The sequence below is a fragment of the Ictidomys tridecemlineatus genome, chromosome 6 (genome assembly GCF_052094955.1).
Source record: "Ictidomys tridecemlineatus isolate mIctTri1 chromosome 6, mIctTri1.hap1, whole genome shotgun sequence".
Taxonomy (NCBI): domain Eukaryota; kingdom Metazoa; phylum Chordata; class Mammalia; order Rodentia; family Sciuridae; genus Ictidomys; species Ictidomys tridecemlineatus.
In genome coordinates, this window is record NC_135482.1 from 97,655,678 (window position 1) to 97,797,058 (window position 141,381).

The window sequence follows — 141,381 nt, forward strand, 5'->3', positions numbered from 1 at the left end:
AACAAGGGATGATTTCAGACCAAACTTAATCCTGACATTTTACATACACTCCTCATCCCATGGTGGGTTTATGTCCTGATAAATGCATTTTAAGTTGAAAATACCTTATACAAAATATGAACTTAATATACCTAACTTATAAACATCATAGCTTAGCAACACAGTCACTGTAGAGTGTTCACATTTGCTCTGGTAACTCTTGTGGTTCATTTGGAGTTATGGTTCACTGCTGCTGCTAAACATAGCAAAAGAGTATCATAACCACAAATCATTAACCTGAGAAAAGATCAAGATTCTATAAAATATGCCAAATATTGTGAGGACAAAATAATATATGTGAAGTCTCCTTGTATTACTGATTTAGTTCTTACCAGGTAAGGGTTTTGGTGTGCACTATAATCACCATACTGCTTCCTTCGCCAAGAAAGACTCAATGGAAATAAAATACAAGAACTAAAACGTATGTTTGATGAGATAGTTAACTGACATTTAACAATATCCCCACAATTTTTACAACCTGCTGTGAGGTCCTTATCTCACTGTGGACTAGTAACAGTTTGTGGAATAGTGCCTAGCTTAAACCATACACATTCATAAAAATCTTAATATTTTATTCTTAGCTACTTCTAGTTGATGGTTATGCCTGTAAGAATGAGTTTTGAGTTCGAGGTGCAAAACATTTGCTCTGTCTCTGGTTGTGCAGCGTGTGCTGATGGGGTCAGATGTCGAAGTCCTAATCACAATTGACAACTATACATACATTGATAAATGGAAGGAAAACATGGTTGCTCTCTTAATAACCATGCTTTTTATATGAAATATAGATTATTAATATAGATCATTTTTATATTTTAAAAGCAAAATTTCCTCTTCATGATAGTGAACTAAGAACTTATATCTTTCTAATAATTAAAAACATTTTAATGAGGTATTGAAAAACATATTCATAACTACACATGTATGTAGACATCATATACAAATGTATATATGAATTTCACTTGACCACATGTATTATGTACATATATAATATAAATATATAGTAATTTATAGAAATAAATGTTCATGTACTCTTTGTTTATATATAAGTGTATACATATATATATAAATTATTTTATACAGATATAGGCAAATTTATCAATTTTGTTTTATGAAATAAGTACTATGACAATATATACATGAATATATGTATCATTATATATTTATATGTACACATGTGTGTATACAAAGACACATGTATAGTATATAAATTTGTACATATATTAAAGCTGTGTGAATAGAGAGTGGGAAAGAAAATACAGTTATTCTTTGAACTAAGTGCAAAGCTAGGTATTGAAAAATAAGACAAATATGATTCTTATTCTAATGAAACTAAACCAGCAAGAGAAATAAATGTGAGTCAAATAATAAGAATAATATTTCTATGAAGAGGATATTAAGTAAAGATGTCGAGATAAATTAATAATTTTGCCAAAGAGATCCTGGAGTATATTACATGAATGGGCTTTAATATTTCCATTGAAGTACTTTATAACCAAATCACTTCTTCTTAGTGATGAAACAAAAGTTATAATTTTATAGCTAGCTACAAACTAGCTAAGAAAAATGTTACTCAGGTAATAATAACATGGATAATACCTATCGAACATGGAAAGACATAAATATTATTAATATTTTTACTTAGCTTAAATTATAGCATTTAAGAAAAGACAGCTATTTAATTCTTCCCAGCAAGTAATAATAATATTACATTAAGTTGTTTTATAAAATAAAATATATATTTATGAAACCTTTTATGCTTTACAAGATACAATGCACAATTTCTCATTTGGATTTCAAGGAGTGCAGAGAATTAAGCAAGTAAAGGATTATGATTTTTTTATTTTGTCATAAGTGAGGAATTGGCAGCCAGAGGTTTAAACTGATTATCTAGACAGCTAAGTCGTTTACAACCTGATTTTTTTTTTTGCTGTTCTTTACTACATCAACAATTTGCCTTATTCTGAACAAGCTTATTTTCTGTGGTTTATGAAAAATGAACTCCCTTTAAGTTGTTAAAAGATTTAATTTGCTTTCAAGCAAATTTACTACTTAATTTGCTAATAAACTTGCCACAGAATTTACTATTCAGTCAATGCAATCCATCCTCACAAGCTACTCCTAATTCTCCCTCATCTCCCTCACTGGAATTTCATCAGTAGAATTCACTCAAACCCTCATATTTGTTCCCTGATTCAAGTTGTATCAAAAATATTTCATTAGGGGCTGAGTGTGGTGCATCTCCATTAATGCCAACTACAGTGCAAAAAGCTCCTTGATTGCCTAAAATTATCAACTCAAATTAAGGAATATTTGCTTTAACTTGGGGAAGAAAGGATAACATAATGAGCTAATGGTACACAGATTTAATGACTGATTTTTTTGCTTTGGAATAAAATCAGGCTTTTCCTACTTAGTAGATGTTGATTAAAATAATCTGCAACACAATATTAATGATCTAAACAATACTAAAATAAAAATTATTTATGTACTTAAGTATACTTGAGAGGTATATGACAGTTATATACCCAGGTATGATATAATTACATATATTCATATTAATTAATAAAGAGAATAAGGTCTGAGAAATGAATTATTAGTCAATTACATGATTGTGTGAGCATTGCTGAGTGTTCTTACACTAACCTAGATGGTACAGGTCAGTTACTCAATGTGGCCTCTTGATGCAGTCATGAGATAAAGTAAAGAACATAAAATCTTATGGGATAACTATCATATATATGGCCCATTGCTGTCAAATGTCATTATGTGGAACAAGGTTTTCTCTTCCTCCATCATATATACATACATATGCAAATACATTGTTCAGATATGTTGGCTATGCAGCAAAGAGACATGAAATAATCATCAGATGCTGAAATAGAGAACAGGGACAAAAATGGTCATTGAAACTATAATGTACAGATCCTGATGTTCTATCAGAAGTAGACAGCATGGAAAGGAGAAAATTCTATCAGACTGGGACAGGGGAAATTCATAGAAAAGATAATTCCTCAACAGAACAGATTTTATCAATATACTTGGATAGTTTATGGTTGAATGAATATGGCATTGTTTTAAAATTATAAGTTTAGGAAGGGAGGGTGCATTGGGGAATGCTTATCAGCATGAGCAAAAGCCCAGAGGTTACATAGAGTATCATGGTGTGTATAGAAACTGCAAACTATTTTTATGAAAAAAATCAGATAAGCAAAAAAAAAGTGATACAGAGAGAATAAAGCTACAAAAATAAACAGATCAAATTCTGATGCAGTTTTCATTAAAGTTTAAAGAGAAAGATCATAATCATCATTTAAGCATTTACTTGACTGGTGTACTTTAATATGAACACAGGTCTTTCTCCAGAAGGTGTTTTTAATGTATCAATATATCATCCATCTAACACGTATGACACTATCTACCCCTAATTTGTAGATAATCCTTTAGTTTAAGGCTGAAAATTTTTAGCATGCTTAAAAGCAACACTCAGCTTTTGCCCATCTCTCAGGCCTCGGTTTCCTCTTGCTCTCTATATCCAATTGTACTGGTTTTCTTCTTTTCTCAAGGGAAAAGTCAGCCACTTCAGAGCCTTTGCTCATTGACTATCTCTTTGTTGATAACACATTTAACCCTTTCATCGAGTGGGTTCAATGCAAACTTAAAAGTATTAACTTAGAAGTCCATTCCAATCCCCACCTCTGAATTACAGGAGCTCCCACTGGCACATGTTCTCTGAGCTTTTATCACTATTCCATCTATATCTTTTCTTGTATTTGTTTTAATTTATTTTTATTTGTTCTTTTTAGGTATACATGACAGTAGAATGTATTTTCTCAAATTAAAAATACATAAAGTATAGCTTATTCTATTTAGAATCCCACTCTTGTGGTTGTACATGAAGCCGAGTTACCCTGGTGGTGTATTCAAATAAAAGACTAGTATGTCTGATTAGTTCTACTGGTTTTCTCCATTTCCTTCATTTCCCTAGGATAGTCATGTCTGATTAATTCTGCTATCTTTCCTATGCCCTGCTCTCTTCTGTTCATTTCCCTTTGTCTAATCCAGTGGATTTCTATTTTTCCCTACCCAGCTTCACTTGTTTTGGGTTGGCATCCACAGATAAGAACATTCGACCTTTGTTTTTTTGGTATTGGCTTATTTCACTTAGCATGATATTCTCCAGTTCTATCCATCTACCAGCAAATGCCATTATTTCATTATTTTTTTATGAGTGAATAATATTCCATTGTGTATATATCATATTTCTTTATCCATTCATCCATTAAAAGATGCCTAGATGATTTTCATAGCTTGGCTATTATGAGTTGAGCTGCTGTAAACATTGATGTGGCTGCATTGCTGTATTACGCCATTTTTAAATCTTTTGGGTGTAGACCAAGGAGTGGGGATAACTGGGTCAAATGGTAGTTCTATTCCAAATTTTCTAAGGAATCTCCATAATGCTTTCCATAGTGGTTGCACCAATTTGTATGCCCACCAACAATGTATGAGAATAACTTTCTCCCCACATCCTTGAAAACATTTAATATTACTTATATTTTTTATAATTGCCATTCTGACTGGAGTAAGATGTAATCTCAGTGTAGTTTTAATTTGCAAATTTGCATTTCTCTACTTGATAAAGATATTGATCATTTTTCATATATTTTCTGACCATTCAAATTTCTTCTTCTATAAAATGTTTGTTCAGTTCCTTTGCCCATTTATTGGTTGAGTATTTCTTTTTCTTTTTTTAAATTTTTTTAGTTCTTTGTATATCCTAGAAATCAATGCCTTATCTGAGGTACAGGTAGTAAAGATTTTCTCCCATTCTGTAGGATCTCTCTTCACATTCTTAATTGTTTCCTTTGCTATGAAGAAGCTTTTTAGTTTGATCCCATCCCATTTATTGATTCTTGATTTTACTTCTTAAACTTTAGGAGTCGTATTGAGGAAGTTGATTCCTGAGCTGACATAATGGAGAGTTGGACCTACTTTTTCTTCTATTAGGCACAGGGTCTCTGGTCTAATTCATAGGTCATTGATCCACATAAAATCGAGTTTTGTGGAGGGTGAGAGACAGAGCTTTAATTTTATTCTATTACATATGGATTTCCAGTTTTCTGAGCACCATTTGTTGAAGAGTTTATCTTTTCTTTAATGAATACTTTGTCTAGGATGAGATAACTGGATTTACATGTGTTTGTATCTCTGTCTTCTATTTTATACCATTGGTTTTCTTTCATGTCTGTTTTGGTACCAACATCATGCCATTTTTGTTAGTATGGTATTGTGATGACTTCTGCATCACTTTTCTCACTAAGGATTGCTTTGGCCATTCTGGGTCTCTTGTTTTTCTAAATGAATTTTATAACTGCTTTTTACATTTCTGTGAAGAAGAATATCATTAGAATTTTAATGGGAATTGCATTAAATTTATATAGCACTTTTGGTCATGTGGCCATTTTGATAATATTAATTCTGCCTATTCAGGAAAATGGTCAAAGTTTCCATTTTCTGATGTCTTCTTCAAGTTCTTTCTTTAGTGTTCTATATTTTTTTATTGTAGAGTTCTTTCACCTCCTTTGTTAGGTTTATTCCCAAATATTTTATTTTTCTTGAGACTATTGTAAAGGACATATTTTCTCTGATTTCTCTTTCAGTTTATATATCATTGGTGTATAGAAATGCATTTAATTTATTGGTGTTGATTTTATACCCTGATAATTTGTGGAATTTGTTTATGAGTTCTATAAGCTTTCTAGATGAGTTCTTTTTTTTTTTTTTTTTGGTTCTTCTAATTACAGAATCATGTCATCAGCAAATAGGAATAATTTGAGCTCTTCTTTTCCTATTCATATCCCTTTAATTTTTTTCTTTTGTCTAATTGCTTAGCTAGGGTTTCAAGGACTATGTTGAATAAGAGTGGTAAAAAAGGGCATCCCTGTCTTGTTCCAGTTTTTAGCAGGAATGCTTTTTATTCTATTTTTTTTTTCATTTAGAATCATGTTCGCCTTGGGTTTAGCATATATAGCTTTTACAATGTTGAGTATGTTCCTACTATTCCTAGTTTTTCTAGTGTTTTGAGCATGAATGCATGCTGAATTTTGTCAACTGCTTTTTCTGCATCTACTGAGATTATCATGTGATTCTTGTCTTCACCTAGGAAAAGCCTTGAATATATGAGCAATATCAACATCTACATGAGTGGCATCTATCAAAGATTTTTTTTCAACCTAACAGGAAAGAAAGTACAACAATTTAGGAGCTTATTCTTTGGGGAGGGTGAAAAACAGAGTGATTAATGAATTACCCATTTTTTCAGGGTCAAATGTCATCTGGTGAATTTAACTCATCTGGATAGATAAATGTTTTAAATCAAATTCTCCTTTTTCTTGGAGCAGAAAATTTAGGGATTTAAAATCTTCCAGTACTTAATATTTTATTAATTTATTTTTAGTTAAAAAATGTGAATCTCCTACTGAACACCCACCATGCCTGGATGATTGGGTCGGTTACCTTGGAAAGTGCTTTTATTTTTCTGAAAATACAACCACTTGGGCAGCAAGCCAGAACTTCTGTGCCTCTCATGAATCAACGCTTGTTGTATTCAACACCACAAAAGAATTGGTAAGATAATGATTTTTAAATATGAGCATATTTCAGAGGTGGTGGCTGATATGAAGAAAACACTGGCAATGCAAATGGTCCAGAAATGTCTGTCTTACACAGCTCAGAGGAGCTGCTATTTTTCACATTAACTCAATAAACCATAACAGAGAAACTGTTAAGGTGAGACCACAGGTAGTTGAGGTTTGATCAACCTTCACAATACAAATGAAGCAAAATTTAGGAGATGATTTCCCTCAATTGACTTTTTTTAAAAACTTTTATTTTATTTATTTCTTTTTATGTGGTACTTAGGATTGGGCCCAGGACCTCACATGTGCTAGGCTAGTGCACTACTGCTGAGCCATAACCCCAGTCCTTATAAATTGACTTTTTAACTGGAAGTAGGGATACTTAGAAATAAGGTACTACATGCTAGTCATTTTACCTCTGTTGTATGTTTTGTCCAACTTTTCATCACTATTACAAAAAATACTTGACAAGAATATCGTAGAGGAGGAAAGATTTATTTGGGCTCACAGTTTTATAGGTTCAATCCATGGTTGGCTGACTCTATTGCTGGGCCCAAGGTGAGACAGCACATAAGGATCTAGTGGAAGAGAGCTGCTCTGCTCAAAAATGCCAGGAAATAGAGTAGAAGAGAATGAGGAACCAGGCAAAAGAAATAATCCCCAAGGACAACCCCTGAGTGACCACTTCCTCCAGCATGCTCCACTACTGCTCTACCTCATAATCCACTCAAATCATTCACCCATCAAATGGATTAATCCACTGATGAGTTTACAGCTTTCACAATCAATTTTTTTTCACTTCTGAACAGTTACATTGCCCAGCACATAAGCTCTTTGGAATACATTTTTTAGATCCAAACCATAATATTCTACATAGAACAATTTATATGCTACTGATAATTACCAAAAACAGCCCAACTGTTCTTCAAAGATGTTCAACCACATAATTACAAAGCTCTACATTTTCAGGTGTAAATACAGCACCAAAATTCAAGGAAAATCTAAAACCCTTTCCATTGTTCAGACCTGGAAAATTAATAAAACCTCAGTAGAAATAATTATTTACCTATCAATTTAATACCAAATGAAAGTTGTCTATTATGAAACTCTATTAGAAGTAATAATAAGAAAAGAATCATGAAAAAAATCACTTGATTAATACATTGGAAGGAATAAATGAGTCAGTATAACCACGATCTGGGTGCTTTGGATGCACAGAAAAGGGTGAACAGAGAAACTTAAAAACACACCACTCAAACTTCCTCCAAAATAAAGATAATAGAAATGTATAATGTCATAGGTGATGAGACAAGAAAATATAAGAATTCAGTGAATAAGGGGTAATATATATTAATAAGTATTGAGTATTTTTTATCAAGAATAGTCAAGGATGAATTAGACAATTTTGAGATTGATTTTACAAAATATTCTGACAAAGATTTTTAAAAGAAGACATTAGGATGGTTGAAAGATGTAAATGAGTCCCACATTCCACTGAAAATAATTTTTTGTATATATATGTATATATATATATATACATACATGCACACACACATATTCATAAAAAATGTTCAACATTTTATACAGTCAGAGAAATATAAGTCAAAACTACACAAATTTCCTTTTATTCCAGTTAGAATGAACATCATCCAGAAAACAATAATAAATGCTGGTAAGGATGTGGGGAAAAAGGAACACTTATATACTGTTAATGGGATTGGAAAATTAATAAAACCACCATGGAAATCATTATGGAGATTCCTTAAAACACTGGGAATAGAACCACCATATGACCCAGTTATACCACTCCTTGATATTAATCCTAAAGAATGAAGTCATCATACTATAGTGATACATGCATGTTCATGTTTATAATAGCACATTTGACCATGGCCGGTCATGGATCCTAGATGTCAACAGATGAGTGGTACATATACACAATGGAGTTCTATTCCGAAATAAAGAAAAATTATTTTTTTTATTTGCAGGGAAAATGGATGGAATGTAAGAGCATTATATTAAGTGAATTAAACCAAACTTGGAAAGTCAAGGGTTATATATTTTCTCGCATATGTGGATGTTAGAGAGAAACAAGCTGGGGAGATCTTATGAAAATAAAAGGGAGACCAATAAAGTAGAGGAAGTGAAATTGGATTAAAAAGAAGGGGGAAGAAAGGGGAGGTTCTGGGGAATTTAATTGGCCAAGTTGTATTCCATGCATGTGTGAATATGTAACAATAATTATATATATTATATAATTATATAATTTTTATGTATAATTATAATGTACCAATAAATAAAATAAATAAATAAATATTTTTTTAATAAACACAATAAAAAACAGTAGAGATTTAGCCAGGTGTAGGATTGCACACCTTTGATCCTAGCTACTCAGGAGGCTGAGGCAGGAAAATCCAAAGTTCAAACTCAATTGGGCAACTTAATGACACGATCTTAGCGGTTCAGTGCTTGCTTAGCATGTTCAGAACCCTAAGTTCAACAACTAGTATTGCAAAGAAAAAATTAAAAAGAAACAAGGAATGAAACAAACTAACTAAAAGAAAAAAAACAGTGGAGATTTTAAAACATGCAATATTAAAAATAATTTTATGCCAATATATTTTAAATAGTAGAAATGGATAATTGTTTAAATAATTATTTAAATAAATGTTGAGACAATCTATAAATTGGAAGAATAGATACATTTTTAAATAACAAAAGAATAAAAAAAGGCAGCTTATAATGTTTAAACCAAGTAAAGATATACAAAATTCAACACAATCAGAGAAGGTAAAAGAAAAAAGACCAAAAAAAGATGGTAGTCAAAAACTTAACATTAATAAATTCAAATATAATATCAATCACAATACAGTATACACATATTTAACCCATCTCTTAAAAGAAATTATCAGATTGTTTTTAAAAGCAACAAAAAAATTCTGGCTATGGGCTACTTATAAAGATGTACCAAATCATCTGATTGCACACAGGCATGTGTATACTATACACACATATTCACATACACAGAGAGAGACAGGGAGAGAGAGAAAGCTAGAGAGGTGGGGGGAGAGGAAAGACAGAAAAATTAGGGACTGAGTGAAGAAAAATATATGAAAGCTACTCTTGTCCAAACTAAACCAAACAAAAAGCTCAGTGGAATTAAATATAGAAAGATTTACTGGCAAATTTAGTCAAGCCTTCAAGGAAGAGATAATCATTGTCTTATTTAAACTCTTAGAAAATTGAAGAGAAAAATAAAAACTACACAATGCAATTTACTACCCAAGTTGTTACAGAAGTGGCAATATCCCTGAACTAATCCATAGACCAGATAAGGACAATGAGGCTTCTAAGATCTTTTCTATATCTGGAAGTCTCTATTTCCATGAAGAGCATAATGAATTAGATGAAAGAAATTTCAAGATAATCAGGCTTATTTGATATTTATCCCAAAATTACTTTATTAAAGCATTTCCTGGAGCGATATTCAGACCATTCTCAGTACTGGATTGGACTAAGCAGAAAACCAGGAGGGAACTGGCAATGGACAGATGGAACCAGATACAGTGGTTGGTAAGTTTCAATATATAATTTACACAACTAACTTTGAAGCCCCTAGTCATTTCTTACCTTGGAGAAATCCAAGTTGCATTCTCTTTACACCATTCTCTTGGAAGATTCTTGGTGATAAAAACAAAAATGATCCCTGAGGGAAAAATGGTAACACAAATCATTATGCAAACAACTTTATACCTGTAACATGCCACACACAATGCTTCATAGTCATTATATTATTTGGCCACCACAATAATGCTGACGGGTAATTAAATTTATTTTCATTTTACATATGAAAAAATATTGATGTTTAGAGATCTCAAATAACAGAATCTTTAGAATGCATATCTAAAATGTTTGGCAATGAAGCATGCACTTTCATCACATATAGATTATAGTTTGAGTAGCTACCTTTTAGGCCAGAAAAAAATATGAATTTAGTTTACTTTTTATTCAAGCAATTATTGTATTGGGTTACAGTAAAAACTCATAGCAAATGAAATTTCTCTCTAAAATTTGCAACCATTATTCACTAATTCTGTCATATTTTTCCTTATATGTTCTTTCAGGTTTAAAATTTTTGGAATTGGAGAATGTGCCTATCTACACAAAATTGGGATTAGCAGTTCCAGTGGCCATTTGTTTAGGAAATGGATTTGCAGCAAACCAGTCGCATATCTACCATGAAGTTAAGATACCATAGATATAAGGCATTATATATCAAATGTAGTTTTTATTCATACTGATATATGTTATATTAACATAAATATACCTGAAATTCATGATCACAAATTTTAATTTCTATTTCACTTCAAATCTCCAAATTCATTTTTATAAATCTATTTGATTCTTGGCATTCAATATATATATTTGTATATATATACATATACATGTACATATCTATATATGTATGTATATTTTAACATACTTGAAAGCCCCTGGGGCTGTGATATAACTCAGGGTTAGAGTGCATGCTTAGAATTCACAAGGCTCTGGATTCAATCCCAGCACCACAAAAAAGTTTCCAAATCACTTTGTAATTAAAATTTCTAATATGTAATGAATTAAAATATGAATGAAAAGCTTTAATTACATTTTAAGATATTCTGTGAATATTTTGATTTTATGAATTCAGGTTAGTGTCATTTAAAATGGCTGCTTCTTAAGACTAGAGTCATCAATACTAGTTATCTTCAGTTTTGCAATATTTGCACTACTTTATAAGACTTAAATCAAATATGTAGTGTAATTCATACACAAGAACTTCACAGCAAAGTAGAAAAAAATTGTATTCAGATTATCACGTGAGAGGCCTGTGAGTAAACAGGCTTAATCATTGATGCTTTATCTGTGAATCCCAAGGATCTATTGCCTAGTGATAATATGAATGGTACAAACTGGTGTGGGTAGATAGATAGGGGAGTCTTTGTACTTCTCCTATATGAGAAACCCTCTTTAGAGGACATTATTTTCATGTTTATTCAAGGTGAATAGTACTTCTAATCTTAAAGTTGTGAAGTCTATAGAATGCATCCTATGGATGTTGAATGTATACTCACTAATTATAATTAAAGTAGTGGTAATAAGAGAATGCACTTTGGAGAGAGACTAATAAGAATTTAGGGGAATAACAGTAATGTCTCATTCTAGTGTTTTCAATTATACAAAAATTTGCATCTTTTCATCCTCTTTACTCATCCTCATTTTTACTTTTCTCTTATTTCTTACTTCCAACCCTCTTCTTTAAAAACATTCTTTTGATCATTTTAATTTTAATAGGAATGTAGGAATTACTAATCACAGTTAAATAGGTGACTAGACAGTAAGAGACTAAAACAGGAGTGTCCTTTCTAACTGAAACTCACCATTGCATGAATTGTAAAACTCAGGACTTTGTTCTTAAGGGGTTTTATTGTATTGTATTATTACTCCATTTTATTACACACACTCCCCTGTATAAAGCATAAATACAACTATTTTTTTAAAACTAGATTATAAATAGTAGTGACAAGTATCTTAGCACTACATTTACACTTAGAAAAGCAAAGGAATAATTTAGATGAACCTTAAGCATTTAATTACCAAATGCTGCAAAAAGTGGAAAATTAAATGCAGATGACATATGAAGAGGTTCAGAGGTATTATAAAGAAGAAATAAAATGCCCAAGGAAATTATCACAGGGAAAATATTTTTAAGTTGACAAGTAAAGAAAACAAAGATTTTCTACAATGAAAATTCTCAGGAAGAATTTTAAAAGCAAGTGAAATTCATGTGTGAGGTTTCTCACAATTGAGAAATTATGCTAGTCAGGAAAAAAAAATGAAGATTGGAAAGAACAAGACCTGAAGGTAATAAAAGACCAGGTAAATTTGAACAGGGCCAGATTTAAAGGGAACTATATGCCATGCTAAATTTGGTGCTCTATGGCAATCAAAAGTTACTAAATACTTGTGAATTAAATAGCAATATCTACAAATATTGTTTAGAATAAGAACGCTTGGAATTTTATGAAAAAAAAATTCTTGTGACTTAAGGAATCATTTAGAAGTCTTTTCAGTATTCCAGAAGAAAGAATAAGTGCCAGAAACAATGAGAGTTGAGACTGAAGTAGTGGATAAGGTTAGACTTTGAAAGATAAACCCAGAAAATATAGGATGAGAAGCCAAGAGAAGAAAATAGATAATAAGAGTAAGTTCCGCATTTCTCAATGGTGCTATTGCTTGATGCTTTAGACAAACTAAATTGTAAAAGACTATGGGAAATCTAGGTGAAAATGTTTAACCAGAAGGAGGAGGTATGGTCTAGAAATAAGGAAGTCAGGACTGGATTTGTGAAACAAATGTAAACCAAGTAAGCAGCAAGAATTTGAGGTGTAAGCATACATGATGAAAGGAAAGAAGCATCTGGTAGCAAAACAGAGACAATTATTGACTCAATGAAAATAAAATTTTCCTCTTTCTCCCATACACAGTTATTTCTTGATTTCTTTTTTTTATTTGATTCTGCTTCCCTTGCTTTTTAGATGAGGTCAACTTATTTTAGGTTTGTGCATTTTTGAGAGCTGGACTTGTGCCTACAGGAGCATTAGTAAAACAATATGACTTTAGAGAAAAAAAAATCTGTTCCTCTATGTTTGCAGAAGTATTAAATAAGAGTAATGAATATTTTTTCAAGAGATAAATGCTATAATAGTCTGAAATACTGGCTTCACAATTCTTCTAATGCTGAATAGTCTCTGAGGTAAAGTAGGAAAGTATATGAATGTTTCTGTGCTTTTTCAAGTTATAGTTTACAATTTATATGCTCATTGTATTAGCTCTTCCTAATAATACAGCAATAATGTCAAGAATACCTTTGTATAACTCCTGGCTGTCATGCCACATAATGCTGTTTAACACTTGTTAATACAGATTTTTAAATTTTTGACTCAAGTTCATTAACCAATGATAAAATAAAATTATTTAAAAAACAAATTAAGACTGTTGATATTTTTTGAATACAGTCACAAATATCCCGATAACTCTCTTGGAAATAATGGAAAATTACACATGAAAATACATATCTCTAAAATTCTGGAAAGATAGCATCTAAGGGGTATAACATTTTTATGTTTGATTAGGCTTCTAATTATATTACTAGATAAGATAATCATATATAATAACATATGCTCTTAAATATAAGTTTATAAGTATATAATACTATGAAGCATAAAGTATAAAAATAACTTGTTAGTTTTTATAATGATTACTGGGAAACTCCAGGTGTTCAAAACAATCTAAATGTGTCTTTTGATGGGAAATAGTAATAAATAGGGGGATAATATTCAAGAATACAATCTTATTATATCTAGAGTGAATATAAGATATCTCTCTGACTTGAGATATACTCACTTGGAAATGACAACACTAACTCAATTATGTATATAGTCTCTATGTGTATATGCTCCCAGAATAGTATTTAAATACTTATGAACAATTTGAAATTGATATTTTATCAATTGATTATTTTGAAGTTCTGATTTTTTTGATTTGGATTAAAAAATAACCCATATATATCTTACATGGACTGACTTTCAATTGCTAAATTGTCCTATGTACATTTTATCTAGTAAAATATTTTTAAAAGTATAACTAGCAAACCTTCAGCTAGTTGAAGAAAAAAAAGAGAGAGAAAGAAAGAGAGGACTGGAATAAATTAGTTTTTCCAATTTGTTGCCATAAAAACAGACACAATAAAACAAGGGAACAGAAGAAAGAGCCCAGAAATCCAGAAGTACATGCATTATGGATAACTAATTTTGAATCAAAAAGGTCACAAAAATAATGTGGGGAAAGGACACTGCCTTCAATAAGTAAGAAGAGTTGTGTCCAAAGAAATGAAAGATAATAAGTGCTGGTGAAAATATGAAAAGGAAACACACGTTGTTGTGAGAATATAGAAAATTGAAAAAATAGAACTATCATATGACCCAGCAACCCCACCACTAGGCATTTATCCAAATGAAATGAAATTATTATATCAAAGAAACATCTGTATGCTCATTAAAGCATTACTCACAATAGCCAATATTTGGAATCAACCTAAATGTCTATCCACGGGCAAATGGTGTTAACCATGGATTTTGTCTGGATTGAAAGTTACCTAGAAAATTGGTAAACAATACTTTTGAGTGTATCTGTTAGGAATTTTCCAGGAACAATTAGTCTGTGGGTCAGGAAACTGAGTCAGAAAGTTCTACCCTGAATGTTGGTGGGACCACTAAATAGGCTGAAGGCACAGATGGGACAAAAAGTAGAAGAATGGGAAAGCTCTTTCTACATACTCATGCTTGATTTTTCTTCATCGGGTGTGGGTTTGTTTTTTTTTCTAAAATTACCTGAGGACATAATGTATTGGCACCCCTTCTTTCACAGACAATCTTAGTTAAGCTTTTTCAGAAATCCACACCATAATTCATCATAGGACCATCAGAAAAGAACCTCTACAAAAGAGATCAATGTAGTCAGGCTTCCTATTTCCTGCTGCTCTATTTACTTGGCCAATGGTCAAGTGCTGAACACCCCTTAACTAGTTTTTCACAACATGTAGGGACTATCTAGTATTGTGACTATATATAATAGTTTGTAAAAGTTTTCAAGCAGGAACTGTCTTTGCAAAGGCAAAGTGTGATAAGAAAGAGGATTCTTTAAGAAGGCCTCTGGCCTTAGCAAGCTTCACAGAGATGTTTACATTTCAAAGATAAGAAAAGATGTTACTAATTGGGCTCTCTGGTAACAGCTTACTAATTGGGCTCCTTGGTAACAGCTCACAGCAGGAGGGAAGAAAGAGAAGAAGCTTTTCCTTCTCAGGCGCGCTCCTGGAAGGGTTAACTTGCCCAGAACAGTGAAAGAAAAAGCTGCTTTTGTGTGAACTTCTGCAGATTGTGAACATCTGAGTCTCTCCTCCTACACACTGGGTATAAAGTTCTGAAACTGCTTAAACTTGGAGTTCAGAGGGATTAATTGTTTACATAGAAAGCTTTTCCATCTGAACCTGGTTGCAACCATAAATAAACAATAAATCTGCTTCCTGCTGTCTTTGGTATCTTGCCTCATCTGTTCCTACAGCCAGACTCTTTTAAAACATTGAATGTGGACTTGTACCATGGACTTTCTAGGGGGTTTCCAAACCTTCAGCCCTGGATTAGAGCTACATCATTAGCCCTTATTGTTCTGAGTGTTCTATATTCTTGGACTGATCAGTTACCGGTTTCTTTGGCTCTTTTTCCTGGTCATAGCCATCATGGAACTATTCAGCTATTCAGCCTCTTACCATGTAAGCCAATCTAATAAATCTCCTTTTATAATTTCATATGTATTCTATTTTTTCTGTTACTCTGGAGAACCCTGACTAATACTGATTTTTGTACCAGGAGTGTTGCTAGAGAAACAGTTATAAGGACAATTTTTCTTAATTGGTTTTGTAGGTTTTAGAATTGGTATTATGGGCCAGGCTATATGGGCAATGACCAAACAGACTCCATTTTACCCTAAAACTCCATATCATGTAAGAACTGCTTCTCTCATAGCAAAGTTCCACCTCTGTACCATTAATAATTGCCTAGCATAGTATACTTGGCAACACAAAATTCTTATACAATTTAAAATTGTTCTCTTGGGTTTCTGTTTTTCTTGGACAATGTACCTTGTCAGAGATTGTCTAGACATTAATACCCATTCTCCAACTTGTACTCAACTATGGTTATTTTGACCCACTTCCTTTCTGCTTGCTTGCTGCCAAGCCAACCCAGAAAGTCCCATGGGAAATACTAAGTACCCACTGCATTGTCTCCCTATCTGCCAGTTCAGCTTCTGTACCGGCTTGCTTGCAGCTACATCAACCTGGATGTGGTTTTTGTGGGTTTTGCCTATAAATATCCTAAAACACTCAGGCTCAGGGCTGTTCCTTGCAGAGAAATCATGGGTCCTGTGAGGGGCAGTCACCAGCTTGCCAGCTAAATAAAGACTCTTCAATTTGGACAAAACTGGGACTTGGAAGAGTAAGTAGATGAATAGGGAGAGGAAGAATGCTTGTTAAGCTGAGGCAGACAATGTGATCAGATTAGAACTAACAGAAACTGCCCCAGGACATTGGCTTTCTAATTTAACTAAATATAAAATGTCTAAGGAGTCTCCTTTTGATAGTATAAAGAGCACTGAAAGTCCATTGTGTGAACTCTTGAAAGAGGCAAAGTAAATGCATTTGATGCTCATACTTCACTACTAATAAGATGAAAGGAATTTAGTGACTATATATAATAGTTTAGAATACTTTTGCTTCTAACATTGCTGAAAAAAGTAAAAAAGAAAAAAAAAACAAGAGATTCAAATTCCCAGCTCCAGTTATGCATAATAACCTCCAATCTTCTAAGTGTTCCCTGGAAAAGAATCTGATTTCCTATAGCCACAGCACTGAAATTGCTTAAATTAGCCAGTTGTATGCCCTCCTCGTGTGATTGGCTAAATTACAATGCAAGTTTAACACCCCACCTTGCAACAAGGTACAGTTAGGTGAAGTCATTGACTAGGAAGGAATGGGGGATATTGTGACTTGGGATGGAGATGTATGAGAGGATGCTGATGAGGCAGGGAATTCTAAATAAATTACAAAGAGTTTATTTTGCCACATGAAGTGGCTTTACTTCTTACCCTCCATGGCAGCAGCATCCCCTCCTTTACTCCTAGTACCCCTGCCCTCTCCTCCTCTTCCTGAAGGATCTGACTCTGAATTGCCTTAGGAAACAGTAATGAGTTGCTTATTAATGGGATCATCAGATCCCTTAATCTTCCATGATTTTTCTCTCCTTTTTGAACTTTTTTTTTTTTTTGCGAGGGGGGGGTACTGGGGATTGAACCCAAGGGTACTTTACCACTGAACCACATGCCCACATGCCCAGCCCTTTTCAGTTTTTTGCTTGTTTGTTTGTTTGTATAGATAGGGTCTCACTAAGTTGCTTAGGGCCTTGCTAAATTGCTGAAGCTATCCTTGAACAACTAATGCTCCTGTCTCAGCTTCCTGAGCCACTGACATTACAGGCCTGTATCACCTTTCCAATGTTTACCCTGACAAAATAGTACTATTTTTCATACTTATTTAACTAAGTAAGCATGGTTCCATGAAAATTCCTATGTTTATTTTATTAATTTTTGTTTTTAAGAGTGCTAAGATTCAATCCCAAGGCCTAATGCTTGCTAGGCAAGCACTCTTTCACTAAACCACATCCTCTAGCTCTTTTAAAACAAATCAAAGGTTTTATAAAAATAAACTATAATTACTTCTGTGTATACACACGGATTTGAAATTAATGTGATTTGTTTTTAATTAATGTTGACCTTTCAATTTTATCCTGAGTAGATATAAGGCCTTATGATTAGATTTTGATTGGTGAACCCCATACTTAAGAACATTAATGTAACATCCCCCTATTCCAAGTTTTAATACAGATTCTACATTAAAAATAAAAACAAATAGGCAAATAACCTAGAAATTTTTATTTTATTAGTCCATTTAAACTTAGCATTAACCTTTACTTAAAAAAACAAAAACAAAAAAAACAGTTTATTTCCCTATGTGAAAGTGGACAGTACTCAAATACGTGCATAACCAATAGAAGTTGTTCTGGGATGAGTCTTAGAACATATTAAATACATGCTGGACACCACAGGTATTTATTCAAGTATTATACATCAGGTAGATTGCTTTACACAATGATGAGGATTAGTGAGTCTAGAAAGCTTATGACACATTAAGAATTACGAACAACTAAACAAGCAAAAACCAAAATGATTAGGATGTTGACTGTTAAAATTAGGTATGTGCAGGGAGCTGTAAAAATATATATATGAAACCTATGCAATTTACTCTGCAGCTTCTGCTTCCTCTTCTGTCCTCTTACAGACTGATGTTCCTCAGAATTCTGCCTGAGTCTTCTATCACACACCTGCTGGCTACATCCATTTCATAACATCAGTTGTTCAAGGAAGTATTTCCTCCAAATGACATTTAACTGGTGACCTGAAAAATAAGGAAGCGTAAGTAGATGAGTAGGGAGAGGAAGAATGCTTGTTAAGCTGAGGCAGGCAATGTGATCAGATTAGAACTGACAGAAAACCTGACATGTTTGAATGACTCAGCAAAGTTGAGTGTGGCTCCATCATAAGGAAGCTCAGAAGTGGGGAGGAATGAAGGGAAGCCAAGACCTGAAGGAGCTGGGAAGTGTGAGTAAGGGCCTTCTACAGTGGAACCTCCCTTGGAATAAAACAGTAATGCTGTCTGATTTGAGGTGTGCAGAGAAACAATATTGAGAATAGATTTGGTGGGCAAAACTAGAAGCAATTGCAGTCATCCAGGATGATAGGTTGGGTATGAACATCGTGTAGACCAATTCCAGAAATAATTAGGTGTTAAAATTGACAAGACTTAAATGTTTGAATACGGAAAATGAAAAGAACACAGTCATTCATTCACTGTTGTTTTTAGTTATGCATGATAGTATATTTTGACATATTTATGCAAACATGGAGTCCATCTTATTCTAATTATCGTCCCAGTCTTGTGGTTGTACATGATGTGGAGATTCATTATAGCGTATTTATATATGTACATAGGAAAGTTGTCACATTCACACAGTCATTCTTGATTCCAATGACTCCAAGTTAAACTAGTATGAGCAGTGTGTTTCTGCAATTAGCTAAATTAATAATTTTAATTGTTAATATGGGAAAATTTCGAGGCCTTGATAGGTCAAATAGAGATTGTTGGGCATTCAGATATATTAGTGTCAATCCTTGGAAATATGGAGTTGGGAGTTATCAAGTTGATGGCAACTGATGTTATGGAGTGGATGTAGCCAGCATGTGTATGATAGAGGACTCAGGCAGAATTCTGAGGAACATGAGTATGTGAGAGGACAGAAGAGGAAGGAGATCCTGCAGTAAAGACTGAGGAGGAACAGCTGGGAAAGTAGATAAAAGTTCTAGAGAGCATTGTGCCATAGATGCTAAGATTAGAGAATATTTCAAGAAGAAAGGATAGGTCCATAATGATCAACACTGCTGAGGGTTATAGTGAAACCTAGAAAGTTCTCATTGTCTTTCGACACAGGAAAGCCAGTATTGACATGGTAAGAATATTTTTGTGAAACAGTGTAAAAGCAGAAGACAAATTTTAAAGAACATAGATTGAAAGTAAGAAAGTGGAAAAAGCAAGTATAAACAACTTTCAGGAAGTTTGACTTAAAAATGTGGGAGAAGTTGGGCAGAAACTGGAAACCACATGTGGTTAAGGGAAATTTTTCTTGTTACTCTTGAATGTTTGGCTGTTAAAGAACAAGAGTGAAATTAGAAAGAAATAACCAAAGGGTTCTCTTTGTAAAATATATATGTATATGTATATATAGGCTGCAACCCCACTATAAACTAAGATATTTGATTTTGATAGAAATGAATTCTGTAATTTAAGTAGGAAATGAATTCTAATTTAATTGGTAATTTAAGTGGTAGAAGATTTAGAAAGATATTATCTAATGGCTTCTCCTAAAAATCAAGGTCCTCTGTAAGAGGCATAGAGAGTGAAGTTTTGAGAAGTCAGTGAATGTTTTCCGTCTGAAAATAGCCACTATTAAGAGTGAAAGATAAGTGTGAAATTCAGTGCTAGTGTCAAGGTTGAGCTGAGGGTGAATGCTTGAATTTACAGTAACATCATTATTATCTACACCTTTATTATCATCATCATGATATTTGTTAAGGAAACAAAATTTCTATAAAATATCTAAATGCAAAAATTATGAAGATTTTTTTAATAAGAAGAATACCTATGATCAATTCAGAGATTGCCTGCTGTGGATGAAGAAATCACTTCTTGACAAATCCAGAAACTTTCCATCAAACACTTTTCAGAAAAAACACCCTTATTTGTTATCAGAGCACAGGCATTCTCTTTAATCTGGCCTGTGACTTGAAATCTGTAGAGGAAAAAGCAACTTTTTAGTGATTCCCAGATAACTGTTGTCAGTTACTATTAAAAGCACAACTATGTGAATTTTATATGCTTTTTATTTCCATTTTAAGTTATAAATTTCAGGTACTGCAATATTCAGGCAAGAAATATGCATTAAAAAATATTTCTGCTGCGTATGGTGGTGCACACCTGTAATCCTTGTGGCTCAAGAGGCTAAGGCAGAAGGATAGTAAGTTCAAAGCCAGCTTCAGCAAAAGTGAGGTGCTAAGGAACTCAGTGAGACCCTGTCTCTAAATAAAATACAAAATAGGACTGGGGATGTAGCTCAGTGGTTGAGTGCCCCTGGGTTCAATTCCCAGTAACAGCCTCCCCATCCCTCAAAAATTCTTCTTTAATGAAGAAATTGCTTCAAATTATTTCTTAAACCAAAAATGCTCACATTTATGTGATCAATGGAAATAAGCAGGTGACTAAAACAATATTCCTTTACCAATCCTATGAAATAATATGAAAAATAAAGATCTGAGAGGACAATCTGACCATTTTAAGGTAAATATTTACTTTCTTACCCCAAAATTCCTGTTTTTAGTATCTTTTTTAGTATCCACAATAATTAATTAATATCAGCTTCCATACTAAACAGTATCATATTCATCATTTTAAGTTTGGAAATATCGACACTCAAAAATATACAGTTTTCAAAACATATTAAGCCAACTTTCTGTATATCAAACTATTAATTTTTCATCTTCCACCCTTAAATCTCAATGTCACACTTAATAAAAAATCTTCTCTTTATTTGATAAACCTCTTTGATTCTCTTTGATTCCTAGGTACCTCTATGCTTTAAATGGTGGCCACATTACTCAAGACAAGACTGGAGGTAGAAATGAGAATTATAATGAGGATTAGGGAAGAAAAATTCCCTTTTAATTTTTTTGAACTCATATTGACAAGAGAATTTCTGTGCATGCAATGTATATATGGGTATATCCAAATTCTTTACCCTTATCACAAAAGATGGAAGTTTCTCTTTTTTTTTTCCATTTTTCCATGATGTTCCAACCAAATTTTTCTTAGGCAAATAAGTTATAAGGCAATTTCATAATCTAAAAGTAATCAGCAAATACCCAGTTCTAACAATCCGATTAGTAAATGAATTACTCTAAGCAAGTTTGTGTGTCAGTTGACAGAGGTGGTAGATTTCTGTTAGAAATCATCAAAGCTAAAAAAAATTCTTAATTTATTGTCTGATATATGGAAGGATGGCATAAATATGCAATTTATAATACAGAATATAAATTTTAATGAGAGATGTAGATCATCTGTAGGTGAGAAGCTTCATTTGGATGGTGGCCTTCTATTCCAGGGCATTTTTCACTATCCTCAGCCTGCTTACCAACTCTTGCATTATTAAATTATATGGAAGTTTTAATATAAGAATAAATTAGTTTAGGAGTCTATTTCTCTAACACAGATTTTCTATTCTTCACCCATTAAAAGAGATCAAAATCTTCCATCTGTAGCAACCAACTGGCCATTGGAATTCCAGAGAGTCACCAGTAGTTGCACACTGCAGAGCCGTTGCATTTCCCCAATGATATTTGCATGCCAAACACTTACAACTGTAGATTTAATGGTGTGCCATCCACCCAGGTCCATGTCTTCTGTGGGTGGGTAATGTTTAACCCAATCCAAAAGTGGTTTCCAACTTGTATATTACTCTGTATGAATTCCTGTGAAAGGAACCAGTGAAAATTAACTGAATGAAGTCTCTTAAGATAGCCTCTTCTCACTTTTTCTCCTGACTCAAAATGGCCTTAGTGCTTATCTTGGTAATCAGGAAAATTATAAGAGGTGTCCATAATTTTATGGAAGAAACTCAATATAGGACAATTTTCAAACCACATGATCTTGTTGTGTGAGGTCACATGCAGCTTTCATAAAGTCATGACAATGTGAGCAGCTGATGAGAGGTGCAAAGAGATGTGAAGTCCCAACAAAGAATTAATAAACCTTCCTGATGAAGGCAGCTGTTCACTAGTTGTTTTCAACTATCAATGAGCAGTCTCAAACAAATCTGGTTCCTATGCTGAAACTATACACTAACCAAACTAAAAAGCCCGTCTCACCTACTCCAGATACTAGCAATATTCCCAGAAATTGTTAATGCTTTGATGAGTATCTCCAATCATTCCTATCTTTCCTTCCAAGAACTAATATGGAAGGCTGACATTGTAAATGGGCCTTAGTTTAAAACCTAGATTTGCCATTTACTTGTACAATGAAATTGTCTAATTGCACACCTGGCAAAGTTCTGATTTGGAAACAGGAAAAATTCTATTTATCTTACAAGTTTATCTTGAGCACTAACTTATATAAAAATTATAAAATGCATAGCACAATACCTAGCACATAGTAGGGATGCAAGAAATGGAAATAACTAATACTCGTATAATTCCTTTGTCATAAAATGGATCTATTTTTTCCAGTTTTGAAGACAGATTATTTCTTACCAGCTCTGCCTTGTCTTGTATCACCAAGAGATGTGACTTTTTCAGAGAACATGAGTTTTGGCTATCAATCCATGATTTGAAATTCATGAAAAATTTATAACATTTCCCTTTTTTGTGTAGCCAATCTTCAGGGCATAAGTTTGCTGAAATAGGAAGACAGGATGACATAGAAATGAGAAAGAAGTTTCAATATAAAACAATTTTTGCATTATTTTTTAAAACTTCTTCATTAAAAGTAAGAATTTTGCCCCATTTGTATGAAATGAACACATGTTCCAGTGAAGAATGTCTTTAGAAGAGACAAATGCTAAACATATTCATATTTATTATTTTAGTAACTACCACACATGAAATAATTTTCTGAATTCTGAATGTATGTGAATATATGAAATTTTTGCCTAACAAACTTATGAGAGCTATAAAATTATCAATTTTAAACTCCTCTTTGTGTGTATAAGGATATTAAAGGTTAGTTAAAGTAGAAAGAGGGACAGTGAAGCAGAGATACAGTAACTGACTCAAAAGTTCAGAGAGATAATAAGTGTAAGGGCAGAGGGAAACTTAAAGCCATCGTCATATTAATACATTTACACAACTACACAAGACATAAAAGGTACTATACTCTTAAAGAACTAAAAGGGTAAATTTTCAGCAATCTGATCTCTGACTGGGTTCCTGTTCCTGTCGTGATTGTAAGAAACTGACTTTCAGGATGTAGATCAACCCAAGGATTAAACCACAAAACCAATGTCTTAGGAAACCATGACCAGAAATTTTAGCGATCAAGATCTGTTGAGCCCATCAACAGATCTTGAACAGAAGAGTGATTTTTAAAAAAGAGAATAAATTAAAATATTTTATTTTTTATAGCAGACAACCATTTTTAAAATTTTAACTAGAATCCTCAAGTAGATTTCTGAGTAATTAAAAATCAAAGGATATGAGAGTTACCTTTGAAATCAGAGAGCATAAAAGATATCAGGTGAAAAAAACTGATGAGAAAAAAACAATTCCTTTAAAAATTCCTTTTTGATACAGAAAAATATATTCCATACATACATTATCAGAAATTTGTAAAATAAATGATTTACCATGACCTCAGTATCTATGTGTCTCAATGACCACCAAATGTATCTCTATGAAAAGGGAAAAGTTGAAATGGATATTAAAATAAACCTACATTCAGAAAGGGTACATATAGGTTTCAATTAATGCCATATGTTTTTACATATTAAGCTACATAAATATTGATTAAATTTTATTTAAATTTTAATGACTTCATTATTTAAATATTATGTATTTTTAAATATCCATAAATTTGTGCATAAACTTTTCTGATATATCAAATGATATATAAACATAAAAATAGAAAGTATAAAATACTTTATACAAAAGTCCTTAAGTGCTGCAATGCTGGAGGAGGAGGAGAGCCTTCAAGTGACCTAGAGAAGCCTATGGGAGCATAAGCATGGGGGAAGACGGTAGTGCCTAAGGTTACCTCCTGAGAGAGTGTGGAGAAAGACTAAAGTTTTAACCCAGAAGCATCATCATAAACATGCACATTAGTTATATTTTTCATGTTGTATTCTTTCACTCACTTTAAAACACAAAATAACACATATACAAATTATACTAAATGTGCATAAGCCTTAGAAATTATCTTAGAATGATGCATTTAAAATGTATAAAATTTATGGCTTGGGGTAGATTTTCTACTTAGGAAATAGTTATTACATCTGAGAATTTTTTATGATATAATAGGAACTTACAAGTAAGAAAAAAAAATAGGCATCCTAATTTTTAAAAGGGGCCAAGATGATAAACATTTTATTATTTTATTATTTCTTAACAAATGGGCATTTTGAAGAATAAAAAATAAATATCTAATACATATGATTTTTATATTACTACTTTGTAACAATACAATTAAAATATATTATATATATTTTTACATACTTTTATCATATAGAAAGAATCTTAGCTCATATGGTCAAGTTGGCTGAAATTAAACCGATTTTTTGTAAGTTTTAAACTGAATTTTGATTTTGATAGAGTAGCAGTGCAAAACTAGTTTTGTTTTCCTTTTATTAAAATGATAAAATTTTCTTGGAAATTTTGTTTATTCTTCATAAGAGATTATAAAATATGTTTCTTTACCCTGCAAGTAATCTGTTTAGGAAACAGATTCTGAACCTTATTCAAATAAATTCTACTACTTTATGTTGTGTTTATCGTGACTGATTACTGAAAACTAAGTTTTCACAATACTGAAAAGAGCTAAGTTTTTTAATATTAATGTTAACTTCTGTATTTTCTTTTTAATTTTTTATCATGTGGGTTAAACATACGACTAAGTATTATTTTATCATGATATATATGATTCTGTTTACCTAAGTATTCAAATTTTTGGATATTTTTGACTCCTTTCCCAAATCAAATTAAAAACAAACAATTTTGCCCAGAGAGCACCTAGAAAATCTTAAAGGCATTACTTTTGAAAAATGTTAACCTAATTAGATTCATTTGAGATTCTAAATTGTGTGGGAAGCCTTGTTAAATATGAAGGGGGCTTTAATTATCCTTGTTATAATTGTATGGGATTACATTTGTTAATATAAATATTTCAGAATTGTTATGAGGTTACTAAAATTTTAACAATGTCCCTACTATACATGAAATTTCTATGAATAACATTATCTGTCAGAATTGCAGTTATTATCTTAAAATATGTATCACAGAAACAACCAGAGATCTTTATCAATTGTATTACTCTCATCAAATCTTAAACCGTAGCCATTTTTAAGCCCTTTGTCATTCACAGTTACTGTTTTATGATTTCCTAAAAACATAAAATTCATTACAGTTCAAAAGGCTTTGTCTTCTAAAAGACCCATGGAAAAAGTAAGAACTTCTGGTGTCATTGCATAAATAATTTGAAGTCCACAGCATTGGACTGGGTAAAGAATCAGAACTAATGAAGGAGCTAACTGGTAAAACTGCTATCCCAAGATAAAGTAGAACAAGAAAAATATTATAGGAGACCAAATGAACTAAAGAAAAATGATCATGATTTCTTTTATAAAATTCTCTCAAAATGTTACTGGTTCTTTAATATCCTAATTTCTGAATATATAAGCAATTGTTGTCTCTTTTTTCTCAGCTATGTGTAATTTTTGTAACTGAGTATGTTATGATTTTATAAACAAAACTAAAAAAATTATCTCTTTTCCTCTCCTAATGTCTCCAAAATATGGAAATTCTAATTGAATATTTTTATCTTCACGGTAGTTCAGTTAGCTGTTTAATAAGAACCTGTTTTCCTTGCAACAGAACATAATTAGAAACATGAGATTTTACCAGGAATGTCATGTTTGAGAATAATGTGTATAAAATTAGATATAACTGGACAGTTTCAAAAACTAAGGTTCAGTTTGTGGAACCAATTTTAAAAAATGACCTGAAACATGGCTTATAGTATTCTCAGACTCATATTTGAATAAGGAAGTTTGCTTCTGGGCAAGCCCAAGAATCTGAAGATGCATAAGGGCCTCTAAAAAGACAGGAATTCATTCATATCTATAGATACTACCAGTGAGGTCTGATGGAGAGTTTGTAATTTGGCTTCCTATCTTCAAGAGGTTTCTAGGAGTCCAACTTGATTTCCTTATTCCAACAAAGCAACCTTTAAAAGACTTATATGATCAATACGCTCTCTGTTACCCTTATGAAAATAATCAGGCCAAGTTAAATGATATTTATTTTTGTAAACAATATAATTTGACTTTGATTATCTTTGATAGAAATGGAGATGACTGTAGAGAGAAATGTTGTTTCAGTTGAGAATGAGTATCACTGAAAACTAAAACTTGACTGCCTAGATCCTCACCTGGACCATCTGAAGAAGTCCCACAAGCTAAATAAAGTTCATTATCCTTTCTCTACACAGAAGAATTACAGTGACTATAACTAGTGTGCATGACACGAAATCTACTAAATTTCCCCCATTGTACACATGCCACCATCTGAAGACACTTTAGAAAATTCCAGATGAGAGAAGTAAAAAGGATGGAAACATGCCTTCTCAAATATTCCGGTTTTGCATAAAAATTATTTCAATATGAAGACATTTGAGGTTCAACAGACATAAAGAATTCTGGAGTCTCCCCTTCTCTGACCAAAGGCAGAAACTTCTAAGAAATGAGGCAGCATACTTTCCTTCTTCATGGGTCAGGTTGTGGATGGGGTGGTGCATATGTGTGGTGGTGGGGGACGGGGGTCACTCCCAGGAAAAAGACTGGGAATAAATCTACCAACTACCAACATCCTCTCCCTGAGAAGTTAATGGCCCTAAAGAAGACAAGAAGACCATTTGCACAAGGATAAACATAAGATATTATTATAAACTTTCTTATCCCTCGTTTGTCCTTCTGAAAAACCTGTAGGTCTTTCCTAAAGAAATCTACTTTTATTCTCATAGAGGCTGCCTCCTGGTGTTTCCTTAGAAAGTTAGGTACCATGTTAGAGATTTGGCTAATTCTCTCTTTAGTTTCTATATCCATTCTAATAAAATCTTGTCTTCTGTTAATCTTTTATCAGTTCGACTTACTTACTGACCACCCCTAAGAGGATGGAGGAAAAGACTTTCCTTCTCAACATTACAATGAAATAAAATCACGTACCTTCGGAGTTTGCATTGTTCAGCTGTTTTCTAGGAGAAGTATTCATACAATTGCAATATTTGGTTCCATTTTCATTACTAAATATCTGCTCACTGTGGTTATCACTGAAGGAATGCATGTTTTGTTGACTTACTAATAAACAAAAACATTAACAGTAATTATATTTCTATAAATGGAAGCGTATGCCTTTTAATTATTTATTTCAATTAAACTGCAAGTGAATCCACAAATTGCTTGTCAAGAAATCTGTTTAGAGGCTGGGGTTGTGGCTCAGCGGTAGAGCACTTGCTTAGCATGTGCGAGGCCCTGGGTTTGATCCTCAGCACCACATAAAAACAAATAATCAAAATAAAGGTATTGTGTATAACTAAAAAGTAAATATAAAAAAAAGAAATCTGTTAATTTAAATTTGCAAGAAAAATATGAATTTCGAGATTTGAGAAATTTCTTCCTACAAAAACTTAAGTAGAAACAAAAAGTATCATTATCCAAATAAAACTAAATGTAAGTTTTTATCTCTTTAGTCTGATAGGTTAGAATTATGCATGTGATCTTGAAATTCTGTGTGTGCTCTTCCCTGTAAAAAGGAAAATGATTAGCAAACTTGCACATTCTTTTAAGTTTCAGAAATGGTATATATAAAGTGTTTACATAACTCCTAACATGTAGCAGGTAACAGCAAATAGAAATAATTATGAATATAATTGTACATATCTCATATTTACATTTCATAGTTAAAGATCTTAAATTTAATTTGGGCTTATATTTTAAAGTAGCTGATAATTTTTGTTCAAAACTCCAAAGCATCAGGTCACCTGTAAAGTCCAAATTTTTACTGAAAGGACCAAACCAACTTCTACAAAATTTATAGAGCTATCACCAAAATATGTAACTTCAGTTCCTAGAACAGTGACAGTCACTAAAGATTTGCCAAGCAGGTAATTGTATGAACAAAGTAGCTTTTTATAAAATAATACATTTGCTGCTTCCTTTGTATAGGCAAAAACTAATTATAATGGAATCATAAGTGGTATCATTTAATGTCAGTATAATTAAAGTAATAAATATGATATGTCAAGAGCTTTGTAATGTTGTGAACAACCAATAAAAAAAAATAAAAAATAAAAAAAAATAAAGTAATGAAAAAAAGAGTATGAGGACTTCATTAAAAAATGTAGGTTAGAGAATGTGGAAGTTAAACTCCAAAGGAAATGTTTTTGCCTCTCTAGCTAAACATGTAACATTCAATTTACTCACCCCGAATGATTAGTCCTATCACTGTGGTCACCAATATAACAAGTACAATGCCCATCAGTCTCAGAGCAGTCTGATGCCACTTTGGACACTCTGGGTAATCTGTAATGAATAATTTTTCTTCTAAAATTTTTAGACATAAAAATGTGTCATATAAATGAAAAATTCTGAATGTATACATTGTCTTTCCATGGTATAAAGGAACATACAAAGTCTGTTAGATTACCCTGAGATGAATTTGTATGTAATTATCTTTAAAAATTGGATTTATTGATTATAAAAAGTCAAAACACTTCATTCATTTAATACTTATTTAATATCCTTCTTATATTAACACTTTTGTTCTCAAACCATAATTCATACAGAGAATGGGTGAATATTAGTTGATCAAACAAAATATTCCAACTAAAATTTATCATTTATGTTCATTTACATCTTGACTGAATTACTTTCATTATATTTAAGTAGTATCAAAATAACTGAGTGAAAGTTAAAATGATTGTCTAAAGGAGATACACAAGCAAAACTGAATGTTGTAGCCATTTTCATTTTCCCAAATATTATATAAATTAAAACACATTTGTATTAATTCATGAAATAAAACTTACATGCTCATCTTTATAATTGTATATTTTGCTTTAACAAATAAACATTATAAGAATTTCATAATCTTCAATCCAGGGTAAAATGTATTCATTATATTCATTTTAATAATATTTATAAACATTATTATTGCCAGGAACTGGGCTGGGTGTGTGAATTTCAGAGAGATAGATAACATAGTGTACCAGTAAGACAGCTATGCAAATATATTATTTCAAAATAAGGTAGCAACATTTCTTAACACTAGGCTGTAGTTCAAGTTCTTAAATGTTCTTATTGATAACAGAATTGAAATTCTCCCCAAGAATTATAGATGCATAATTGGTAGTACAATGGGAGTTATAAGTTCTTAGAGTTATAAGTTCTTACCTTTATATGTCCACTTGTGATGGCAATGATAGGAATGTTTTCTTGGCTTCTGAAGTATAGATCTTTCTGTGTTTTGTCCAACCATTCCATAAATGGAAAAATCCATTTTTGAATGAGGTGGAAATAGAGACATTATTTGACAAAAACAATCAGTGCCTACAAAATGTCTTGTTGAAACAAAGCTTACCACTCTAAAACCACAAAGGATATGGTTTAAAAAGGGAAGGGACCTCTCTGTCGTACATGAAATGCTTTTTGTCATAGTTCTGTATTTGTAGCAAAATTATAAAAATAGTACAAAAAATTCTCATTAGGTTAATATGATACATATACCAAAATTATTCAATTAATATTGACACATTACTGTTAATTAAAGTCTATATTGAAAGATCCTCAGTTTTTACCTAATATCTTTTCTTTGAGGATCCCATATAGAATACCACAATACATTTAGCTCTCATATTCATATCCTTAGTTGTAATGTTTCTTATTCTTTATTTTTGATGACTTTGAAAGTTTTGAAAAAATAATGGTCAAATATTTTGTAGAATATTCCCAAATTTGAATAGTCTGCTATTCTTTTCATTATTATACATGGGTTATAGGTTTTTGGAAGAAGACTGTTGAGATAAATTGTCAGTCTCATCACCTTTTTGAGGGTATATATTATCAATATGGGTTCTCACTGTTTATGTTAATCAACTGGCTGAGATAGGGTTTAAAAGTTTATTTAGTGTAAAGTTATTCTCCCCCATCCCCATTTCCAAACTGTACTCTTGGGAAGAAGCCCAATATATGCATCGCAAGGAAAGGATTGGGTTGTATGTAGACACTGTGAAGACATTTTCAGAATTCTCCTGGGAATATTTACCTACTTTTCTATTTATTTACTCCTTTATTTTAGTATATATCTACTTATATTTATTTTATAATTCTAATCAGTACTACTTTTTTTGATGCCCACATTTTTCTATCTTTGGCCATTGGGAGCTCTATCAGTTGACTTCATGAGTTCAGTTCACACCGTTGTCTACAATTCCAATGCACATGAATACTTCTAGCCTCTTGCCTCACAATTCTATAACTTCCCACTCCAATAATAAAAAATCAGCAGGATTATTACCATCATACTTAATTTGCTTAATTTTTTGATTTCAACATACATATTTAATGGCTTGGGAATTGTTTCCCCAAACCTCATAAGAAACTATCAACTAGATCATAGTGCTTAATATGCACAATTCCTTTTGTCCTACAGTTTCTACTAATTTCTAAGTTACTTAGATCAGCAACACCCTCACCTTCAGTGAGGCTGCTTATGCATTTGTAATGAAGTTAAAGTCTTTTGGCACTTTCTGAATATCATTCTAGAATTCTTAACCCCCAAATTGATTTTTAAATTTGCATGAATTAATGTTCACTCTTTCTGTCATAAAGTCTTATGAGTTTCCATAGATATTATACCATAATTATATCGTACATGCTCAAAAAACTTCCAAGTTCTTCATCTTTCAACTCTATACCTCTCCTAAATGCTGGTAACTCCTGATATATTTGGCATCTCTACATTAGGCCCTATCCAGATAATGTATGGACTCATGCATTATAAAGCCTTTTCAGACTGGTTTCTTTCAATATGTCATACACATTTAAAATTTATAAATATGCTTTTATAGTTTGATAGCTCATGTTCTTTTATTGCTGAATCCATCATAGGAACATATGCAGCTTGCTTATTTATTCACTTATTGAAGGACATCTTAGCTATTTTTTAGTTTGGGGCAATTATAAGTAAAGGTACTATAAACACTCACATGTAGGCTTTTGTATGGATTTAAATTCTCAAATATGTTGAGTAAATGCCTAGAATTTTGGCTACATGGTCATTTATCTTTGTAAGGAACTGCAAAGCTGTCTTTCAAAGTCTCTGTGTCATTTTGCTTCCCACTAACAATGATTGAGGCTTTGTCTCTCCCTCTTCTCATCAGCAATGGGTGTTGACAGCATTTTGAATGTTAGCATTCTAAAAAGGTCCTAGTGTTATCTCTGAGTTGTTTTCATTCTCATTTCTCTAATGAAAAATGATGTGGAACACTTTTTCATGTGCTAATTGTTCATCTATCTTCTTTGATAAAGTATCTATTCAGATCTTTTATTCAATTTCTATTTGGGTTTTTTGTTTTCTTATCCTCAGAAGGTAGGTATTCTCTATGTATTTTAAGAACTTTTTTGTTATCAGATGGTATATATTTCACAACTATTTTCTACTAGTTTGTAATTTATGTTTTTATTCTTTTAAATATCTTTTGCACCCCAGAATTTTTAAATTTAAATAAAATGCATCTTATTTTCTTTTGTTCATGGATTGTACTTTTGGTGTTGTGTCTAAAAACTCGCTAAATAAATGTCATGTAGATTATCTTCCTGTTTTGTTCCAGAAGTTTTATAGATTTTTTTCATTTTATACTTGGTTCTATGATTGCTTGAATTAAAAATTGCTTCAGATATAAAATTTGCATCTGGGTTCTTTTTTGTTTGTTTTTTGCAAGTGGATATACAGGTTTCCTGGTACCATTTGCCACATATACATAGACATATATATGAAATAAATGACAGATGAATAGATAGAAAATAACTCCTTTTCCTACAACGTCACCTTTTGCCCTTTCTCAAAAATGAGTTTACTATTTCAATGAAGGTGTTCCTATTCTGTTCTGTTGAGTTGTGTAGCTGTTTGTTCACTGATAACAGAAGAAGACTTGTCTCCAAAGGAGTGTCCAAGGAGTTCTGAGAGAGAGGAGGGAATTCTACTCAGGACCAGTAGGATTCTTTATATATGTGACAGTAAAGAATTTCAACATTCACCAGTCAGAGGCATAGATTGAGGGTTACTTAGGAGAGAAGATGAAAATTCAAGGGAAAATTGGGGCAGGGTAAAGAGAGAGATGTCTTTGAGAGTGAAGCAAGGAATGCTCATTCAGCAGAGAATGTGGGCCACTTTGAGACTGAGAGAAGTATTTTAGGTGTACCCAGCACTTCTTTTAAAGAATTGGTGAGCATCTCTAGCAGTCAGAGAAATGCAAATCAAAACCACCCTAAGATACCATCTCACTCCAGTAAGATTGGCAGCCACTATGAAGTCAAACAACAACAAGTGCTGGTGAGGATGTGGAGAAAAGGGTACACCTTTTCTCCACATCCTGGACAGCACCAGAAATTCCCATAAATTTCTGGACAGCACCAGAAATTCCCATAAATTATAGGTCTCTCATTATATCATCTTGTTTTTGTTGTTGTTGTTTCATCTAATTATTAGGAGGTTAATTAACAGTGGGCAGTTACAAATTGGTGCGGCCAATTTGGAAAGCAGTTTGGAGATTCCTGGGAAAGCTGGGAATGGAACCACCATTTGACCCTGCTATTGCCCTTCTCGGACTATTCCCTGAAGACCTTAAAAGAGCATGCTACAGGGATGCTGCCATATCGATATTCATAGCAGCACAATTCACAATAGCTAGACTGTGGAACCAACCCAGATGTCCTTCAATAGATGAATGGATAAAAAAAATGTGGCATCTATACACAATGGAGTACTATGCAGCAATAAAAAATGACAAAATCATAGAATTTGCAGGGAAATGGATGGCACTAGAGCGGATTATGCTTAGTGAAGCTAGCCAATCCCTAAAAAACAAATACCAAATGTCTTCTTTGATATAATGAGAGCAACTATGAACAGAGCAGGGAGGAAGAGCAGGAAGAAAAGACTAACATTAAACAGAGACATGAGATGGGAGGGAAAGGGAGAGAAAAGGGAAATTGCATGGAAATGAAGGGAGACCCTCATTACTATACAAAATTACATATAAGAGGTTGTGAGGGGAATGGGAAAATAAACAAGGAGAGTAATGAGTTACAGTAGATGGGGTAGAGAGAGAAGATGGGAGGGGAGGGGAGGGGGGATAGTAGGGGATAGGAAAGGTAGCAGAATACAACAATTACTAATTGGGCATTATGTAAAATTGTGGATGTGTAACCGATGTGATTCTGCAATCTGCATTTGGGGTAAAATTGGGAGTTCATAACCCACTTCAATCTAATGTATGAAATATGATATGTTAAGAGCTTTGTAATGTTGTGAACAACCAATAAAAAAAAGATAAAATTAAAAAAAAAGTAACAGAAATAATATGTCAAGCCTATCAAACTAAAAAAAGTAAAAAAAAAATAAAGAATTGGTGAGGGTTGTGTATGGAAAAGTATGGAGGAATGTTATCAATCCAGCAATCTCAAAGACAGTTTCTGGTGGTTTCAGTCAATCTCTGGAATGTTAGACCGACAAGGTCTTTGTTATCTGATCCATGGACAGCACCAGAAATTCCCATAAATTATAGGTCTCTCATTATATCATCTTGTTTTTGTTGTTGTTGTTTCATCTAATTATTAGGAGGTTAATTAACAGTGGACAGTTACATTTAGAGAGTTCTGAGGAATTTCTGAGAAAGGAACGTCTTCTTTCTACCTTTTCTTATTTCTTCTACTCTACCTCAATACCATGCTATTTTGAATACTTTAGCTTACAATAAGTCTTGAAATTACATAGTATGAATCCTCCAACTTTGTTCTTCTTCCTCAGCATTGTTGTAGGTATTCTGACCATGGAAATAGGGAAGGGTTCCCCCAGTGAGCAAACTCCCTGGGGTTTACTGGCAGCCTGATTCCCATGATTGAAATACCCACCTGTTTTCTCCTGAGGCTATTAAGATAACTACCTGGTTTCCATAGCAACGTCCTTGGGTTTGAGAGGCTCTGTGTTTGTATTAACTGGGACCTTATCTTAGTTAGCTAGCACTCAGAGTTACAGGAATACTGATTAGAGTGGAGTCAGGTGTGATGGGTAATATGTAACCTTTTATGAGTTAATAAAACTCAGCAGGAGGGAGGAGCAAACACTTCTATGCTTCTTTACCAGGTCACTTCACTCCCTCCGCCGGCCTTCCATCCTGTCTGTCTGCTCATATCCTGTGTCTGTGTCTGCTCTTTGGGCACCTCCTCACAGGTATTCCTCCACAGGTGTTCCTTTACACATTGTGTTGACTGCTCCAGGGTTTTGCCTTTCTCTATACTTTAAATCAGTTGGCCATTGCCTACAAAATAGTTTGAAGTCATTTGAGAGTGCACACTACAGAGTGTGCACACTAAGTCGTAAAGAACTGACACCTAAATCATCATGAATCTTCCAACCCATGAACATAGACTACTTATTTTTAAGATATGTGATTTCTTTCATATTTTCAGTTTATAGTTTTCCAAATAGATATTTCATGTATGTTAGATTTACGTCTAAAAATGTTTATTGTTTTGGTGCTATTGTGAATGGTACTTATAAATGTTAAATTTCAATTGTTCATTGATAGAACATAGGAAAATAACTGATGTTTTTGTATTAACCTTGACTACTGAAAATTTGCTGCACTTACTACTTAGTTCAAGGAATAATTTATGTTTATACTTTTATGGAGAGGTCTACATAGCAATCATGCCATCTGATAAAGAAAATCATTTTTTTTAATTTGTGTACCTTTTCTGTCCCTATATTCTTGCATCAGCTAATACTTACAATTCAATGTGGAGGAGAGTAGTAAGAGTGGATATTTTTGTCTTATTCCTGATCCAAAAGGGAAAAGCATTTTTCTTTAACCATGAACTATGACGTTAGCAGTAGGTTTCTTTATAAGTTTTTTTTTTAATCGAGTTGAGAAAGTTCTACTTTATTTGCACAGCGTTTGTATCATTGATGGGTATTAGATTTTGTCAAATTTCATTTCTGTCTGTTGACATGATACTGTTTTGTTTTCTTAGAATATTAACATGTGGATTAAATTTATTGAGTTTTAACTGTTGAACCATCCTTAAATACTTGGACTAAAGCCCACTTGTTCATGTTCCAGTTCTTTTGTACATTTTTATTCAATTTGCTGTTGCTTTGTAGAGGATGTTGTCTGTTCATGAGAGATACTGATCTGTTGTTTTCCTTTCTTTTAATGTGTCTGTTTGCTTTCTGTATAAATAGTTATGCTGACTTTACAGAAAGAGGTAGGAAATATTCTCTTTTTGTTTCCTTTTAGAAATTGTGAAGAATTGGTACTGTATCTGCATTATTCATTGTACTACTGTATTCACTTAAAAAGAATGTTTGTTAAGCAGTTACTAAATGGAGTATTCTATAAATGTCAGCTAGTACATACCATGGATTAGGAGAAAATGGTTGTAAATTACACTTTTGATACAGTATTTTTATTCTGAATACATAAAGCAGGCTCACAGTTTAATAATAAATCAAAGAATATAATCTAAAATATATAAATTATATCAAATAGATATTTTTCAAATGAGATATACAAATAGTTAATAAGCACAAGAAAAGACATTTAGGATTACACTTACAAATATGACCATCAAAAATATTGCAGTAATTCTCTCCTCTCTTGTACTCTGTCCTGAAAACTCTAACAGCCTCAGTTTATCTGGTCAACAGGATTCTACTTAACTCAAGGAGAAAGCCAGAATGGGCTAGCCTTGTCTGGAGTCTCCCTTGCCATACAAAAGCCTGAACACATTATTAATTTGGTAAGCTGAAGGGAAAGCCTTCCCATTTCTCAGAGGTCATTATTATACAGTGGCTGACGGGCTGTGTTCCTGTGAACTGTTTCTCCATTTGCTGAGTAGTCTGAGCATTTTGAGATTTTTTTTCAGACAAAAGGTTAAACGCATTCACTATTGCTTCATTTTAGCTTAAAGTAGAAACCAAATCATAATTAAAACATCAGAAAACACTGTCAATGCAAAAAAAATCTAAAAGGACATTTTTAAAAAATCCAAAGATATTTGTAAATACAAAGATATTTATAAATACTTTTTGAGGCCATAGAAGTGTGGGAAAAAGATATGTGTATATTTATAATGAAGAGAACCAATGACACAGAGCAGAAAGCAAACATAAGAATGAATAATCTGCTCTCGTGACAATAAAACTGGCTTGTACAATGTGGAGTATATAGATGTGTGAGAGAATCTACATATTATATATTCACATACACGATACAGTGTACACTATACATATATAGTACATATATTACTTATATAAAAGAGTCTCTAAAGAGAATATATATAATTATATATGCATATATAAATACATATGTAATATATTTCTGTTATATAATATATAATCAACATATAATTATATATGCAATTATATGTATAATACATATATATTCTATTTAGAGAATTTTTTAGATCTGAAGCAGAAATCAATATTTTTTACTGGTAGTTTGTATAGAAAAATTAGTAAGATAGAAGCCTGAGTCAATTAATGATGGAATGAACCAACGTAAATTTAATGAGAATCACTGAACTCATACTAGATATTATTATATCTAAGGAAGGAAAAGCTTCAACAGTTCTTCATGATGGTTTACATACAACTTGAAGCCTGAGAAATTTATTATGCTATTATGTCAACTGTCGCGACCCCTTGCCCGCAAGGAAGACGCAACTCGGGAATCTTCTTTCAGCGGTTTATTCAGGCCCTTGATATTTCTTCTACTACCTCTCGGATGCCCCTCCCAGCCTTAATAAAGCATCTCAAGCCCCAATGCGAAGCTGCCACGTGGAACTTTCTCATAGGGTGCTGAAAAACCATGCGCCAACTCTCCCAAATAAGGAGTTGTTTGTCACATACCACAGCGGAGCCAGCGCCATCTTGTAATGGCGACCATAATCTGCATAAGCGACTCACCACAGTCAACACTTACATCATATCCCATTCATTCATTTTTGAAATTATTTTTACTTAATCAGATGAGGAGTAAGTTTGATGCCTTAAAATCATTTTATTCTTTTTTTATTTGTACTTTTTAGTTATTTGTACTTTTTAGTTATACATGACAGTAGCATGTACTTGGGCAAATTATACATACATAGAGTATAACTGATTCAATTTAGGATCCCATTCTTGTGATTGTACATTATGAGGAGTTACCCTGGTCCTGTATTCAAATACAAGACTATCAAAGTTATGTCATTTTATTCTTTATAAATATATCAAAATAATTAAATATATCCCATCAAAACATTATTAAAATTTTCTGCTACTTATATTTTTCTCTAATGAATTACAATTTGCATCACTCATAGAGGTATAATTACAGTTTATTTAATCATTGTAAGCCTCAAGTAACTACTCCTGAAAGCCCAAAGACCCTTCCTGCTAAAGTAGGTCATAAGGAAAAGAATAATAAAAAATATAGGCCTATGCCAACAGTCATGGGGCCCTATGGGCTGGTCTATATGATTGGAGGTAGATTTTGGCATCCCCCTCCTAGTCCCGGATCAGAGCCAACTCCCACCTTGACTCCTTGGTTCTGGACAGAAAAATATGATCCCAATGTAGGGTTGATAGTAAATGTTAATTATAAATGGGTACGCTATAGAGATTTAAGTAACTGGGAACGGATCAGACATAGGAGGACCCCTTGATGCTTAAAAACTAGAGAGGAAAGTTAATCATTAGAAAACAAATAAGTAGAAGGTAGTGGACTCAGGGACCGGCTAGCAGGGCTGAATGGTATGATTCTTTGCCATTAGAGTGATTTAAAATAATAGCTTTCAAATAATAGTCTTTCAAATTAACCACTTGCTATAACCACGTGCTGGAAGGAAGGAAGCAGTACTCAGAGAACTGAGGCCAATTTCTGTGAAAGCCAAAATTAGCATCTCTTGTTAACAATTTTCTCATCAGAGAAAAGCAGGGCTGAGCCCCAGCTTTATAAGATTTGGTTGCTGCACCTGACCACATGTTGTAAAACTGTCCTTTGTTTTATTGTGCTAATGAAAACTCAATATAATTGAGAATAAACTATGAGTTTATAGGACTAAACATTTTTTTAAATGGTGCCTCTCAATTATGATGAAAATCTCTTAACATATAATTTTGAGTTGTTGACCCCACATGATTTAGAAGATAGCGTATGGCAATATATATTGAATAAAATGTTGAAATAGCTATGGTGTTTTAATCATAGAATTTGAATTTGCAAGGAGGTGATGAAAAGAGCACAAATTTATAACTTTGAAACTGCAATCTACTATAAACATAAGCATTGTTCTGTTTTGTCATCAGTTTTTTTTTTTTATATAAAATTTAGATTATTGGTCCTCAATCCTAAAGTTTCTAAACCAGTAGATTTGGGATATTATGTGGAATGTCTATTTTAAAAAGAATGTTCTGGATTTTATGTGTGAATTAGATATAAAATTATAAGGCAAAATAACAAATCCTTAGAAAATTAAGAGAATATTTCCATAACTTTAGGTAAAAAGATTTCCTACACAAGACACTAAAAATAAAATTGTAAAATTGCCTTTTTTATATTAAGACTCTTTTATTAAAAATCATAAAACTATTAAAATCAACAAATTAGAAAATATATTTGCAACACTTAACAATATACAATATACTAGCATCAAGTATATTAAAAAAAACCCAACAAACTATAGGAAGTAGTCAACTCACAAGCAAAATGAATAAAAACTTGAAAAGTCCTTCACAAAAAGAGAGTCCAAATGACTAGTGCACATTTTACAAGGTGATTGTCTTCATTCATAATTAGAAAAATATGAAAAATTTTACCAACCTATAATAGCATTAAATACTTTTGGCACAGTTTAACCCATCCTGATACTACCAAATGTCAATGGAATTGTTGAAGCAATAGGAACAATGGGCCATCATAGTAGGACTAGACAATCATTTTCAAGGACAGTTTAATATTACCTAGTAAAGTAGGTAAGTTGAGAAGAATTCTCAAGAAATATGCAATTCTAAGGTCTTCTTCTTAGAAATGCTAGAGTATGACTAGTGATTATATTTACCAGGATACACACATAAGAACATTATTGTAGTTGTCTCTTTTAAAGACCTGAACAATAGGAAACACCTGATTTGTCTATAAAAAGAAGAAGGCTAGAAAACTATTGGAGTAATTGAAACTAATGATATATCCAGCTACCTATCGTATGGTTGGATCTCATAAACAAAATAATCATGTGAAAGAAGAAAGCTACTGCATAGACAGATAAATGACAGGCAGATCAATAGACAGATATATAATAAATGCAACCCTAATATTTAATGAATAAAGTTAAAAATAAATTATTTAAGAGCTAAGTGGTAGGGAAAGGGAGATCAGTAGAAGAAAAATACCAAGTGGTCAAAGGTGGGCAGGAAGGAGGTAAATGCTGGAGAGTGATGTTGACCAAATTATGCTGTTAAATTTTGTGAATATTTGAATATGTCACAACAATCCTGTCAATATGTAGAACTATAATGCACCAATAAAAATATGGAAAAACATAAAATAAAATAAAAGAGCTAAGTGGCCAAGCTATAAAAAAAACAAGATAAAAAAACTATGAAAATTAGAATAAAATTCAGAAGAGTGCTAAATAAAAGAGGAGGCAGAGAGTTAAGGAAAATGTATTAAGTTATGTTGAACTATTTTAGCAGTTCTTAAGTCTGATTTTATTTTTTCTTAATAAATTACCTTAATATGTAGAGGAGCTTTTCATTGTGTAATTGGAACTGGAAAGAGGTTTTATATATAAACCAATGTAAAAGTAGGAGTTAATAATAATTATATTATTTAATGTACGTGTGGGGAAGAGGAGTTAGTGTTCATCATAAAAATCTACAAAAAAATTAAAAACAAGTTTATTTTATGCTTAAAATTTAAGATACAATTTTTTAAATGCAGCAATTCTTAGAAGGAAAAACTGGTGAGATTTTTATGGGGGTTATTATTTTTCCACAAAATTTTTTAGCACAACTGTACCTTGATTTTTTTTACTTAATTCATCCATCTATGAAACACGTTTCATTCTTTGATTCTTCTTTTGATTTTCTATTTTTGAATGGAACTACTGCTTTTAATGTTTATTGCTTTCTTTTTTAAAAAATTTATTAACTTATTCTAATTTGTTATACATGACAGCAGAATGCATTTCAATTCATAGTACATCCTATAGAGCACAATTTTTCATATCTCTGGTTGTACACAAAGTAGAGTCATACCATTCGTGTCTTCATAAGTGTATTTAGCATAATGATGTCTATCTCACCATCTTTCCTACCCCCAGGCCCCTCCCTTCCCATCCCTACCCTTTGCCCTATTTAAAGTTCCTCCCTTCCTTCCATGCTCCTCCCCATCCCCATTATGGATCAGCATCAAAATATCAGAGAAAACATTAAGCATTTGTTTTTTGGGAGATTGGCTTAATTCACTTAGAATAATATTCTCCAACTCCATCTATTTACCTGCAAATACCATGATTTTAACGGCATATCATCTTCCATGATTTTGTAAATGAAAGTTTGGAGAATAAGAACCTTTGGAATGAGAACATGTTGAAGTAGAAGATATTGTAACAGTTTTTAAGCGATTCTTAAAGTTCTCATGAAATATAGTCAAGATAGTGCTATTTCCACTTGATACTGATTTGAAAAATTTACCTGATTTGTTTCAAGTCACAGAGTTAATAACATTATGTAAATTTGTATTCAGATCCTTAATGTGTCAAAGTCATGTTTTATCTAATGTATTATGCTTCCCCCAAGTGACATCAACTTATATTTGCGAGTACCTATAACATAACTATTTCCCCTTTCTTAGGATTTAAGAAGATTAAAGACTTATTTAATTCTTCTTCATTGAAGTAGTTTTCCCCCCTTGTAGGCAATGGTGAACACTAGCCCTCTTCAATGCATATGTTGGTTAAGAGGTACAGACATTAATATCCAAGTGAAGTAAGACTAAATGGGATGACAGTATTTAAGGAGAACCTAAAAATATTCCTCTTTTCACAAGTGTGGTCATATATGGATCTTCTAACTGAGATCAGGTAAATAAATTTAAAGGCAAATGAAAGCATACATTTAAAATGAAAAAAAAAAATTCCAAAGGTTTGCTTAGCCTTCAAATCTATCATTAAAATATCCCTCTATACATATTACTTGGATAAAGTCCATAATGGTATTGTAAATTATAAAATGTATATGTGTCAAAATATAGAAGAAATTCCTACAGCTGTATTAATTGATGGGATAGAGTTAAAACATTTTCTAGTGGTCAGTAGGAATTCTACTACCTGTAGGGAATTAAAAAGTAACTTTGACCTCTTCTAATGACAGTCTCTAAAATAGGCACAGATGTTAAAGCCATATTAATTTAAGAAACTGTACCAGGAACAGTACAGGCAGACAGAAGGATCCTCTGCTTGAGGTGAGGATTCCTTTGACTTGTGCACACTGGCTACAACACAACTCTATAAACAGGAAAAAGAAGCTGTAGAATTATAACTAAGGTTAGAAGATAGCCCACACCTGCATCTAGAGGGCTGATATTACAAGCTCAGCAAAAAGCCCTATTGCATCACTTTTGGTTTGAAGATCCACCTTCTTAGAGTCCTGCAAGAGCAGTAATACAAGGATTAGACCTGTTGCCCCACATACCTTCTTGTAATTTAAATTGAGTGGGCTTTGTGATCCTCTTCCACTGGCCTCCAGAGTTTACACATTGGGTGAAGACAGCAGTATTTGGAAAAACTGACAGGAACTAGAAATTGTAGTATCACCAATCTACCCTCTAGTTTTATACTAGAGATCTGTGTTCTGAAAGTTGCCAGTTCTTTAATAAACATGCCTAGAAACGAAGGGCTATCCCTTTAGATTTAACGATATCCTGTTCTATGTCAGGCTCTATCTCCACTGAAGGATGAGAAGACAGAAAGATACGCATTTTATAAACACACTTCTCTGGGCAAAAGAGAAATAATGTTAGGAGACAAAACAGAAGAAATGTAATCTGAAAAGTTCTTATTTTAGCTAACTCCAAATTTGCAAACAAAGTGAACAATAAGTATTCATAATTATTGAGGTAACAAGAATAAACAGCAACCGTTTCAAAGATAATTCAGCAAGGAATAAGTGGACTAAAAATTCTCATCATATGTTAAACATATTTTAAAACTTGGACAATTTGTACAATGCAAATCTGAATGAACAAGTGAATGAAACTATAGAGGGAATCTGTAAATATATAAGTTTATATGAAAGTATTAAATATTCTTTAACTATGGCATAATAAGTTAATGGAAAATAAATGTATTGAGCTGAATATAAATTCTAAGGAATATATTATACACCAAAATGAAATAAGCAGATATGTAGTTGGAAAAATTCTTATGTTCAACATATTTAACTCTCTAGATGAAAATCTCTAAATATAAAAATATAAAAATGTTTTCCATGACTATTTCAAAAAATGAACACATCTATTATACAAAGAACTAATATAGGAAACAAGGAGGCTCTGACCATAATGTAGCCCACTCATTGCTTGCCAAGGTTCAGTTTGGCCAGCCTGGATGCCCAAGCAATTGCTCTTTTTGTCTATCACCGCTCCATGATATCCCTCTCAAAAAACTTACTTAGTAAAGATTCTTCTTTGAACATAATGCTATTTTCTTCTACTTCAGCATTTCCCTGTTGGAACTTGAACTCAAGATTCTGATGTTTTAATAGACTTATATAGAAAATGTGAGCAAATTATTCATAAATATAAATAATAATTCAATATATGAGATTTTGCTCAACCAAACCATAACTCAAATAAACTAAAATCACTTCTACAATGAAGGTACATTATGATTTTTTCTCTCTCAGATGGACATAAAAATGTTAAGTAGTATTTTTTACATGTTCTAAAATGCCATTACATAATTTGTAGTCATAAAATTTTTTTAGAAACAATATGGTAGTAGTTAAAATGCTAACTTATCATTTAAGTATTATTATTATTTAGGTGATAAAAAGGTAACTATTTATTATATTTAAAAATATTTAAATAATTTGACCAAACAGATTTATTCCCAAGACTTGAGTGTAGAAAACACTGAAAATACTCTAAGTATCCAAGTAGAATTCAATAAACTATGAAAAATTTGAATAATAGAATAATATAAGATTATAGCTATAGTAAAATATGAATTAATTTTTAAATTTCTTAATGGCAAGTAATGAAATTAGAGACAGATTATCCTATGATGGATGTAACTTCTGCACCTGCCAAAAGATGACCTGTGTCCAAAGATGAGCTGAAACTCATCAACAATTAAATAAATGTGCTTTATTTCTCCTTGTAATAATAAAGATTCTATTCCTTGGGGAATCACGTGGGCTTCTCAGAAAGAGAAGTCTTTTTAAAAAGACTGACCCTGGGGATGTGGCTTAAGTGGTAACGCATTCGCCTGGCATATGCAAGGCATTGGTTTCGGTCCTCAGCACCATATAAAAATAAAATAAAGATGTTGTGTCCACCGAAAACTAAAAAATACATATTAAAAATTCTCTCTCTCTCTCTCTCTCTCTCTCTCTCTTTAAAAAAATTAAATTAAATTAAAAAAAAAAAGACTACCACATTTGGGCTTATAGAGGTGATTTGGGAGAGGATTCAAGAAAGTGTGTTGTACTGAGTCCTGTCTGGAAGCAAGGGTAATTCAATGACACGAATTAAGGAAGCTTCCTTAAGGGAGCTTATCTCAAAATAGGTAAAAATAAAGTAAGGTTAAAGCTGTTGCTGTTATCTGAAAGAAACAGCATCAGTCGTATTAGTAGGGTATAGGGGGCATGAATGAGGGACAGAAATCAGTATTTTTGAGTTTTGTGATTTGATTTTGTTGTGTTTTGAGATCGTTATGAAACAGTCTTAGCTTTTATTTTGTTGTCTTGTTCTGTTAGGAGGGGCTATTAGTATCATTTATCACAGTCACAAGATGACCTGACATAGTGTTCTCTGATAGTCTTTGTGTTCAACAGGAAATACTCAAAATGTTACTGTCAATGCCATATCTACTCCTACCAACATCAGATCTAGCTGTTAGTGATGGGTCAATGTCTAGGGTGGTTTGTTTTCCTCCTCCTTCTTTTTCCATTTTAATGAAGCCTTGCTCTGACTGAACTGAATATCCAAATCAAGATCGTGACCCTTTGATTTGAAGATACAGAAGTTTTCTGTGTCCAGGAAATCAACTTAAACAAACTAAAATAAACAGAAGAACAGATACACCTAGGAATGCAACTATATTGATTTACACTGATGTACCATCACAGAAACCAAAAGCACACATCTTCCTTACTGTGAATTCTCTTCCTGTGCTGAATCAGAGGAGGACATAAATAAGGCAAGCAAGCTTACTAAAAATCCCCCACTCTTCTGTGTACAGAGAAAACCAACGAGGATAAGACCAAATAGTTTAATACTGCTTTAGTATTTGTCAAATTTTATATTTATTCTTACTTTATCACTAGACTAATACCCTTTTCTGTTTTAGGTTTCCTCAACTACACATTAGCTTTAGCACAATATTTTTCATGAAAAAAAGTTCAAAAATACTTACAGCTATATTCTGATCAGGAGGTTCTTATGATTTTTGCTTATGTTTACAATATTGCCAATACAGTCCAACTCTCAAAGAACAATCTTTTATTTTTCATTTTAATTTAAAAAAGTCATTAGGACTAATCAAAAATAAAAAAATAAACTATTAATTTGTTTTATCTGGGTAATTAATAACTACAAAATAGGTATTTGAATGTCAGGAAATAGTAATGGTATTCATGTTTTGATAGAATTAGATTTTCAACTTGAATAAAGTTAAATGCATTACATATCGTTACAGGACTGTGAGGCATCTAGCCAAATACATTAGGCTGAACTTTAGGCAATGGGCTAGTACTGGCAAATACAAATGTGACTGTCATCAACTCATAGAAGAACCAGGTAAGCCAATCTCAAGGGCTGAGGTGCTACATATTTTAGAGACCAGAAAGTAGAAAAGGTATCAGCAGAGGAATCTGAGAAGCAAACAATGAAAGAAGAATCCAGAAAGAAATATATTGGCTTGTAAAGAAAGAATTTCACCAGGTGCAGTGGTGCACACCTGTAATCCCAGGAGTTCATGAGACTGAGGCAGAAGGATCCTTGAGTTCAAAGCCAGCCTCAGCAAAAGGGTGGTGCTTAACAACTCAGTGAGACTCTGCCTCTAAATAAAGTACAAAATAGGGCTGGGGATGTGGCTCAGTGGTTGAGTGCCCCTGAGTTCAATCCCTGGAACCCAAAAAAGAAAAAAGAAAGAAAGGATTTCAAAGAGGGACTAATCAAGAGTGTCAAATGCTGATGATGCTTGAATAAGTGATCATTTTTCTTTCTTTTTTCTTTTTTTTTTTAATATCTTGCTTTTATTACATCAGAAAGAAACTTTTTCCATAGTGGCTTAGTAAAATTAAGTAGTTCAGTTCTCAGTAGGTTTAATGAAATCCAACTTAACTCCCCAGCCTGCTTGTTTGATAAAAACTTTGAGATTAAGTAACCAATTCAATCTGCAAGGCATGAACAAGATGCCAGAGTGATTATAAATCAACAAATTAGGATTGTTTTTCTTTACTTTTGTTTTGTTTTGGTTTTTCTTATTTTTTTTAAAAAAATATTTTTAGTTATAGATGGACATAATACCTTTATTTATTTATTTTCATGTTGTGCTGTGGATCAAACTCAGTGCCTCAGATGTGTTATGCAAGCATTCCATCACTGAGCCACAACCCCTGCCCAGGATTGCTTTTCTTAACAGTCCTGCCTTCAATGAATGTCTGTAAGTATGTTTCAAAAATTCTAATGAAATGATAAGATGAAATTATTATGTAAGACCAGATGCTAATATTTAAAAAATTATTTTTCAAAACATTTATTCTCTTTGTCTTTTATAATATCTAGATTTGTGCTATTTGCCAGGACTCTCATCTGGTTTCATTGCATATGTACACAATTATTTTACTTTATCATTTTACTACAATAAGCACCAGAATTTCTGAAACTCCAAATAGTTTTCCATTTTTTTATATGAATAAAAATTGACCCTTATTCTTTTCTTCATATCAACTGTGATATAATTATCATAATATAGTAATGTTCACAAAAATTTCTTTAAGACTTCTTACATAGAATTCATAAGAACCTCTAATATAGAAAATATTTGTTTGAAATTCTCCTTATGGAATTCACATTCTAAAGTTATAAAAATCAAATATTACATATTAATAATATTTTTAAGAACTTTGAGATTTCCATTAATTACATACTAATTTGGTAATAAATAAAATATTAAATTGAACTTCCACACTAAATAATTCATCACTGAAAACAGAGCTAAACTAAATCCATTATTTTACTTGTGTGGTTTTGCAAATCTTTGTTTCACTATAAAATAATCTTTAGCATAACTTACAAACATTTGTATGTAAAGAATAGGAATACGATAGCAGATATCAGATGTATGCTTACTTAGCTATTAATGTACCTTACAAATATAATCTTTCTTTATCCTTTTGTTGAAGTCACCATTGTAGAACATGTAGGTGATCAATAAAGCAGCAAATGAAATCAACAAAAGGTGATTATTTCTTATTGAAGGAAAAGAAAATCAATTATACCCTATCATGAAGTTCTTAAGCAAGATAACTAGAAATTATAAATATATTATTTAGGTATTAAAAGTCATAGCACAAATTCTTATATTTTAATACTAAGTGTGTGTGTGTGTGTGTGTGTGTGTGTGTGTGTGTGTGTGTGTGTGTGGTGGTTGGTTAGGAAGATGGAAATCCAGCATTTAATAGCTACCCCATGCATCAGGACATCCATTCATAGATACTATATATTTCAAGGATAAGTAAGTTCATTCAATCTGGCAGCAATCTCTCCAGAATGGACTGCAGGCAGAAAACTATCACATCTATCCTGGGAATGTAAATAAGTTTGGATAAATGATGGTCAAACAGCTGGCTGCAGTGATTGGTATTACTGTTCATTATAAGAGGAGCTATTTTCCTGAATTTTGGGATGTCTATTAGTTTATTGACAGAACTAGGCAGCCCTTCCCCTGTACTGACAGGAGGCTTGGCAGTCACTAGGTGACTCACAAGGAGTCATATATGTTTAACTGAAAGACTGTGACCTTTTCACTACAATGAAAGAAGAGGTACAACTCAGGTACACTAAGGAGGAACTGAAAACTTTCAGTGTCCAGATTTAGCACAACTGACTGACTAGTGAGAAGAGGCAGTTTTCAGTTATCAGAGGAGTAGAGATGTCTGCGAGTTTCTGACAGATGTCATCATTTTTTTTAATGAGGTTGTGGAACAAAGTTAATTATTTTATATAAAAAAATAAAAAGTTTGCTTTGGGGGAAGCAGCATAATAACTGTCAACCCCTACACACTATTTCACAGTATTAGGAGCAGTGTTGACTCTCTTGGTGAATGCAGATGGTTTCAAGAATGCAGGAAGTTTCAAATCTCCAATCTAAGTTTTAATTTCTAAATTATTGATTGTGTCCACAAATTTGGCACAAATGGGGTTCATCAGTGTCTCTAATCCATATGGAGTATATTTCAGAAGATCAGCCACTGCATGGTCTAATAGTGCAACTGTCCATTTCACTGTGCTGCTGATGCTCCCTCCATTCCAAAGGTGGAGATTTTTGGTGTAAGGTGAGTAATTCCAGTTCTCCGTATGTGTGCTCTTGTACTTTCTCTTGAGGGTTTTTGCTTAGATTTGTAGTCATCTGTAAAATGGATGATTCTTTATATAAGAAGCAACTGGATTTTTATCAATCCAGTTGTCTAGACTTTGAGGTGCAAGTAGTCTAAGGTGACTGGTGACCTCCTTTCCCAATGGGACTCGGAGGTAGTCCTTCTTCACTGAAGCACAAACTCTGACTCCTGGGTGATTTCAGCCTTTGGACAAGCCTGAGAGCTAAACATAACTGTCTGTAGATGACAGCTACAGTTATTTATTTGGCTCATTTTATAGAAGACAAAAATGTAATTCAAGTAGTTGAGTAGCATCCCAGGGTCCAAAAGGTAATATGCAGAGAGCTGAGGATTCCCCCAGGCAGCCTGTGCCCTCCACCATAATTCCCAGGCCTCGGTGCTGGATGCTCTTGGCAAAGTCACTTCCTTTCTGAGCAAAGTCAGAGGAGGCCTCCCAGTCTTTAAGTGGAGCTTATATAACCAACCACCCCCATGACCCTTTCACAGTTTATGGTGCCATTGTTTAGGCACCCACTTCAAGTAAACCTCAGGGGCCTATGACTTGCAAGTGTCTTGCCAGATATGACTGAAGAGAGTTGGATCCTTGCTTCCTGTGGACTCTGAGAGTTGGTGGGAAGATCTCTTCTAGCTTTGTCCTTTGTACAAATGAGACAAAGCACCCCTGGATGCCTGTGTGCATGTTGGGAGGGTACTGCTGTAAAATAAGGTACCATCCTGTGTTGAATTACAGAAGGTGTCCCTTCTCCTGGATGAAGACAGCTCCACCTCAGTCCACCCAAGAGACAGAACTCTGTGTTGTGTTGTTTTTTTTTTTTTAAGAGAGAGAGAGAGAGAGAGAGAGAGAGAGAGAGAGAGAGAGAGAACCTTCTTAATATTTATCTTTTAGTTCTCGGCAGACACAACATCCCTGTTTGTATGTGGTCCCGAGGATCGAACCCGGGCTGCACGAATGCCAAGCAAGCGCGCCACCACCTGAGCCACATCCCCAGCCCCTCTGTGTTTTCTTAAAAATAGTTTTCTACTATTATAGGGCTAGATTTTTATCTGATGCATTTTTTTTATCTTGAAAATTATCTTCTCCACTTCAACAGGATAATTTGGTTTAGAAGTAATGATATTATCTTTACAGCTGACTGCAGATTAACTTTGCAGCTTGATGGATTTTAGGGTATTGTACACACAAAAATATTAAGGGCAGCAGAAGGTTATCTCAGATGGTAGTAGATATGAACCCCTCTTCCCACGAGTAACATCCTTCTCGTGCTTCTTTCTGTTCCATGATGAAAGTAGAGGTTTCTGAAAAACAGTCAACTGAAGAAACATTCAGTTTAAGCTGGAGGAAGTGGTGCACAGTTGTAGTTGTTTTTTTTCTCCAGTGCTTTATCTCCCTGCAGCACAAGCACAGTGAGCTGTGTGCCCTCGCACGTGTTTTGTCCTCCCCCATCCTTGCCATCTCAGTGCACTGGCAGTTGGACCGTTAGGCCAGGACTAGAATAGAGAAAATGGAATCATCTCAGCCCAGTGCCTCCTCCTCACCTGCAAGTGGGGTTTCCCGAGTGTTGAGCTGTGAATTCTTTCCTGAACTCTGACTCATTTTCCTTCCTGGAGTACAGACCTCTTGCTACCTCCTCCCAACCTTCATGGGGAAGTGGGGGTGAGGCTGGCTGCATGTCAGTGAGGGAGGCAAAGACCAGAGAGAGGTTGAGATAGGAGGCACTCTGATTCTTATTTTGACTAAATGGAGAACATTGGTGACTTTGACAGGAGTAATTTTGAGGAAATTGTAGAAAGAAAAAAACACAATTATCCAGGTGGGTTCAACAAAGAATGGAAGGAAGCTGGTGCTGTGGTGGACACCAGTAATCTCAGCAACTTTGGAGACTGAGGCAGGAGTTGGATGCCAGACTCAGCAATTTAGCAAGATCCTGTCTTAAAAAGGACCAGGAATATAGCTCAATGGTAAAGTGTCTATCCTCCCCTCCAAAACACACACACACACACACACACAATGAAAGAAGAGTGAATGGAAAGCAGAATATGATAGACAACTCTTTTGAAGATGTTCGCTGTAAAAGGAGCATAGAAATGGCTGATACTTGCGATCATGGAAGTGCAGTTATGACTAAAGCTTGTATATTTAACCAAGAGGAATCCTTAACTTTTCTAAACACTTCTTTAGGTTGATTTAGTTAGGATTTAAATTAGCCTGAAAACCTTGATTGTTTTATTCCCATCAGCTTTTAGATAAAAGGACACAAGACAAGTGAGGTTGGGTGGAATAACTTATGATAAAGAAAAATATGAGATGTGTGACATTGTAAAAAAAGATAAGCCTGGCAGAGGACAACAGGTCAGGAGCCTCAAATTTTTCAAGTATGAACCAGGAGGTGGAGAGAACTCCAAAAGGTGGTGCAGAGGGCTATAGAAACCCTACATTCTTCAGAGTTTCACTCAAGGCAAACCATGCTTTCTTCTCATTGTCGTATTTTCCTTTTTCCACTAGAGGTCTCTAGAGCTCAATTTTGTCCATCAGAGATAAAGCCTTATGAGAAGTCTGGTAATGATTTTCGAAGAGATGAAATAAAACCTAAGAGCAGAACAATCTGTAAAGAAAAACTTGCAGATGCAATGACTACCTAGCATCCAAATGAATTGGTAAAGACTTGAATACGTGAAAAAAAATGCCTATAATCTTCATTTACTAATTAGAAGAGGAGTTTTCTTTGCAATTATATTCTAATGCTATTCCTTTCTGTGACATAAAAAAAAAAGAACACATTTTAAAAAGGTATAGGGAGACAGCTTGATATGACTCCAGCCGTAGTGGTTATAATGAGCATTTGTTCCTCCAATTGTCCCAGGCACATATCCCAAGCCATACAAAACAAACAAAGTCATTAAGAGTCCAGGAAGCATGGTGTTCTAGGCACTAATGCCGGAAATGTTTCTTAACTGACTTTTGAATCCGTTAATAACTTTTGAAAAAGACCAGATACATCCTGGTTGGCCAGCTAACCTATGTTTGGCTCAGCTTATAAACTCCTCCCACTTGGCTTGAGGTGCAGAAATCTGCCTGTCTTATCCCATGCCCAGACACACCTCCATCTGTAAATCCCCAATAAATTAGACTTTCAGCAGTTCCAGATCTGTCTGCTTCTTTCTTAAGTCATAAAGCACCTTCTGCCTGTGTCAACTGGTTCTTACTCCCCAGGACCATGTTTTTCCTAAAACAGAAATGGTATTTTGAGTCATTTTGTGAGCAATTTATATGCCTGCCACTCTTTTGTTTTCTGGGAAATGGAACAGACAGGTTCCTCCAGCCAACTGAATATTGACCACAGAATAATTTGAGAGGAAGTTCAGGGTGTAGAGGAAGTAGATGAGGGTTTTCTTAGTATAGAGAAGTGAATTTCTGAGAAGTCTTATCACTCATAGTCTGATTTTGAGTAGTTTTTTTTTAAATATTTGGGGGTTTTTTAGTTGTAGATGGACACAATACCTTTATTTTATTTTTATGTGGTGCTGAGGATCCAACCCAGTGCTAGGTTCGATCCTCAGCACCACAAATGCTAGGCTAGGCGAGTGCTCTTTCCTCTGAGCCACAACCCCAGCCCCCCTCTTTTTTTTTTTTTTAATAATGAAAAATTTAAAAAGCTGTGAGAAGAGTCTGGAAGTAGTTTTTCAGTCAGAAGGAAGTCAAGTAGTTTCCAAATAAATTCAGCTATGATTTGAATCTTAAATATTTCTAAAAGACCCAAGTGCTAAAAGTTTAGTCCTCTTCCTGTGGCATAATGGGGAAGTGAAGTGGTAGAAACATTAAAATGTAGGCCCAATGGAAGAAAGTTATATCATTGGAGGCACACCTCTGAAGGAGGTTGTGTGATTAGAATCTCATGCTGTGTCTCTTTTACTTCTTGGCTACCATGAGGTGAGCAGCTTTGCTCCACCACAAGCACCCAGCCCCAACGTTTTGCCTCAACAGAAGCCCTAAAGCAAAGAAGCCAACCAACCATGGAAACCATGGATCACAATAAACTTTTCCTCTCTTAAGGTGATTGTCCCAGGTATTTTGTTACAGTAATAGAAAGCTAATCCAACCTCCTTTTCCAAATAACCTTACCCCATATTCCTCTGACAAAAAATTCTGTCTCCCTTTCTTATTGCTTTCTCTAGAACTATCTTCTTCATTCCTTTCTTTTGACAGGAAATTCTCAGGCTTTTTACTCCATAGATGTATTAATCAGAGGTATAATAAAGGTTAATTTCCTAGGTCTTCTAGGGTTCTATTAGCAGGAAGTTAAATGACTTTTACTTTAAAAAAACTGTCAAAAGTTTACTTTCAAAAAACTTCAGAAAATCTGTTATTTAAAAGGAAAAACAAAGTATCACTTTACTGGGAGATTTTTCTTGTTTGTTTTCTTTCTCAAGCAGGGAGTAACCTGCTTTTCACACAGGGTAGATAGTTGTATTTTCTTGGTCCTATGACAAAATACTGACTGAAATTGGTTCTTAGCTATTCCTATAAGTAGTTCTTACCTTCACCCTGTGACATCTTTGAAGCAGGACTCAACACCATTCTGATTTCCCATAACAAATAGATTCATTCCAGAGCATTATTAGTAGCACATGTGCTCACACACATGCTACACAATGGTATCTGGAGAAGTTTGAAGGGTAAGCTCACAGTGCACAGAATGCATCATTTCTCTAAAAATATCTTCCATGAGGCATTCTGTGTTTCTTCACTACAAAGCAACAACTGTTTCCTTAATTTCCCCTCCCCCCCTCTAGAACTCAGCCTTAGAGTTTCCTCTTTCCCCATTTCTGTATCTTCCCCCAGTTTTTCAATCTCTCCCCATTTTCACCAAGAAAAAACTTAGCTCTTTTGAAGCTTTTATTTTTATTCATAAAGAATCCTCCCACATCTCAAACATGAAAGTCTTCAGATAATATTACAAAGATACTGTGTTACCTTGCTTGAGGGCAATGGATATTATGATATTCAGAACCATTGTTCTGAATCAAGCAAGCTATTTATTTTCTCTTTTGATTTTCATAATTTTTAGTTCAAAAGTTTAAGATGTTTTTTTAAATGGCAAGTCATAAATTTACTGAAGTGATTTCTCTGGCATTTTTCAGAAACTTTTTGTTTTCTCTACGACTATTTCTCTTGGCCTATTTTCAGAGATTCAAATGTACCGCCGTTCAAGGTAAACACTGTTTAGAATGAACTTTCTTCTTCATCAGTGAAGACTTGGATCTGAATAAACAGAGCTCACATTCTTTACAGTTGTGAGCATTTCTCAAAAATTGACCTTTAATTAAAGTATTTCTACCCATACAACCCAAAGCTGGAAATACCCTAGAACTGGCAGCAGGAGAATATTCACAAGGGACTGCCTGAAACCATACTGATATGGGATTGCTGGGGATTCCAAAGAGAAAGCACTGAACTCCAGGGTGAAAAGCCAGGGCACTTATTAGGGGAACTTAAAGAGCACTGCAGCCTGTACTTGGATGGCAAGAGAAAACTGATCTTCTGCCTGGCTCTACTACACCAAGGGAATGGAGTATGGAGTTTATACGAAGGAATAAAGAATTTGAGCTCTGACCAGAACCAGTGCCTTTCAGTATTTTGGATAACAACTTAAAGATCTTATCAGTGCCTGGGATGTCCAAGGCCCTGGCTTGGGCTCAAGGTTAACAGAAAAAGGAGAGGAAGCAAAAGTGAAAATATAAGGAAATGAATTCAGTCTAAATATAAAATTCATTACATGTCTCATCTACTTAATATTAATACTTACTCTTTAATTATTATCTGCTGGGGTTATCAGCACCCTGGTAGAGCAGATTCCTGCTTGGAGATGTGAACTGGCTTGGAAAATAAAAAGTCTGAAAATAATCAATAAGGAACAGAAGACAACAGAGAGAAAATAGTCTTAAAAGAGAGGTGCCTGGTGGGTCTTCCAGCCCTGATAGGAACTGGAACTGAACAAGGGAAAAAGACCAAATCCTTTATTTAAGGAGACATACATCAAAAGTTTTCAGTGTGCCAGGGTTCTTGAGGAAAACAGAATAAGAATGGGGAAAACAAGTTGTTTGGGGCTTGGCAGGTTACGACCATCTCTGAGGAACTGCAGTTGAACTTAGGACTGTGAGCTAAGGCACGGTGCCAGCATAATCTCAGCTTTCAGGAACTGGGGGATTTCAGCCAGCATTTCCCAGAAGAGTAGCCTCCCTGACTAATGATGTCTCAAACAAACCCATAATTTATACATGGTTTCCAGTAATTCTATCCTTTCATAGTCAAGGAAACTGGTTTCTCAATGTTGCATAGCAAGTAAAACTAGCTTTCATTACTGGCCCATGAAACTACAGGGCCTAGGGAAAAGAGTGAAGAAATGCTGCCCACAATTGCCTAATTGTGTTGCTGTTGTTCATAGTCTCTGGTATTTTCGTAAGCAGTCAAAGGGCTCTGCTTAGCAGGACACAAAGCGAATGAGCTATAGGAATAAAGCAGAGTAAGTAAAAAAACCCAAGTTAGGTCTGTAAGCATAGTGCTCATTAAGCTACATCCAATGCCTCATTTGGCTGTGGTTGCTCCATTCGGTGGTCTTTTATGTTTGATAAGCTCATAGGCCTGGTTTTCCTGATATGGGGGTACTTCCAAATAATTTGATAAGTTCATGGGTGGTCATTTTTATTAGCGTTATTATCAGTTTGTGTCTTATGGATGTGCTATTCAGATGGTAGTTGTCTACCTGTACAAACAAGGTATAGAGCCATTCTACCTCAGTAACTCATGGCAAACTTCTGCTTTATAAAATGGAGTAGCTCAGGGCTAGGCACAGCCTGAGGCCTATTGTTATCATACAGATATCATGGAGTAACTCAGAGCAGGGAACAGACTGCTATCTACATCCTGTCACACATCCTGTAACAGAAACTTCAGGAAACCAGCTGGCAAAGCAAAACTGCAGAGTCCAGATATCACAAAGCAGAAAGTGGGAGCATTTTAGCCCTCAGGTGGAACAACCTAATGACTGGCATAGGTCTATACCCAACCCCTTGACCTTAGAAACTATAAAGTGCTGGAACAAGAAGACAGTGTGCAGTTTCAAGCTCTATCAAGCATCATGCAAGACTAAGTTCTGGCTAGCAGGTTTTTTGAGACCACGGACATGTTTGAAACAAAAGTTAATATTCACCTGAGTCACATAATGTTAAGTTCTTTGAACAAAGATCATAAAATGGAGATGGTCTATTTTGCTCAAGATTCTTATCAAGGATTGATTATATATATCTATACATATATATAGTGATTATATGTATAAATATTATATGTTTACATATATGAAGATTTTATTGAACTGGGATGTAGCTCAGAGGTATGGTACTTGCTTAACATGTGGGAGACTCCAGGTTCAATCCCCAGCACTGTGAAATAATAATAATAATAGCTGAGCATGATGGTGCATGCCTCAAATCTCAGCAATTCAGGATGCCAAGGAAGAAAACCACAAGTTTGAGGCCAGCCTCAACAACTTTGCAAGACCCTATCTCAAAATTAAAAAAAAAAAAAGAAGCTCAGTGGTAAAGTGCCCTGGGTTCAATCCCCAATAAGTCTCACAGTCTCACCTTGAACTTGTGATTCTCCTGCATCAACCTTCAGAGTGGCTGTGATTGCAGGTGTGCACCACCAACCCTGGCTGCTGTTCTGTATCCTGCCTGGATTGATGGACACAGGAATCTACAGATTTGATATGATCATATACAGCTAAATACACAAGCACGCTCAAATGAGTATAGGTAAATGGGTGAAATCTGAATAATGTTGGTGTGTTGTATTAATGTCAGTCTTCTGTTTATGTTTTTGATATTGCACTATATTGTGGCCGATGTTTCCACTGGGGGAAATCGGTGGGAAAGTATATGGGATTTCTTTGTATTAGTCAAGCACCACGTAACAGTGTTTAGGTCAATGATGGACAGCATCTATGAAGTAGTCCCATGGGATCACATCACCTAGTGATGTCCTGGCCATCTCTATATAAATATACTCTATGATATTTGTAAAATGATGAAATAACCTAGCACCACATTTCTTAGAATGTATCTCCAACCTTAAGTGATACATGACTGTGTTTTTTGCAAATGCAAAATTCTATATTATCTCAAAAAAATATTAATTCTGAACATATTAACAGGGAGCAGATTTCAGGTTCCTACCCGGTTTGACAGTGGAATTGGGAGATGGGTTGCATGGCTCTAAAGGGATCTTTATAGCTCAAGTCCTTTTGTGGCATTCTCACTAAGAATTGATACTGTATATCAATTTATTTTAAAAACAAAAACCAACAACAATGAAAAAGAAAGACTGAAACATGGGAGAATAGCTAGAAAACATGTCCATGACTCTTCTTTGCCTTCATTGTGACACAGTCACTTAGTAACTTTTATTAATTTTTTTATGGGTTCTTTTTAATTATATAAGACAGTAGAATCCACTTTGACATAATTGTAAAAGCATGAAGTACATCTAGTTCTATTTCAGACTCCAGTACCTTGAGCCATCTGTTCTGTGTTTATTCATGCAACAGATGTGTTATGAAAATAAAACCAAATATAAGCCTCTAGATTAGATAAGAAAGCCTGCACATACTGTAATTGGGTGCCTTAGAAATGAAAAGACTGGACTTTTTTTTTTTTTAGTTGTTGATGGACCTTTATTTATTCACTTATTTTATGTACGTGCCATGCTGAGAATCAAACCCATTGCCTCACACATGCTAGGCAAGCACTCTACCACTGAGCCACCATCCCAGCCCCAAACATGTTTTTTGCTTTCCAATTCCCTGGTATTTTGTTTTTATGCTTCCCAGTTTCCTTATGCTCAGAATGGAAAGTGAAACTGTTCTCAAAATCTGGACAGACACCAACAACAGTGAGAAAGCAGAATTATACACAATTCTCTGGCTAGCACAGCCTAACTAAATCTCAGTTGTATATTTCCTGCCTTTTGTCCCAGTATTCCATATCATCTTATAAAATCTGTTGACTCCCCCGAATATCCTAGGGATGGTGATTTGAGACAGACAAGTCTCTTCTATCTTCCTCAATGCCAGCTTTGTTTTATTCCACCAACTGGCCTCCTGAGTTTTGTTTGAGCATCAAATAATACAAAGGTCAATTCTGGTGATAATACTAGATGACAAACATTGCCTAAGTCCTCTTCATATTTGTTTTGCAAAATTTAAGCATAGGTAGAGAAATTTAACAATTTTTTTTTCTAAGAGTTTCTGTCCAAAGGTTATCAGAAACAATCCTACTTTCAGTATTTTAACCCAGAGTGACCATGATGGTTAAATTTTGACCCTTGAAATCTATCTATCTGTAACAGATACCATTCTCATGAAAGATGATAAGAGTAACAATAATGTTGGTTATAAACATGTCCTATTTTGATATTGAAGGTTTCCTTTGTATCACTGTGATCTAAATACTTTATTTCTGTGAAATTATTTAATCCGATTAGTACCTTAATATAGTAAATTATTAATACAGAATGAATTATTCTATTATCTTTACACTATGCAGTTAAATATAAATTCTATGTGTCCTGTAAAATAATGGATAACTTTTTACAACCCAGGTCATAAAAAGCAGTCTGTTGGGAAAGTACACTGAAATCATCCCTTGATGGCCTCAGAGGGTAGAGTCAACCAGTTACACAACTGATTCAGAATGAGGGGAGAAATCATTGGCAAGGGTAAAGTCTATTGAAAAGTTTTTTGTTTGTTTGTTTGTACTGAGGATCAAAATTAGGGGCCCTCAACCTCTGAGCCACATCCCCAGCCCTATTTTGTATTTTATTTGAGACAGGGTCTCACTGAGTTGCTTAGTTCCTCTCTATTGCTGAGGCTGGCTTTAAACTCCAGATCCTCCTGCCTCAGCCTCCAGAGCTGCTGGGATCACAGGCACATGCTGCAGAAGTTATTTTATGTACTCTTCATATTTAGTGATTTCTACAAGTCTTAAAATAAGGTCTTTCCAAATATTTTGAGAATTTAAAATACAGAATAAACAATGGACTACTGAGGTTTCGAAAGTAGTTCCTCAGATATTGGACAATGGTTTTACAACATATAAAAGAGACAGAAAATGACAAAAAGGTTTTCTTTTAAATATTGTATTAAGTAGGAGGCACCAGCCTACATACTTTTTGTACAATAACTTATTTATCCTCACAAGTTCATGAAGTAGATTTATCCTATCCATTTAACAGATGAGGAATTTAGGAATAAGACTTGAAGTAATTTTCTCACAGTTCTTCAGTTCACACTGGCAGATTTAGAATTTAAGCTCAGATAGCCTGGTGGTGATATGTGTATGAACTTAACCACTGGATCAAAAGCCCTTTATAACTTTTGGAAGGAAATGTCTCTCTTGGAAACTTTAGCATGGAAATCAATGGGGATACATACTGGAAAATAAAGCCAAGATGTTTAGTATTTCATTCAAAAGAATTAAATGATGTGGAAATTTTTCAGTTAACAATTATTTATAGAACACTTACTTTGTACAAGTTACTGGGCTAAGAACTGAGAACATGGGATATTTTTTTTTCCATTAAGAAGTGTCCAACAAATGTATTTTAGGACATGTTTATGTTTTTAGCAATATAATCTCACTTTTAATAATGTATTTTAACTAATTTTTTAAATTTTATGAAAAGTAACACATATTGGTATGCTAAAATTATTGCCCAAATTACCATATACACATTTGCTTATTCATTATAACAACTCTCAGTAAAGTGAAACACAATTAGAGTTGTCCAAAGATCCAAAGCTTCATAAGTAATAGAGGTAGCATTCAAACCCAAGCAGTCGAAATCCACATTCTTTACTCTGTACTCAATCTGTGCTCCAAGTTAAACGCTATAATCACTAGTGTGGAATTTGGCAACTTAGTGACTAACAGAATTTAACAAAGGATGAGCATAATTGTGTTGAAAGTGAGAAAGGACATAAATAGAATTCTCTATGAGGGCTTTCAGAAGATAGACACAGAGAGAGAATACTTCTTAACTCCATCTGTGAGTTTAACATTACCCTAATAGTAAAGCCAGATAAAGGCATTACAAGAAAAGAAAACTAAAAACCAGTATGTCTCATGACATATAGATACAAAACCTCAATGACAAATTAGCAAAGTAAGTGTGTGGAAAGAATTATACACCACAGTCAAGTGGGATTTACCTTAGTAATAGAAGGCTGGTTTAACATTCAAAAACCAGTTAATGGAACCTGTGATATCGGTTGAGTAAAAACAAAATCACTTAATCATACCAATGCAAAGCATTTGACAAAACCCAACACCATTATTAAATAAAAGGTCAGGAAACTAAAAATAGAGAGACTTTCTCACTTTGACCAAGAATATGTAAAAAAACAAAAGAAATAAAAACCTATAGCTAACATTATACTTAATAGTGAAAAGCTTGAAACTATCCCCCAATATCAGGAACTCTTAAATGTTTCTGGGCATTTGGGGGAGATTTTGTATCACTGCTGTACTTCCCTTGACACAAAGCAAGACACCCAGAAGTCTGTGAAGTACATTCCATGCCATAGAAGATGTTTTTAAGAAACATCTTAAAATGCATGTTTTTAAGAAAATGTGCCACAAACTATTAAGACTATATATGATGTTTTAAAAATATGACAAAAAGCTGTATTCAAATAGATTAATTCATTTACTAGACATTTATGGAGCCCTTACCATCTACCAGGGACTACACAAAGCACTAAGAACATAATGAAGGAAAAGGCACAGTGGCTCTTCCTGCATGTAGCTGCATTCTGATTGGGAAATGAGAAAATTGATTAAGAGAAACAATATAAAAAAAGATTTAGATTGGGGAAGTAACACAGGGATGGGGAAATATGAACTAACACAGAGGTCATAAAGCACATGGGTAGAAACTGTTGACTAAACAAAGATCAAGGAAGAGCAGAACAAAACCACTTCTCTATATTTGCACCTCTGTTTTCCACAACTAAAGTTGATCCCTAAGTCTTTGGAACCATAGTTGCTACTGAGGCTTTAAAGCAATGACTTTGGGGTAGCCATGACCTGATTACTTTAAGAATTATAAAAACATCAATAGAAAATAGACATGATAGTTCAGTGGAGTTTCTGGCTTAACAAGTTGCCTCTTCTGAGACCCTTCCAGAAGCTAGGGTTCTATACATGAGCAGAAAATTAACTAGAGATACAATTTCTTTGGTTGATTTTTTTTTGTGTGTGTCAAATTTAGAAAATTATGAAGGGAATGACTGAGAGAAGAAGATGGGAAATAAACCAGTGGCATTACATGGACTTGATTATAATTACAAATTTAAATTGTATACTAAGTGCAAAATAGGAACCTTTGAAAAGTTTTATGCAGAGAATGACTTGATTGTGTGTTGGATTAGAATATCAGTTCAGTTGCAATGTAAAGAATAAATCAGAATGGATTTAATGTGGGAAAATGGGTGAATCCCAAGTACCTGAGACTGTGTCTGTAATATGTTGTAAAGCATTTACTTGTGCAGGCTAGTTCCTGTAAAGAAGAATTTCCCACATGTGCTTTGAATGATTGATTCAACTAGTGGTGAATTCCCCGAACTAATAAAATTTTATTTGAATAGCACACGGACTTCCTGTTGCTTATAGCAGGATCATTTTGAAAGGTTGAACTTTTGGTGTTAGTTTTACTTTTATTTCCACTGAGCAATAATGAAAGAACAGTTTTATCAAAAAGTTAACATAAGTCAGGTATACAGATTAGCAAGAAAGTTCCATGCACAATTTTATTTGAGTCTTACAACTCACCACTGGCGCTGAAATTAGTATATTGAGTTTTCATATGAAGAAACTCTGGTAGAGGGCTACACAATTTATCAAGATCATAGGTGGCAAATAATGTTTAGAAACTAGTTTTAAAAAGAATACTAGGTCAGTAAGTGTCATAATTTTACTCAAATTTCATTTGTGAGTTAGTCCCACACTGTTTATCAACATAAAATCTGCTTATCTTTTCTTTCTTATTTTTTTTTTGAAATTAACTTTATTTTTGTGAGAAAAATACCTGAAACTAAGCCAATAAGACAGAATCTCATAGTCATGAAGACACTGCTTCATTCCACAGGTATGTTTTGAACACATCTGTATTTACATGCTGTGCTAGTCTCTGGGGATAGAGAAGTACATTATGCATTAGATTATGAAACCCGAAATAAAATAAATTGTAAACCAATTAAGCCAATAAATCTTTATTAGAGCTACAGTGAAAGAATTACATGAATATAGCATATTTGGTTAATTTAATTCCCTAGTCTTTCCCCACACCCTCCCCTCACCCCCCTCAATCCTCTTCCTTTATTTGTCTCACTTCTATTTTTATGAAATCCTGTTTTTCTTTAACTCTTTTCCCCCCTTTAGCTTCTATCTAGAGATATTTAAATTTAAAAAGAATTATAAGGAGAAATCAACATGTCCATAAAATAGGAAAGATGGAAGGGATGAATTGTAACTTGTTATTTCGTCCTTTTTGGGACTCATCAGTACAGTGTAGCAAATTTTGTTTTCAAAACTGAATAATAAATAAACCATTTTGAAATTAGGTATCCAGTGAATGAAGAGTTCAAGTAATTGTCTGTTGTTTGGTTTTAAATTCAACCAAGATTTTCAATTCAAGGGTAAAATAAAATGACATTTGTTTATAAATATAGTACAGCATTTATTTATTATGCCAATATGAACATTGAAAATTAAAGTGTAAAAAACACTTTGTCACTGCTTGTAATATTTTAGAATATATAATAAATATTAATTTTAGTACTTATTAAATTTTCATTTAGGGCTGGGGATATAGCTCAGTTGGTAGAGTGCTTGCCTTACATGCACAAGGCCCTGGGTTCAATCCCCAATCCACACACAAAAAAAATAATAATGATTTATTATTAAGAAAATTTTGAATGGATTTAAGAAAATGTTAAAGGTCTCAAGCCAATTATAATTTTTTCATTGACTATTAAATAATTTGCATACTTTCAGTTGTCTACTCATTTTTATTGTCACATGCATTCAAAGCAAGTAGTGACTATATAAGAAAAGTTTAATATCAGTTCATAGAAGTAGAGTTCACTGATTTTGATTATATTCCAGGTTCAAAATATAAGTTATGAACTCATACCAAAACACCTATCTAATTTAGAATCATACCCTTCCAAATCCCTGTACTATGACAGGGCAAGTATAATTTGCCACTTTGTTGTTGTAAATAAATTTGCGAATGCATGTTTCTAGTGCTAAGTGAAAACAAAAATGGAGCAGCAACTGTATATAACAAGTTACAAAATATCCCTCCATCCTGCTTTATTTTAAAGAACTTGACATGATTTGGCACTTGTGGAAATAGCTGTTTGGCTTGCTACAAATCCACTTCCTATCTGTGTAGTGCCTGGCACTGCTGATTCCATTATCATTCAGGTAGGCACATTCGCCATCTCCTCTGATGGAAAACCTAAAACCAGACACAAAAGTATTAAATCTTCATAGGTTGGACATTCTCATTTTCTTCTCCACTACACTGTCCAGCATCAACCCTCCATGTTTTTGAATGTGAACAAGAGAAATGTGTCAGTCATTGGTAGTTTACATTATTTCTGCATTTAGTTTCCTTTACATTCTCAGGGTCTTTGCTTGAATAACACAAGTTTATCATTTATCTATTATCAAACCCACTTATTGATTAGGTATTTAACTGATGCTTGCCGCTGTCTCCAAACTTTTGTCACTGGTGGTCTTCCCTGAAGTTTATTTTTTTGTCTTTTCTCCAATTGTTTAATAAATGGATGAAATTTTTAAAAAATAACTTAGTACTAAATTCCTAAGAGAATTTAATTTTTTTTGATGAAAGTGATTATGCCCCTATATTTTACCCATTCCAATGTAATGATTACTTTCAAAACACCACCATTGAAATGTTCATAGTTCAAATAACAAATTAAAGGAGGTAGGACTTCTTATTGTTTCAGAGGTTTCAGTCCATGGTCAGCTAGGTCTGTTGCTTTGGGCCTGATGTGAGGAAGAGCATCATGGTAGAAGGGCATGGCAGAGGTAAATTGCTCAGCTCATGACACTCAGGGAGCAGAGGCAGGCATAGGGGAAGGGGCCAAGAACTAGGTAGAGTCTCCAAGGGCACACCCCCAAGTGTGTGCCATATATACAACTTTGGGAAAGTTACAGCCTAGGCCTGTCATTCCAGCACAGTGCTTTTAATACCCACTTTTAATATACAATACATGCCATTGTGGATGAGAAATTATCTGATTACTGTATTTCTGATTAGAAGGAGAACAGTGTATCCAATGTTTCAAGTTAGTATGTCAATGTATCTACTTCCTCTAGCCATGCCCCACCTGCCTACAGTTACCAAGTATCCATTAAAATTATTAATCCATCAAGTGGATTTATGCACTGATTTCCTTCTGATAATAAAACATTAGAAGATATTCCCCATGTTTCTCTGGAAACTTTGCTCTTATGAATGGATGCAGCAGTGGAAAGAGTGGACTTGAGAGTCTTACAGTCCTTCGACACTGGCTTCTTAGGGTATTACAGCCCTCTCTGTTTATCAGCAAAGTTCTAAATCAGTGCGTGAGAAAGCAAGAACTATGTGGGATGCTGTCATCCTGCTAGAGATGTCAAGTGAAATCACAGTTAGGGATGTTCTTTCCAAAGAACAGGTACTCAATGGAAGAGCATAAAAATATTAACATTTTTAGGGAGTGTGGAATTTAATGGGGATTGAATCTAGGGCCTTGAATATACTCAGCACACTGTCTACTGCTGAGTCCAGGATTCAAATTTCTTATCTGTTAGTACAATTCACTTTCCTTGTGAATACCTTTCTCATCCCATTCACAAGTTACACATATAACCACACATGAATTCAATGGAAGAAAAAGAAATCTGAAAACTTACAAAGCTTTATATTCAGTGTTGTCTGTCCACCTCCAAATGTGATGTGATGATTCTCTGTTAAGGCCAATCCAATGATCCGAAAGCCCTTTATATCTTTTCAGAAAATTCTGTTATAAAACACAGAAAGTGAAAACATGTTTCTGTTTTTCAGAAAGATCTTGATTTTATCTTTTCTAGAGACTTCTATTTTAGAGGTGGCAGCATGATATAATTGAGAAACATAGACTTCAAAGTTAGACCATTCCTCAATTCTCAGTTAAGTCATCTAATATCTGTGATCCTATATTTCTTCATAAATGGCCATATATTCAAATTTGGGAAAGTCACAGCCTATGGCTTTCATTCCAGCACAATGTTTTTAGTGCCCACCTTCAATATCCAACAATGTGTCAATGAAGATGACAAGTTATCTGGTTAGCATACTTCTGAGTAAAAGAACAGTATATCTAATCTTGCAGGTTAGTATATCAATGTATCTGAAATGACTTGCAGAGTTTCAGGCCAAGAATATATCCTCAAGAAATGGCATACACTAATATGTATCTCATGCCCCAAGTTCTGTCTGAGATGGGATCCTTTCTCATATTTCAGTTTTAACTTTATGCAGTCTAAACCACTCAGAGAGCAAAGAATTCTAAAGAAAAAAGTGATCCAAAAACTTTTCTTACCAGTTCCTCCTGGCTTTCAAACTGAGCAAGATTGGATGCTAAGGAAGCACAAAAAGTCTGGCTGAATGTCCAATTCCCTACGTCTTCAGAAAAATAAAAACACTTGTTTCCAAATCCAATCCAATCTTCTGGGCAGGTAGCAAACACAAGGTTTTCTATGATTGGCTCTGTCTTTTTTGCTAAAATTGAGACAACCAAAAGGAATGACAATAAGTCAACTTTTTCATCTCTTTTATTTACTTTTTTTCTGTCTACAATCCCATGGTCTATTTTGAAGTATGCATATGGATTGTTGCTTTCCTGATTTATCATCAAGTCTTATCCCAAGTGTAATCATCATCTGCCCAGTGACCTTCAAGTTGGGAATCTGCTCCCATTTCTGAGGTCATCCTCCCTGCTCTTTACAACAGAAAGGAAATCTCCTTTCTTGTCCTGGATTTTACTATTATGCATTTCTTCAGGGATGCAAAGCTTCCAGTACAAAAGTTTGACACTGTTCAAAATACTGTTTTTAATACCCAAAGTACAGTCTAGGTTTTCCTAAATTTTCTGATTGTGTGTGTGTGTGTGTGTGTGTGTGTTCTGTTAAATGTATGTAAATGTGGTACGCCACCCATGAAGCTACTTGAGTGGTCTTTTACTTGGTACCAAGCCATGGGGGACCTAGGTCTGCCCTTGGGAATGATCCTTGCATTCTAATGTGTAGACTTGAGATCTCTGCCCTCCCTCTACTAGTGGACTGCCTCTGGTAGCTCCAGAATTAGGCAAAACCCATTGGGGCTGGACAGCCCAATTCATACCTTATTTGGCAGAAGAACATTCTATGGAAAAAACCTTTGATGTTTACCCCACACAAATAAAGCAAACACGGGCTCTCAGCTCTCGCTCTGTCTCTTCCCAGTGTGGAAACTCTGCCCTTAATGTCAAGAAGCCATCCCACCCCCGCTTTCTAAAATTACTTTCTGTGTATTGTGGTTTTTTTTTTCCACCGCCTTCTTTTCTTAACTTTATGCCCCAGCCAGCCCACTCCACGCAGAGGAAACCCAAATTCCACGGCTTATGCAGGTAAAAATATTTTGGCCATTGGCCATTGTTAGATGTCTTGAAACCAATAAGATTTCAGAGTATATCTTATTGGAAGAACAGATACTTTCATTCCATAGCTCTACCTTTTCCCTCCTTTATGTCTAAAAATTATGCATTGCTTTTTGGAATGTTTAGTGAAAACAAAACAAAAAGAGATCAGGTAAGAGCTATCGAATATCAAAACTTATTTTCTCTTAGATTTAATAGTAGGCAATTCTTTACAATTATTCTTAATTCTTATCCCTAGAATGAGTCACTAGGTAATAGGATAAAAGCAAATAGCTGTAAGATCAGTATCACTGATATTTTTTAATATAACAATTATTTTTCAGAGACTGTTAAGTATTTTAGGTGACAATAAATAAAACTTTGGCAAAACATTTATCTGACTTTTTTAGACTTTTGCATTATTAATTGAGCTACTTAAGTCTAATTTAATGAAATAATATGTTTTTTCATATTAAATAGTTTTATGAAATTTTTACTCCAATGACAGTAAATTCTCTTCTTATTTCTTCATATAAAATGTTTAATATATGTTTTTATTAACAAAAACTAAAATTATATGCTAACTGCTATTCCAATTAAATCTTGGGGGAGGGGTTAGTAGATTAGACAACTCTCATATTCATAGAAAAAAATTTCATCAGAGGATTAGTTTTATTAATGGAAAAGTCTCTGAGGTTTTTATACATCATTTAACTTAATTAATATGGTGGGCAAATATCAGAATTAAGTAGACTATGTGCAGGTATTTAGAGAAGAATTAGTATACTTTTTTTGTCACATTCCCCAACTAATACATATTCATATTTTGAGCTATACATAATATTATTTTATGGCAAATTATTGAGAGCAGCATATGAATTAAATCACAAATTTTTTTAATATATAAATTATTTTCTTTTGATAATTATCAAAATTTATATTAAATGGTTATTAAATCTATAATTCTAAATAATCTGGAAAATTTATTTTAAGAAAGGCTTATCATATGATTTTTTTTTTTTTTTGGTAGTGGGGATTGAACTCAGGGGCACTTGACCACTGAACCTCATCCCCAGCCCTATTTTGTATTTTATTTAGAGACAGGGTCTCACAGAATTGCTTAGTGCCTTGCTGTTGTTGAGGCTGGCTTTGAACTCGCAATTCTCTTGTCTCAGCCTCCTGAGCCTCTGAGATTACAGGCATGAGCCACCTCACCTGGTAATTTATCATATGATTTTTTAAAAATGAAATTTCAATGTGTATATACATATTAAGTGAATGAAAAATATTAAACATGAAGAAATAAACTTTTAAAACTACAAAGACATTCTCACATTATGATAAAATTCTAGAAGAGAAATACTTTTGAAAAAAACAAACCAACTAGACTTTTCTAAGATTAAGAAAGTTTTGGTTCATGTATTTTTTATTATCAATTTTTAATTATTCACTAATACATTCATTCACTCATTCATTTATTCATTTTATGGTGGGGGAAATCAATCCCAAGTCTTCATATAAGCTAGACAAGCACTCTACTACTGAGTTACACTCCCAGACCGATGGTTGATTTTTATACAAAAAAAAAAAGAAAAGATAATGGTGTGTTTCAAATCATGACAAAATTTATATTCCAACAGATATATTTAAAAGGACAATATAAAGATGAATTTTAATACGCCAACATTTACGATGTGCTAGAAGTTACATCATTTACAACTATTTAAATATCTGATGAAAAATATCAGGTAATATGTAGTTTTTCAAATTATTTTAGGTCATGTTTTAGAAGTTGTAGGATGGCTTGGGAGGCTGAGGCAGGAGGACTATGAGTTGAAAGCCAGCCTTTGTAACTTGTCAAGGCCCTAAGTAACTTATTGAGACCCTGTCTCTAAATAAAAATATTAAGAGGTCTGGGGATGTGGCTCAGTGGTTTAGACCTTAGTTCAATCTTCCCCACCAAAAAAAGAAAAAAGATAGTATAATAGTATAAGTTGTAGGAACAACAATAATTTGAAAAACAATTTATAAACCAAAATACACATATTTTGTATTTTCTTGTGTTAAATCATCTCTACCTGAGCAGTCCTTTAACATATCCCAAACAAAGCTGGTGACCTATTGCCTGTATGTATAAAGGATGAATTTTTTAAATTAATTTTTTATTTGTTTTAATTAGGTACACATGACAATTGAACGCCTTTATGCACTTTGATATATCACATATAGATGGGATATAATTTCTTATTTTTCTGGGTGTACATTTAGTAGAATCACATTGGTCATGCAGTCACATATATACATAAAGTAATAATGTCTGTTCATTCTGCTATCTTTCCTATCCCCACATTCCCTCCCTTCCCCTCTCTTCACTTCCCTCTACCTAATCTAAGGTAACTCTATTCTTCTCTAGTGCCCCCTGCTTTATTGTGAATTAGATCCTGATATTAGAGAAAACATTCAGTCTTTGGTTTTCTGGGATTGGCTTATTTTGCTCAGCATGATATTCAGACATTTGTGGTTCCCCACACTTTCCTGCATTCTCAATCTGCTTAAGTATAAGACATAAATACTTAAGGTCAAAGGATATGCCTCTACCTGAGAATATTTCAAGTAGACACCTCATTTTTTTTCTTTAAAGGAATGAAAAGTCTAATTGGGAAATTTCAGGAATTAGTCACATAAATGGAATTTCTACACCCATATCTTTGCTCATATCAGTGAATTACAATTATCTTATTTCTACAGCTCAAAAGAAAATGCTTAAAATTATTGTTGACCTTTCTTTTCCCAAGACTCTATATCCAATCTCATATGAAATACTGTTGGTTCAACCTCTAAAATATCTATGTTGCCCACACCTCCACTGTTATCATCAGGCCTAAGCCATCCTCTTTCAAGTTGATATCTACAAGATTTTCCTGACAAGTCTTCCTGCTTTTATCCTGGTCCCCTAACAGTGTATTCTCAGTATGGAAGTCAATTATTCAGCCATTAAAGTTCAGTGCTGCTACTTTTCTCTTTCTGTTGCATTCAGAATAAAAGCCAGTTTTTAAATAGCTTGGAAGACTCCTGCTATCCATGGAGGATATATTCCAAGTCCCCAGTGGATGTCTGCAACTATGGATAATACTAAACCCTATATATACTAGGTTTTTTTGTATACATACATTCAACCACTGGTAAAGTTTGATCTTTTTACTTAAAATACAGCCTTTATGGCTTCTCTTAGGTATGTTCAAATTGCCAATATTACTATTTTTGTGCTTTTGGGGCATTATTAAGTAAAATAAAGATGAGTTGAACACAGATACCATGACAGACAATCTGATAATTTTCCACTTAATATTTTTGGAAAACAGTTGACCATGTGTAAATGAAACCACAGGTAATGGGGGGATGCTGTACCTTCCCCTGTTATATTACTCTTCTCCATTCTTATTCGGCTTTATCTACAGCACACTCCCAAAGTCTTAGGGCTTCGCTTTACATTTTTCTGTCTGGAAGAGTTCCACAGGAAACCATGACTTTTCCATCCCCTTCAAAATGTTGCTAAATAACTTCCCAAAGAAGATCACATTGCTACCCTACAAATATTACAACCTGTTTCACTCTTACCCTTACTTATTCTTACCTGTATCCACCTGCTAGAAATTAACTTTGAAGACAGCAGGGATTGTTTTTTTAAAAATATTTATTTATTTATTTTTTTAGTTATTGGCGGACACAACATCTTTGTTTGTATGTGGTGCTGAGGATCGAACCCCGGCCACATGCATGCCAGGCGAGCGCGCTACCACTTGAGCCACATCCCCAGCCCCAGGGATTGTTTTTTGTGTGTTTTATTTACTGATATACCTCAAGCACTTTATACAGTGCCTGACACATAACAGAGCTCAAAATTAAATAAATATTTATTGGCAATATATATGTGTACAAGATATTGCATAGTTTGGAGGAAAAGTAACTTACCTGACAAAATAATGGAAAGTGCAATGACACTTGCAATTAGGACTGACATAATGAAAAAGCACAAATAAATTTTTATAGGAGTTACAGGATATATAACTGCTAGAAGTTTTCCTTGAAGACTTTTACCTGCAAAAGATAAATACCAAATACAATCTCATGAAACTCTTAGGGAGGAAGAAAATTAATTAGCCACAGAATCAACTCCAAGTTTAGTTTGTACTCTCCTAGTGCAAGTCTGTTCTACAAAAGATCCTGTCCATCAATAATATCCAGAGGGCTAAAGACAAGGGAAATGGAACTTTTTCTCTATAGGATTTTTCAATTTTTGGAATAAGAGACAATGAAAGTATAAGACAAATCAGGAAGAAGAAGAGACATATAAACAATCCAGATTTGCCTCCATAATAAATAACCTGGCTAGAAGTACTAAGGGATACATTACAAGATAAATAAAAGTAATTCATCTTTTTTTCTATTTAAAAGGCTAGATTTATTTTTTTAAAGAGAAGTGTTCTTTTTTTCACATGCCCTTTAAGTAAAACAACTTATGGCCTAATTTCTTCCTTTTTAAATTTTTTATCTGTTCTTTTTAGTTATACATGACAGTAGAATGTATTTTGACATATCCTATATACATGGAGTAGAACTTCCCATTATTGTGGTTGTACATGATGTGGAGTTACAGCAATCATGAACATGGGAAAGTTATAGCAAATGCATTCTACTCTCTTTCCCATTTCCATCTCTCCTTCCTTCCCACCATTCCTCTCTGTACAATATGATGAATTTACACTCCCCACCATCATCTATTGTGAGTTATCTCTATATTAGAAAGAACATTTGGCCTTTGGTTTTTGGGGATTAACACGAGAGTTCTCAGTTCAATCCATTTTCCAGAAAATGCCATATTTTTATTCTTCTTTATGGCTGAGTAATATTCCATCATATTAAATATACCATATTTTCTTTATCCATCCATCTGTTGAAGGGCACCTAGGTTGGTTTCATACTTTAGCTATTGTGAATTGAGCTGATCTGAATATTGATGTGTCCTCACCACTATAGTATGATGATTTTAAGTCCTTTGGATATATTCTAAGGAGTAGTGGTTCCATTCCAAGTTTCCTGAGGAACCTCCATACTACTTTCAGAGTGGTTGCACCAGTTTGCAGTTCCACCAGGAATGTCTTTTTTCCCCACATCCTTGGCAACTTTGATTGTTACTCGTATTCTGGATAATTGCCATTCTGACTGGATGTAATGTAGCATTTTAATAGAATAAGAAAAGAGAGGACATAGGAGCATCCCAAGAAATGCAGCAAAAGCAAGAGAAAATTTTTACTTTTTTTAATTTTAAAAAAAATACAACAAAATATTTAATGAGCAAAATTGTCATAGCAAATATGAAACTGCCCCAGAGAGGAAGAGAGGGACAGGGACCTGGGGATTGTGGGCGTGGGAGCCTGTTGGGGAAGGCCAAAGAGAACCAACTAAGAAACAAGGAAAGACAGAGCTGGGACCAGGGAGGAACAGAGGAGGGGGCTGTGGTCCTGCAAAGGGGAGAGGGCAGGGCACTAAGGGCCAGTCAACAAAATCCAAAGTAATTTGGCCATGAAATATAAACACGGGGTGATCCTACCATGGGGAGGAGAAAGGGGTCTAAGGTGGGGGAGGCTGCTTTGGGAGAGGCCCTGGGGGTCCTACCTGCCCTGCTGTGGGCCCCTCTCCATCCCAACCCCCTCCCTCTGTGTCTGTGTGGTGCTTGTCTGTGTGGGCCTGTGTGCACTTCAGTCCCTTCCCTTCCCTAACCTCCCACCCCTCCACTCCCCACACTTAATTGCTGCCATTCCAGTTGCTGCTGGCTGTCAGGCTGTCATTTCCCTGTCACTCCTCTGCCCATCATCTTCAGAGGGGGAGGGAGAGGGGGACAGGTGGAGAGAGAAGCCTCCAGCCAGCCCTGCCCCCACCCTCCCCAGACCACCTCTACCATAAGTCTAGCTGGTGGTAAGAGTTGCGTTCGCAGTATTTTGTGACAACGTCGCTATTGGTTAATTTGAGGTCCTGCATGGATTTCTGGCAGTCACACAGAAGTGAACTCCACAAGGATCTTGCTGTAGTCAGGCACCTGAATACCATCTGTAGGCAGGGGACCTCAATGGACTTGAGGAGCTGCACTTGCTGCACTCATCCCGCAGGTCCCCCACGACCTCCTGTACTCCTCGTCCACCAGGCGCGCCTCTGGTAGCACCATGTTCAGGAGGCATAGGACCTCAGTAGGGTGGCCACCCATCTGCACCTGTTAGCTCATCAGGCCCCGCACCTGCAGCACCATGGGTGTCTGGTTGATGGTGCTCAGCATGGCCCTCTGCAAGAGCAGCATTTTTTCCCTTCAGCTGTATCCCATTCAGCCTGGTCTGTGACCATGACCTCAAGGAATCAGCAAAATGCTATTAGATGTAATAAATGAAATTTATTACATTGTATCCAAAACTGTAGGATGCAATGCTAATCTTTAAAAATCATTTCAATTTTCGTATACTAGCAATTTTCAAATGCAAATTAAAATACAAAATCAGTACATTTGTAGTGACACCAGTTAAAATACTTAATTGTAATCCTATCAAAATTGTTCATAATCAGTATAATAAAAACTATATTCAAAAATAATAAACAGCTCAAAGAAGATCTAAATCAATAAAGAAATAAAAGACGTTCATAGATTGGAATATTCAACTCATGGATGGAATATTCAAACTATTTCCAAACAGGTTTATAAATCCAGTGCAATTCCAGTAAACACTTCAGCATGATTTACTTTATTTTTTGTAGAAATCAAGAAGGTCACTTTTTAATTATGTGAAAAGGTAAAAGAACCAATAGCCAAATTATTTTGAAAAAAAAAAAAGATCAAATTTGGAGAAATCAGAGTTCTAGATTTCATGACTTACAAAGTAACAACAATAAAGACAATATCATAGTAGTAAATAAACACATAAAATACGCTTGATGTTAAGACTTTTGAGAAATGCTTGATGAAAGACTTTTGAGATCACCATATGATTCTCAGAGTGGCAAACAAAACTAAACAAAGTCACAACAGCAAGTGTTGGTGAAGAACAGATGCAAATGGAATGTCTTTCTACTGTGTTTAGAAAGGCAAAATGGTAAACAGTCATTTGCCATATGCCCTGTGCAGCTTGCCCCTAGGTATTCTACACAAGGGGAACAAACTTGACTTTACATAAAAACCTATACATAAATATTTATTGAAGTTTTATTATTTTATTGATAATCATTAAAAACTGAAAAATTTGCAATGATTCAAATATTTTTCAGCTGCAGAGAGACAAAAAAAAAATCACCAGGATTTATGGGGAAAAAAATGAGGAAAAGTTAAAAATAAAGGGGGGGGGTAAGAAAAAGCAAAGCAAAGAAGAAAAAAAAAACCACTTTATTACAACCTTGTACAGACTTGACCAAATCTGTGTCAAGTTTCAAGTTTCTTTCCCAGGGGCTCCTAAAGTCAGATTTGCTCAAGAGATTAAACAAGCACCAGAGCTGCAATGTGCAAAATCCTTTACAAGCTCACCTGGATGATCTTAACTACAAAGCTGCTCTCTCCCTCTCTCACTCACATATTTTTGCTAACATTTTCGAACCTCTTTTATAAAACCAACGCCTCTTCCTGTTTGATTTTTGAGACACTGCATGTTTTGAAATAGGAGTATTATTCCTATATCATTGGTCCTTTTGAATTAAGTCTCTCCTTTTCTAAATCCAAATTTGTTTGTAGATGACAAACTATCCATCCATACCATAGTGTGGATCAATCTCAAATGCATTACTGCAGACTCTACTGCAGGATTTTATTTATGTAACGTTCTGGAAAAGCAAATAGAAAACAGACCAGCAGATGGTAAGGGCTGGGAGCAGAGGAGGGGAATGTCTCTAAAGGGGCCTGAGGGGATTGGGAGTGGGTTTTGGATCTTTACCTTGATTGTGACAGTGACTTCATGATTATATGTGTTTGTCAAAACTCAAAATCCATACACCAAAAAAGTTAGTTTTACTGAATATAAGTTATGCTTTTAGAAAAGTTCCTAATGAGTTCTGTTTCTCCATTACATTATACTCATTCTGCAAACAACTCCAAAGAAACCAGGGAGTCTCAGCTTAAACCATTCACAAGGACAAAGATATGTAGGATTAGCTGATTTTAAGCACGGTGTTATGTCGTTTGGATTTTAGGTTGACATAAAAGTGTCAACATTCATTATTTTTAGTTCTATAGTAAAAGTATCTTAACAACTCAGTGCATCCTAATTTTCGTATATTTTTCATTGTCATTAAGATAGTATAAAAGTTTCCCTTGAATTTCTGTGAAGCTCCTACTTGCCCCTCTTACTAGTCTTCTAAAAGTTCCTCCTTTCTCTTCTCCTTTCCTTGTAATGTATCTCTTCTTGCTTTTTTTACTTACTTTTTTGACATAAAAAACCCTCAAGCATATACAAAAAGAAAAAAAAATACAATAAGTGCCTAAGTATCTATTACCTTTTCAACAATTTTCAAAATTATCAACATATAAGCAATCTTGTTTCATATGCATTTCTTATTCACCCCATCATGCCCCCCATACACATAGTCCTTGAATTAATTTAAAGCAACTCATTCAAATTTGAAAGGAATGGAGTTGATTATGACTGCTGGGTTTTGCATTGTGTTTAAATATTCTCTCCAATTCCAATAAAGTAATACTGGCTCTTAATTTTTTTTCTATCTGGTCCCTGTATGAACTTTTTCTTTGGTTGTAATCTAAAGAGTTTAAAGTCTATTATTTTAAAATACAAAACTTCCATGATATTACACATATGTTCAAAGTCTTGCAGTGTTTGTCTTCCTGGGCCTGACATTTCACATAAAATAATGTTTTCTAAGTTCCTCTATCTTGTCACCAATTATATTATTTCATCCTTTTTGTTGGTGTATAGTAATCCATTGTGTATATGTCACATTTTCTTTAACAGTTCACCCCTTGATGTATGTTTAAGCTGATTCCATATCTGGGCTATTGTGAATAAGGCTACAATAACTTTGAAATGCTCAGGTCTCTTACCAGAGACTGGGGAGAGTGGTGGGAAGAAGATGGAAAATGTACAGTGTTACAGATAGGAGGAAGAACTGCTGGTGTTCAATGGCATAGCAGAGGGGATATAGTTAACAAAAACACAGTATATGTCTCAATAGCTAGAAGAGAGAACTTTTAATATATTCATCACAAAGAACACAAAAGTTTAAAGTGATGGGTATGCTAATTATGCTGACTTTATTATTACCAATGTATACAAGAATCAAACAACACAGTGTACCTTATAAGTGCATATAATTATTATGGATCAATCAAAAAGCTAAAAGTCAAAAAGCTGGAGACTTTGAGGGTAATGCTAAAAAAACAGGCACCTAAAATGTCTTCTACCAGATATTTCAAATATCCAATAGGACTCAACACTAGAACTTTCTTACATATTACTAACAGCTGGAAAGATACTTATTTATGATACTTGGCATTTATTCCATTCGAAGTTCATATTTGACATTGAATTTTTACTTTTAATTAATGCATAGTAATTATAAATATTTATTTTTCTTTTACCTTCCTTATAATGTGTACTTTTCTTATCTCTTTCCAAGAGATACTTTGTACCTGATAATCTTCAAATTCTTAGTTAGAAAACAGAATAGAATTTATCCCTCAGAGGAAAAAAATGAACCATATTACTGGTTTAATTTTAACTTTATAGTTTTATGATCCAAACAACTTACTTAGCTTATAAAAGCAGTTAAGTTTTAGTAATGGGGAAATTACAAATTAGTAGCAATTTTGTAACATTTGTATTTAGAAACATAAGTTTCACATTTGAAATAGTTAATATTTGTCAATATTTGACCAATTTGATGGTTGATGAAATACTTAGTTCTCCTTATGGAAACACTTATAGGCTTAGCTGATAAACATTGATATTCCTCAAGAATTTCCTTTTTGTTAAGTTTGAACCCACCTCATTTTCCAGGAAATCCAAAATCCTGTGCACTCAAACAAAAGAAGAAAATAAACTGATAAACTAACAGGGGGGAAGGGAATACATATGTTTAGTTCATTTTCTTCTTTTAGAAAAACAGGTATTTCACTTCATTTTTTGCTAGGTTCACTTCCCCTTTTCTGGACTGCAATAGAAATACCCATTATGTTGTTCTTCTTTCTCATATAACATCTCATATATATTACCAAAAAGTGAAAATGACAAAGGATTTGCTGGTGGAACAGTTCAGATTCCCTCCCTCACCCTGAAATCCCTACATTTCTCTTTAATTACAAAGGATCAGCAAACTTAATGTCTCAGCTTTCAAAGGGTAAATTGTCTTGGTATGTGTATTACAGTCATTGTCATTGGAGTCTGCCATTACCCTGGGATATAAAGAGCATATTACTGAAAGTCACAGTGTGACTTAACAGTGTGTAAATTGCCAGAGACACAGGCAAACCTGAGTACTAGAGGTCTGAACACAAGGAACAATTTCCTCCTCCTCTTGTAATCAGCTTCACTCTTCATTTATCTTGCTTCAGAAATATTTAAGTAACATATACCATGATACAATAACTAATGTAACAATTCTATATCTATCCTCCCACCTACCCTGTCCCTCCTGCAACATATCACCTTCTATGGAGTCTGTAAAGTACTAACATGCCTGAAGTTCAGCTCCCTTTGTGATTTGGAGGCTGGAGAGTAAAAATATCCCCTTTAGTATTTTTCAAATGTCATCTTTTACTTTACCAGGTCCTGCTTTCTCCAGGCCATCCGTGAATCTAAGGTCTGTCTTTAACATTTCCACTGAAGCCTCTGCAGCTGTCATCTTGGTGCTCAGACAGGGGAGGAGATCTCTAGTGATCTCTTGGTGAAGACTGTATGCTGATGGAGCACAGCTGCTCAGAGCAGGAACTGAAGAGCACTGTGAAACGATACTCCGCCCTGGGAGGGACTTTGAAACTACTTATTCAAGCAAATTATCAGAATAATTTACTAACTGACAAGTTTCTGGCTCTGAGAGAAGGAACATTTCAAAAGAGAGGAACTAGGGAACCAAATTAAGAGAAATATAAACAAAATAAGTTAAACTGATGAATGCTTTAAGATTTTAAAATGCTTTTTTAACTTTTCTAAATTTTTTTAAAATTTTTATTTGTTTATTTATTTTAACTTCAGAGACCTCTCTCCTTCCAAGATGAAATAAAAAGGGCCAGTTTTAATCTTCTGAAATCAGCTTTTAGAGAAAGGATAAAATGTATCTAAATATCCTTTCAAGCTCAGGTATCATGCAATCAAGGAAGTGATCTTCAGGGACAGGGGGCATAGGTAAGCCTAAGGTGTCCAAGTCACTCATCCTGACCTTTCTCTTGGTCCACACTCCTGCTACAGGTCTCTGCCCTCTGGGCTGGGCCTGCCAGTCTCACCAGCACTCCGTGGTGGGTTTGCTTTCGGTTTCCATATTTTTGTGTTTCATGTCTCTGGATGAGGAGAAAACCCTGGAAACTGGAAAACAGGGAGGCAAGGCTTTGTAGGCTGGCCAAGGACACTTAACCCTCCTCTTTCTGGCAGCTCCTGTTCCTAGATCTGCTGGACCCCCTAACCCTGTGATGAGGAATGGTGGAGGGACACCCCTGTCCCAATTTGGGGGCAGACCCTGGGGAATCAGGGAAACCAAGCAGAGGCTTAGATCCAGGCCAGATTTCTGAACTGGGAGCAGAGAAAAATGTGTATGTGGAGCACAAGGGATTACATTTTAGATGGTGAAAATATTCATCTAAAGGAGGAAAATTTTATTTTAGCTTAGGTTTTCAAAGGTTCAGTCTGTGGTCACTTACCCCCGTGACTGTGGGCCTTTGATGAAGCCAGATTGCTGGTGGAGCACAGCTACTCATCTTGAGACTGAGAGAGCGAGCCACCAACAGTCATCTCTTCTGTGGTTTTACCCACTTGTTTATATTATTAACCAATCATTGGCCCAATGAGTCAGAGCCCTCATGATCCAATCACTTCCTGGACTCTGAAAGTTACTGCCCTGGGGACAATTTGACACAGGAGCCTATCTATATCCAAACTGTAACACTACTCTAAAATAAAGTCTATTACACTTTTAAAAAAGAAAGAAAAGCAGATGTCTTTCAGTGAGTTGTTTTCAGCCCTGTGACATAGGAACCTCTAATCATCTTCCACTTTGTAGTTTGCTGCTGCTTGTAAATAGAAAAGACAGATGTCCTCTGCCACGGGATACAGTCAGATTACAATTTCATTCAGTGGGAATGCACTGGTTTCTGTCACATTTCAGAAGTAGCACCTCAATGACTTGCTGTAATTTTTTATTCTCTTGGGAGGTAAAGGAAAGTAAATATGATGTTAAAAATTAAATTTATTAGTTTATTCCCTATGAAATATTTTACAATTTATATGTATGTATAATATCAATTTTATCCAATAGTCGAACTCATTAGCTATTTGGAACATAGACTTTTGTCCCCGTTTTTAATTTTAAAAAATGGTATTTAGCTATTCATTCCTCTCCTGATTGTTTTTGGAAATGGGAAAGATACTTTTCATTATATAATACATATAAATATACCTGTTTAATTATTGCATATTAGGGATTTTTCACTTTTTTGAGTAAGATTTTTTTTTTTCAGAAATAAGAAAACTCACACATTTCTCTGTAAAAATAATGAAATTCTATAGGTATACCTAGTATAGCATGCCTTTTATAAAGAAAAGTGGCTATGGGAACTGACTTTGAGTGCATAACAATAGTTTAAAATCAACCTTTTTTGTTTTGTCTTTTTTGAAACTCCAGAAGACTGGCATAAAGGATCTGACTGCAGGCCTTGCATGTTGACCATACTTCTCAGGAACATCATCAGGGAAGGCAGTTTTAATCAATGCCTATTTTATAAATTCAGAAAAAAAATTATTTCATGGGCATAGCAATATTAATTCCCGGAGCTGCATTCAGAATTCTCTTGTCCTCAGAAGAAAGGCAACATTCTACCTCATGTATTATAATCTTTTGCTTATAAGGAGGAGGGTACATAAATGGCATGTGATCACAGATTTTTTTATGACAGACACACAAAATGTAAATGGATTTTGAGTGAAATAATTATTTGAAAAGGTTGTGGAAGCTGGCTCAAGTCTGCTTTATTTCTTATGATCTAATCAAGTAAACAAATTGCAAACATATGTGTGAAAGGTGATATGTAAAGTGCTAGATGGTGAAATTAATAAAAAGGCCTACAAAAGAGTACATAAAAACTAAAATTTCTTTCATTGAATGAAAAAACACTTCTGGGATTTTATTGACCTGCCTATATAGTAACATATCCAGAGTTACTGTGATAATTAGAGCCTCATCAGGGACTGGAGTTGTGGCTCAGTGGTAGCAGCTCAGTGGTAGCATGCTTGTCTAGCATGTGTGAGGCACTGGGTTCGAATGTCAGGACCACATTAAGGAAAATGAACAAATAAAATAAAGGTATTAAGTCCATTTAAAAAAAGATCCTATCATAGAAATAACAATTTATTTATCTCTTTTTTTGCCTTAGAGTGATAGAGTTTGAAGTATAAAGGTGGACCAGTGGCAACCCATAAAACTATATTACCAGTTAAAGATGAGTTAAATACAGAATTGAAACTAACTATAAATAACAAGTTGACATTTTCATGATGTCTAAGCCTGTGGACTCACTTAGTGGTGGATCACTATCGGCATGAGTTTCACATGAGGCATGAGCAGTAAGCCATACTAAGAAGTGTGATGCTCCATTCCATCTTTTAATTTTTTTTAATTTATTTATTTTTTTGATGGTTGATTCAATTCTTTTTTTTGTTTTTTCTTTTTTTTTATTGGTTGTTCACAACATTACAAAGCTCTTGACATATCATATTTCATACATTAGATTGAAGTGGGTTATGAACTCCCAATTTTACCCCAAATGCAGATTGCAGAATCACGTCGGTTACACATCCACAATTTTACATAATGCCCTATTAGTAATTGTTGTATTCTGCTACCTTTCCTATCCCCTACTATCCCCCCTCCCCTCCCCTCCCATCTTCTCTCTCTACCCCATCTACTGTAATTCATTTCTCTCCTTGTTTATTTTCCCATTCCCCTCACAACCTCTTATATGTAATTTTGTATAGCAATGAGGGTCTCCCTTCATTTCCATGCAATTTCCCTTTTCTCTCCCTTTCCCTCCCATCTCATGTCTCTGTTTAAAGTTAATCTTTTCTTCCTGCTCTTCCTCCCTACTCTGTTCATAGTTGCTCTCATTATATCAAAGATTAATTTTTTTTTAATTCCTGACATTACAGCACTAAACTGAAATATGTTAATAGTCCACTCTTACATTTCCATGACAAACAGAAAAATTCATGAGCCAAAAAAAAGGAGAAGCTTATAAAACTAAATATACATCTCAGCATTGATGGCAGAACAGAGAAAAGAATTAAAATGCTTTAACTTAAAAATCACAAGTGAATGATAACGTGTGTAGAAACTGAAAATTTACAAATTATTTACAACCTGGAATCGTTGACTGTCCAGAAACTACACAGATGGATCATGGTGAACAACAGAAAGGGATTACGGATGAATCTGCATTATTCTAGCTGCTCCTCATGCCACTCATCTCCAAGGAAAGCCTGACATTGTTTAGATACTGAGCCAAGATAATACCGGCAGCAGATCCAGGGATGGTAACTTGCCTATCAGTAGATCCTTCCACGGGGTTTGCAATTTTGATCTGCGCCCCATACATCTGATGGATCTCACCTTGATGCCGATTATGCAGCTGATCAAGTTGTTTGGAATGGTGACTTCATGAGAAGTAGTCTGAGCAGATGCATACAAACCTGCCCATAGCCTTTCACCTCAGAGAGCTGGGTCCAATGCCACTGAATCCGGTGTTGTCATACGTCATAGGAAAATGAGACTGTTGCACTGCCAACTGGTGCAGCGTGGTCAAATCTGGCTGTGGAGTATACCATCCTTGAATAACATAGGCCTGATCACCGGCAAAGAATTTAAGGGCTTGGGCCAATAGAAGATGGTCACGTCCTTTGGGGCGGGGACAGGGAGAGAGTCTCCAATGTGACATTGCAGATCTGTTTTGACACACTCAGTAATGGATTGAGGAATACCAGCAGTAGTGATGGCCGGTTCAGATGAATTGGGGAGTATATCCCCTGCCACCTGGACTTGAGCCCCTGTACTCTCATATTTCCTCAATCTTTTCCCATGAGAGAGCCACACTGACTTGCAGGGCCTTAGAGTGACAGGGGTTCAACTGGCAGCTGTGCTATTGGTCAGAGAGCTGTTGATGTCCCTTCTGGTTTGTCCACCATCACAGCAAAGGCTGTGAAGATGGTATTAGTGGGTCCAGCCAAAGTGATAATTCTCCCAGGACAATTCCCTTCTGAGATGTTGATGTGGGCACCACTCTCCTCGTCCATCTTCTTAACTGATTCTGCTTTCTTTCCCATGAGACTGCCAGCTTCCTTTCCATGCATAAGTAGCCCAATGGTGAGAGTGACATTGAATCCGCCTTCAATCACACTGGTGAGCAGCATTATGGGGAGCTGGACTTTGAGTGGTCAAGTCTTTGGTCACTGGTGGAGGTGAAAGCAAAAAACTGCAGATGAGAGACCACTGCGGGGGGGGGGGGGGGGGGAGCTGGCCAGAAAGGAAGGCTGGAGGCCAGGATAAGGACAATTAGAGTGAGCAGGAAGGCACAGGGGGCCCACCAACAGGGGAGGGCAGGAAAGGAAGGATGGGGTGGAGGAGGAAGGGGGGAAAGAGGCTCAGGTGGGGGAAAGCTGGAGGGAGATTGGGCGGGAGGGAGAGGGAACAGGCTGAGGCTGCTCAGGCCACCACCTCTGCTGGTCTCTCATTTTAAGACAGTAAAAATTAATTATAAAATTTAAAAGATAATTTGTTGTAAGTTGTAATTAATAAGTTATTAAAGACAAAATTTGAAAATACAGTATTATTTCAAATTACTTTTAATAAGATTTAAAGATAAATAATCTTAGCTTGTTGAAATTATCTTAAAGCATCTTGCTTTAGTCTCCTGGAGACATATATACATATATATATATATATATATATATATATATATATATACATATTTGAAATTGGTTCCTCTATTATGAGTGGCATTGAAATGAAATGAATACTATTGCAGAGGAGAGTGACTATAGATAATAATAATGAATTAAATGTTTCAGAAAACTGGCTAAAAATATTTTGAAAATTTTCACCACAAAAGTTGATGAGATAAACATGCTGAAGCTGATTTAAACATTTCATATTGTATCCACGTATCAAAATATCACATAGTACAAATTAATATGTACAGTTTTTAGTTCTTAATTTAAAATAAATAATTTAAAAGTTTTTAAAATTTAAAAAGAAACTATTACTTCTGTAGTCAAACTCATTTGTCAAATTAAAACTTCACATATCTTTATAAATAAAATAAAATTCATTAAAACTGCAGAGGTATACATTTATTATGAGAAATAAAACTTCACTCCAACTTAGGAACAGTTATAGTTTCAGAATGTTAAAGTTTGGAATGTAATAGTAATTCTTCAGAACTGTTATCAATAAGCACATAGTTTTATATTCCTTTCTCCCTGTATTTTTGTTCTGATCATATCTGTTGAAATATAATTTTATGACTATGGAATATAATTTTAAAATGGATTATTTTCTTGGTCTTCTTTTTTCTTTTTGAAAAATTTATTTCTGTAACAGTTCCTTTTTATTGTGTTTTATAAAAGTGTCAGCCTGTGATGTATTGGAGGGAAGACAGATATTTTATTACAGATAGAAGTTTGATTGCTGTTTATTAAATGTTCATAATGATATTCTTATCTCAGTTAATTCTTGCAACAATGACAAAAAGTCTCATTTTATGAAAGAAATTGAAGCTTATGCTTAATAGCTTTCTTATGTTACAGATACTAACCACACAGCTATGTATGATTCAACATTCCGTTTATCTGACTCTAAAGCATGTAAGATCTACTACTATGCCATAGGAGTCACTGTCTACACCACAATTGAACTCTCCCATTTTTCTTTAGTTTCATGCTAGTCTATTAGGTTTGAAATTAATACTGAAAGAGGAGAGCTTTCTTAGAAGCTGCAGAACTTTTGCAGAGCAAACTGTTGTCTTTATAAAAAAAATGGGTCATTCATAAAATCAATTCTAGTTAGTAAAAGTCTAGATAGCTACAAGATTTGTGTTACTAAACTGAAATATATCAAACACTCACAAAACAAAATTCACTATTTATTACTGTGTATCATGTGCTGTCACATCGCTTGGAAATGCAATTCAGTTATTTTATCCATATATATTATTATGTGCTTGCTGGGTACTAGGCTTTAAAGAGCTGTGAATAAGACAGGAAATGTGCTGCTGTCTTAGAACTCTCATTCCAGCAGCTATGAAGTGAGCAATACTAAAAATGCAGCAAAGTGAAGGTGATTTCAGAGAGTGTTAGGCATGACAAACATGGCTGGGATAGAACATCTTGGAAGCAACATTAGACTGAAGGGTCTGGGAAGGTTCCTTGAGAATGTAAAGCATGGAGATGTGAGCATTCCATCCCTAGAGATCAGCTGGAGCAAAGGGGAGAAAGATGAAATTCAACTCCACTGGACAAATGACAGTAGAGTCCACAAGCCCTAGGGGGGTACTTATGGAAAAGTCTTGGATAATTTTAAGAGCTAGAGGAAGGGTTCCATGATTAGACCATCTGTGTTGCCTGACTGGGACTTATGTAAATCAGATTCTACCCTCCTACACTGACCGACAGAGAAACTATCTGTGTTGATTATATTTCAAAGGGATGGCTTGCAGAGAAATATTCCTGCAATCTTTCTGTCCAAAGACTAAAGATTTACATTTCAAAATATGAGGAAAAGAATTTACAACGGTAAATTTTCTCAAGTAAATTCTCTAAGAAAAGAGATTCAGAAACCTACAGTCAGGAGGAAACCTTTCTACAGCGAAGTCCATTTTAAGGGTACCTAAGGCCATTCAGATTATCCTATACATGTTTAAATCTTGCTCAGAGTGATCCTGTTATTAACTCTCCCTAAAAGTTTCTAGCTAAAGATGTGATAGAGTATTTTATTTAACTCTATAAAGTCTAAATAGGGCCTGGTGATATAGCTCAGTTGGTGGAGTGCTTGCCTCACATGCACAAGGCTGGGTTCAATCCCAAGCACTACAAATAAATAAATAAAGTCCAGATAGTATGGGTTACATTTTGCAGAAGCCACAGACTATTAGCAAAGCAACATAATGAATATTGTTTTAACTTACTTGAATTTAGGCTGACTATTTAAACAGAAGCCTTTCTAAGCATGAATCCTAGGCTCAGAAAAATCTTGGAAGTAGCTAATATCTATGATTTGGTATTTCTGGTATTCTAAGAGCAACCAAGTGATACTGTAGGTTGTGAAAGAAGCCAGAATTTTAGAGTTAGAAAACATAATTTACTGTTGTTATTCACTCACTGATAAAGTAAGAAAACAATCCATAAATAATGTAGATATTGTTTCATCAAAAACAATAATGATGATTTAAATGTTTTCCCAATAACTTCAACTCTCTGACTTCAGTATACAGATGTGTGTACAGAATGAAGGACATTGTAGCGCCCTCTGCTGGGAACGGTTGGTCTACATGTTCTGTAGAAAAGAAAAGAAAACAAGGATCCTTTGAACATCCACAAAAGAAATTTTATTCTGGGGATAACTTCTCCATTTCTCTACGTACAAATACTTTCAAATGGACTGACAAACATCAACTACAAACTCTTGGGGAGCGTGTCAGTGTTCATGTCCCCACTCCCTATCACCCATCCACCTCCTCATGTAAGCAGCCAGAGATCCCACTAAGTGAAAATAATGGACCAGATTATTTGCATCATTTTTTTTATTTACATAAGGGTTCTAAAAGGTCAATAAACTTGCAAATCACTTGGAGATCTAATTTTTAATTCAGATCTATATTCATTGGGTATGGAATTCTACATTTTGAAAAACCATCCAGGTGAGGCCTACCCTTCTGGTAGGAACTTGCATAAACTTCCAGGGTTGAAATAGACAGAAACACTTGCAGCCAGATTGGTAAAAGAAACCAATGCCCATAGACCCTAGAAGAATCACCCTCCAGTGCAGGAGGAGAAAGGGGGATCAGTAGAAATTTGCTTTGGGTAAGGAAGTGGGGTACAGCACAATATGAAGGGGGAAATACCCCCCAGGGTGAAGCAAGCATGTTATTAGGCTCCACCTCCCTGCCTCACACCTCACATCCTAGGGCTTATGATTAGGCCCAAGAAGGGTCTCAGACCAATGACCTGGCACTGATTTAAGAATCTTTACTCTGATTTCTTCAAAGATGAAGAGTTATTCTGCCTAAAGCTTGACTTTTTCTGAGCCTGGCACTGGGGAAAAGGAAAGGAGCAACTGTGTGACTTCAAAGATGACTAAATATGGGAAGAAACATCCCTGATTGGAAGGAGTGTTTTAGGAAAATAATGGAGGGATGGGTCTTTCCTCCTGCCTCTGGTGTAGCTGAACGATAAATAAAGAGAAATTCATCTCACAAATAGATGGAGAGAATTAAGGCTTTATGGGATTTTCAATAGATGGTGTCTCCAGGATCAGGTTACAGGACAAGGCAGGAGGTGGAGCAACCAGGACAAGGTGTCGATTTAGCTCCCTGACTCCACATCATGCAGACACATATCAAGTTGTTGACTGTTCAAACCAGGTTTTCTGTCCTTTGATAAACATTAGTGCTTCCTTTACAGAACTAAAACTGAGAAACTCCTTCCAGATGAGAGAGAGGGCAAGAGAGAGAGAGAGAGAGAGAGAGAGAGAGAGAGAGAGAGAGAGAGAATACGATTTTGTATCCCACTTTACAAATTTATTGAATGATATTTTTTGAATGACTGAGATGTTCCACATGTTCTGTACATGTATTATTTTACAGTGCCTGCTTAAGATAGTGTATACATTGAGCATCCTAGGCATGGGCCTACCATAGGCCAGAAGCTCTATTACAAATATTGTCTCAGTTTTCCTACAGCACTATTACCTCGGCTTGTTCTGAGTAAAAGCAGATTTAAAGGGTTTCAATATCTTGCCTAAGCTAACAGAAAAAGTAAATGGGAAAACTGGGCCTTGGTCCCATACAATCGAGTCTATAAAAACTTAGGGTCAGAGAATTCTTATGATACCACTAACAGTTGCAACCCAAACCAGTTGTATAGGACTCTTTCTAAAACTGCAAACTCATTGCGCTAGAATGACTTAGTGCATTCAAGTCAAAAGTATGTATGAAGTTGACCTAAAAAAAAAAAAAAGAAAGAAAAGAAAGAAAGTATGATTCCATGGAATAGAATGCAAAAGTTAGTAAGTAGTATTTTTCCTCTTAAATTATGAAACTAGAGAAATACAAATATAATGTTAGGAAGTAATAAAAATAGATAAGAATTGACATAGTTACAGAGGTGGTAACTTTAGCAACATAACTTTTCAAATTTTGAAAAGAAGTATATGGAAACAACACACAATGCACACATATAAAGTAGAGATAACATACCAAAAGGTAACTAAAATACACATATGCAAACACATATATGCACCCAGACACACTTACACACACACAAAAAAAATATGGTGATAAAATTATGGAGAAACCAAAATATCGACAACAGTAAATGGAATAAAATCACATATTAATTTAAATTGATGCTTGTATAAATGAGACATTATTGATTATAAAATTCATTAAGCAAATCATCAAAAATATTGAAAATAAAATTATGACCAAGTACATACTAGGGACTTAAAGGAAAATAAACTATAGATAAATGAGCGATTTAAAATAATATGGCTCCCCCATATGACATTTGCCAATGTTTCCTATGTGTCAGGGTGAAAATGAACAAATAAAATTTATATATCTGAATAAAGATATTTCCCCTTTACTTTTTCTCAGAAATAGTATCTAATGAGATTTTTACATATTATTTGTGTGCTTGCTTTGTATACATTTGTCATAAATATATATTGATAAACAATATAGAAGATTGTTTTATGTAATTTTCTACCTTGTATGATGTTAAAAACCAGAGCCTCTTGGTGGCTTGTTCTGGGACTTCTCTGGAGGCTTTTGTGGTAAGTATTTCCTGTTGTACGTAAAGGCAAGTGACCGCCTTTTGTTCACAGTTGGAAACTTGTGAACTTTAAACAGCAAAATCATATAGGCAATGTTTTTTTCTGTCAACCTAATTTTGAAATGTTCTGAATAATTACATAATTTATTACAGAACAAGCTGTAGAAGAATCATCTATTTGAAAGGATTTCTAAGAACTTGAAGGCTATTCAGTGGTGTTTGGAAACCATGAACTTTTTTTTTTTTTTTTTTTGATAGGAGGGTACTGGGAGTTGAACTCAGGGGCACTCAATTACTGAGTCACATCCCCAGCCCAATTTTGTATTTTATTTATACACAGTTGCTTAGCACCTCACTTTTGCTGAGGCTGGCTTTGAACTCATGATCCTCCTGCCTCAGCCTCTAGAGCTGCTGGGATTACAGGCATGAGTCACTGCAACTGGCCAGAAACCATGAACTTTTGCTGTAGGATCTGCTTATATTAAATAGCTGTAAATTCAGTTATAATACCCAATCACATATGTACACAAAAATAAGCTTTTTCAGACAAATATAATTACTAGACTGGCTTAAATGTGTAAAATTCATTTGAATATTTTATTAACTAAATCGTATCACATTCCCCCCAAACTTCATATGTTGGTACTTCAGAATGTGACTGTAAATTGAAAAGAAGACTTCAAAGAATCTGTCCCTTAACAGCTTCACTAACTTAAAATGAGGCTAAGTTAAAATGAGGCTGATAGGGTGAGCTATCACATAATATGACTGGCATCCTGACACACCAAAAAAGAGGAGAACAGGACACAGAGACATAAAGGGAAGACCATATGGAGACACACAGAGAAAACAGCCACTTAAATCCCAGGGCAAAGGTGTCTGAAGAAACCAACTTTGCCCACACTCCAGTTTGAGATGTCTAGACTCCAGAACTCTGAGAATTTCTGTTGTTTGAGCCAGTCCATCTGTGATACTTTTATGTAAGCCCTAGCAAACAGATAAAGAAGGGGTTTTATATCCATTTCCCACATATAAGAATATGTGCTTATCTTATGCTTCTTATTTTCACTTCCTTCCTGCTTCACATATTCCCTCACGTATTTCTTCTTCTTTCAACTTGATTTGTGCAATTATTTTTGGCACTATAAAAACAGACATGAGTCAAGGGAAATTTTTGATGTAACAGCAAAATGAATAAAAATTGAGGTTACCCTATTGCAATCATATGATGTTGTATGTGCAAAATATGTAGGAATACACAGAGAGAAGGAATTGTTTGCTTATAATGCCATATTTGAATGAGCTAGTTATGGTGTATACAGACTCATGGGTCAATGTCAAATGAGGTAGACCATGAGCAAGGTGAGATTTCCACATACTCCTTAAAGACTTACTCTTCCATCTCCATTGTTCTATTGCACTCCTTCAATGAGTCATTTTTCAAATATGTGAATAGGAAAGAGCTGCTGGGACTACACTGTTCTTACATCTTCAGTATTTTCAGAGAATGTGCCTATCTTCCCTTATTTGTCATTACAAAACACTAGATCTCCCTCAGTTATGAAAAATTTCATTTGTAAATCTTTTATTGTGGCAAAAATGCACAAAATAAAATTTACCATTTTAACCATTTTTTCAGTGTAGAGTAGTGTTGAGTATATTGACACTGCTATGAAACAGATCTCCAGAACTCTTCCATATTGCAAAACTGAAACTATGTACCTTTTAAAACATACCTCTTCACTCCACTGCAGGCAAACCCCCAGAAACCAGTATGCTACTTTTTGTCTCTGAATTAAATTTCTCTAGGTATTTCATAGAAGTAGGTTCATACAGTGTTTGACTTTTTTTTAAGTCTTCACTTAGCATAATGTTCTCAAGTTTCATCCATATTGGAGCAAATGTCAAACTTTCCTTTCTTTTTAAGGCCAAATAATATTCCATTGTATGTTGATGCTAAATTTTTTCCATTCATCTACCAATGAACAATACTTGGGTTGCTCCACATTTCAGTTCTTATGACTAGTGCTACAATGAGCAAGGATATGAAACTACCTTTCTGAAACTTAGTGTCTTTTTGAGCTATAACAAAATATCCCAAGCTGGGTAATTTCTAAAGAACAGAAATTTATTTGTTACAGTTCTGGAAGCTTGTAAGTCCAAGATCAGGGTGCCAGTATTTGGTGTCTTGTGAAGCCTTCTTGCTGCATCCTCACATGATGGAAGAGGTGAAAGACATGAGGGACAAATGACGTGACCTCACATGGCAGAAGACAGAAGGGCAGAAAGAGCCTAAACTACTTTTAGCCTTTATATAAGGTATTGCCATTCATGAAGGCAAGGTCCTTATGATTTAGTTTTCATGACTCAATACTACCATAACGGGATTACATTTCAATATGAATTTGGGGTAGGATATATTCAAACCATAACAGAGAGAACCTGCTTTCAATTATTATTAGTATCTACCTAGGGGTGGTAATCCTGGCTCCTGTGGTAACTCTATTTTTATTTTTTTTTCTTCAACATTCATTGGCTGATTTTTTATAGATGAATTATAATTATACATAATAGTGTATAGAAACACACTTTATTACTTCATGTTGATTTCGTGTTCTGTTATTATGGTTTGGATGTGAGGTGTATCCCAAAGCTCATGTGTGAGTTGAAGCAAGATGGTTTAGAGGTGAAATGACTGGGGTATGAGAGCCTTAACCCAATCAGCGAATTAATCCCCTGGTGGGATTAAGTGAATGGTATATGAAAGCAGATTGGGTGTGGCTGGAAGGGGTAGGTCTTTGGGGAGAGAGTGCCTTTAGGATATATATTCTCTATCTGGCAAGTGGAGTCAGTCTCTCTCTCTCTCTCTCTCTCTCTCTCTCTCTCTCTCTCTCTCTCTCTCTCTTTCTCTTTCCTCTCTCTCCTTTCTGATGTGATGTCTTAAGCCACTTCTCTTCACCATACTCTACTGCCATGATGTTCTGCCTCACCTTGAGCCCCTAGAAATGAAGCTAGCTGTCTATGGACAGAGATCTCTGAAACCATGAACTCCCAAGTAAACTTTTCCTCCTGCAAAAAATTGTTCTTGTCACAGTGATATTGTTGAATTTCTTCCTTAGTTCTTTTTTTTTTTACATAGAAGTTTTTGTGTATGTGTATGTGAGTGAAATCTTTAGGGTTTTCTAGGTGTAAGATCATCTCTGGCGATAGAGACCATTTTCTTTTTTTTTTTTTTTTTTGCAATCTTATGCATTTTTGTCACCTTGCCTAATTTCTCTGGATGAAACTTCTAGCACCAGGTTGAATAGATGTAGTGATAGTAGGCATTCTTGCTTTGTTTCTGCTTTTAAAGGGAAAGCTATCATTTTTACCATTAATATTAATTGTTAGTCTTTCATAAATGGTCTTTATTATGTTTATATGTGGTTATTTTCCTAGTTTTTTAAGTGTTTTCATGGAAATAAGTTTAAATTTGTTAAATCTTGTCCAATGGTGTTTCTTCATCAAATAAATATGTGATTTTTGTTCTTCATTCTGTTAATGTCATGTATTACATTGAATTTCATGTGACAAAACATCTTTGCTTTCCAGGAATAAATCCCATTTGCTCATGTTGCATAACCCTTTATTAAGCTTGGTTTGCTAAACTTTTGTTGAGTACTTATCCATCAGCATGGCTATTGTTTGGCTATGGTTTCAGTGCTCCTCAAATGTTGATATGTTGAAATTTAATACTCATTGCAAGAGGACTGGAGCTTAGTCCAACTATGATTTATAAGTGGGCCATTCAGGGGATGAGTAAAATTAGACAAGTTCATCAGGGTGGAGGTTCCATGATTGTTAGTAGTGGCTTTATAAGAAGATGGAGGAGAACAGAGGAGACATATACAGGCACACTGTCTGCCTTTTGTCACATGATGCCCTGTTCCCCCTGGATACTTTGTATCCAATGCAACCCTCCAATCTTCAGAAGTATAAGTCTCTTTGTTTTAATAGTTATACAGTCTCAGATATTTTGTTGTAGTAATAACAATATAGTAACATATCCATTTATCATGGAAATTGGACTGTAACTTTCTTTCCTTGTGGTGTCTTTGCTTGAATTTTATCATATAATGCTGACCTCTTAGTACTACTTGGGAACATTCCTTCCTCTTCAATTTTTTTTTTTTTTTTTTGGAAAATTTCAGGACGATTGATGTTAATTTTTTCTTAAAAGTTTGGTTGATTTCTCCAGTGAAGCCATTTGGTCTAGTACTTTTCCCTTTGTGGGAGTTTTTCTTTATTGATTCAATCTTCACACTAGTAATTTGTCTATTCATATAGTCTGTTTCTCCTTGTTCCATTCTTGGTAGTTTGTTTGTTTCTAAGAATTTTTTCTTCTCATCTAACTTATCCAGTGTTTGTCACACAATTGTTCATATAATTCTTTATATTTCTGTGACATTTGTTCTAATATCCTTTTTTGTTTGTTTGTTTCTGATTGCAGTTGTTTGAATCTTCTCTTTTTTTCTCTTAATCAGACTGTAGCTAAAGGTTTAAAGTTTTTGTAGATTTTTTCAAAAACAGTCTCAATGTTGTTGATTTTTTTCTACTATTTTTTTCTATTTTGTTTATCTCCTTATTAATCTTTATTTCCCCCACTCCCTTCTCCTAAAATTGGGTTCAGTTGTTCTTATTTTCTAGTTTCTTGAGTTGTAAACCAGTAAGTAGATGTTCAAGATATTTCTTCTTTTCTTTTAAACTGTCCCTTTACAGCTATGAACTTCCATTTTAACATTGTTTTTACTGCAAATGAATTTTGGTATATTGGGTTTTGATTACATTTGTCTCAAATTATTTCCTAATTGACACTGTGACTTATTCTTGGATCCTTTGAATTCTTAAGGATGAATTATATTTTAAAATACATTTATTAGTTATTAATGGACCTTTTTTATTTACTTATTCATATGTGGTGCTGAGAATTAAACCCTGTGCCTCACCACTGAACTACAATTCCAGCTCCAAGAGTGAATTATTTCAATTCTAAAAATCTGTGGAATTTCCACTTTTTCTTAAGCTATGGATTATCAATTTACTTCACTATGACTGGAAAAGGCACTTTGTATCATTTCAATTTTTTTAATATTTTTTTAGTTGTAGTGGGACACAATACCTTTATTTTATGTTTTATTTATTCTTATGTGGTGCTGAGGATTGAACCCAGGGCTTTGCACATGCTAGGCAAGTGCTCTACTACTGAACAACAACCCCAGCCCTCATTTCAATGTTTTTAAACTTGTTAATGTTCTTTCATGGCTTCATATATGCTGTATCCTGCAGAATGTTCCAGGCGCACTAGGAAAGAATGTATATTCTGGTGGTGGTGGTGGTTAGAGTATTCTGTACCTGTCTGATAGGTCCAGTTGGATCCTAGTGTTCTTCTAGTCCTTTATTTCCTTATTGATCTTCTGTCTGGTTCTTTTGTCAAGTATTGATTATGGGGTATTGTCACGACCCCTTTGCCCGCAAGGAAGACGCGACTCAGGAATCTTCTTTCAGCAGTTTATTCAGGCCCTTGATATTTTTCTAATAATCCTCGGATGCCCCTTCCAGCCTTAATAAAGCACCGCGAACCCCAATGCGAAGCTGCCACGTGGACCCTTCTCACAGGGTGTTAGAAAACAACACGCCAACTCTCTCTGATAAGGAGTTGACAACACGCCAACTCTCTCTGATACGGAGTTGTCCTTCACAGACCACAGCGGAGCCAGCGACATCATGTAATGGCGACCACAGTCCGCAGGAACGGCTCACCACAGGGTATTGGGATTTCCTTCTAGTATCGTATCTATTTCACTTTTTAATTCTTTTATAATTAGCTTCATATATTCAGGAATCATAGTTTTAGTACCTAAGTATTCATAATTGACATTATTCTTAAGAAACTAGCCTTATTTTCCTTATCAAATGTCCTTCTTTGTCTTTTGTAATGGTTTTTATTTAGGTCATTTGCCTAATATGAATACACCAATCTTGCTCTCATTTTGTTACAATTCACATAGAATATTTTTTAATATTAAATGTATTCTTAGGTCTAAAGTAAATCTTTTAGCATTTAATTGGATCTTGCTTTTTTATCCATTCAGCAAGCTTATGTCCTATGATTGCGAAGTTTTATTAACTTATATTTAAAGTAATTACTCATAAATAAGGACCTGTTCTGCCATTTTGTTCGTTTTGTGTAGGGTTGTGGCTTTTTTCCTCACTCATTTACTCTTTTACTGATATGCTTTATTGATTTTTTGTAGTTATACTCTTGAAATCTCTTCTTATTTCCTGTTGTTTATTCTACAGATAATTTGTGATTATGGTTGCGATTATTTAAATCATCCTAAAGATATAATATTCTGTTTTAAACTGACAGCAATTTAATCACAAACAAACACAGTACATCTTTGCAGATCCACCACTCCAACACTTCATGTTATTGAAATTGCAAATTCTTTTATGTTGTACAGCATAAAATTATACTTCTTATATAGTTTTCTCATTTGAAACTTCTATACCAAAAGGATAATTGCATGGGTTATGATATTTGCTCATATTTGTAGTTTAATGGTTTTGTTTTGCTGCTTATTATTGTTTTGATTCCAAGGAATACTTTATCATTACTTTTGAAGCAGGTCTAGTAATAATGAACTCTCTCTCTGATTTTGCGTATTTGAAAAAGTCTTAATTTCTCCTTTATTTTGAGGGGTAGTTTGCTGAACACAGTATTCTTGTTTGACATTAATTTGTTTTTGAGTACTTTGGATATATCGTCTGTATTAATTCATTTTTGGTTCCTATGGTGAAAAAACTGAGGTTGGGGAAAATATAAAGAAAAGAGGTTTTCTTATCCCACAGTTTGGGTGGCTGAAAGTCCAAGTTCAGGTGATCCCATCAGTTTAGTCTCTGGTGAAGACCTTATGATGTACAGCATCACACTGTCTAGAGCATGAAGGTTTGTGGGGGGGGGGCACACAAGCCAGCACTATGGATTTGAGCCCTATTTTTGTTTTCAGTGAGAAGGAGGAGCCCCGGTATGAAGTTGTTCCTCCTAGTTTCTCTGCAGTATGATGCATAGGAGAGGTGCATGAATGAGATGCCAATTGTCACAAGTTTCTCTGCTATTTTCTTTGTAATCTCTTCTTGATTTTTATGATAGGCTGGTGTTGTAACTTTTCAACCAGGCTTTAGACTTCTCACAGAGGTCTTCTTGTCTATATAGTGCCAATGCAGTGTCTCTGGGGGAAGAAGGTCTCCTAACTTCTTAGTATGCCATCTTCTGATGTCCTCCCTTTCTTGTGTATTTTACAGCTTGAAGTTCATTCTCTTGACTCATAATTATCATTTGCTGGCTTTGTATTTTTACATTCTTGCTCAAAATTATTTCTTTACTCCTCTTATTTTTGTGGCCATCTACTGGCCTCTTTTATACTTTTTCACATCAAGAATTATATTGTTTATATTTAAGCTCCACATTTCTATATATGCCAACTCCTGCAGTTAACTTGGCCAAGTTCAGTACCAAAATAGGTTACCTGGTCAGAAACTGTCTTTATTATTCCTTGAGATACTTGACTTTACTTTATTTCATTGCATTAGAAAGCCAAAGAGTACTTGTAATAGTTGCCATTTGAATTCTTTAGCTTTGATCTCATTTTGTGTGTATAATCCCTCCTTATATTTTATAGTGACAAGATCAAAATATTCTTAAATTCTGATATATTTTGTAATAAAATATTCATTTATGCAATTAAGAGCTCAAATGAATTTAACACACGCTAGATAAATTCTCAAGGTGTGAATACTCAGGAAGGATTTATTTTTAGGTGTGATCCATAATATGTTTGATGCTACATATGGATGAGTGAATTGGTTAATATTCCTAATTAGCTTACATTTTTGGAGCTTAGAGGTGTTTGAAAACATCTGTCTGAATCTTCTGTTGAAGAACATTTTACTTTACATCAGTTATTCTTAATATGTCCTTTGTAAATGCCTACAAGACACAGTCATGCTTCAGAACCTTAATTTGAACTTCAGTGCCCCAAATGCATTATTTTAGTCTTCTGACTAGATCCCCAGATTTCCAGTCACTCTACTGATCTTTCTAACCTCTCCCTCATTTTTCACTTGCCACTTAATTGCTTCTTTAAGTGTGGCCCATAAACAAGCTGAAATACTTGGAGTGATTTAGCATTCTCCACCTCAGTATAACAGTATATTGGGCTTATTTGGGTTTGTTTCACAACAAATATGCATTATTTGCATGTTGATAGGTGATTCCTTTTTTAAACTATATTTTTGTTGTAGATGGACATAATAGCTTTATTTCATTTGTTTTTGTTTTTAATTTGGTGCCAGGTATGGAACCCAGTGCCTTATGCATAGTCGATGGGCCCTCTACCACTAAAACATAGTCCTGGCCCCTGGCAGGTGATTCTTATATATCCTGAAGCTTGACAATTGTCCTATAAATACATAGAATTATTCTCTGTATTTGATCCATGTTTTAGTCAGCTTTGTGTCACTGTGGCCAACAGACCTAATTGGAAAAATTTAGAGAAAGAAAAGTTCATTTTGGTTGGTGGTCTCAGTGGTTCAGTCCATGATTGGCTCCCTTCATAGTTCTAGGTCCAAAGTGAAGCAGAAGAATGTGGCAGAGAAAAGCTACTCAGTTTATGACAGCCAAAAAAGCAGAGAGAGAGAGAGAGAGAGAGAGAGAGAGAGAGAGAGAGAGAGAGAGAGAGATCGATCTACTCATCAGGCACAAAAGGAGCACTCCTTGTGACCTTCTTCCGACAGTCACACTCTGACTGCCCACTGACACCTATTTAGTCCATTCAAGTGGATTTATATACTGATTAGGTTATAGATTTTATAAACTTGATCAGTTATCCACTGAAGATTCTTGCATTGTCTCACAGTGAGCTCTTAGGGGACACCTCATACTCAAACCTTACCCAGTACATTGTAAAAATTTTTTACATCCTAAAAATCTTAAAAATTTAGATGAGGTATATAGCAGAACCATTGTGCTATCATAAGTAAAATGACTGCTCATTATCAAGTAATAAGATAGTTGAAAAGCATTTCAATTGATTCATTAAAAAGTGGGTTGTGAGACACTCACACATCTCATTTAATAATGATCCATAATGATATTTAGGGAACAAGTGTGTGCCTCATAACTGACAAAATAAACATTTCCAGCTATGAATGGATCCTTCCTGTATTCTGGAGTTCAAGGCCTGAAGACTGCTTTCACTGTCAGGTAATTTTGTGGACCTAGTATAATTCTGTTCTGATCACAGAAAATGACTTTGGGGAAATACTTGAGTTTCCTCTTCCTTTTCATTTGTAATGTAAGAAAGTCCGATTTGCTGGCATTTAAGTTTCTGCTCTAAGGCTCTAGACCTGGAAATCCTTGATACAGTTGAAAAATGCCACAGACTCAAGTTCTCCACTTTCTCTAATTCTGAGATATTTCAAATACTTATCCTCATGTGGAGATTTATTAATCCATGTGTGCCTTTAGAACTAAGTTAAGAGTATTCTGTTGATCTTCTTCTCATTACTTTTTCTGTTGTATTATTAATAATTCTTTCCCAAATTGGTAGCTTCACTTTTTTGTATGTCATAATTGGGGCACATATATTTTAGAAATACTATAGAACTTCAATTCAATTCAAATAGTATTATGGATTTCTTTTTGGTATGAATTTATGTACTTAGTATTAGGCATTATTCATCTTAATTGCTTAGTACTTGGGGAATATCTTTACATTTGAACTTTACATAAGTGCCTCATTTGCTTCAATCTGGGCTTGGCCCCCAAAATAGTGGAACAAGAATAAAGAAGCCTTTCCAGAATTTTGTTATAGAACAGACCAATTAATTAAAAAGATAGATAATACCTGTGTAATTAAAGTGGACACCAGTAAATGGATTAGCTCAATAGTTTATGGTGAAAACCCTCAAAGAGAAGTATGGGGGGTGGGGACATAATAAAAACAGCAAAGCATTCAGATAGGGCATTTCCTTTTCCTGAACTTGCCTCATAGAACTTCAATCTTGCCCTTCTACACAAATTTGTTCCATATTTCCCAGTCTGCAATGGACAGACAGGTGGTATATGCTGATTTAAGCTTATCCAGGGGCCAAGGCTCTGAAAGGTCTGTACCTCTATCTCTTCCCCAAGGTAAGTGGCTTTATGTCTCCTTTTGACTTTAATATAATCAGAGTTAGATTTTTTCTTTTACGTTTATGGTTTTAAGTTATTTCTGGAAAGAAAATCAGTTGTTCTATGTTAGTGTTAGGTGTAGTATAGTTTGCTTGTAGATAATGATTTTGGACAAAAAAAAGCATGTAAATTTCTTTTATCAAGATATTCAGCATGAAATATGATCCTGTGGCTTATGGAGTCTGAGATGAATGACCTTAAAACATAATATTTTGCATATATGAACAAAAGAAAGTTTTAAGAGAGACATTGTAAGCTTGCTGTAATAGCATCTTAAGATTATTCTAAATCCCGCTACAAAATAATAATCCTATAATTAAGCTGCAGTGCAGTTGCATCTACAGCATTTCTGTCAGTATGCAAAGTTCAGACTTAGTAATTAACACCCTCTTCCTTCCAAAGAGAAGAGAGATAGTCATATTCAAGATCAAAGACTTGAATTATAATTCCAACCCAATAGTTTCTAACTTGAAAAGTATAACAACTTAAATGGTCACAAGATACTGGAGCATATTAGTAACAACAAGCCCATTTAAATTTTGTGAAAATTGGCACACTTCTTTATGTCAGGGGATTTAGTAATCTTAGTGAAAGAAATAGAAAGGCTAATGAGACATAATATATGATGGCCTGACCTGGGGACACATGAGGAGGCTAGAAACTGAAGCAGAAAATGTGTATAAAATTGCCGTGATGTAGTATTACGTTCTGCAGTCCAGTTGAATTTATTGACATCAATAACATTACAATTGATTTCCAAGTTGATATTTATTTCATATTATGGCAGTCATATGCATCATAATTTTTAGTAATTCTTGTTATAAGTTTGAAAGTACTAACTTATCAAAATTTTAAATCATGAAGAAGAAAATCTTACAGTCATCAAACAAGTCGCACTATAATCAACACTTGGAATAAGAGAAAATCAGAAGATTTTGATAACTACAGGGAGAAAATGAGTGAGCCAGGCATTTTTTCTGATGGGACAAATCAAGTCTCTGTTTTCCTCTGTTCAGGCATGGGAAAAGTGGATTAGTAGGCTTGTTTTAAGGGGGATCAGAAAATGAATTGAACATAGAGAAATGTTTTAAGGCTTTGTCCAAACATTACCTTTTGTAATCTTGGAAAATTTGTCTACTCCAATTACAATTGTTCTCATACAAAATATCACTCTGAATATAAATCTCAAAAAAAAAAATAGTAGAATAAACCAGAGCAAATGGTGTGACTATAGAATACCGAAGTGATAGTGTGAAGATTGTTCTATTATGGACTCTTTGGCTAAACTGTTCGTGTTGTGGTAAATGTGTAACACAGTGATGAGGTGGATCAAGGCAGTCAAGGAAACCAGAAAAGGAGAGGTGAGCAATGACCTGTTTCACTTGTGGTCAAGTGGCCAAAAAGGCTTTATGTATCAGAAAAAAAGCGTAAAAGTTATGGAAATTGCCTCTAAAGGATATTTATTTATTCACAAAGAAGCATCTGCACATTCCAAGAATGCTCTAAACACTAAGGACAGGGAAGAAAACAAGATAGATAATTTTTTTTTTTGCCGCACACCGTTTCTATTACCCTGGAGGTATGCAAACAATAAACAAAAGCCAAAATCTGTGTAGAAGACTGGATGGCGTTAAGTGCTATCGAGAAAAAGAGTTTCAAGAGCAAATTAGTATTTAGGTTTTTGAGATGGTGTCACAGAAAACACAAAAATTATTAACAACCTGCACTAAACATGATATGGAAGTCAAGACCTGAGGAAAGTGAAGGACAAAGACATGCTCTGGGACAAAAGCCTTCCAAGAAGTTGGATGAGCAAATGCAGAAACCTTGAGATGAGAACACACGTGTTCATCAAGTAGGAGGAATATGCAGGCAGCATATATGAGCAGATGGGGAGAAAATCAGGTAATGCTGACCCATATTGAAGAGGGATTTTCAAACCATTTTGTATACTTAGGTCTGCTAGATGGAAAACTATTTAAAGGTTTTAAACAATGGCTATGATATAATATACTGTTTATACCAAATACAAATTAGCCCTAAGCAGGTACCTTCAGGTAACTAAATTTCACCTGGCCTCTTCCAGTGCTCAGCTGTAACTTCATTAAATTTAATCTCAGCAGAAACTCTTACTACCAGAGAGCAGGAATAAGATACTCCACTTGATTTCATAAATTTTAGCATGAATGAATAACACAATTTAAAAGTCACTTAAGTTGCCCTATTTTTTTAGACAAAACAAAAAACTACTATTGACTAAATAGTTACAATGTCCCAGACTCTAGACTTAGAATTTTAGAATTATTTTATATAATTTTCTACAAAATCTGTGATGTAGGTATTATCCAATTTTACAAGTGAGAAAATTTGTGGTTTATGAAGATTGAACATATTGTCTCAAATCTCAGGTCTGCTAGATTTGGAAAAAAAAAACTCTGTTCTTAGTCAATTCTAGACTAAGGTGATAAGCATTAGTGTAATGACTGTATGAAATTTTCTTCATTTTGCAAACAAACTTGGAGTTCCAAGGAGAGATGAGTAAGGAAGAAAAAAGACAGAAATGTAAAATACTATACATATATAAAATGAGAAGGAAATCCATCCTAGTGCTATTTTAGGCTTATTCACTGGGTTGAGTCACTCTGGGTCACAATAGCTTTTATTAGAAATTTTAGACCAGTACTGGCTCTGGGGCCTTGGCGTCTCCTCCAGTTGTCTACTCCAATCCCCACCTCCACTTATTCAACAGGTGCCAAATAGTGCCAGATGATAACTTACATTCCAATTCTTTGAGTCTAATGTAATGTTTCCTTCCATAGCGTTCCTTTGTCATATTTTACTCTACAACCCTTCCTCAGCATCCACAGAGGATTGATATGAGAATCCTTGTATATACCAAAATCTATGGATGCTCAAATCACATTTAAAATGTTATAGTATTTGTATCCATCTTATGTGCATATTCTTGCATGCTTAAGTTATATCAGATTACTTACAGTAACTAAGATAATTTAAACACTATTTAAATAGTTGCTAAGGTGCATTGTTTAGGGAATAATGACAAGGAAAAAACAGATATATATTTCCAGAATGGGTGCAATGTGTTTTGCCTGTGATTTTTTTTTTTAAAGACAGAGTGAGAGAGAGAGGGAGAGAGAGAGAATTTTAATATTTATTTTTTAGTATTTGGTGGACATAACATCTTTGTATTGTTATGCTTGAATTCGGGACCCCCAAAAGACTACCAGAGACCCAAGATGGATGTAAGCAGCAAAGAGGTGTTTATTGTGAGCTAGCTCAGTCCTCCGCGCACACACAGCAACAGGTGATGCTAAGAGGCCCCCAGAGCTCAGGGTTTGTAGCAGTTTTATACATTCTTTGGAGAAGGCAGGGATCCCCACATACATCATAGCATATCCTAGCAAATCATCACAAACCATGGGAAAATCAAATAACAGCTCTAAAACATGATTAGCACATTCACTGGTGGGAACAAGTTGGGTAGGGGTGATTGGTCACTACAAGAGGGGGATTCATTTGAACTGATTGGTTTAAATTATGAGGATGTAGCAAGGGGAGTACATGCCAAACTTCAGGGCTTCTAGTTTAGATACTGATCACCACACCTAGGTGGGGGCCATCTGGAATTTCAGATATGTGGTTATCTTGGCCTATCTTAGGTGGTCACCATCTGAGGCATTTCCCAACTGTTTCCACAGAGCTTTTCTGTAGTATTTTCCTGACTTTAGGACTACAGTAGGTCAGAGGTTAAGTTTCAGAGCAAAATGAGGTCCCAAGCAGAAGAAGATTGCTTAGGTCTTTCAGTATGTGGTGCTGAGGATGGAACCCGGGCCATACACATGCCAGGCGAGCTCGCTACCACTTGAGCCACATCCCCAGCCCATTGCCTGTGAATATTTTTGATCTGTGGTTATTTGAATGTGCAGATATGAAACCCAAGGATAAGGGGGATGATTGTACTAAATTCTATTTCTTTGAGAACATTTTAAAAAAAAGCTAACTCATGTGTGTGAATGTCATAACTTTAATAGGAGAAATCATTAGTGTTTGTGTGCAATCTGAGTTATACAACTCAATTTCCCCCAATGGCAGTATTTAAAAAATAAAAAAAAAAGTAGAACTTGCCATATAGGGTTTTTGGAATATGTAATGTAATGAGAACGAAAGACAGTATTATACATATTGGATGTTGACATTTTTTAACATTTAACTCAAAGAAGGTAATCATCTACACTAAGAAATATTAGAAAAATAGAAAATGTATATGTTGACAGCTAAAGATAAATTAGAAACTTTTACTTCTAGTGATCTTGGTCCCAATAATAATTTTAAAAAGTAATATATAAAGGAACTTATGAAATACATTATAAATCAAAATGAGGAGATCTTACAATTAAATCACATAAAGGAGGTATTTAAGTCTAAGTTTGAACAGGATAGCTTAGACGGAAACTATCAGAATCATTTCCTGCTAACTTGATTTAACTTGGGGAGCTTTATCCCAGTGTTTCTCTATATTTGTATTTTTTAAATAAGCCCCTCTTTATTGTTTTTCCTTATGAAATCCCTGTTTTCAACATTGTCCTGAAGCAAAATAAATTGACATTAGATTAATTTATAATCACATTTCATAAATTAATTAACATAATCTCAATGTCTGATAAACATGAGCTATTATATAGTTATTGATATGATACTTAGAAAAACAGAGATATCAGGTATTTTGTTTAGACCATGCAATGCTTTAGGCATAAGTACATGTTACATTTAACAACTGCAGTCTCTCCTTATCTGTAGATTTGCTTTCTGCAGTTTCAGTTTCCTGTGGTCAACATTGGTCTAAAAATGTTAAATAGAAAATTCCAGACATAAACAATTCATGTTTTAAACTGCATGCTATTCTCAGTAGCAGGATGAAATCTTACACCATCCTTCCCCTGGAAATGAATCACACCTTTGTGACCCACCTGTTAATCACAGTTCTGGTGTTCAAATTACCCTTATCTGAATTGTGGCCCCCAGATGCAAAAGTAGTGGTGTGAACAATTCAGTTGTACTAAAGACAAGCCATAAAGAGCTTCTTATAAATGGTATTGTGAAAGTCCTCTAATTAAGGCAAGAATAAATATCTTATTCTGAGGTTGCTGATCTGTATAATAACAAATCTTCTACCCATGAAATTGTAAAGAAGGAAAGAGAAATTCAGCTGGTTTTGCTTTCTCATTTTAAACAGCAAAAGGTACAGCCATAATGTGTGGTGAGTGCTTGGTTAACATGGAAAAGTGCGTGTGTAAAAGACAGTGAATAGAGATCTTGTTACTGTTCATAGTTTCAGACATCCTTGAAGGGGCTTAAAATATTCCCTCAGATAAGGGGGACTACTGGAGTTGAAATACTGAAAATAATGTCCTCACTAACAAAATATTCTTCCTTGAATGCCATACGTTTGGAAAGATTTGGAGATGACTATTCTAGAACAGTCAAGCAGAATGGAATTATTGTATATCATCAGTACCTAACATAGTACTTGGCACTAAATGGAGCCTCAGAAACTATATTTTGAGGGCTACAGTTGTGACTTAGCAGTAGAGTGCTCGCCTAGCATGTGCAAGGCTCTGGGTTCAATCCTCAGCACCATATAAAAAAATAAATAAATAAACTACAGGTATTGTGTTCAACTACAACTAAAAAGTAAATGTTCTCCTTAGAATGCTTTGACTTTCTGGCTACAATAGCATATGCAATTTATTTTTGTATAGCGCTTGGAAATTTTCAAAATGTCTTCCCATCTATCATATTTGTATCTCATATTAATCCTTTATATAGAAAATATGTGCAAGTATTCCTGTTTTATCAATGAGCAAACTCTCAGTCGGATCTAAGAATCTATCCTGTGTAATACTACTTTGAAGATGGTTGATAACGGTTCTTTCCTGCCCCAAATAATTTCTCAACTTGTATCTCATGGTTTATATGTTGTATTATACAAAACACCACTTTTGATTTTTGTGCCAGATGTCCTCAACCTAATTTGCTAAGTTTTTTTGTTTGCTCGTTTGTTTGTTTTAATACTCAGATGTCTCTCAGGGTACACCTTGGCACCAACTGGCTTGGAAACTTGGCTGTGCTGGGATAATTATTCTTCTCTTGAGTGTGTTTGGGTTGAGTGTTCTAGGTAAGTGAAGCAAGGTATTTGCTTCAGAATATCTACTCTATCTCCATCATAAATATAGGTGTATCTTATCATTATTTGGCTATTGTAAATTTATTAAAAGATGAACAAAATGAAAATTTATAAGACAATTCTATGCCCATTTAGCCCATGTCCACATTGGAAACTTGACATTTATTTCACATTTCTCTTTCTAATTATTCTGAGCATAATTATGTATATTACCCCATAATTGTGCTCCAGTAACGGTTGTGACCCAAAGATTGTGATAACAAAGAAAATTTAAAATTCTGATTATGTACCTTTTATTAAGTACCTACTTAATTCCAGATGGCAGTAGACAAGCCCTCCCTTGGAAATAGCACAATTACACTCATTCTGAAGATGAGAGAGTTCAGGCGACAGTATAAGCAATTTAACAGTTTTCAGTAATTCCCTTAAGCAGACTTATCTAATAGATAAATATGAAACCTAATATCTGCAGGAGTTCACTTGTTCTGTGTTTTTATCTTGTTTATTTATGTATGCTGTCTCCAAACTAGAACCCTTGGTTACCACAATACAATTGGTTTCATCTGTTCACATTAGTTTGTTGAAATAACCTAGCTTCCTTAAAATGATGACATATCCATTCCACCACACATTTGGGTATCTAATCCTCTTAATGTATTTTCCCTTTATTTACTAGTGATATCCTTAATACAAAAATCACCAATGGAAAAGAGCAGTGTGGATATTCAAGAGAAGAGGAATTATACAACAGGTAATATTGTGCCTTGAATTTCCTAAAAATAACAGCTAATAATCAAGAGTAAAACTAAAACAGATGCATGGACAAAGAGAGCACCAATGGATAACAGTGAGGAGTGTGTGTGGATGGAGAAGAGATAAGGAAAGGAGGACATTCCAGAAACCATAAAAAGAACAGGCAAAGGGATGGGGATGTGGCTCAAGTGGTAGCGCCCTTGCCTGACATGTGCAGGGTGCTGGATTCGATCCTCAGACCACATAAAATAAAATAAAGAAGTTGTGTCGATGGAAAAAATTAAAAATAAATATTTAAAAATTCTCTCTCTCTCTCTCTTAAAAAAAAGAACAGGCAAAAACTCCCCCACCAGATTCTTCCCCGCTCTGGGACCCCTTGTCTTTGGAGAAGTCTATCTCTGTATCTCTGTGGCTTTTGTAATAAACCTACTTCTTGCTTGCTACCTCTGTGTCCTGTTCTTCAATTCTTTGCTGAACAGAAACAACAAACCCAGCACCCTTAGATGGTAATAGTCATAATCAAAGACTTCTGAGTATTTATAACAATGCGTATGTGTGGCTGTTTGGGGTGCAGCAGGGACAGATTAGAAATACAATACTTACTTATTTCTTCTTTGTTTTTACTATAGAGGCACCAGGTCAGTTACAGTGCCCTAAACATTGGCTTCAGCTCCAAGATAAATGCTTCACTATTTCTAGTTCTTCCAAAACTTGGAATGACAGTTTAGCTGACTGCTCCCAAAGAGAATCCAGTTTGCTGCTCATCCAAGATCAGGAAGAATTGGTAAATTGTTAAATAAAATTCTTTATATAACTTAACACATTTTAAAGACTGCATCAAGACAGCTGGACTTCAGACAAAGTTTCTGTGCAACGCAAGTGGAAACTTTGACTTCAAGGAGCTCATAATTTGGGAGACTGAACAGTCATATAACAATTTAATATAATATAATAAATAAAAAATAAATAGAAATATATGTAGAGAGAAATATCACAAAGAAAGAAGAAATAACTCATTGGGGAGTTGGGGAATTAGGAAAGACTTCAGAGAGGAGGTGATCCTTGAACTAGATTTTAGGGCATGAGAAGAATACAAATCATGGTTAGATAAGCAGATTCAATATTGAGTCATGTATTTTGTTTCAATTATAGAGATTCATACAGAACCTGATAAAGAATGAAGGAATTCTGTATTGGATTGGACTAAATTTTACATTATCAGAGAAGAAGTGGAAGTGGATAAATGGCTCTTTATTAAATCATGACATGTGAGTATTAGGTGAGCTCATTTGAATATGTAGTTCACATCAGGTTCACATTGCAAAGTAGTAACATTAATGAATATTGAAGACTGAATTTTATAGTTTTAATTTGGCTTAGACATTCTCCATAGGTTCAAAATAGGCTGGAAAGATGAATAACTCCAAAGTTGATTGGAAAATGCTATGTATGAAAAGACATCAGCCCTTTATAAGAACATGTTTGCATCTGCAATGGAGTATTAAAGGAGAAGGACTAACTCTTTGGGAGGGATACATAAATTTCTTTTGAAATGTCTCCATGGAGACTATTGGCACATAGAATTTCCAAAGCAGCATTTTTAAAATTGTGATGGAAAAGCATCATAGTGGATCATGATCCAATTCAGTAGGTCCCAACCAACATAGAAAAAATAAAAGATTATAAAGGAAAAAAATAATAAATATCAGAGTGTGGAACTTAGATTCAGGACAGGGACTACCTGCATTGAGGCAAGCATTATAGTATATTATATTATATAGTATATAGTATATTTAGACAGTTATTTTGGGGAATGTGATAATATATGCATAAACCACAAAGAAGGCACTTGTTATTTTCTCTTAAGTATTTCATTTTTTTATTGAATAACATTGTCAAGAGAGCCCTCAATGTTAAATTACATATTTTTAACAGAATTCATGGATAGTTATATAGCAAAGAGCAGAGTACTCTTTTCTTTCACAAGCAAAAGCACAAAGGGATCCAACCAAGATTCTGTAAGGAAAATCCAATGAGTTTTTCTCAAGAGATGATATTGAGTGTTAGTTAGTGAATCTTGAAAAATTTAATTAAATTTGCATACATTCAGACTTAAAATGTATTTTTTAATCATTGAGGTATTGTAAAATACAGTGTTAATGTATTAAGTATGGACAATATTAAACATTTAAAAGAATGTTGGCTTAATTGGCAAATTTTGACATTATAGAGCCCATCTTCTAAAATATTTTTTGAATATTAGATTTTAAAATGAAGATTATTCAAAAATAATTTAGCCTTTTTGAAAAAGGAAATATATATATCTGTTTAATCAAATCTATCCTGATTTTTCATAATGTTTTCTGGGTATTTTTTCTATACTTTATTTGTATTGAAATTAAGTTTGAGTTCGGTGTGCTGGCACACACCTGTTATCCATGTTACTTGGGAAGCTGAGAAAGTTCAAGGCCAGCCTCAGCAATATACAAGACCCTGTCTCAAAATAAATTAAAAGGTCTGGGAATGTAGTTTAGTGGTTAAAGTCCCTTTAAAAAGATATTAATTTGACTTTAATTTATTATTTATCTTTTTATACATAATAAGGATTAATTTAGATTCATTAAATAAAGTTAGTGTGTGTGTGTGTGTGTGTGTGTGTGTGTGTGTGTGTGTGTGCATGTTTTAACTGGGCTATGATGTAAAAGGTTTATTTCATTGTAGTCATAGTAAAAATAAGATTTGAAAACATGTGTCCGTGAAGAAATATATTCAGTGGATGGATTAAATTCATGTGAGCCTCCTACTTTAGCCTGAGGATAAAATTGGAGGCTTTGAGATGTAGTCACCAGGTCCACCTTGGAAGCTGTTATGGTACAGTAGAAGGGGATCCAGTTAAATTCTGCATTGCTTTCAACTTTCTAGAGCCTTGTTTTCAAATAAAGGGAAAGAAAGGAGAGGATAATATATTTCTATAGAATTATTTGGGAATTAAAGAGGATAATGTTAGAGAATTCATCAGACATCTGGTTAGGGAAGGACCAGCAAGCCATTGAGGGTCTTTTGAAAGAGAGTCACTGACTTGGCCAGATTGGCCTCAAAGAAATTACCCCCAAAATTGAAGAAATACTTCAAAGGTTATGAGACATAAAATCTAGGGGCTGTTTCCAACAGTCTAGTTAAGGAAAGTTCACGGTTTGACCAGAAGGCTGGCACTGGAATAAATCAGATAAGCTGCTCAGGCTCAATGGGAACATGAAGAAGAGGAAGAAAGGAGAAAAACAAAAACCATGATGGAGCCCTGACCACTGCCTCTACCACCTTCTGTTTGAGACAAACATAAGGGAGCCTTAAATTCACCTCTCCCTTGCAGCCAACCCCATATTAGCCCTTCCCATTGTTCAAATTTTATTCTCATCCCCACCTACAATAAATCACAATATCCATTGTTGTTGGAACTAAAGTAGATTGAAGCAGATACCCACCAACCTCTGCTTGGAATGAGGATGAAAGGAACTCTGACTACATGCACATGAACTGCATCTCCATTCCCCTGCATCCACTTCTATAGACCTTACATAGGCTTTCTTCATCAGGTCTCAGTTACCAAAACAGACCCTTGTTTAAGCATTGTCATACATTTATGTTTCATCTCAGTGCCTCACCCAAACATGTTGTTAGAACCCATTTATTTAAGAAAACTGAGGATCAGTGAAGTCAAGAGACTTCATAGAATGTACTATAGAATAGGGAGGTTTAATTCCCAGTTTCCAAAGGTTCTATATATATATATGTCTGTGTTAATTCTCAAGTTTCTTCTTAGAAGGTTTCTTTCCAAGTGAAGATGAAGTTCCAGAGATTTATATTAACTTTATCTCAAAATTTTATATTATTATGTTTGAGAAAATCCCAAACAGTAAGAGAGGTTTTTATTTTTCTCCTCAGATTACAAATTTTTGGTGAAAATAAAGAAAACAGCTGTGCTGCTATCTCAAAGATGAAAGTATTTTCTGAGAACTGTAATTCAGAAAACAAATGGATCTGTGAAAAGAAACTAAAAGCTGTCAGAAATAAAGTGTCTTGACTATAAAGCCCATCTCAATTTATTTACTTTCCATTACAGATCTTTGTGATTTTAATTCTGTGTATTGTAAAAACTGTAGATTTAGAGGCATAAAATAGACAACTGCAGAGAATTCTAAAACTATAAGGAATCTTACAGAATGTCCAATCCATGAATTCTGTAAGTGAAGAAAAAAGACACAGACATATTATTTTAAGAGACAGTGATATTCTATGGAAAGCAGCCCAGGACAGCTGAAAGGAAGTGAATTTTAATCCTGAAGACAAAGTGTGGCCTTTGCTAATCCCTCTAATCCTCAACTCAGATGAGGTGTAGTAAATGATTCCTAAAGTCCTGTGCAACTCTCATAGTCTGTCTTATTCTGTACTATCACACAACTGAGTTGTGGAAGAACATGATGAAAATCCTTTCTCTTAACTCTGACACCAGACCCATAAGGAATCTGAGAAGGGGTCCACTATAGTCTGGATGTCCCCTTCAAAACTCTTGCTGAAATTTAATTGTCATTGCAACAGTATTCAAAGGTAAGCCCCTTAACATATTAACCCATTCAGGCTCCACCATCACAAATTAGCTCAATACTGTTACCATGGGAGTGGTTGTTAGGAAAGAGAGCTCTCTCCACATGGCGCCCTCTGCCATGTCATGATGCAGCAAGAAGCCCTCACCAAGTGCTGGCACCTTGGTATTGGAATTCCCAGCCTTCAGAACTGTGAGAAATAACTTCTTTTCCTCTTTGTATTCTGTTATAGCAACAGAAAATGGACTAATACAAGTTTTTGGCTCTTCTCACCCTTCCACAGGCCTTCCCATTTTAATTTTCTAAACACTTTCTTTCTTCCACATCTCCTTCTTTCTATGGCTCACAAACTATACCCAAAAATGTAATCATATCTTTCATTATTCTAATAAAAATTAAATGACATGTTTTCTTCAGCTCTTCATTTGGGTGAATTAAAGTAAAACCAGAAAGAAGTGCTTATTTTTTTAGATCCCTTGAATGTTCACTTTTCTAAAAATATGCCACATTTTCCTAGGGAGACAAGTAATGATATTGAATTTACTATAAATTAATAAAATTTCTGTAAAAGTAGACATATACTTACCCTGAATATTCAATGACAAAATGAATTATATAAATTCAAGTAGTATAATGACCAAAATATCTTGATTTTATTTCCTAAGATTGAAAATTTATAATACTTATTAATATGTTCTGACCTGCCATAAGTATATTAAAATCTGACAATAATTTATCTTATAAAAATTACATGGGAAACAAATTATTTAGGAAAACATCTTAAGTGAAAACATCATCATAAAACAAAACAGCACATAATAGTAATGATATTTTAAAGTTTATGACACTTCTGGGATAAGACCTATAATGACACTAACAGAATAGAAATCTGAAGAAATGTTTTCATAACTGACAATGTGCAATCACACCTCTTGGAAAGGTGACCATAGTAACATTCTAAAATGATTCAGGATAAGACTCTGTAAGTCCATTCATTTAGCCCAGAATTTTTCCACACATTGACCTTTCCCACCTGATCCTTAGGACTAAAGGCAAATGGACCTAAAGCATATATCTACAAGAAAGTTTTCCAGTGAAGCTAACCTAAGAAGTTAAGTAATCTATCACTGTCATTTCTATTTCAGTGTTAAATAATTAACTAAATTAATATTGGATACAATACTGCTGTGATCCCCTCAAACAATAAAGGCAGTAAAACTCAAACTATAAATGAAGTAAAATCTACATGACTTTCATGTCCAACCATCTCTAAGTAGGTTTAAAAACCATTAGGGCAAAATATTTGGCTGCATTATTTGAGTACCACCGCCACCACCATGCTCTGGGTCCGCGCCCCACTCGCCACCACCGCAGACCAGCAGCAGCTGCAGCTCTCGCCACTGAAGGGGCTCAGCCTGGCCAACAAGGAGAACATGTCCCAGGCCCTCAGTGCAACCCGAATCCTGGTCAGCAAGACTGCGAGGAGGATCTTCCAGGATCCTGTGGAGCCCAAACTAAAGTAGCTGCCCCCAGCGTGGAGGGTGAACCACTACTGGGAGAGAGCCCCCACCGCTTGGTCATCTTTCCTATGGAACACCATGGTATCCGGCAGATGTGTAAGAAAGCTGAGGCTTCCTTTTGGACAGCTGAGGAGGTGGCTCTTCCAGGGACATTCAGCACTGGGAAGCCCTGAAGCCTGAGGAACAATATTTTATATCCACATTCTGGCTTTCTCTGCGGCAGGTGATAGCATAGTAAAGGAGAATTTGGTGGAGCCATTTAGCCAAGAAGTTCAAATTACAGAAGCCCGCAGTTTCTATGGCTTCCAAATTGCCATGGAAAACATACATTCTGAAATGTATAGTCTTCTTATTGACACTTATATTAAAGACTTCAAAGAAAGGGAATTTCTCTTCAATGCCACTGAAACAATGCCTTGTGTGAAGAAGAAAGCCATGGGCCTTGCATTTGATTGGGGACAAAGAGGCTACCTATGGAGAACGTGTTGTAGCCTTTGCTGCTATGGACAGAATCTTCTTTTCTGGCTCAAGAAACGAGGACTGATGCCTGGCCTCACATTTTCCAATGAACTTATTAGCAGAGATGAGGGTTTACACTGTGACTTTGCCTGCCTGATGCTCAAACACCTGCTTCACAAACCATCAGAGCAGAGAGTAAAAGAAACAATTATCAATGCCTTCAAGATAGATCAGGAGTTCCTCACAGAAGCCTTGCCTGAGAAGCTAATTGGGATGAATTGCACTTTGATGAAGCAGTACATTGAATTTGTGGCAGATAGGCTTATGCTGAAGCTGGGCTTTAACAAGATTTTCAAAGTAGAAAATCCATTTAACTTTATGGAGAATATTTCACTAGAAGGGAAAACTAACTTCTTTGAGAAGGGAGTAGGCGAGTATCAGAAAATGGGAGTGATGTCGAATCCAACAGATAATTCTTTTACCTTGGATGCTGACTTTTAAATGAACAGAGGATGTGCTTTTATTTGGCTGATTTCCCCCCTCCCTTATCACCTACCCCCCATCCCCCCAAATCAGCTAAAATGAATCCACCAGCTACACCATTGTCCACAAGTTGATTAATGGCATCTAAAAAACTGTGCAGCTACCTCAGAATCCTTGTTGGCTTTTGCAAGCAGCTGTCCAGCTTCAAAGCACTAATGATGACGGCTTCCAAGTGAGGGACCCTCAAGCAAGCCTGCCGCAGAAGGATTGAACATCAGTTACAACCTCCAGACAGTTAAGGTGTCAGTCTCACTGCTACAAAGAAGACTTTAAAGTTCACTTAACTAGTTTGTAAATAAAACTGGCATTTTACACACAAATGATCATTGTATTGTCAAGGGAAAAGCCTGATTAGTTTGGTTTCTACAACAAATGCAAAGTGTTGTATTTACCACTAATGGCCAATTCAAAATTCACTAAACAACTAAAGTTAAACTTCTGTTGACTCATATGTAATTTAGATTTTGTTTTCTTTAATGAACTGAAGTATTTAATAGATTTTTAAGTCAGTCCTGTGCATATGCAGACTTTAGCCAGCTGGTGCCAGTAGAAGACAATTTGTGTATTTTATTCTGGACCCCAGATAGGGTGTCAGCATGTCTTTCAGGGCAAGGAGCTTCTAACTTAAGTCACTGGGAATTGAGATGTGATTTGGGTGACTACTAGTGACCCAGTGACATGTGAGGAACACTATCATTGTTTCTCCGATTGTACTTTCCTCAATTTCTACTTGGTATGAAAAGACTTAAAAAGGCCTTTGGATTTAAGATGCTATTATGACTTTTCAGGTCATCCTTAGACAAAGTGACCTGACTCAGCTTTTCTATTAATAGTGGTAAAACCAGAACTGGAATGGGCTCTCCTAGATGTTGTGTTTATTTTTAACTTTGTAAATAGGTACTGTTGAGGCTTGATCTTTTTTACCTGACTCTTTAATTAGAAAATATGTTTTACTCTATGTATATTTAGGTTTTATTTGTTTTGGGGGAAAAATCACCCAGTATTATCTTGAAGACATTGTTCTAACTATTCTAACATTTGCCTAAATATGAGCATCACCTGGTGAATTCTTTAACCATTAGGAAATCAGTGCTGGAAGGTTCTATTAAAACATGTTTCATTCAAATGTTAATTTCAGGTAGAGGTATAGTTAACAGCCAGTTTAGATAAATCTACCTTTGGAATAAAAAAACCCAAGGTGTTACACAGAAGATGGTGCATGACTTGTATTGATATTTGGCCCTGTTTGTTAACTGATTGGGTTGTGTATTAGCTGACCGTTTGTCAGTTTCCTTTTATTGTATAGTCCTTGAATTCCTATGAGACTCTTGTATCTTAAATTATTGTTGCTTAAAGTTAATAAATTAGGGTTATATTGTCCTTAAGGAGAGAGAGAGAGAGAGAGAGAGAGAGAGAGAGAGAGAGAGAGAGAGAGAGAGAGAGAGAGAGAGAGAGAGAGAGAGAGAAAGTTAATCAATGAACATCTATGGGCCAAAGCCAAAGAATAGACTTTCACTTTCCTAAATATATGTTAAAACCTTGACTAATGACCCCTAGTGGCCAAACCCTGAAGCTACCTCTTCTCCTTTGTACACACTTTCCACACTAAATCTAATTGATCTAGAAGCAACAATTACTTCTATTTGTGGACTTCCATCTGATACAAAAATTTCATCTACTTTTTGTTATCCCTTTATTTTAGTCAGCTTTTCCACCGCTATGACCAAAAGACTTGACATGAACAATTTCAGAGGAGGAAAGTTTTATTTGGCACTCATGGCCTCAGAGGTCTTGGTTCCTAGATGCCACCTCCATTGCTCTGGGTCTGAGGAGAGGCAGAACTGTGGAGGAGGAAAGCTGCTCAAGACAGAGCAACCAGAAAGGAGAGAGAGAGCACTCTACTCACCAGCGACAAAATATAAACCTTAAAGACATGTCCCCAGTGACCAACCTCCTCCAACCACATCCTATCTGCCTACAGTTATGGCTCAGTTAATCCATATCTGTGGATTATTACACTGACTAGATTAAAAACTTTCTTAACCCAATCATTTTACCTCTGAATGTTCTTGCATTATCGCCCACAAGAGGCCACATAGAAGAACCATAACATTCTACCCCTGTCCCCCAAAAGCTCATGCCCATCTCACAATTCAAAATACATGGTGGTGCATGCCTGTAATCCCAGTGGCTTTAGAGGCTGAGGCAGGAGTGTTGTGAGTTCAAAGCCAGTCTCAGCAATGGAAAGGCCTGTCTCTAAATAAAATACAAAGACAGAGCTGGGAATGTGGCTCGGTGGTTGAGTGCCCCAGAGTTTAACACCTGGTACCCCATCCCTGGCAAAATGCATTTAATCTATTTCCAAGTGTTCTCGTAATCTTAAGAGTTCCACCATTACTCAAACATCCAGACCCAAAGTCTCCTGAGCCTCAAGGTTAACTCCTACCATGAGCCTCTGTAAAACACCAAAAGCAAATCACATATATCCAATATATAAGGGCACACACTAGATATTTTCATTATGTAACAAAGAAATAAGAATATAGAAAGAAGGAATGGAACCAAAGAAAGACTGAAACCCAGCAGGGTAAACAAGTCCTGGAGTTTCTCCCCCAGCATCTGGGGCATGGAGCATGGTGATCCTTGCCCCTGAGGCCTTGCTGGTTGAAGGCCACATGACCTCTCTCTAGGCTTGTTTCTGCTCAATTCCTACAGCTTTCTTCCAAAGATACCCCATGTTAATGGCATCTCTTAATCCAGGGCTCTCCAGTGCAGCTTTGGCTTTCTTGCTATATCCTCAGGCACTACTGTTTCCGGGGCAGTCCTGTAGGGACTTCTAACCTGCTGCAATTTGTCTGATCTCCCTGACCTTCCTTTCAAATCTTAGTGGAAGCCTCCAAGACCCTGTAACTCCAGCATCGTGCCTTCCTGAAGAACCAGCACTGAAGGATATGGAAAATGATAACCCAAGACAATGTGACCCCGGAGAAGGGAGGAAGGAAGAAGGCAAAAACATTGATTCTTTTCCAATTATTCCTTTCCCAGTGACAATCTCTGAGAAGGACACACACATCAATTCTAAAATGGCAGTCCTGGGTTAAACATTGATTCTTTACAATATAATGACCCCTGGAGCAAAAGATAAGCACTGAGACCCTCCATCCTTTTCCAGTAAAAACAAGTTTCAAATTTTTTTTTTTTCTGAACACCCAAACTGACACATTCTGACAAAGTCTCCAATGATTAACTCACCTTTCAGTGTAACCTATAAAAACCCAGACCTCTCCTATAACCAGAGGCCATTTTCTACCCAGAAAGTAAGCCCTTCTGATGCCTGACAGCCAAGTAAAAGGCACTGCTGTTCTTGTGAGGGCTGCTCCCATGGCCTTCATTTGTGCTTACAAGCACCATGAGGTTGATGCCAAGATCTGCCATCACCTCAAGCAGGAGTCAGTAGCTAAGCCTCCTGGGACCATGGCTACAGGAACCTCTGAGTGTCTGAGCAACTGAACCCAGTGAAACAGCTTCCTGAGTTCCCTGTGTAAACAGGGTGCCCCACTGGTCTGTTTCCAAAAAAATTTGTACCTTTACTCCCTTGAGCCTGAAATGGGTCTGGTCATACCAAAAATTGTGCCGCAGTCTGGCTGGGCACAATTCAGGAGCCACTTGTCAAAAGAAACTAATTTTATTTTTAGAACTACAAACGCCAAACAAAACAGCTCCTCAGGAAAAAAACCCTCAGAGCCCAACTGCCACCACTGGCTTCCACAAGCCTCTCACCCACACACACACCTCACCACCTCCCACAATCCTCCTGCTCTTGAGGCCGATTGGCTGGGTCGCGTGGGTGGAGCCAAAGAAGTCCCCCAATGAGCAGCTCCGTGGAGGAGCCAATCAGCTAGATGTTGCTGGGGCGACTGTGAGCCAATCATCAGCTGGCAGGTGGAAGTTTGCTGGCAGCTGGAAGTTTGCTAGGGCCCCTTTGGCTGTGGCTCTCAACAAACAGTGTGCCCCACTGGTCTCTTTCCAAAAAAATTTTTACCTTTACTCCCTTGAGCCTGAAATGGGTCTGGTCATACCAATTCCTGAGCTGCTCTTAAACCAACTTTCTCTGGATAAAGTCTTCAGCATTTCTAAAGGACTAAGGAACATAGGAAAGATCTTCCCTCTCCATGTGCCAGCCATGAACTTTGCACACCCTTGATGGAACATCTAAAGCAGGTGGCCTTCTGGGTGAGTTTGGCTCACTCTTGAGCACTCTGAGTTGTTCACTTCTCTCAAGGCTATCACTCCCTTCCTTCCAGGAGCTGGCCAGGCTGTGGGGATAAGTGTCCTTGAGCAGATCACTAGGTCCTGCAGGTTGTTAGAACAGAACTTTTGTTGTTGTACCTTGTATTTAAGGAGGAATAGACTTTGGAGCTTCACCCATGGAAAAGCCACTCTGCCCAGGACTTCCCAGTCAGGACCTGAAGAGCTGCCCAGGACTCCTCAGCTGTGTGAGGGGTGGCTGTTTCCCCTGAAATGATGGTGTATTTTCAACTCTTCCTCTCTTGCCTACCACTTTTGCTTCTTTTGCTTTTGCCTCCATATTGTTCCTAAAATAAATACTATCTTGTATAAAGAGGGTCTTCCTTGTCTGTTGGATCTGACCTACCAAATTCAGCAGCTGCACACATACCTATTGTTTTAATGTCACAATTTCTTTACTGAATGTAATGTCTTTAACAACCATAACTTCTTCAACCACAGTTTTACTCACACCTTTCTGGTCAAATGGGTCAATTTTCAAATATTGCTGCTCTTCTCTCTGCTTCTGATATCACAGTAAACTTGGCAGAAAGCTGCCAGCCATATATATATCACCACCTGAATGCTGTGACACCTTGAAATTTCCTCTGCCACATAAGTTAGTCCATCATCTTTAAATTCAGACTCACAGAAAGTCTCAGGACACAGACACATAGATATATATATAATATAGATAATATCTTTGCCAAAACACAACATAAATGGCCTCTTGTCCAATTTCCAATAGAGTCTTCCTCCTCTGAAACCTCACAAGCCCAGCCTTTGTTGTTGTGATATGTCCAATAGGTATTTTCATCTTCTGAGTTCCCACCAGAATCCCCTATGAAGTTTCACTTACAATAATCTAAAGATTTGCCAACTTTAATTTCTAAACTATTCAGAATCCCCCCTCCCCTGCACATTCAGCAAACCAGCTCCAAAGATTTTTGAAACACTTGGTCAGGTTAGTCATGGCAACAACTTTCCTTCCTGGGACCAATTTCTGTTTTTCTCAGCTTGTGTGTGTGTGTGTGTGTGTGTGTGTGTGTGTGTGTGTGTGTGCGTGTGATGAGGGAGCATGAACCACTCCATTTTTCTTACAAAGGTAAAAAGACCCTTTCCACTTAAAGGCATGGTCCAGGGACAATGAATCCTCATCATTCTCCAAAGACATCCTCATGTTTTCTGATTTCACAGTTTAATGCATAAACCTAAGACTCTCTATCACCCAGTCCCTTCATTCTTTCCCCGCTCTGGGATGGCCAAGCAGCCTTCCCCCATATCAGCCAAGGCACAGGTGCTAGTAATTGGAGAGGGCTCAAATTAAATGTTCATTTTTAAAATAATTTTTTTCTCTAAATCTCTTTTAAAAATATGTAATCTGTTTCTTTTTCTCAATTTTCTGAAGTATAATTTGACTTTTTGTAATAAACTCCATTCTGTTACCTTATAACCTCACTTATTTTTTTTCTTTAATTTCCATTTTGTTTGGGTTTTGTGACTGCTTTTTCCCCTTTCAAACAAGCTAAACAGAATAAAAACAAAAATGATATTAGTCAGAACATATTTATCCATTGTGTCCCTTTGCAATATCTACTTTCTCTACAACAAATGAAAGTGGATTATTCATTAATTTAAGTTGCTTATTTATTTTTATTTGCTTATTTTTTTTATTGTTTCTGCTGCCAATCTTATTATGAGGGCCTCTCCAAGGGAATGTAAATTCTCTGAGAATAAAGTCCTTCTTTGTATACTTATCAATGAATGATTATGATACAAAATAGATGCTGAATATTTTTTTTTACAAATGAATAGTTATATAATTATGTGGGAGGCCATCCTCCAACATGATTTGAGTTACCTCCTTGGCTGGGTGAGAGGCGCTTAGGGACAGCTGTGTCAGAGCTTTCCCCACCCTTCTCCAGGTCCAAGGGTTTGTCTGTGCAGAGGCGTGTCTAGCCACTACCCCAAGACACAACTGTCACCCCTGACCTTGGGATGCTGTCCCCTTAATCTTCATTGGATGGGATTTTCCCCAGAATTTTTTGTTCCCCAATAAAAGTTCAATCCCTGGCATGTTCTCTCTCAATAGGTGGCTTCAGGCTGGAGCTGGGAGGAGCCATCCTGAGCTGGTTTTAAAGATAATTAGAGTCTTGTCTCTTTAATTTAAAACTCCCTAGTGGTTTCTCACAGATTCAAACCTTCTTTCATGAAGCCAGCGTGGGTACAGGGCTAAATAATTAGTTTCATCCATCTACTGAACTGGTCAGCCTTTTGTGCTTGAGATCTCTGTAAGTTAGCATGTGGTGGTGACTGGGTCCCAGGACTTTCCTCACACATGTGGCTTGCCTGGAGCCTCAACAGTGTGGCAAGGGTGGTTTTCCCAAAAGCACTATTTTTCAAACAGTAAAGCAGAAACACAGAATGATTTGTCAACATGTTGGAGGTAGTCCACTAGTGGAAATAGAACTGAAGTTTGCGCTCAGTTTCACTCTTTCTCAACATGCTCAGGGCGCTTTCAAAATAAAAATTAGAATACTGTAAAACCAGAGTGCACTTGACCACTAAATATAATGCCAATTCTGAGTGAAATTACTCTCCACGTAAACTTTTGTTCACAAGTTTGTGTTCACATATTTTTATCCATCACTATTTGCAGATTTAAAGTATGAAAAATATACCCAATTATTATATACTGTTTCATTTAAATTTGGAAAGCTAATATAAAGAAAACAAGCTAGAAAAGGGGAAAAACATTAGAAAGGTGGATTCATAAGTACATAGAAGTAGCTCCATAACAATTATTTTTGCCTCTTTCTGCACTGATATAATAAAAACCAGGAAAATGGTTAGCATATGGTAAACTCTCAGTGATTATGGAATGAATGAATATACAAAAAAACAAAACAAAACAACTTTAACTCCTCCATGGCAGGGTTTAAGCTCTGTAGGAAATTTTTGGTAATCCATAGGATAATTTTAGAAGATGCTTTATGGGACAAGAATGCTTTCATTTGTGTTGTTTTTCTGACTGAATGCTCTTATTTTTCTTCTTTATTGACAACTGCAGTAATTTTCAAGAATCTACATCTGTCTTCTGTGGAGCTGCCTGTTATTGTTTCAAAATGCAGTAGATACTGTTTTCTTTGAAATTTTATTTCACTTCTGGTCTTGGTATGTTGTTTGTATCAAATATATTCTCAATTTCATTTTCTGTCAATATTATTCCTGCGCTAAGATAAATAGTCATTTACTTGGATTTATTTTAAAAATATTTTCATGCCATTTAGCATTTGTTTAGTATTTAATTGAGGTGCTTTTGGTTTGTTCATGTTCTTTCCTAAATTAGGATCCATTGCAGTTACTATTTGAAAACAGACAAAAACCAACGCAGAAGAATAATTCCTAAACCAAAGCCTCCAAACTGACAAATAAATCAAATCAAACAAAATGGTAACAAATTGTTCAAAACCATTTCAAATTTAATTCAAGGGATTAATTAAAATAGTGCTGAAATTAAATTAGAATAAATAAGCACAAATATAACTATATGTTGCCATCAGGGTTAGTGGTTTGCTGCATGACTAATCAAACTCAAATTCAGTGACTTAAATCACAATGATTCCACTTTGATGATGAGGCTGTATATCAGCTCAACAATTCTACTAGTCAAGCCTTAAGTGATTTTCCCCAGGTTGACTCATGCCTGTGGGCAGCTGACCTATCCTCTGAGGCCTGAGTGAGTCAGACAAAGGACAGTTAGCTTACTGTCCACTTGACTGAGAGAAGCAGAAGTATGTGTTTCTAAATCTCCATCTGATTATTCCAGGTTGTTCACATGACCTTTGGGCAGAGTTCAGAGGGATGGAAAAATCTTGACTTGCAAATGAACATCCACTTCTCTCACATTTTGTTGGACAAATCAAGCCGAAAGTCTTCCCAGATTCAAGGGAAACTGGCTTGACTTTGGGGCACAAAGTCTCTACAAATGGCCTAGGTACAAGGAGAGGGTAGAGAAGCAGACATGGGACTAATTTCTACCTCAACATAGGGTGCTTCAAGATTATTTATTTTCTATTACATCACATATAATATAACATATGTGAAAAAAATCTCATTTATTAATTCGAATATTAGGACTACATGGCCTCAAATGTTCTCCAATATCAAGATTCACAATTATAAGTTTCACCCACAAAAATTAGGAGTGGGAAAAGGGGGATATCAATCAATGAAATGGATGTCAATTCATTTGAAAATATTTTTACCAGGAATGGACTTTAAGGAGGAAGTTGACAACAGGTGTATAAGAGGGGCGTGACAAAGGAGGAAAGACTTGGATGTCTTTGAGGCTGCCAGAAGGCAGTAAAAGGACAGCAGGATCCTGGAAGTGGCAGGGTAGAGAGTAAGAGAGGATCATGGACAAAATGAATTGCCTGTGGCCAGGGCAATTCGTTAAGTTTGTTGGACTTTAGTTCCTCATCAAAGATGCATATCCTTTAAATTTTGCTGCTTCCTCCTGTTCCCTTGCACACTGCCTCTTCCTCCATTATTTCCCTGCTCTACTCTGTCCCTCACTGGTCCCATCACTCTTCTGTACAGGACCAGGATACTAGAAGCAGGAGGAGAAGCAATTGGCTCTAATTAGCTTGCTTCTATATAAAGAAAAATTGCAGATATTCGGATGTTGGATATTTACATTAAGTTTTAAGCTAAAAAATAAAACAAAAATTGTGAATATTTAGGGGGTGACATGTAGTGTTTAGATACATGGGTATTTGTGTAATGTTCACATCAAGGTGAATTTAATCTATCTCCTAAAGCATTATTTTTATGATGAAAACATTCAGTATCCTTTCTTCTAGTTTTCTTTTTGAACATACAGTATATTATCTTTATCTATAGTAACCCTATTATGCAACAACACAACAGAACTTCTTACTCTGAACTTAGTACCCACTAATTAAACTTTGGTTTTGTTTTCTTTTGTAAAAAATCTTCTGTTTTGCAAAGAGATTTGTTTCATAGAGATATTTTAAGGTATCTATAAGCACAAATGCACACACATATGTATATGTACATATATAATTTCTACATCAACAGCATAAAAATTGTACTCATCTGTAATTCTTGTATCTGAAGACTCCACACTCAGAAAATACATTATTAGACAATGAACATATGCAAGTAGAAATAAGAGGGAAGCAAGTATTTTTACAAGTGGAAAGAAAGTCAAAGATCCCCATTTCATATGTGAGACTTAGTCACAGGTTTCCTGGTCAGGTCACAAAATTAATCTGCTGCAGAGCCAGGTCTAGAACCCAGATCTCTCCCAGGTTACTAATTCTAGTTTCTTTAGTGTTTCTTCTACTTACCATATGTCAACTTGAATGTTAATCACTCATTCATATTTTAAGTTTTCTCAAGGATGCTTGCCTTCTAAAATGTTTTACACATTTCTCCTCATAGAGGAAGCAATGAAAGAGATGTTGTTGAAGTATTGATTTCTTACTACTCCTTTGTCCACAGGAGTGCTCTTACAGAAGTTCCAAATTGAGTCTATTGCCACCATGTGGCCATAATGCGCAACTACAATGTTGAAAGTTTGTTGGAAGGATTTCGCATTTAAACAAAGGTTCAAGAATAATTGGACGACCACAACTTCTTGTTTGTTTCTTTGTGTTACTTCGGATTAAACCTAGTATTCTATTATTGAGCTACATCGTCAAGCTTCACTTTACTGTGAGACAGGAGTTTGCTAAGTTTTAAGGCTCTCTTGAAAATTGCCATCTTACTGCCCAAGTCTAAAGCAGCAGGGATTACACATGCACTTGAGTGCCTGATGATGAGCACAAGTATTTTCACTATTTAGATCCAATAATCATTACAATTTTACTGTAAATATGTTATCTCTTTCTCAACTATCTTTGTTCTGAATGATTTAAAAGTAATTAGCACATAGAAATAAATCTAAAATTATGAAAAATGACATATTTTATATCACAACATAAAATCATATACCCCAAAATTTACCATACTATTCTCAAAAATGAAATATCATATCATAAAAACAAACAACAATAACAAAAACATAAAACAAGAAAACAACAAAACATAAAAACTCGGAAACTCGGGTGGAGAGGAAAAGGAGAGCCAAGTGGGGTATCTGGCATTGCATAATCCTCAGGAGCTCACAAAGGTAGAGGTGTCAGAGGAGACGTGAGAATTAAGGCATTGTCCACGTTCCAGCAGAGGTGGAGAGGGTGATGGCCTGAGAGATTGTGGACCTGGTGCCTCTGATGTGTGCTGGGTTTAATTGAGGCTTTATCCAGGAGACATAGGTGGAAGAGAAAAGAGCTCCATCATGACAGGCAGGGACTCATGGTCCTCCTGCAACAGCAAACATGGTCATTGGAATTAAAATGTGCATCATCTTGCATGGCAAAGCAATAGTGTGTAATCTGTTTGGAATAATCAACTGTCCAGCATGCAGACTGCAGACACAGAGGAGTGCTCCATAAACAACAACCTGCTGCTGGGCTCAGCTTTAGAGTGTGTGCTTAGGAGAGGTGGCACCCAGCTCTAATGCCACTCAGGGGAACTGACACAAGAGAATGTCAGGTTCAAGGCCAGCCCAGGCAAACTAAAGGAAATCTAATGTAAAATTTAAAAAAAAATAAGTATGTAAATACATACAAGAAAGGGAAAGTAACTAAGTGGGAGAGCACCCCTGGGTACATTCAACACCCTGAGAGAGAGAAAGAGAGAGAGAGAGAAAGAGAGAGAGAGAGAGAGAGAGAGAGAGAGAGAGAGAGAGAGAGAGAGGGAGGGAGGGAGGGAGAGAGAAAGCAAAAGAGAGAGAGAGAGGCAAAGGGGTCTAGCTCTGTGGAAGAAAACATTAAATTGTATGAGAGCATCAGGCCACATTCACTAGTATTGTGAAAAGAGATCAATTACTTATGAAAGGTAGAACAACTTACATAGGAACTGTAGAGGCTCATAAGTTTTCCCCAAATGTCATACTTTAATACAAATTTTAAAAGGCTTTTGATTCCCCTATAGGAAAGCATTTGTGGGTCTTGAAGGAATTTCAAGGAATGAAAAGTACAATATTCCAATCACCCACTTCGAAACATGTGAGACAGAATGCCTGCATGTGGAAGTGGACAAAAGAACAACCATGAATGGTGTGGTTCACATGTGTGCAAACTTATGGACAGACCCAACACAGGGCTCCAGGACCCACACATACTCAGTGATGTACTGGGACATAACCTCTGGTCAGATACAGGAGTCCATTGGCCACCATGGAAAACACTTCAGTGCTGCAGGGGGCTTCTATGTCTCCTCAGTTCTACGGAGAATCTCATGACATAGAGGAAGATTGGGAAATGTTCACTTTTGATTTCACTTGTGGGAGGCATTTCTATATAAATTTTAAATTAAAAAAAAAACTAATCCCCATCATTTTTTTTCTGACAGGAGGTATAAAGAGAGTTGATATGGAATGCATTTCTATGCAATGGAGTAACCACAGCCCTGCCTTCCTCTCTTCCAGATGCATACTTTTTCTTCTGCATGTTGTAGATATTTCCTTTTCCACATGCTGGTGTGCAAGGCCAGATAAGGATGTGGTCACTGGGAGAAGCATGCACAAGAAAGATCATCTGATGAGAAGCTGCAAGAGTGGGAAACCTACATCTAGGCCTGTGGAATACTGAAGGGAAAGGGAATCTCTTGGTATTCCCTTACCTCTGGTATTTCTTAAAAATCAGCAGGGTCAAAGCAGGGAGTGAACCCAAGTACAAGAGCAGGCCCTAGACAGGGAGAGCCTCAGACAGTGTTGGTCACAAGGCATTTCCTTCTGAAAGTTCATTCTCTGATGAGCAGGACCCTTGGGGTGGGGGGAATGTGTATGAGTACTGAGACTTGCCCTTTTCCAACACTTGGTTTTCTGACTTCAAGTCTTAGGCTGTAAGTTAGCGAAGGTAAGTGTGTTTTAAGCTAAACCTCTTTAACATGGCAGAAATATAAACTTTTACTCTAAGATTAAATTGCACTTCAGTGTTCTCATTTGAAAGAAATAGAAAGATTCTGACACAAGGCAACTCTAGTAGTGAGATCCATCTTCTATACTTTTCCTTTTTCTTTTTCAGACAGAATAAGGACAATTGCCCAGGCTCACCTGGGTCTTGTCATGTCCAAAAGCCTTAGATTCCCAAGTAATTTGGCATTCGCGGAGTACACTTATGTGCCTGGGTTCTGAAGCACAGGGTATTTTCTGTCTTTCCATATGGACAATTAAACCCAGGATGCTCTGCCCCTGAGCTCCATCCACAGCTATTTAATGCTTCATTTTGAGACCAGGTCTCTGAAATTGCAGGGTGCAGCCTTCCATTTGCAATCCTGTCCTCCCAGGGTCTTCAGTGTCTGCATGACCTGGATCCTGGCCCATAGCTTTTGGAAAGAATGTGAACTCTGGGGTGAGACACCTAGCTACTACTGGAACGCACCTGCTGCCATGTCCCTGAGTACAGGCTACCTCACTGGAGGATGACTGTGGTGAGACAACCTCATCAACCCAGTCACCTCTACTAGGCCCTCCATGCAGGCTGGCACTAGACATCCCATCTGCTCACTGCACACACAGGTGTAGGTCCTAATGAGCTGGAGCCAATCTAGCACAAAGCAGGATGATCCAAGGCCCTGAATTCCATATTGCTGAACCTCCATCATGTCAACTGAAACAATGATGGTCACCTTGAAAGTGAGCCAGGAGCTCAAAAGCCAAAGCAAATGGATACTCTGAGGTTTAGTGGTGATGTTGCAGTGTTCCTCTGATGAGATCCCCCATTCAGACCAACTGCCTAGGTCACTGCACACCATCTGCAAGTCACCCACCCCCCATTCCTGTGACATTCAGCATCCAGAGTGTGGAAACCTGTCTCTAAGGCACTAGGAAGTATGTTATCTCCTTGCGGGTCAGGTGTTGGGGTGATAGGTGGTGGGGCATCCTCACCTCCTAGGCATCTAAAGGGCTGCACTGTACCAGGAGAGGGCCCCACCCACAGCAGCTCTCCCTGACACAAGGAGACAGCACCCAGGGCTATGAATCTGACAAGTTCCAACGTTTATTATGGCTGGCTGTCCTTGGCCTGGTCCTGAAGGGAGTGTTTTGGACATGGGACTTCTGTGGATTTGTTTGCATGACATTACCAGGATCCATGTGTGTAAGTTCCTTACACGAGGGCTTTGACACATACACTCCACCCTGAAACTCTGTGGACATCAGGAGCAGTGCTCTCAGTCTATCCTCACACTGGGCCTGTGGCTATCGAGTCCTGTGTGATCCAAGCAGGAGGATCTCAAAATCTGTGCCAGTCTTCCCAATGAGGGAGTTTTTCACAAAATGCTCAAAGAAAGAGCCCTACCCAAGAACCTCGGTAGCAGAGCACCCTGGTTTCCTGGCACATTACTGCAAAAGAAAACAAAAACAGAGAAAAAAATTAGAAGAAAGATGTTGTTTGAAATAGGTCAACCATCACGTTTTCACGGCTTTGCATGAGGAAAATGTGGCTCCTGAACACGAACTCGTGTGCTCTTCCAATTCTGCATGGTGTCTTGGCATGGATTCAATGACAGGGGCCCAAACCCTGAGACCCAGAGTTGGCAGGGGAGTTCCACTTGTCATCACATTTCCATTTGGGTTCCTACCACCCATTAGGGTGCAGGGGTTCCACTCCACTTTGGAGAGCAGGTGACTAAGTGTGACCACACTGGCAAAGACATCTCTTCTGTTGGATTCTACATTCCATGTCCATGGCCCTAAGGGCATTGCCCCCAGAAAAGCAGCCCCTTCTGGTGGCATGGAGTCCTCAACCTTTTAGGCAGTCACCTCTCCCCCATACTCAGGGGCCTCTATCTCACCTCCTCCGGAATGACCAGTGTGTGTTCTCCCCCACAAGACCCATGTGCTCTTCTAGGGTCTCTCCCATGCAAGCTACGCAGTGTTGGTGGTGGTACAGCCTTCGGAATGGATTGAGCAGGCAACTTGATATCACATAATGTAAAAATTTATTACTATACTTTTTAACACACCTATCTCAACAATAAAAACTTATAGGAAAATAACCATAACAACAACAATGAAAGAACCTTAAACAACTAAACAAAACTCGAAGCAAACCAGATAATTAATAAATATAGAAACAAATAAATAATAAAAAATGAATAAATAAAATGAATAAATAAATAAAGGAAATGAATAAATAAAGAAACAAGAAGGAAATAAATAAATTTTAGAAATCCAGGAGATTCCAGAGGAGAGGAAGAGGAGAGGCGTGGTGGGGACCTGGGACTGAGTAGTCCTCAGGAGCTCACAGAGGTAGAGGGGCCAGAGGAGACATGAGCTCTAGGGCAGTGTCCACTCTCCAGGACATGTGGAGTGGGTGCTGGCCTGAGAGATGGGTGACCTGGTGCTTCTGGTGTTGTGCTGTGTTTAATTGAGGGTTTTTCCTGGAGAGGCAGCTGCAAGAGAAAAGAGCCCCAACGTGACTGCCTTTCCCTTTGTCTTTCCCGATTCTCAGAAGAACCCTGGCTGTGAGAAGAGCCCAGCCCCTATCCAGACACCAGGACTTCTTCCCGGACGAGGGCCCTCCAGCTGCAGGTGGGGTCAGGAGTATTAGGCTGGGGACCACAGGCCAGTTCCCAGTAGGAGCAGCAGAGGTTCCAGGACACACACAAGCGGTCACCCACCCGAGGCCCCTCATCACAGGCCTGGGACTCACTGGGATCTGTGTTCTCCAGCCCTGTCAGGAGCCTCTCCACCTGTACTGTCAGCCCTGACTGCGGCATGGTGTGGAGCAAGAAGGTCCTGAGACTCCTCAGGCTGTCCATGGACCCCACAAAATCTTCTGGGTACAAGTAGAGCCACATTTGGACAGTGGAGCAGATGGAGCTGGGGACATAGGAGTGGGGCAGGGAGCTATGAGCAACTGGGCATCGCCTTGAGCTGGAAGCCCCTTTGGACCACCCGGATGATGGACTTCCCAAAGACAGGCCAAGTCCCATGCAGCAGGGCGAGAAGAAGGACATCCTGTGAGGGCCATGTGTGGGTAAGAGGCTCCCCTCTCCTGAGCATCGGGGGCTCCCCAAATTTGCCTCAACAGAGAAAAGTGAGGGCCATCATGCCTGGGATTGGCTGTGGAGGGGAGGGATGCTCACAGGGACAGGCTCTGAGGCGCCAGCCCCTCCTGCAGTCCTTAGCTACCCAGAATCCCACCACAGCTATCTGTGCCCACCCCAGAGGGAAATCACCAGACCACATCCGTGTGCCACAAATCACAGAAGGTGGACGCCTGAGTTTTTGCCCACCCATCCACTGCCAAGTTTCCCCAAGTGACCCTGGAGTCAGAAGCCCACTCTCGTGGCCCCCAAACCACTCACTTCTGTCCCAGAAGGAAGACTTCCTCCATGCATAGCTGCTGGTCCTCATACCTAGAGAAGGCCAGGAGAATGTCACCTCCTACATCCTGTGCCCTGCATGAACCAAGATGCCTGGTGGCTTTGACTAACTTCCTGCCAATAGTGAAAGCTCAGGAGGGCTGGGAGGTGTGCGTGCACTGCTTCCTAATGGATAGGACATGTGCCTGCCAAGGGCAGGTGCTTCACATCTGTTGGGCCCATGAATGAACACAACCAGGTCCCACTCTGTCCACCCCAGCAGTCCCCACTCTGCCTCCAGGCAGGTCAGGGGCCCTTCCTCATGCAAGCCACATGCTCCTTCCCAAATGTTCAAACTGCTCTTCCTGAGGCCTCTGTCCAGCTGGGCTGAGGCAGAAGAGTTCCCCACAGGGGCAGGACAGGCCCCCAGGGGAAGTCCTGAGGCCTTGGAAGCCTGGCCCAGTACAAGGCCTAGGAACTACACTCCTAGGGCTCATCCTACTTGGTTGGTTCAACAACCTGGTGGGTTCTCCTGTAAATATCCTACATCCCACAGAGTTGCCAGAGGTCCAGAGTGGTGCCTGCCATCCCATCCACCACACCAAGAGATCGCCATGTCCCAGGCCCTGGAGGTGGCACACACCTTTGACTGAGGACCTCTAGCACTTTCTGGATGCTGGTCACCTTTTGGCGTCTGCACAACAAATCTTCCACCCAGGAGGGGTCCTGCCTCTGTAGGACGTTCACGAGGTCCTTCTCCAACTCCTGGCGCATTAGTGAGGTGAAGCTGTCCACCAGACAGGACACATCCAGGGAGGAACGTTTGTCACCTCCCTAGTTTCAGGGATCAAAGAGGGACTTTTCAACCAGGAAACAGTATCATCTGCAAAATGTCTCACTGTCCTACAGTCAGGTGGAAACTGAACCAAAGGCTTTCCTTCCCTTCTAATTCTCAGTTGAAATGAGGGAAACACACGCACCCACACCCACTCGCATTGGGTGAGGATCTGGGGCTGTCCCAAGCGGAGTCACACAGGCGGGTTAGACTCTGCTCACCTGCGAGGCTATGTCCTGTCTCACTTCCGGTGTCCTTGAGAAAAATCGCCTGAGTGTTCTGGACCCACGGCTGACCCAGCGCCTCCACGCACGTGAAAGGCCACTCTGAAGGGCTTTCCTGAGGCCAGGGAGTCCACCAAGGACTGGACCACAAGAGCTCATGGCTCTCTGCTTGCCTTGTCAACGCAAGTGAACGGACAGGGGCTGGAGGTGGACTGTTGGGACCTAGCTAGGAGGGTTCCAAGTTCTATATGTTCCATGGCCAAGGAAGTGAGGTCACTTCCTCTGGGACTCCTTACCTGAGTCCCTTTTTCACACAAGATGGTTCCAAAGACCACCTGGGGTGCTGGCTGCTGCCATCTTCCCATGGCATATGCACAAGTGGACAGATTCTGCCAACACAGCCTGGATCTCTTCCCCAGGAAGACCCAGGTCCTGCCAGCAGCTCCCCTGGTTGGGGGAGACAGAGCTGGGTTCAGTCTCATTGCCTCCTTCTGACCATGGGTGTGAGTTCAAGAAGCCAGGGGGCCTCACAGGCTCTCCAGAGTTTCCTAATGTATCCTGGGGAAACTTCCACCCTCTGCTTTGGACATGGTCATCACCTGTACGTGCCCATGGGTACAAGAACCACCTGGGCAACCCTCATGCTGGAGTCATGTGTCTGTCATGCACAAACACAGAGGTGACACAACACAGGAAGGAGGGGAAGCAGGGATGACATGCAATTCTACTATGCCCTGAGTCCTACAGTGACAGAGGCAAAGTGGACTCCTCTCTTGACTCTGACTGTGCCCGACAGTGCCCGACTGGAGGTGTGTAGGGACTGATTTTCAGAGAGAGCCTTTGTTTGCCCCAGAACTGCCAGTGGCTTCTGGGAGATTTTGAATAGCACCCATGTCTCCTTCCATGGTATCATGTGGGTACACTACGAAGGCTCCCAATCTCCAAAGCAGCCCTGTGCCCAAGTCCTATAGCTCCCTACCCTCTAGGGGGTCCACATCACTTCTACCTGGATTCTGAGAAAGAGGCAACAGCCAGGGTCATGGGGTATTCCATGCAACTTGGTCTCAGGAGAAGTCTCAGGACTCTGTGGCTTCATTGCCCCCCAGCAGAAAGGACTGCTGAGATTCTGGAGCTGTGTGACAAAAATAGGTGGAGTGGCAATAGGCAGAGACTCAGGGCCTCCAGGAAATAACCAGGAGCTGGCATTTCTCTGCTTCTATTTCCTAGTGCCTCACATAGGTGAAAATATTGGGGTTTCAAAATTCACTCATGCACAAAATATATCAAGAAACGAGGATGGTATCAACTGGTCAAGAGTCTGTCCAGTATCATGGTCTCTAGCATGGGCATGAGTGCCCCTTCCTCCACGTCTCTAGGGAGAGGCAACATTGCTTCTTTCAGGGTGGCAGCAAGCCACTCTGGTTTGTTTGGTGCACAGTGGAAGGCAAGACTGTTGTCTCCCATTCTTTCAACACAGAGGAAACCAGGCCCCAGTATTAGGAGCAAAGAAGCCTCCCAGAAGGCAACATCGATACAATTGCCAAGGCTTCTGAGCAGGCCCAAGGACAGACAACTCAGTGTGGAGGAATGGAAAGGGAACAGGAGGCCACTCCTGGCAGGGGCACTCCCTCACCAAATGCGTGTTGACTGAGCACCCTGTGTTCACCGTTTAGTGCAACCCAAGAGGCCGAGGCCTTTCCCTGCTCCCAAGGAACTTCAAGAATTCGCCACCCGGGCCAGGAGACTCAGGTCCACCTTCCTGGTGCAAGCAGAGCTAAGGGGCTGCTCATCCTGCTGCCAGCCAAAGTCAGAGGAAAGACTGGAAGATCACTCCTCACATGCCAAATCACCCCCAGGGGCTGGCTCCTAGCACAGGGCTTCCCTGGCTGCTTCTGTGTTCTTGGAAAGATAGATGCTGGAGAGTGGCATTTAGGAAGGGAAGGCCACAAGGAAGACCAGCAACCAATCAGAAGGGTGATGGGCTTGGTCCACCCTGAGGCTTCATTCCTGTGGCAAACAGGAAATGGCCCCTGAGTTTGAAGCTGCTAAGAAGTCAGAGGAATGGAAAATCCTGCCCTCTTGTGTCCTGAAGCTACAGGCATTCAGTTCCTGGCCTCAGGTGATTACATCCCCTAGCCCACTCAGTTTCTTTGGGAAGGAGAAAGTGCCCTGGACCAGCCTCTCATGCCCCTTTGGGACCTGCGATTAGGAGGAAGTTCAGTCAGGATCCCTGTCACTAAATACAACCCTGAAGCTGACAAGGGCAGCTGGCGACTTTTGTCTTTGGTGGCCCCTCCTGGGGAAGCGACTCAAAATTGATCGGCTCTGATCTTCACGGAACTCTCCCAAACACAAGAAGGAGTCTATACTTTCTTCAAGGACTTATACCTGTAGAATTTCATCCCCCTGCTGTGGACGGAGACTTCAGATTTCCTACATCACAACCAACTTCCTCTGAGAGGCAAGCAGGCCCTGACCCCATTTCCAATCCTCTTGGGGAAGCTACAGTTGGACAGTGGGGAATAAATGTATCTCATGGCACCGATTTCTGCCTGGGGAGAGACTGATTACTGGCCTGGGTTCAACTGCCTCACTGAAAAGTCCACACATTTCTCAGCTCATCCAGGAGGGTCACCAAGGTTTCCCTACCTGTTTTGTTGTGACACGCAGGCTAATGCTCGGGAAAGGAGCCCACAGGTGTTTCACCCTCCCTGGCCCCATGCTGGAATATATCCCATGCCAGACTTGGGCAAGAGCCTGATCGGATTTGGAGGACTTAGCCTTGACTTTCAGAATCTGATTGTGTAGCTGAAGTCAGCCATAAATCCACACAGTGGATTCAGACGTTGCCACCGCAGAATGCCCTCACCCCCTGCTAATCCTGCCCATGAAGCAGGGAGGATGCTTCTTTGGAAACAGGCCTCCTGCTCTCGTGGCCATATACCCCAGGCCATGGCCCTGAGCATTGGGTCTACTCAGGTGAAGCCATGCTGGGAAGAATTTGGAGCCAGCACAGGAATGGCTCATATGTTCTCCCCGAAACATCATTCTTTCACAGGAATTTTCATAGGCTTTTGGATCCCCTAGAGAAAAGCATTTGTGGGTCTGGCAGGAATTATAAGAAATGAAAAGCACAATATTCGAATCAGCCACTTTCAAGCAGCTGAGACAGCATGCCTGCATGCGGTGGCAGGCAATGGCACCCAGAATCATGAATGGTGCAGTCTCAGGCTGTGCCTATCTGTGGACAGATCCATGACAGGACCCCAAGACCCAGGAGTCCTCAGGGACTTAGGTGCAACCCATGCTCAGAGCCAGGAGTCTGTCCGTTGGCCGCCAGGGGGCACGCGCTCCAGTGCTGGGGGCTGAGTCAGGGTGTCCTCCCTTCAGCCCAGTCCTGCTCTGCGCCAAAGGGCGCTGTGGAAGGTGCAAGTTTCCCTCTTCCCAAAGGAAGCCAGTACCCTCTCAGTCACCCCAAGCCACCCCTTCTCCGCCCCCAGCGCAGGCCCCGCCTTCTGGTTGAAGGCTGCCGCTGGCGGGACAGCGCCCCTGGTGGCGGTTCGTGGGCCTTGTGGAGTGGCCCAGATACTCAGGGTCCCTGACCCTGGGGTCACTGCTTGCCTTGCATAGAGGGATGGCCTCCATCTGTGGCTAGTCCATGCCAACATTTCCAGGGGCATGCTGCAGTCCCTGCTGCCTCTGCAGAGTTTTCCTGCCTCCAATGTGGGCTGTGGCCTTGCCACTGCATTCAATTATTATTTCATATCAGGCGTTTAAAACTCTTTTTAATAGTAGAATATTAGGCAGATGCAAAAAATAAAATAGAAGTTTCGTTTTGATAAGAGGTAAAAGGAATTAGCTGGCTTGAGTCTATCCATTTTGTGTCTTCAAGGCATATTGGAGAGTGACAAACAGACTTGGAAATTAAGGAATTCCCAGTTTGAATTCCACCCTCTTGTTGTTCGTTGTTGTCATTGTCTTCTTCTTCTCTTGTTTTTTTTGGGGGGAATTGGGGGCCAGTGTTGGGTCCTGGGACTGAACTAGAGTCACTCTACCACTGAGCTCCATCCCCAGCATTTTTAATTTTTTTTTAAGACAGGGTCTCACTAAGATGCCTGTGGCCTTGCAATTTTTCTGAAGCTGGACTTGAAGTTGTGACCCCCTGCCTCAGTCTCCTGAGTCACCACCACACACAGCCCCCACCCTCTCCTCTTAATCACACAAGTTAGTTCATCTTGGACAGGTTCTTTAAACTCCTTAAGCCCTGGTTTCCTCAGATATACATGTGTAATTAGAAAGGATAAGTTTTCCCTCCTAGGGTGAGGATTCCATGTCAGGCACTGCCCTTGTATGTGTTGGCTGGCTTCATCAGCCTTACGGAAATCCCGTTTTACAGCTAATGAACAGAGGCAAACAGGTGGAAGGATGTGCTTTAAATCATATAGTTGATAGAGATTAGATGAAGGCAAATTCAGAGCCAGAAAGTCTGGACAAAATTCTCCTCCTCCTACAGTGCATTTCACATTGTTCACAGTGTATCTAGTCCATGATAGGCTCCCAATCCATTGTGGTTACTTTCCGTTCTTCTTCAAATGTGCCAAGTTCACTCTTAATTTGTGGAAGTTTCCGTATGTTATGTAACAAAATTATCATGAGGTAATTCACTATATAATGACAATATGATATGATATTAGGCAATAGATCTCATAGTGTGTTTTCTTTGCACAGATGGTGGTGAAAGTAGCTATCTTTCTCAGTGGATGAAAGGAAATCAAAAACAATGCTGTATACAATTCAACCATTTATAAATATGTACTTTACCTTTTTTTCTCTTTGAGGAATCATTAGAGAGTAAAGAAGTTAGGAAGAGCACTTATTTCAATTTGAGAACAGAGTGCGAATAGGATGGCTTAAAGAAAGTTACTAAATATTTGGATAAGTGACAGTTTGACCTCTTTCTCCTATTCCCAGGTCATCCAGTACATTACAGAAAAGGGATTTCCCAAACCAGAGTATTCTAATTCCCTACATTACAGGGTCTTATTTTTCATTTGTAGTTTGCATTATTTGATTTGTTTGCATTTAAAATATAGCCTAATTTGTGCTTTATATCCATAGCCATTCTCTTTTACCTAAGCATACTCAGGAATGCAAGGAATTTGGGGCATTATCTGTTGATCTCCTGTTTACCCAGCCTGGAATAGGAACTTCTCATTCCCCATCAGCATCAGTGCTGATCTGGCTCCTGTGACTGCCCTGTTTGTCTACACCCTTCATCCCAGTGGAGAAATTGCTGCGGACAGTGTCAAGTTCCAGGTGATTTTTCTTCTATGTCTGTCCTGTCCAGAGTAAGAAGGGTAAGCAGTTTGCTTTTTGATACTTCCTTAATAGACCACTCTGATATTTATGTAGTAATCTCACAATAAGTTGGGGTAGTATTTAAGTTATTAAGGAATCAAGAGAATTGCCAAATGGAATGAATTATCCTTGACAATGGTAATGCTAATTCTGAGATGACAGGAAGGTGGTAAAGGAGAAATTCCTTTAAGGAGAGATGAGGGTAAACATGGGCTGGAGCAATATATGCACAGAATCTATCAGAATTTATTTAGAAAAAAACTGAATTTATTCAGATTGACTTTGTAGAAATTATCTCTACTCTCATTCCTTTTCTTTCTCTACTTCAGGTTAGACTCTCTCTAATGCCAGTCTCTTCAAGCAGCCCATGAATCATTGTGTGCCCTCCAGGCAGTGGATAAAATTGTCCTCCTGCTGAAATTGGAATAACAGCTGCCAGCTGAGATCCCTGATTTCCTCAGTTTTCTTATTTCTGTCTGGACTCTTCATATGAAGCTTATGTGACATGAAACATGTTGAAACTATCCACTATTTTCTTCCTTTGTTACTTTGTGGATTATACATTTATTTTTCTTGACTTACCCAACACTCATAGTAAAACATAATTCTATGCATGATTATGACCTGTTAAGAACTTTACAATAATACTTAGTATTGAATTGATACTTGAGACCTAATCTGCCTTCTATGTTCAGTTTCCAGTTCTCCTTTTTTTAAAAAACTATATTTTGTTTTATTCCTGTAGTAAATGATTCAGGAAAGAACAATATACAGCATTTCCTTGGTTGTATCTCTTTGGTTTATTTATTTATTATTATTTTTTTAATCTGGAAAAGAGCCTTTCTTTTTTCTTTATGAAATTGTCATTTTTAAAAAATGCAAGACTTGTATCCGTTATTTAATAGAATGTTCCTTATGTTAGGTTTATTTCATGCTTACTATGATTAGGTGGAATTTATGCATCTATGCACAGGATACCATATAAAGTGTTGTGTTTTTCAGGATATTACATCTAAGATATTACATCTAAGATCTATCTTCCCAGCTTTGAGAATATTAATTTTGATTACTATGGTGAAGATGTTTTCCTGGATCTCCATTGTCTTTTTATCCCCATTTGAACTAATAAACATTTTGCTTTTATTAAAGCTATGTATATAACCTCATCAACATTTCCACTTAACTTTATCATTTATTGATAATTTTTGTCTGAACCAATGTTGCTGTAATGTTTGATGGTGGTTTCCAGTTTTACATCTTCTTCCTTACTTGAGGAAACACAGTTTCTCTTACTCAATGGTACATAATTTATTGCTATTCTTAATTATTTTTATGCTCAAATTGTTCCAGGTTTGTTCAGGAGGAACATCACCAAGTTGGTCTCCATGTCCTCTTTAGCATGTCCACATGCTGGTTCTAGCACTTACCAACTTTCTATTTCAAGAGGTTCCAGACTTATCTTGTACATTCTTTGCATTAATTTTAAAAACCAGTATTTTTCCAGGAATCCATGATTCCTAGTATAGAATAATATTAATATAAATTATCTTGTTTTATTTAATCACTATCTCATTGACACAAAATTATCTTTGCTCTGTTAGTTTAAAATATGACATTTGTCATGTGTTCCTATTTGTAGTTATGTTTATTTCTGAATTTTATATATCATTCCATTGGTCTGTCTTATCATGTCTCAGCCCCACACTGTTTCAATTATAGAGAGTCTGTGGTAAGTAATAATTTTTGTTATGAATCAACTTCTTTGGCTTTCGTGGTGCCTCAGTCACTTTAATTTTAGGGTTCCCCTAGCTATTTTGGTTGATCTTATGTACCAACTTATGTCCAAGTTCTCAAATTCCAGCCTGTCGCAGGCCGGCTGGCTGCAGCAAACTTACCTGGGGGTGACAAACAACTTGTGTACCTTGATACAGCAGGAATGGGAGTCATTTATTGTAGGACAGGAGTGGTATTTATACATTCCACACAGCTTATCTAATTAACATAAAATAGATACAGCAGTCAACCAATAAGAAATCTCCACACTTCATGGCTTGCTGGCATTACTTCACAAACCACTCCCTTTGGCATTTTGCCAGGCGCCATCGCCATCCAGACTTGTTTACAGACTCTAACATTTCTCTGGCAAAATTCCAGACGCCATTCTGACTTGTTTACAGACTCTAACACCAACCTACTGATATTTTTGTTGTGATCATGGAATTTATAAATTAACTTAATAATTTCATCTTTATGGGGCAATGTTCTGATTAAGACCAATAAATGTCTGTATATTTGTCCAAGCATATTTTGTGTTTTTTGTGAATTTTAACTTTAAATAATTTTCTATACAGTTTCTTATTCAGCTAATCAGCATTCTAACTTCTTTTTCTGTTTACTGTAAATGAGGTTTTCCCCTTTGGTTACATAATGTTTTTATTTCTGTTCTTGGGAGCTATTTTTGCATAATAATTTTATATTTTGCAAAATTGCTGGATTGCTTTTGGTTGAATTAGTTTTTCATTGGTTTTCTAGGGATTTTAAATATGTCACCATGTTATCAGCGAATAGAGATAGTTTTCCATTTTATTTTTCTTTTTATGATTATTGTTCCCCTAATACCAGTACAGTACTAAATTGCAAGGGACAGGAGAGCATTCTTGCCTTGTTCTTAACCTTAGTAGATACGACTAGTGTCTGGTGCATTTGTGTATCAGAGACTCTTATCAATATTCTTTTTCTTTGGAGGAAAATAGTTTGTTTCATCCTTTCTTCTATCCTGGTGTAAGTTTTGGTATATTATAATTTTAAAGAAATTAAGATTTTTTTATAATTTAAAATTTTTTGTTGAAAAGTGAAGTCTTAATAATTTTACAAACCATATTGTCAGTATCCTTACATTCTTTTTACTTTTATGTTTTTCTGCCCATTATATAATTGTTATTTTGTGTGTTTAAACTTTTTTTCTTCTTAAATTAATTAGTGGTTTCCCTATTTTGCTCTTTCCCAAAAAGTAGTATTTTAATCTATCAGTTAGATGCAGTATAGGTTTTTTGGTACTCTATGACAAATTATCATTTCCTAAACAGTACTTCATTTTGTTCTTGTTTTTAGCTATTATTTTTATTTAAAATTTACACAGTTTTCTTAATTTTTATGGGTTTGAATGTGTTTTTCTCTAATGTGGGTGTGTGAGCACAAACCTCTGAGGATCAACCCAAGGGCCTTGTGTATGTTAGGCAAGTATTCCACCAGTGAGCTACACCCAGCCTGATCTCTTCTTTCAAAAATATTCCAGGCATTCTGATATGTCATGATTCCTCCATTTTTATTTTAAAGAAATTCTTTAATTTCTGTTGGCATTTGTCCTTTCACCAAAAAATTTACTTATTGGAAAGTTTTCTAATTTATGTGTAAAAATGCCTTTTTATTTTGGAACTTCATTTTAGTTTAAAGTTATATTGTCTCATAATCAGTAATATTTCTATTTTATGAAGTCTGATATATTTTTGTGCCCAAATATGTTTTTGATAATTCTTCCATTTGTTGAGAAGATGTAGTTTATATTATCTTATTTTGTATCCATAAAATTTATTTATTTCAATTTTTAAACATTTACATATACTATTAAATCCACTTAGCTATCTTATACTGAAAGTAGTATGTAAGAATACCCTGTTAGGGTTGTTTTCATATTTTTTTTCTTTCTGTAATTTCTGCTTTAATACATGGGACACAGGTATTCATGATTATTGAAACTTTATGATGAATTGCAGCTTTTCACAATATAAATCATAATCCTCTGTTTTACTTGAAGCATTTTGGCCTTAATTCTATTTTTTCTGATATCAGGAGGACTGCAACCTTGGCCTCCTTATTATTTTCATTTATCTGCCCTTTAAATTTAACTTTGTTCTTTAAAACACTGAAACTTTGTGCTTTCTTATTTTTTGTATAAAATATATCATAGGGTTTTGATTTTTTAAAAATGTTGCTCTTAAAGGAGAATTAAGTCCTTTCACTTGTATTGATAATAATTTACATATTTACTCTTGAATTGTATCGTATTATTTTTTTATCATTACTATTAAATCATTTTGGTCTTGTGCTTTTTTATAGATATCTTTTTTCCTTTTTAATTTTTATTCTTAATTTTTGGTGTTTAGGTTAAATCAAAATTTTGTTTTAGTGATTTTATTTTATAATACCCTAATCTCACTTTTTTCCTGCTTTAAACTTTTTTTTTCTTTCCTTTTGCAGTTGTGGAGATCCAACCTGGGGTCTCACACTCCTTGTTTAACTTTGAAATTTAGCTAGTTATTTTTAAGAAGTATTCTTGACTTATACCTATTATCTACTCAACAGTCAATAATCTTATTCTAGTTTCTGCCTTTCTTTGCCTTTGTCTCATTTTATAGTTGCCTCTTTTTCTTGTTTGAACATATAATGCTTCCATTCTGACTTTTTCCTCTTATCTGCAATGTTTTACCAATTTCCTCATCACTTTTTGGGTACATAAAGCTCATTCTCTACTGCCTTTCTCAGAAGGTCATATAGGCTTAGAATTCCCTAAAAGTCTTCATATTTCAAATTGTTTTCCTAAAGACTTCTTCATACATGAAGACAGGTTTTTTTGTACATTAAATTCTTGGCTCATATGTTAAATGACTTGAAAATATGGCTCCATTATTGCCTTGCTTTGAATATTGTATGTAAGAATTCTGACTTCACTCTAATTTATTTTTTGTTCTAGATTATTTAACTTTTATCTCTGAAGGCCTTGAAGGTTTATTTCTCAATACTTAAAATCTAGTAGCTTAAGTAAAATTATTTCAATATTTATTGTTTGGCAGAAGTTTTACCATGTACCAAGTATAAACATATAATACATAGTCTAAATTTTTCTTTCTAAAAATTCATCTTAAATTATAGTTTAAAAATTAAAATTTTTATTTTTCCCTTTCTCAAAAAACTCCATTCATATAGTACAACTACTTTGTCTGCTTTGCAATGCAACCACATTGCCTATGACCTGTTTGTATTCACTCTTTTATTCTACTGTTTTTCTCCAAAACTGCCTTTAAAGTTTTCTTTTGACCATTTTCTCTTGATGTCTTTTGTACTTTCATACTTGCATTTGATGTTTTTGTTTATTTCATCTATTCTGTAGTTTAATAAATTTTTTTATTTTATTTTGTTGTTTGTTTGCTTCACCCATTTTTATTCTATATTAAATTTCTGATTCACATTGTTTTAAAATACCCAAATGCCCAACATGTGAACATTTCATTTATACTGATGTGTTTGGATATGGCTTTTATCTATTTATTGAGTAGAATACTTGAATGGAGAAGTTTCATCAGCTGAGATGTTTTTATTTGCAATTTTTATTTCTCTTATAGAAGTTTTATATAGAGTTGTTGTTTTTCCTAATTCTTGGTATTTTATGGGTAGTGTTCATAGGTAAAAATACTTTTTATGTTATTTTTTATAAAAATGCTTTTTTTTTGTACCCAGGATTGAACCAAGAGATGCTTAACCACTGAGCTATATATATCCCTAGCCCATTTTTATATTTTATTTAGAGACAGGTTCTCACCGAGTTTCTTAGGGCCTCATAAAGTTTCTGAGGCTGGCTTTGAACTTTGGATCCTCCTTCTTTAACCTCCCAAGCCACTAGGATTACCAGGTGTGCCACTGTGCCCTGCCAAAAATAATTTTTAATGAAAAATTATTCTTTTGTTTCTGCAGTCCTTAATAGTATCCCATTACATCCTTCCCTTCTTACCTGCCCTGTCTGCAATAGTCAGTACCCCTCTTCTCTTGATCAAATTGTTTTCCGGTACAAATGCTGGACTTTCTTTTATTTTGAGTTGATTCAGTGTGTTTCTCCTAATTTACATGTCATTTTCTTTTATTCATGATTCTCTTAAACTTTCTCTCTTCAGTTCTATATACCCTCAAGTGTTTGGCAGTAATAGATGCTGTTATCTTCCACGAACAATTGGAAGATCATAGAATTTTTCTCTGTGTCTTAGTCATGTTAATGATATGTCAAAAGAATATTATTACTTGCTCTTTATTTTTAAGATTCTATTTTCTAATGAAGCTACATGAGAAGATTTAGAATCAAGCAGATAATGTTATCCTCTGGACCTGGGAACACTCATAAATCAAAGGCATTTCTGCATATCAGTGATAAGTCCTCTGAAAAGGAAACAAGGAAAAACTGCCTCAAAAAGAAAAAGAAAAAGAAAAAGAAAAAGAAAAAACTTGGGAATCAACTTAATGGAAGAGGTGAAAGAATGCTAAAAAAATAAATTAAAGAAGACCTAAGAAGAAGACCTTAGAAGATGAAAAGATCTCTTTTTCTTGCATAGGCAGAATTATTATTGTCAAAATGACCATACTACCAAAAGCACTATACAGGTTTAATGCAATTACAATCAAAATCCCAATGACATTCTTCAAAGAAATAGAAAAGCTGTCATGAACTTTATCTGGAAAAATAAGAGACCCACAATAGCCAAGCAATCCTTAGCAAGAAGAGCAAAGGAGGAGGCATCACTACAACAGAACTTAAACTATACTACACAGCAATAGTAACAATAACAGCATGGTATTGGCACCAAAAAAAGACTTATAGATCAATGACACAGGAGTTGGTTGGTTTACAGTCTGCCTGTGTGGTCCCATATATATGTGTCTGTGATGCAAAGAAAAGACCACTTACTCCAATTTTAAACCAAATTAAAGCAAGCTTATTTTGTATACACAAGAGAGCTGATCAGCAACTACCTCAGGCAAATGCAGGTCCATTGGTTAGCATCAGGACTAAGAGCAGGGAGGTTTTTATAACTCGAAAAATTATAAAGGTGTGTATCTCGGGAGCTTACAGAAGATAGGCTTCTAGCAAGCGTAATACAAGGGCAGATGGCAGGTTAA

At 35.9% G+C, this 141,381-nt stretch overlaps 3 protein-coding genes, 1 long non-coding RNA gene and 2 pseudogenes across 9 annotated transcripts; 3 read left to right on the plus strand and 3 right to left on the minus strand.

The window, feature by feature from the left end:
* Positions 1-18,248: 18,248 nt before the first annotated feature.
* On the minus strand, positions 18,249-56,155 carry LOC101959030 (killer cell lectin-like receptor subfamily F member 1). 3 transcript variants are annotated; one of them, XM_040280993.2, is made up of 8 exons: positions 53,409-53,910; positions 30,152-30,217; positions 29,183-29,281; positions 27,926-28,057; positions 23,247-23,389; positions 22,354-22,466; positions 20,585-20,734; positions 18,249-18,786 (listed from the first exon to the last, which is right to left on the minus strand). In XM_040280993.2, exons 1-7 carry the CDS (start codon positions 53,446-53,448, stop codon positions 20,596-20,598), a joined length of 732 nt encoding a protein of 243 aa, XP_040136927.1. In that variant the 5' UTR covers positions 53,449-53,910; the 3' UTR covers positions 18,249-18,786; positions 20,585-20,595. The 3 variants fall into 3 exon arrangements, with proteins under 3 accessions (XP_040136927.1, XP_077871384.1, XP_021577053.3); XM_078015258.1 differs by lacking the exon at positions 53,409-53,910 and adding an exon at positions 54,677-56,155 and having other exon boundaries at positions 29,183-30,217; XM_021721378.3 differs by lacking the exon at positions 53,409-53,910 and having other exon boundaries at positions 30,152-36,364.
* Positions 35,123-37,806, plus strand: LOC144364939 (uncharacterized). Its single transcript, XR_013423096.1, has 3 exons — positions 35,123-35,210; positions 36,225-36,247; positions 37,593-37,806. It is a non-coding gene; the product is annotated as an uncharacterized LOC144364939 (long non-coding RNA).
* On the plus strand, positions 46,063-109,258 carry LOC101958171 (killer cell lectin-like receptor subfamily B member 1). Of its 2 annotated transcripts, none has more exons than XM_078015259.1 (6): positions 46,063-46,915; positions 104,310-104,408; positions 105,094-105,168; positions 105,800-105,954; positions 106,323-106,438; positions 109,113-109,258. In XM_078015259.1, the coding sequence occupies exons 1-6, from the start codon at positions 46,798-46,800 to the stop codon at positions 109,249-109,251; spliced, it is 702 nt and encodes a 233-aa protein (XP_077871385.1). In that variant the 5' UTR covers positions 46,063-46,797; the 3' UTR covers positions 109,252-109,258. The 2 variants fall into 2 exon arrangements, with proteins under 2 accessions (XP_077871385.1, XP_005342361.1); XM_005342304.2 differs by lacking the exon at positions 46,063-46,915 and adding an exon at positions 95,916-98,170.
* LOC101958749 (C-type lectin domain family 2 member E) lies at positions 62,179-79,013 on the minus strand. Of its 3 annotated transcripts, XM_078015261.1 has the most exons (6): positions 78,546-79,011; positions 77,458-78,213; positions 70,625-70,750; positions 65,579-65,757; positions 64,911-65,017; positions 62,179-63,447 (listed from the first exon to the last, which is right to left on the minus strand). In XM_078015261.1, exons 2-6 carry the CDS (start codon positions 77,534-77,536, stop codon positions 63,300-63,302), a joined length of 639 nt encoding a protein of 212 aa, XP_077871387.1. In that variant the 5' UTR covers positions 77,537-78,213; positions 78,546-79,011; the 3' UTR covers positions 62,179-63,299. The 3 variants fall into 3 exon arrangements, with proteins under 3 accessions (XP_077871387.1, XP_077871388.1, XP_005342362.2); XM_078015262.1 differs by lacking the exon at positions 70,625-70,750 and having other exon boundaries at positions 78,546-79,013; XM_005342305.5 differs by having other exon boundaries at positions 77,458-79,011.
* LOC101958467 (poly(rC)-binding protein 2 pseudogene) lies at positions 80,884-82,754 on the minus strand (annotated as a pseudogene).
* A 1,850-nt stretch (positions 109,259-111,108) lies between the features above and the next one.
* LOC101957322 (ribonucleoside-diphosphate reductase subunit M2 pseudogene) lies at positions 111,109-112,277 on the plus strand (annotated as a pseudogene).
* Positions 112,278-141,381: the final 29,104 nt, after the last annotated feature.

Excerpts from the sequence above, each read along its gene's own strand:
- LOC101959030 (XM_021721378.3), bottom strand. The coding sequence starts at position 30,413 with ATGACAAAAAGCATTTCATGTACGACAGAGAGGTCCCTTCCCTTTTTA. Across the intron at positions 23,390-27,925 it reads GAACAATGCAAACTCCGAAG|CAAACTTATGCCCTGAAGAT; the intron begins GTACGTGATTTT and ends TTCCTATTTCAG. Across the intron at positions 22,467-23,246 it reads TACAAGACAAGGCAGAGCTG|GAATTCATACAGAGTAATAT; the intron begins GTAAGAAATAAT and ends TTCCTTTCACAG.
- LOC101958171 (XM_078015259.1), top strand. The coding sequence starts at position 46,798 with ATGTTGTGCTGTGGATCAAACTCAGTGCCTCAGATGTGTTATGCAAGC. Across the intron at positions 104,409-105,093 it reads GTTTGGGTTGAGTGTTCTAG|TGATATCCTTAATACAAAAA; the intron begins GTAAGTGAAGCA and ends TTTATTTACTAG. Across the intron at positions 105,955-106,322 it reads TCCAAGATCAGGAAGAATTG|AGATTCATACAGAACCTGAT; the intron begins GTAAATTGTTAA and ends TTTCAATTATAG.
- LOC101958749 (XM_078015261.1), bottom strand. The coding sequence starts at position 77,536 with ATGACAGCTGCAGAGGCTTCAGTGGAAATGTTAAAGACAGACCTTAGA. Across the intron at positions 65,758-70,624 it reads ACTTTCCATTATTTTGTCAG|CAAAAAAGACAGAGCCAATC; the intron begins GTAAGTTACTTT and ends TCTCAATTTTAG. Across the intron at positions 63,448-64,910 it reads AACACTGAATATAAAGCTTT|GTTTTCCATCAGAGGAGATG; the intron begins GTAAGTTTTCAG and ends GTCTGGTTTTAG.